Raw genomic sequence first — 108,174 nt, forward strand, 5'->3', positions numbered from 1 at the left:
ATATGCCAAATATAAAAAAGTAACCGGAAAATTTAAGGACGGGGAAGGCAAGGATACTTAGCAGAACTTGAGCCTAAATAAGTAAATTCCGCTATTTGTATATATAAACTTTTGTCTGAACTTCCACTTAAAGTTTAAAAAGCCCTACAATAAATCTTATATGTATCCAAAGTCTTATTACAAATTTGTATCTATACGCTTTTATCAGTAATTGCAGAATGCAGAGATGGATATTTCTTATAGATGACCCTTTCACATTGGTAGCGGAACAAAATTCTAAATTTCAGATGGACGCCCCCCCCCCTCTTCCCCAATGGTCGTAAGCTCAGACAGACGACAGGTGAAGAGATAATGTGCATCGCCTCTCAGCATTATGCCCCCCCCTCAGTCTCTCTCTCTGTCCCTCCTGCTTGCGATGAGTGGGACATTTCTTCTTTCCAGGTTTTTCACTGCTTTCTTTTCAGATGTATTACTGTCATTATTATTTTTCTTATTCAATTTCAAGTTCATTTTATTTTTATTTTTTACTTATTTTGCATTTATTTTATCTATTCATTACTCTGCCCAATCATTTACGCATTTCATTTAGTCATTATTTATTAATCAGGGGAGTCTGATAAAATAAATTTTATTTTGAGCCGTTTCAAGTTGCCCCATTTTAAAAGGTTAATGTTGAATCTTTTTTTTTTGGGGGGGGGGGAGGTTGATTCTTTGTCATTTGTCAAGTAGAGTAGTAGTTTGTACCTTTGCTCTCTTGAACGATAATGTTCAATTATAATAATTGGCTCCGATATTCTTTATGTAATTCCCCTTTTTTTACAGGAAACCAAAACCCAAGAAGAGAAGCAATCTTATTGGAAAGAGTAAAATGAGAGGAACAATTTAAAAATAGTTTCATCAAAATCGGTTATGAAATTAGCAAGTTATGGACGATTAAAAAGTCTTGTAGTACTTACTATGTAGATCCTCAAATTGGCAAACGTGCTCAAAATGGCTGATTCTGTGGACAACTGTCCATTTGTTTTGTACACATATTTTCAGATTTTCCCCTTTATTTTACATTTTTCACATGATCTCCTCCTGACCTTGACATATCTGGTGTGGATTATATTTTCCCATGACATATGCTGTGCTCAGAAGGAGGCAAGATGCAATTTGAAAGATAACGAGGAAAATCTTAAAATTTGTGTACAAAACAAATGGAGAGTTGTCCACAAAATCAGCCAATTAGTTCACGAATGACAATTTGAGGATGCCCATAGAAAGTAAAACAAGAGTTTTCAAACTCCCATAACTTGCTTATTTCATAACCGATTTTAATGAAACTTTTTTTAAATTGTCCCTCTCATGTTACTCTTAATTCCAAGAAGATTACTTCTCTTTTTGGGTTTTGGTTTCCTTGTATCGGTATTATAGAATTTACATTTGCATAATGCTGTAGAATGAGTTATCTATAAAAGCTCATGTAAGATTTTATGTAAAATATTTAATATCATAAGGAAGATAATCTTGGTTCTTCATCATAGAAGAACTCGAGTCCATGAAGGGGAAACAAAAAAAAACTAGGTCTCCCGTGCCGGGAATCGAACCCGGGCCGCGTGGGTGAAAACCACGAATCCTAACCACTAGACCACACGGGATTGCCATGTATGACGAGGTGAATGTAAGAAATATAAAGCTTACATATTGACATAGTGGATAAAAACGGGAATAAATATACCATGAAATTAATCTGTTTGTCTAAATATCATTATTTTCGAAAATTTAATGTGCCTGTAAAGAATATTTAAGCATTTACATCAAATGCTCAAGTTAAATAAATCTGACAATATCACATGATTACTTTTAGCAAGTCAGGTGACCACTCAATAACATTAGGCACGCACGTGATCGACCTAGTCGTCGAGCCTAATGCCATGGTATACCGGTACATGTTGCATGTTGAAGGCCCTACTCGGACATGTCGAAACTCCCGAAAATGCATATATTTTCAGTAACTCTTCTTTTTCTTTGGTTAAACGGGCTATATTTTGTGGAATGTGGGTTGCCACTTGTAATCAATACCTGGCCATTTACAAACGCAACAGAGAAGGGTGAGTAAATATTTTGTTTGGACAGTGCCACAGGAACAGACACAGCCACAGACCACTCATTCAATGAACAAGGTTATAATATAGGGGAAGGCGGGGTAAGTTGTGACAGTTTTTGCTTTTTGCATGTTAGAATTGATATGATTAATAATCTTGTCGAAATAAGTACCTTGCTTTGAAATTTCATTCTTCTGAAATATTTTCCACCTATATATAACTTTCTACCCCAACACTGAAAGTCATCGTGACCTTTGAAAAAACCGATGTCAAATGGCTCAACTTGCCCCATATATGGGGTAAGTTTGAGCCACCTTCTGGGGTAAGTTGAGCCACAAAAACTATGTACAAAATGTATGGGGGAGAACCAGCATGTCAATGTTTTGTTTAAAGTCTTTTCACTTGCTAATTCTCTATAAATACTAACATCCTGTAAAAGGAAAAGAGCAGTCATGTTAATTTGCTCCTTTCAGCCTGTATTTCAATCGATTTTTATGGTTTGTTTGTTTCTTAAGATACATTACCATAGGAATTACCATGGCTCAACTTGCCCCATGCTGTTTGGCTCAACTTACCCCAGTCCGAACTTAGTGCGATAATTTTGTATCCACACATTTATCATGCATCCATCATATAAAAGACTATGACAAGAATGAAGATCCATACCTGGACTAATAATGTTGTTATCATGTCTTTATTATATTTAAAGACGTGTGTGTTTATAAAGCACTTACCTATTTCACACTCTTTTTTACTTTTTTGGCTGAAATTCACATTTTTCCCTCTAAAAAACTACTTTTTGTTTCAAAGTTGGACACAATGTGGTGGGGTTAGGGGTTATGCTATGGGTCATCAATACATGACACCACCACAATGTCTGACTCATTCATTATTGGCCTGCGGCTGGTGGCTCAACTTGCCCCTATGCTCAACTTACCCCGCCTTCCCCTAACCTTGTTCTCACTTTATATTATCTCCATGTGTGGCCAAATAAGGGTGGCAATGTTTGGCTTATTTTCTCTTTTTCTTTGGGGTAAATGCTTGATTTTTTACACTGACAGTTTTCATTAGACCTGTTAATATTCATACAGCTTGTGTAGGCTCTTATTTAAATTTGATTCTTTATCTCATTATTTCTTAATTAAAAATAGAGATCAAAAAATGAAAATTTTCTTGCCATGTTACTTTCCACCAATAGAGGGCGTACACAAAAATATGCCCAATAATTCAAGTTTTTGAGCGCTCTGGTGAATGAAAAAATTAGACCCAAGTTACTAATGATAAATAAATTAAAACTGTATGGAAATTAGTAATTTTGGTCACAAAAGTGATATTTTAAATGATTTTTTTAAATGTGTGCTCAATACAGCATTGGCATACCATAGTCCTACCTGTAGATTCTCCACAGGCCAGATTATAGCAGTGAACAAGTGACACAGACCACAGTGGACTTAATCAATCATGAGACTGAGTGAGTGACGAACGTGTGACTTGAAATTTGTGAGCGTCGCCCCGAAGCTGCCCCGTTAGAGTAGACTACGCCTACGGGGCGTAGCGCAGACAGCTGGCAGCCGTCTGTTTCAAGGAGATTTAAAAAAAAGATTTTTAATCCTCGTACATAGTCGGCTCGCGATCGTGCAGCATGCAGCCGCCATTAGCATGATTAGGGGGTTAACAATGCAAAATATCCACAAAGGGGCTCATCGATTTTTGTCTTTAATTATCATAATCATAAAATTAAAGTTAAAGTCAGAGATCTGGAGTAGCCAGGCGGCTTCTAGAGAGTAAAAATCATTTACTAACGTAAGCTCTCATACGAAGCCAGGTCTTCCTGGTCATTGACCCACACGACGGAAGCCAAAACCTGAAACTTTCACCCCCGAGATTTCTACTTTCATTCTAAAAGATCTAGCCCTAAATCATGTACATGGGATAAAACTTCATGTCCGACATTTCTACACTCTCGTTGTTATTTTTTGAACAGGAACTCATCAAAAAAAATGAGAAAAATATTGTGAAAAGACGGAAGAGAGTTGCCCGATGTTTACGCCGCCATCTTGCTTCCTATTGTTCTTCACCAACGTTACCGACGCGTGCGTCGGGTAACGTTGGCGAAGAACAATAGGAAGCAAGGATGTCTTTTTCACGATAAGGCACGTTACGTACGTAACGTGATAAGTGTGTCAAAAACAAAAAAAATTAAGAAACTAAGAAAGGGTATCTATTTCGCTAGGAAAATTACGTGTTTAGGGTCCAATTTGCGGGGATAATAAAACAAAATTAAAATGTTTTATAAGGATGTCCTTTTTGCCCCAAAACTTCGTGTTTAGAGTCCAATTTTCGCCTAAAGAGGGCGCGCGATTTATATCCATATCAGAGACACGACAAGGGAAAGACTAGGCACCTACACTACTTCTACACGCAAATCGACGCAAGGCATTACGCGAAGTCCGTGAAGTGTCCAATCTTTTCATTGTATAGACTTTGGGATACCCTATACGTATTATTGAAGTTCGTTAAAGCTAGACAGCTGGCAGCCGTCTGTTTCGAGGAGTTTTTTAACATTTTATTTTTTTTTATTTCTCCTCGTACACAGACGGCTCGCTATCGTGCAGCCACCATTAGGGGACTTGCAATGCAAAATCCCCCCGTCGGGGCTCTTCAATTTTTGTCTTTAATGAATAAAAATTTTGAAAGTTAACACAACCAAAATGCAAATTCATATTCCCTCTTGGCATTAATTGCCCAAAAACGGAGAAAAATCAAGTTAAAAGGAACAAAAACAGTGACTTACCTCGGCTGTCGCGCAAATTCACTTCCCCGTTTTATCCGATCTTAAGTACCGGTACATACACGTATGGCCATTGAGTCCCCTGTACAGATCGCGCTAGAACTTCGGTCTCTGTATTTGGTAAGTGAAGCCAACGGAGTTCAGCTGAACAACCAACATAACAGAGACCGAAGCTTTTGGTCTAGTTAAAGTTTGTACTGCTGGTTTCTTTCCAGGCACGTATATTATTTTCATTTTTTTTTATTAGTCATCTTTTTAAATTCATTGCAAATAAGTGGTGTCATCACCAATAATATAATCTTTAATTATGTTTTTGAAGGTATTTCATTCATTGGTGCCCATAATTAGTAAATTAATCATGAGGATTGCGCATTCAAAGAATTTAGATACAGTTATAAAATTACCGAGGAGCTGAATCAAAGTTGTGAAATTATTAGCGCCACCAACGGGCTTCCTTGTATTTCCGTGGAAGAGACAAGCAAAGTCACTTTCGAGGCAGAGGTATGCGAAATTTGCTTTTTTTAATGATTATTATTTTATTATTATTTTCATATTTCTTCAATCTATTGCTACTTACCGGCAAGAGCCCCGGTGCGTAGCGAGAAGGAGTTTCGGCAAATATTACTTCAGCAATGAAGAGATGTTTGCAGACTACTTCGAAATCCAGGGTCAAACACGGTCTATTGTACGAGGTTAGTACATACTAACCTCGTACAATGTGTGAGTGGTTAAGGGTAGGGTTTCACACGCCAATACTTGTTAAGGGGTGCATTTTCAGAATATGGAAATTACGTGTTTAGGGTGCTTTTCGAGACCCCATGGTCGCGCATGGTATCCACTCGTGAATGGAAGTGGCCCCCCGGGCTTTTGATACAATGTAAGTTCGAAGAAAATATATGTTACCGATGAGTTATTCCCCAGGTTATTCCTAATTTTTTTAATTTTCTGCCGGAGAGGAAAAATGGCAGGAAAAGGCTTTCCGATTAAATTTTTGATATCCTGGCCAATCAATGCGAGCGATAAGTTCCGAACGCACACTTATCTACAAGCGCAAAGCAGCGGCACAAATCACGATATATAGCGACTGGTAAATATGTCTGTAAAGATGATGACGTCATACTAGATGGCAACTTACGTTGACCAACGAAAGGATCGAAGATGACAATGTTTCGATCATCATTTGAAAGGAATTAGCAGTAACTGTGGTCTACGGTACGATATTTCAAAATTTTAAACATATTTTCGTAAATATGGATGTGATTTCTTTTTCATAATGTGACATTTTATGTACAAAAAAATGATCAGAAAATCAGGTTTCCGCTAGATGTTAATCCAACGTTACTGCTAATACGTTGTCTGTACGTACGGGCCTCCAAGCTCTTCAGTCTATGTATTGGTGAGTGAGCCAACGCAGTTCAGCGGAACAACCAAAATACAGAGACTGAAGCTTTTGGTCTACTGACTGAGTCCTGGCTGTACAGATCGAGTTAGAACTATGGTCTGTGTAGTTTGCCTACCCTGTGTCTCATCATTATTCCATGTTAGTTGTACAATGTGGACTTCAATTTTTTTTTACATAAAAGAATGTTAAGAATTTAAGAGCCAGTAAAGTGAGCAGGGAAGAAATTGACTTTTCTAACTTGATTTCATTGTAAATTGCATGATTATAATGTATATGTATTGGTCTCATTGTAAAATGCATTAATAATAAATGATGTTTATGTTGTGATTATAATAATTATGATAAAGATTCTGATAATCACTGTAAATGTATATCAATTAAAAATGTCATTACAATTTGTACATTTTTTCACCTTGATACCTGGCGGGATGATTGTACATAGCATACTCAAATCCAGAAAGTTTGGGAGGATTTATCCCCCTCTTCCCCTGCCCCCGCCGTCTATGCCCGGAGCCTGGTCCCATGAGATTGACTTTTTGATTCATGTTTCCTTCAACTTTTCAATAATTTTTCAAATTTCCTGAAGCTTGGAATGTAATTAACAGAGGGGCCTCTGTACTAGATGCTGTGGAGGAGGGTTGTTCAGTCTGTGAGGTAGAGCAATGTGACTTCACTGTTGGCTATGGCGGAAGGTAAGTAATCATCATAAATGAAAAAAGAAAAATTATTGCTGGTGGATGACCTCTGATTAAGGGATACTTCGCCCGGATGATATAAATTCAATTTTTTGATGAAACAGGATGAATAAATTTTTTTTGCATAGAACGGGGTACGAAATTGAGGTGTCTGATTATTATTTTATATTAGATGGGTCTGAATGGAATACCAGAAATATTGCAAGAGGTAGGGCAGATATTTCCATGAGTTGCAGATGAGTGGAATATTGGCTGTAATTGGTGAAATATTTCTGGTATTACATGAAATATACAGCCATCCAATATAATTATCTATCCCACCTCACCCCCACCCCCCCCCCCCCAATTAAGGGATAAAAATTTGATTGAGCAACTCTTACCAATAATATAGTTAATATGGTCTCACTCCATAATATCATAGAGATGTGACTTACATGTAGTTAATTACATGTATGATGTCATTAAATACATGTTTCATTGTGCTCTATGCTGCGGATTGCATTGCTTTCTTTGTTGTACGATTTGTATATTTCATAATATCATGCGCGCAAAACTGATGAATAAGGTCTCATATTGAACAGCAAGTTTTGTACAGGAGCCTATATTTGTTGGATTCTAGTCCTCTTAGGAATGCACTCTCATATTGAACAGGTAGTTGATGCATACCAAAGTACATATACATATGTGTTTCTGTGTAACTGATAACACTGTATGATATCCACTGCACAAATAAAGTCACTTACATTTTTTGAAGAACTTGTATTTTGGGGAAATTGTATCAAACGAAATGTGGAGGAGGCGCTTGTCTATGATATCACAAACTTAAAACTTTGAAAATTCCTTTCTTCATTATTTTATTGAGGATTTATCATAGATTTGATATCAATTTCTTCAATTTCAGCTCTCATACTATTAGTACTGAGTGGGGATAATTTTATTCTCAGCTTTCTTTTCTTTTGTTTCTGTTTCATTGTAGTCCTGATGAATATGGGGAGACCACACTGGATGCTATGATCATGGATGGGTGAGGAATAGTTTTAATATATTTTATGTATATTCATTTAGAAACATCTTCTTCTGTAAGTGCTGGAGTCACTGGACATTAATATATTGAAGTAGTTTCTTACCCCATATAGTAATAATGATAGCAATGATGATATCAATATAGTGATGATGATGATAATGTAAATAGTGATGATGAGGGTGGTAATGATGATAGTTGTGATAAGGATGACATACATGTAACCAATGATGATTGAGGAGGGTGTTGATAATTATTTTGATAATTGACTATGGTGATTATTATGATAATGTACATGTAGTACACTGAACCAAACAACATTTCTGTTGCAGTTACATGTGCATGTACAGATCACTCACAAACTGAGCAATAATGTATTTTGAATCATATCTTGAATCTTTAATGAAGGGATACTCATACAGTTGGTTCTGTTGGGGGACTTCATCGCATTAAGAGTGCTATTTCAGTTGCTAGAGCTGTAATGATGTACACGAAAGAGACTTTGCTAGTGGGAGAATCAGGTTTGTACATTATTTTGTTCATACATGCATAGAAGTATTATTAGAAGTCCTACATGTAGTCTTAGTAGTAGTAATTGTACTAGTAGTAGTAGTAGTAGTAGTAGTAGTAGTAGTAGTAGTAGTAGTAGTAGTAGTAGTAGTAGTAGTAGTAGTAGTAGTAGTAATAGTAGTAGTGGTAGTAGTAGTGGTAGTGGTGGTAGTAGTAGTAGTAGTAGTAGTAGTAGTAGTAGTAGTAGTAGTAGTAGTAGTAGTAGTAGAAGTAGTAGTACATGTAGTAGTAGTAGTAGTAGTAGTAGTAGTAGTAGTAGTAGTAGTAGTAGTAGTAGTAGTAGAAGTAGAAGTACATGTAGTAGTAGAAGTAGTAGTAGTAGTAATAGTAGTCGTGGTAGTGGTAAATTGCAATTTGGCTACTGCCAACTCTTCCACTCACCACATCGTCTACTTTCATTTAGTCTAATGCCATTCTGTCTATTTAGTCCAATCATTACTTTGTCTAATTACCATTTTGTCTATGACCATTTCGTCTCATAACCAGTCGATCTAATATCTTTTTTCATTCATTTTGCACACTTAAACCAAATGGTATGGACTAAATAGCTATTGGACCAACAGTTTGAGACGAAATGATGATTGGAGGAAATGGCAGTTACCTACATGTGTGTGGATAGTGGAGGAACTGATGCCAAATGATAGTAGACGAGTTTACAGTTGGACGAATTGGCAATAGACAAATTCGAAATAATCCATAGTAGTAGTAGTTGTTGTAGAAATACTGCTTGTTGTACAGTTACAATTTTATCAATATTGAATGAGTTTGTGTTTGACTAAAGAGAAATGAAGGTCACAGCTAAATTTTCAGATTAAAGATAAGCAAATGAATATAGCTATGTAGATATTAAAGTGTCATCAATCAAATACACTTATGAGTTTCTATGTGGAAATATACCCTTGTATTTATTTTGAAGTAACTTTTGTAAGACTATTATGCACTCTGATTTATGCACGATTGAGTTGTTCAGAAGTCATAATGTTTAGGATCATTTAGATTGTAATTCTTATGTTGTAATTGCATTCTTCTTTGTTTCTTAGCCACCAAATTTGCAATCGAAATGGGATTCAAGCAGGAAAATTTAACAACAAACAAATCAAGGTATGTAACATTACAAAAATATGAATTCAATCATTTCAATCACAAGACTCTCATAAAATTCAACAGTCAGTCAGCAAGCCCTCAAAAAGTAGCTTCTTTTATCCAAGTGATATTCATGACGAGAGTTTTTGCATTGTTAATGAGCTTGGTGTGAACCAATACTCCTCTTTTCATTCAGCCATTGCAGGCTTGCAGCTCTCTAAATATTGACCAAATTTCATGTTTTTTGGTATCTTTATAAAGAAGAAAAATCATTTTTTCAGGTAATTTGTTTGGATTTTTAAAAAGATTTTGTAATATAGGGAAAAGGTTTGATCTTAAACATGAAACAAAATAACTGTTTTCATGCAACAAAAGTTGGTGTTTTTACACTTGATTTCTGTTTGAGCCCAAATGATTTTTAGATCGTGATAAAGCTGAAGATCTAAGCTGTAATATGTCTAAGAGGTATTTTAGATGGGTCAGCAGCCAGCTTTTTGTAGGCCAAGAATATTTAGCAGCTCAAAAACAAGAACACTGCGCTGTGATTGGTCATAGAGATCACACAACCATGCAAATTCCAATGTTCCCCACATTGGGCCTCTGCAAGGTCACACTCTCCATGTGGTAATCTCTTCAAATTACCCGCGCCTGTTGTTTGAAAACATTCAGCCAATCAGAAGTCTAGATTTTATGCTACTCAGAAATTTCAGAAATCTTGTCTTGCATCTTGATGGAAATGGCTGGCTGCTGACTCATCTAAAAGATGCCACATATCAAGAGTGACATTTTAGTAAGAAAGTATAGAGTTTAAGCTTTCTGATGATACAAGTAATATTTGTGCCTAAAACACAAAATTTTGCACAATTTGCAAGAGAAAGCAAAGGAAGAACATTCCGTTTTAGGCATCTTTTCATGCCTGAAATTCACTTATCAAAATATTTTATTCCAAAAAAATAACCAACCAATATAAGAGTAGTTTACTCTTTCCTATGGTACAAAAATCATCAATTTTACTCAAGGAGAAAATGGTTAAATTCTTTGAGAAAGAAAGTCTCACAATTCATGAGAGTTTGCAGGGATATGAATTCAGCCATGAGAGGACTTGGATAAATCTTGCTAATTTGCTCATTAGCATAGGGACTTGCAGACTGAATGTCAAATTTTACCATAAATACCCACAAATACATGTACCTACAAAAAATGAATATGTAAAAATTTTGCAGAAACCGTTTTTTTTTACGATATCAGCTTCCAATCTGACCCTTATTAGCATGTGAAATATTTTGGTCACTTGAAAATGGTATTGTATTACCGAACGAGGTGAGCTCTAATTTACTGCTCGATAGTCTGAACTTTCCTTCGCTTTGTCTATCAGATTAAACTTCAAATTTTTGTTTCAGATACTGACTTTTTCTTTCTTTTTTTTAAAGGGGGGGGGAGGTGAGTGAGATTATGATAAAATCTGATTCTGATGATATTCCATTTACAGATCTATGTGGGAGGAATGGCGAAAATCAAATTGCCAACCCAACTTTCGACAGGTAAGTTCCATGTTTTTATTGGAAATCAAATGAATAAACAAAGTAGTCGCGGCACTGTACATATAGCTTCCTGGCAGAGTATATATAGCCTGCTTTTAGTACATCTTTTGCTAATTTTACAAGAACACACTTGTAAAATTGTGGAGATTGGGTGGTCCTTTTTACGACCAACATACATGTACATATACGCCCTCAGAAGAATACATGGTGTTCCGTGGAACCACTAAACCCTAATTCTCCGCCATGGAAATACCTAAATATTGCTGTTAAATTGTGATGTTTCAAATGCTTTTTGATTGAACCTTTTATAAAATTAAAGGCCCATACTCTCAGAAGGGTTTTCAATTGTATCATGGATTATGCAGATTCTTGTATTATTAGCGCTTCAATTAAGCTGCCTTTGGTTTTGCCAAAAATGTGCATTTTTTATTGGACTTTTCTTAGTGAATGTGATGTAATAAGCATAATTTATGAACACAAATCTGCATAGTCCATGGTCAGTGGCAGACCATGACCCGGAGGAGACAAAGCATTGGAGGGGCACAGCATTGTTCACAAACAATACAGTGCCCCCTCCAATCATTGTCTGCTCAGGGTCACGGTCCGCCACTGTCCATGGTTGTGTACCATGGTATAATTGAAACCTCTGGAGAATATTGGCATAAATATTCCTAGCAACAGGCATCGAACTTGTACCAAGTTCCACTGCATAGTTTCAATGTTTTTCAGGCTTTTGTCTAGTAGTTTAGAAAGTTGTTGCTTTGGATACTTAACTCAATGACAACATTTATTGATATAAGACCATACATTTTAAAAATAGGTGATATTTGAGCAAATTTGGCTCCAAAACGGATGTATGTAATGTTATCCTTTGAAAGCGGTGACTTTTCAAGGTCTAAGTCATAAATATGGGGATTTTGTAGTATAGGTAGTCAAATCAGCAGTGGTTTCTTGCTATACACTTTAAAGAAAAATGAACCCAAAATCTAATAACACATAATATCATGGAAAATTAGAGGATAATCAAAATGAAACTACTTTAATATACACTCATCCGATTTCCCAGTAAGGTGTAACCCCTAATTACAGTTGGGCCTCTTCAGGTTCAGAAAGAGGTCACCATTTTCGCGGGGTTAGTTGAAAGGTTTGACTTCAGCATCATGTTTCATTTTCCTTTAAGAATTGTACATGATCAAATTCAGACTGAGAGGATTTCTGAAAATTTCATTTAAATCTCTTTAAATACCTCTTACAGAATGTGTCCCCTGACCCGTCAAAATCATGCGGTCCATACACCCCAGTGAAAAGAGATCACGTGATGTCAAACGAGAGAGGGCGCTATAACAAGGATGTCAGCAGCAAGAATCATGACACAATTGGTATGATTGTGATCGACTCTGATGGGCATATAGCAGGGGGTACATCCACGAATGGTGCCACTCATAAAGTGCCAGGGTAGGTCTAGTTCAAGTTTTGACTGTGAATGTTTGGATTCTTATCAGTCAGCCCGCAACACTGAGAAAAGTCCGCTATTTTATCGTACGCGTATGCAAGACTCTCGCCGGCTTGAATACGTAATGAGCTGGGAGACCGAATTTCTACTGCCCTTGTAAGACCCGAAACCATATCCCAATTACGTTGAGTTATATACCATTCGAAAGCTTAAGAGTTGTTCTTTCTCGTAAACCTAACCAATTTGAAGAATTAAACATTTAAAATATGATTAATTCGGATGAAAACCATAAAAAAATATGAATATTTTTCACCTTTAAACATGGGTAAAATAGACCAGCGTAAAGACCCGAAAGCAAAATGTTTGAGGTACAAGTTGAAAGAATATAATCTTACCTTTAAGAATAATGTCTGATTATATCACAAAATTGTTTGCACGGGTCAGGTGAACGAATAAATCATTGCCTTGCATAGTTAATTTTGACGAATATGACAAGATTCCAGGTTTCGCGAAAATGCGATCACCTGATTGGTCAGAGCTCCGAGTGCGACGATGAGAACGAACTTTCTCGAAGGACGACACTTTTTCCGTCAGGATTATTCCATGAAAACAAATGTTTTGTGAATGTCCCGTGCTAATTATGAAAATAATTCTATCATTATTCAATTCAAGGGATAAAACTGTTCTTCTAAGACAAAATTAAGCTTTGGATTTTGGTTATTTAGCCCGTGATTAATTTCTTCGGTCCCACGTAACCAACTTAGTGTATGGATTTCGCAGCTGACCGGCCAGGCATACAGGCGTTGCCAGTAGATCTCTACCGCGGAGATCTATGCTTGGCCTGCAATCTAGTTTCCCAGAAACAAAACCACATTTCGTATAAATTCTTGGATCCAGATATGAATGATAACATATTTTAAAAACAAAATTTAACAAACTAATAAAACAGACTTCCTTCTTGGAATTTTAAACCGACTGTCGGATAGTTTCGTAGTAAACCCATGTTATCCATTGCAGTTGAAAAACAGGAGAAATCATATTTTAAACTAAGGGGGAGGGGTTCAGATTGATCGAGCCATAGTGTTACATAGTGTTGTGCCTTGGGATTTACACCGATTGGATTCATGCAATGCACTGAATGACATGCAAAATCAATTTAACAATTAAATTTTTTTAAAGTTCTAGCATAGAATGTTGGATGAGTCTACACTGCATTTTTTACATTGGGGGGGTTGAAGCCAAAATTATTTTGATAACTTATGTATACAATAACATGACTACCATTAAATGATTTTGTTTAGTTACATAGTCCCGAGTCCATTGCAGAAAGTTCTGATCAAACACAATTTGCTTTTTAACCAATGAATGCACATAATTATAAGGAACTTGCGCTTGAAATTTGAGTTGCGTATAAACTTGACTCTTTCTGCAACGGGCCCCAGGAGAGTTCTAATAAAGCTATTCATAAAGCTACGCACAACTTCATGCACAACAGGAGCATATTCTCAAGCTTAGACGGCAGGGGGGGGGACCCGTCCCCCCTAAATTTGAGGCGGGGGGACGACCCCCCCCCCTAAATTTTTTGTTCATAACCTTTTTGGGGGGGGGGGTGATTGTGGTTGATACCCTTCTTTTTTTTTGCTTTCACATTTTTTACCTGCATCCATCCCATAATTTCAGGTGGTCCCCCTAAATTGTTTGCTTCTGCTCCCATTTTCTTAGGTGCTAATCCAGTTACAAAGAAATATATCATTCAGCACAAGAAAGGGTCACCACTTGTGTGCAAAGTCATTTGTAACTTACTTTATGAAACATCCATCCGTTCTGAAAACTTGTGTCGATTATAAGTGTTTTCACATGGTATTCAGCACATACATCAACAACAACAAACAAAAACATATCTATTCACTTTCCCACTCTTACACAGCTTAAAACACTGAAGGTTCAAAGTCAAACATGCACACTTCATTTTATCTTATTACTCTGGAGGCTCACAAAAATAAAAGACAACTGCTCTATGAAATTTCCTGTTGATATAAAATGTTAACACAACTTTATATAGAATAAAATCTTGAACACAATATTGCTACATGTAGGCACACATGAAAAATAGTGTCTGTAAGAGATCCTTAAATGCAATGGTAACAAAATGACTGCATACTAAAACGTTTGTTAAAAGGTAAAATATAATAGTCTCAGTATTGAATATCTTTTCACATTGCACTATGGTTTTCAGCCGAGAAAGATATCAAACCGATTTTGATACCGTTTTATAACAAAAATAGTTTCTGCCATTTCTTCAAAGACCAAACTGTCAAGAAAAGTTTGGTTTGACTTCGTGCAAATCACGACACAGATAAATATATATGTACACATGTAGATCTCAGGTCTAACTCCAAGAAAAGAAAAAATCTTGATGAAACAAGGCATACTAACATACATGTGCATGTAGAAATAAGTTCTTTAATTGTCAAATTAGTTGACAGGTCTTATATTTGGAGACAGCAATTAGTACTGCAAACAAATTTGTGAGCTCTTGTAACAATAAAACTCCATATACATGTAACATACGATGCAAACACAGCACATTGTGTGTCTTTTTTCCCTCTCTTGAATCTAAAGTCGCTAATCTTCTACGCACTTTGGGTTTTCTTACCAAAGTGGCAGGCTGGGATTGATTCTCAATACTGAATGATGGTGATGGGTTGTCAATAGAGGATGTATCTGCCTGAACAGGACCTGCATATTGCACATCAAGTTGCTCATTTTTGTGTAAAATTTCAGATGTTGGTTTTGGTTGCTGAGCCATGATGGATGTCCCATGTCAACTTCTAGATTTATCAAAAGTAACAGCAGCATATGGAGTGACAACATCAACATTATCAATGGACACAATGGTAAATGCAGATGTTTCAATTTCAGAGAGGGGCCCAGCTTGTGCACGTTTATCATGAATATCCTGTAAGAATCGATCTAATGTACTTTCAGAGCAAGAAAATCCTATTTGATTTAAGATCTTTAACAACTTTGTTGAATGAGACATTTTCTTGACACAGTTGGCAACAATGACATGCAAAGGGTAGTTGTTCTCATCATTTATGATGAATTGCAACAAGAGTATTGTAGCAACTCTTCTCTGTTTCCTTCTGTGACTGGCCTGCCCTTTTTCAGATGGAAACTGTACATATTCTTTAACAATATTCATGTCAGATTGCTTGAAAAATTTGATCTCATCCTGAGTAGATGTTATGATACAAATAATGTTCCAAATAAGGGGGGTGAATAAATCAAAAGCAGTCTCAAATTTGAATTCAGCTAAGGACATTGGGTTCGCAATAAAATGAGCGGTTATGTCCCTTCCTTGTTTGCGTAATAATTCATTGCATTCCAGTGCAATTTTTCTGAACTGCATATTACAATCTGATTCGGTATTAGTGAAGGAAAAAGATTCATCATCCATCATCTCAATATCATCACTTGATTGATTACTTTGGACCTTGTTGAGTTTTGAGTGTGACAAATGCCAAGCGCATAGAATATCTTCATGTGATAAATGTGAAGGATAATAAAACAAACCATATTTGCGTGCAATTCTGTGCGTAGACAAAAGATCACCAAACTTATGAATTATCCTACCGTTAAGATATGAAGGGCTTTTCTTCATATGTTCATAATACATATCTTCCTTGCATATTATTCTCAGTTTTGAAACATAGTATTTGTATACAGTTAAAAGCAAAAAACATTTATCTTTTTCACATAATGTACATACATACGAATAAACATCATACAACACTTTGTCTGGTATTGTTTCCTGAGTTGTCTTGTTAATTTCATGTTGTGCAGCTTCAATTTTCAGCATTTTTTGTAGTTCATCAATTGATGAAGCTGGTTTATTCATTTGTTTCAAAGTGTATCTGTAACATGAACTGCATAAAATACTCTCGGCATTAAGAGACAGATTTTCATTTATATTGTTAAGTCTCTCTTTATCTATGTCAACCATCGTTGCACATGAATACCTTCTGTCTTCCGTTTTAATATAATCTTCACAAACAGAACAGCATTCCCAATTCTGGAACCGTGACAGCTGTGTGCGGTGCTTTATACATAATGATAATGTTTCCGGGATTGAAATACATTTTAAGGAAAAACAATTATTGAATGATTCAAGAGTGCAATTACAATCTCTCTGAGATGTGTCAGTGCACATATCAAAAAACGATAAAAAACAAACACTCCTTTCTTTCTTCCTATGTTTTTGTGGAGTGTACATGGGATCCTTCAATTTTTTTGTGTATTTTGCCATGCATTTAGCACAAATACAACTTTCCATATCTACATGACATAAATTCTTAATGAGTTCAACTAATTCAACTGATTTTACATTTAACAGATGGGAATATTTAACAGATTTACAATTACATATCTTGCAAGGACCACATTCCTGCTTCTGGCATGCAGGTAAAAGCCTTTTCTTTACCCCAACGATGGATTGGAAGTATTACATGTAACATCAGATCTCAGCAACAAGATTGGTTCAGGAGGCCTATCTGTTGGCTGGGTTGGTTGGCTGTCATTAAATGATGGCAAGCTTGATGGTGAGCATGGCAAAGATTGACTGGAGTGCAAGCCTAGCAAAGGTTGAGTGGATGGTAAGATAGATGGTGAGCATGGCAAAGGTTGGCTGGACGGCAAGCTTGATGGTGAGCATGGCAAAGGTTGGCTGGACGGCAAGCTTGGTGGTGAGCATGGCAAAGGTTGAGTGGACAGCAAGTCAGGTGGCCTTCCAGAGGGCTGACGAACAATGCTGTCCGTCATTTTGGAAGCAGGTGTAGGAAACAAGATGGTCACTCCAGTAGCCTGGAAGAGAAAGGGGGAAAAATCATATTAACTCTTTTTAAAAAAAAATTCTTATTGTACATGTTATGTCATCTGCCCAGGTAATGATATTCTTGCAAAGCTCTGAGACATATATACATGTACATGGTACTACTAATACTACTACTAATAATAATATAGGATATTTATATTGCGCACATATCCACCTTATTAGGTGCTCAAGGCGCTCCTATATTACCCGGCTAAGCTAGGCGTTCATAGCGCACACAGCTTTCTAAGGTATTACTTAATACTGGTACCCATGCTAACATGCGTACTAACATGCTTTCCTTTTTAACAAGGCATATAAGTATGACCATATACTGTTAAGATTATATTAATATTTTTGTTAAAATACACAAGCCTGAATTCTGCAATTGGTAATTTCTTCAGGGCAGTGTTTAGAGATAGAGACGGCCAAGATATAAAGTTCACAAAAACAGGGAATTCTTGATCCTTTTGGTTAAATATATTGAGCATGGGTAAGGGTAAGCTCTATCAACTTGGATGTACATGTACATATTTATTGTACAGCTACTTATATGATATCATTTTGTGACTAACTTACATTTAATGAACCATCACTTGGCCTAGAACATGGAAACGTTGATGGCAAAGCACTATTTGGTGAATTTTCGGCAGAAAATGGTGACAGCTGAGATGGACGAAAGTGGGACTGATCCGTGCTAGGGACAGCTGATGCCTGTCAAGAAACACAGAGTTATAGTGTGTTAATTCAAGATAAAAAAAGCCCCTGAATGCAGCAAATATGTCATTCACAGATAAAAGTTTACATGGAAATTAAATGTACATTATTTGGACGAGCCCATACATTAACTTCCAAACTCCCCAATGTGTGAAAAAAAAAAAATGTAGTAGGCCAATAGTGTTTGTAGTACTGAACAGTGTTGTATTAGTATATGTGCACATGTCATGGTATGCATCAGAAAGTAATTTCATAATCATACACACTCACAATTTTGCTACATCCGGGAAAAGGCAAAGCAAAGCCAGGGAACTTACAACAGTCAATAGAAAGCGAAAGATGATGAAAAATGTTTTAAAAAATATTTTCAGTCTTAATAATATTCCAAAAGTAATGAATGGTCAAAATAGCTCAACAGTGATTTTGTTTCCTAAAGTCTAACCAACACACATTTGGTAGGCCTAATACGATACATTTCATTTTCAAATTCAATCAAGTGACCAAGATTCGCAAGAAATATTTCACATGCATTTGCGAGGGGTCCGATAGGAAGCTACTAAAAAGAAAAAAAAAATGGCAAAATGTAGTAGGCCTAGGCCTACTGTAGTCGATAATTTATGTACTAATGAAAGTCTGGTGAATTTTATGAGAATAATGTGTTCGATATGATTGAATTCATGAAAAGTGTGCGGTAATACGATCCACTGGCACTACTAGTCATACAGTTGTTATCTGTCCGGACGATCAATTTTAGAAAGTCATTTGGAAAAAATTACAAGTGAAGTTTCAATTTTTAGTACAAAATGTTAGGAAATATTGTAGAGAACAAAATACATGATTACAGCTATTGAATTGATATTTTTAGTGTAATCCAAAGACAAAAAAGAAGGCTTCAAAATTATAAAGTGTCCGGACACCCGACCCCCCATCTAGTATGGCAGTGAGTCCAAACTTCGCGCGTGTCCAAACTTTGCGGACGGTCATTATCTCCAAACAGGGGCGTCGATCCATTTTTCAGATTGGGGGGCAAAATCCTGAATCAACTTTCCAAAGGCAAAACAAACAAACTTACACACACATATATATATGCATATATATATATATATATATATATATATATATATATATATATATATATATATATATGTGACTCATGAGATATAGACACATATCTCACCAACAAATTAATGCGAGCGCGAAGCGCGAGCTGAAATTTTTTAATATACTGACATGAAACTTTGACAGGAAAAAGGTACTTGTTTTATTGTTTAGGACTGTTTGTAGTAACTCAAGAAGAGGATAGATACATGTACATGTATATCTAACTACACAGATAATGCGAGTGCCGAGAGCGAGCCCTGAAAGCTTGATATTCGAAGCATTTTTGGTAATAATGATTAAGACGGGTATCTATTAAAGAACAATAAATGCGAGCGTTAAAAAAAAAATATTTTTTTTTGATATTTCGATCTGAAAAAAGACAGTTTAATGGACGTTTTTGATAAAGAACAAGATATATATCCAACAAAAAAATTATTGCAAATCGAAGCGGGAGTTCTGTTGAGGTTTAAAACTGAAAACGGGACAGTCTATTCACTTATTTAATCTTGGAAAGTATGGGTTTTTGCTACATAAATGATGCGAGCGCGAAGCGCGAGCTGAAAATTTTGATATTTCAATCTAAAAAGCGGACATTTTGAGCACAATTTTAAATAAAGAACGAGTTGGTATCTCAATCTCGCTTGCTGATTTCTGTGTAACATTACAATCTTATTTTATTTTTACACATCGGTGGAATTATTGGGGGGGGCAAAACGACATGTTTGCCCCCCCAATATTTTCATTGGTGGGGCGATCGCCCCCCCTGCCCCCCCAGGATCGACGCCTCTGTCTCCAAAACTAGCCAATATCCATAAAATCTGACATCATCAACGTGAAAAGCGACCTGAAATTACCCTTCGGTGAAAGTTTCTTTAGGATGAGTTCAGTATTCAAGAAAATATTGGCAAAAGATCGGCAAATTCGTCACCGCTGGCGACCGTTTTGAAGAAATCAACAAGCATCATGATATCACCATTTTGCAAGCAGAAATCATAAAAAATGTGAGTTAAATATGGTACTAACCGATTCCATAGCATTTTGCCATCAATCTGATATAAATATTTCACTTTTTGAGCTTGAGTTTTTGTTTAAATCTCCACAAAAGCTTTGGTGCGCGAAGTTAGGTCACACTTTTTCTGAACGGTTTTCCAGCACAGCCCGCATTCGCCGATCGGAATAGAATTTTGAGATCGCGATACCGGCGAAACCCCTTGACCTACTTTACATTTTCTTCCATGATTTTATAGTTTACGATCTTGCCGTCAATGTGGTAACTATTTCTTGAATTGGTTTTGTATAAATTATGAATATTTTGTGAACAAAATTAAGCCTGATGAATATTTTTGAAAAGTGCGCGAAGTTTGGACACCCCATCATAATACACTGGCACATGCACTGGTGCAGCACACCGTACCGTATACGTGGGACTGACATAAGATTTCTGCAAAATACAAACACGCGCCAACTTACCTTCCGCTTTACAATATCCCGCGCCAATCTATCAGAATATTCCTCCAACTTCCGGTGAAAAAAAGAAGACGAGATTTGTGATTTTTTAATGTTTTCACGTCCGAAAGCAAAATACTTTAACCAGCACTCCAACTCAATTCTATTTTTCTCAAAGCATGTGCCAATCTGAAGTAATTTTTGTGAATGCACGGGTCAAGTGATCAAAAAACGTAAGTTGATGCAAATTTTACTTTAAAAAAAAAAGCTAAAAATATTTTGTTTCTTAATATATTTTTTAAATTCATTTTAAGGTGAAATGTAAAAATTCATACATCAAAAGATAGATAATTTTATACTGATCATGTTGAAAGATAAAGAGGATACAAATTATGGTGTCTAACTTCATTTATATCCCATACAGTATAAGTATGCATTTCTCGCTACGAATCTTTCAGACGAATCTCGCGACAAAACAGCGACGGTGCTGTCACGAGACCGTACGATAAATCCCGCTCAAATAGCTCATTACGTGCGGCGTTGCGCTCTGACTGTTATTAAGTATTTTTTTCTTGTTTAAATTTGTTTATAGAAATCTTGCATACAAAGTACTCATTGCTCTTAGTCATAAAGTTTAAAGTAATACTGAATTAGTGAATGTATGTATTGTAACCTATGCGAAAAATTGCACTATAGTTACCAAATGGAAAATATTTGTGTAAACTTGAAATTAATGATTTTTCTGTATATGTATATTAATATATTTTTTTGCTATTTTGATAGGAGAGTTGGGGATTCCCCTATTGCTGGATCAGGTGCCTATGTAGATAGAGAAGTGGGCGGGGCAGCTGCAACAGGGGATGGTGATGTAATGATGCGATTTTTACCAAGGTGAGACAATAGAAGCATTAATCCTATCTTAACTGGGCTATTTCGGACCAACATATAAGTGGGGGTCAAATTGACCCTGCCCCCCTCAGATCTCGGCCGTAGAGCCGGATGTAAACTCCAAGACTGTATAGTAAAATTTTCAAAAAATTGATCGCTTGTATATTTTCATTGATTAATTATGCAAATAGGCATATGAAATTTGCCCTAAATTCGTTTTTTGTTTATGTCTTTGCCTTTAACTCACTTCATATAGCTAGTGCAATGCTAATTTTAAGTGAACTTATCAATTTCTACATTTCTAACAAAAATCTACAAAAAAATTGCCAAAAATAAAATTCATTTCTTATGTACATGTATTATTATTTTTCAAATTCTTGTGTATTTGTTTCTTTCAACCCTTTATTTTTTATTGTTTTTTAGATGAAATCATTGCGATCATAAGTAACATAATAAATCCATCTAGAACAACAGAAGTAAAAATAATCATGCATTTATGATTTTTCGTTAAAAAAAACAATTTGCATTGGCTTCGTACACAGAATCACGTTTTTGAGCAAGTTTGGGACAGACATTGTGTTATTTTGGACTTCAAAGTAAAAAGTCAAGGAGCGGCGCATTCAAAAAATATTGTGCGGTGGCATATCGTCAAAATTTGTTGAAGGGGGCCAAATTGACCCCGCCCCCCAATTTAATGAAGGTTAATAGTATGATATGTGCAAGTCCAGCGGAATGGGAAGGGGGGGGGGCTGAGGGTGAGCTTCAGCCCCCTTTTGTCTCCCCTGCATTGCATAGTGAGTTTCAGGTCACATGACCAAAGTCAAAGGTCATTTAAGGTCAACAAACTTCAGCCACTTTGAAGGTAATTATTAGATTGCTGTCATAACTTTCAAAGTCTACTTAGATATAGTTTTTAAAATGTGGATATAGAGGGGCAATCAAGTATCACTGACAAAAATCGCATGATCAAGGTCAAATGTCATTTATTGTCAATGAACTTTGGCCAAATTTGGGGTATCTGTTGAATTACCATCATAACTTTGAAATTTTATGGATCTGATTCATGAAACTTTGACATAATAGTAATCAAGTATCACTGAACATCCTGTGCAAGTTTCAGGTCACATGACCTTGGTCAAAGGTCAGTTGACTTTGTCCATGTTGGGGGTATTTGTTGAATTACCATCATAACTCTGTAAGTATATTGGTCTAGTTCATAAAACTTGGACATAAGAGTCATCAAGTATCACTGAACATTTCATGCGAGTTTCAGGTCACATGACCAAAGTCAAAGGTCATTTAAGGTCAAACTTCAGCCATTTTGAAGGTAATTATTAGATTGCTGTCATAACTTTCAAAGTTTACTTAGATATAGTTTATGAAATGTGGATATAGGGGTAATCAAGTATCACTGACAAAATTGCATGATCAAGGTCAAATGTCATTTATTGTCAATGAACATAGTATTGTATCATTATATGAATGGTGTGTTTTAGTGAAAAATGATTAGCAGGCCTTTATTTCTTTAACCCTTTGTGCGCTGATGTTGCAATCTTGCACATTCCTACAATTTAATTCAGCAATTGTAATGTTTAGTTTTCTCCCTACCATCAAATTAGATAATAAAAGGCAATAGTTCTTGGATAACATCTATATAATAATAATAATAAGTATCAATGGTGTAATATGGAAATCTTGAATTAAGGAAAATAACATGGAAACAATTATCATTATTATCCCCGAAAAAAATGAATTCAGCGTGCAAAGAGTTAACTAGATCCGTATATTGAAACTTCCAGTTACTGTATTTCCAAACTTTAAATCAGCCATGGAGAGCTATGAAAATAATAGCACCAAGCAGGATATCTTAATTTTCCTGCTTGATTCAGCTTGAATTTCTCAAAATTATTTCTTTTTTTTTTGTTTCCACAGCTATCAGATTGTGGAGAATCTAAGGAACGGGATGGCACCTGACAAAGCATGTCTGTCTGCGCTTGAGAGAATCATCAAATATCATCCAGATTTCAGCGGTGCTCTTATAGCTGCTACCATCAATGGAAAATATGGTAAGTTCAGGAAGAAAATAACACAAGTGCCAAGGGCAGTTTAGCCCCTTCAAATAAGGGGAGGGGAACATGAAGGCCCCCTTGACATTTCAGATCATTTCTCTGGAAGGCACACAGATATGGTTGTCCCTTAAATTTTACGAATGTTTGCTTTGCCTCTCTCCACTTTTGCAGAGCTGCCAACTTGTACTGATTTTTGTCTCACCTGCGAAGCAAAGTGAGACTATAGGCGCCGCTTTTCCGACGGCGACGGCGGCGGCGGCGGCGTCAACATCAAATCTTAACCTGAGGTTAAGTTTTTGAAATGACATCATAACTTAGAAAGTATATGGACCTAGTTCATGAAACTTGGCCATAAGGTTAATCAAGTATTACTGAACATCCTATTAGAGTTTCATGTCACATGACCAAGGTCAGAGGTCATTTAGGGTCAATGAACTTAGACCATGTTGGAGGAATCAACATCGAAATCTTAACCTGTGGTTAAGTTTTTGAAATGTCATCATAACTTAGAAAATATATGGACCTAGTTCATGAAACTTGGACATAAGGTTAATCAAGTATCACTGAACATCCTGCATGAGTTTCACGTCACATGACCAAGGTCAAAGGTCATTTAGGGTCAATGAACTTTGGCCGAATTGGAGATATCTGTTGAATTCCCATCATAACTTTGAAAATTTATGGATCTGATTCATGAAACTTGGACATAATAGTAATCAAGCATCACTGAAAATTTTGTGCAAGTTTCAGGTCTCATGATTAAGGTCAAAGGTCATTAGGGTCAATGAACTTTGGCCGAATCGGGGGTATCTGTTGAATTACCATCATAACTTTGGAAGTTTATTGGGCTAGTTCATTAAACTTGGACATTAGAGTAATCAAGTATCACTGAACATCCTGTGCACATTTCAGGTCACATGACCAAGGTCAAAGGTCAATGAACTTTGGCCGAATTGGGTGTATCTGTTGAATTACCATCATAACTTTGAAAGTTTATGGATCTGATTCATGAAACTTGTACATAAGAGTAATCAAGTATCACTGAATATCCTGTTTGAGTTTCACGTCACATGATCATGGTCAAAGGTCATGTAAGGTCAATGAACTTTGGCCATGTTGGGGTTTTTTGGTGAATAACCATCATATCTCTGTAAGTTTATTGGTCTAGTTCATAAAAAGTGGACATAAGAGTAACCATGTATCACTGAACATCTTGTGCGAGTTAGAGTAGTATTCAAAGTCAGCACTGCTGCTATATTGAACCGCGTGATGCAGGTGAGACGGCCAGAGGCATTCCACTTGTACTGATTTTCTGTATTTAGTACTGAAAAATGAGAAGAAAACTGACGGTTTCAGAATGGAAAATATTGATTTCTTAAGTTTCAGTTTTATGCGCTATCCTGTGATATTTCTTTGAAAATACTGATTTCCCCACCAAAATATTGGTTTTCATCTGTTAGAATACTGAAATGTCCTTGTACTGGATGGCAACTCTGCTTTTGAGACTACATTTGTAACATACCGCTGTAGCATGGCAACCCAGTCTTTTTTAACACAATTTCATGCCGAAAAATGACGCCTGTAGAGTATCTGCCCTACCTGCCAATACACGGAAAGGAAAATAGTTTTCCAGTCCTTGTTTATGGCCCTACATGTAATTTCTCTTGCATTTATGAAATATTTTTATTCTTGGCTACCCCAATCAAGGAAACGCGATAAGCCTTTGTGGCACACGTGCACAAATATCGCGGTTGCCAATAATGGTAATGAATTTGGATTGGTTCTTTGTAACTAACCAATCTAGCAGTGACTTAATATGAGATCTCGTTTATAATACAATTCATTGCCAAAGCTTTCTTTGTATTTAGCCAACCCAACAGTGAATTGAATGAGATCTTGTCTGTAATACAATGCCTTGTCCAAGCTTTCTTTGTACCCAACCAACCTAGCAGTGAATTGAATGAAATTTTGTCTGTAATACAATGCATTGCCTAGCAATGTATTCATTGGGACCTTAACTGTTATACAATGCCTTGCCCGAGCTTTCTTAGTACCCAACCAACCTAGCAATGAGACCTTATCTGGTATACAATGCCATGCCTAAGCTTTCTTTGCATCCCCAAAACCTAGGTATTCAATGGCACATTATCTGTAATACAATACCTCGCTCAAACTTTCTTTGTACCTAGACATTCTAGCAATGTATTCAGTAGAACGATATCTGTAACTACAATCCATTGATGATGAAGATGATGATGGCAGTGATGTTGGTGATGATGATGATGATGATGATGGTAATGATTACGATGACAATGATGGTAATGATGATGATAATGGTAATGATGATGATGGTAATGATGATGCTGATAATGATGATGCTGATGATGATTATGAGGAGAATAAAACTATCGGTTTAAAAACATTGTGTTTATTGTGTTGTATTTCATTGTCATTCATTTCTCATAAATATTCCTGTTTCTTATCTCTTATAGGTGGAGCTTGTCATGGTTTTTCATCCTTTCATTACTCAGTCAGGGACCCATCGATGTCCTCAGTCCAAGTCATTGAAGTGCCTTGCTCATCGTTCCCTCATGTCATCACTTACAATTCTTCAAGTATTGATTAAAGGACAAAACCCTATCAACTATCTTTATTGCACATAGCCAATGATGAGCGATATTGACTATCAACATCAAAATCCTGAGTAAATTTGCTACGACTTCCAGTAGCAAACAGTGCAGCAGCTCCACTCAGCGCCATCATAAACAGCCAGGAAGCTTCACCTGAGTATGAAAGTTCAAATTCATTGTTTTTCTAGTGCTACCAGATTTTTGAATTGTTTGCACAGTCATATAGATTAATTTCAGTGATAGACAGTTCGACAACTGAGAGGAATTTTGAACAGTCAAGGTATTCCCAACGCTGGGAAAAGATGACAAAAACCACACTGGAAAAACTCCTCACAGCACGTCTGGGTTTACGAAAGGAAGCTTTTGCTATTGGAAGCATGATTATTGGCTATATGTGATTAGAAGAATGATTTAAATGGGTTCATGTTTTGGTCATTTAACTTCTTTGTCAGTATCGACTTCATTTTATATCTATTCACCGTTTCTCTTGCAGTTTAATTACGCGAATTTGATCCTGAAGAAAGGCAGAAATATGAAAAAAGACCATGTCTCTGTTGATCTTGACAGAGTCACCCATTTTAGTTCAGCTACCAATACAAAATGTAAACACAATAGGAATTCCATTTGCCTGCTTAAATAACAGAAGTTTAGTAACAAACGGTTGCAAAACACTAATAATTACGGCAAAGGTTTGTGGCACCATTGTACTCATGCTATGCACATGTCACTGAAATTTGAGTCGAAGAGCAATGCAATACTTTATATTTTCACTAATCTTGAATAGGGAGAAGATGTATTGTCAAATGTCTTTCATGACAATGAACAAAGCAGTTTCACCTTTGACTCTGTGGACTAACAACATATTTGCAATTTTTTGTCAGCTCCATCAGCTGTTTGGACGAAGACCTCCCAGCTGTTCATTGTAATTTGCTGGCATTTTTCAATAGATTTACCATGCTCTTGAATCTGTTGTGGTTGCAAACACTCCCTACTGTCATATCATGTAAAACATGAAGTACTTCTTGTTTGTAATTTGTTATGATGAAAAGGAAATATTAAAGGACAGGAAATATGTTTTGTGAATGTAACAGAAACCTGTTTATTTGTCTGTTCACTTGGTTCCTTCTCTAAACCCCTTTTCCTTTCTATATATCCGCTCCTTTGTTTCTCTTGGACTTTGGCTACAAGGGTTGAGTTCAAGATGCATTTTCCGAGCACTTAATTAGATGCCACTTGCAAATCCTCCCTAATTCCGATTTCAAAATGTTGGTACTTCTGCCATGGCAACAGGCCCCCAAAGTGTTCAGATTGCAGTAGATGCTAATAATACGAGTTTTAGGAGGCTCTGACGACAGATGTCTTGCACAAGAATCTCTTGTTTGGAACCACTGCTGTGATGTGAACAAAACAGACTTCATAACTGCAGTACGCTACTCAAAGCAAACACATGAACGTAATCACACAACATATTTATAAGCAAATACATGCAGTATTTATTACCGACTTACAGTCAATTCACATCATTCAAGAAATAACCAATAATAAGAAAAATAAAGGCCGTTTCTTGTGTAAAAAAGGGTGTATGAAAGTTTGTATCTCTTGTGTTTGAAAGATAGGAGTAAATTGATAAAATATTCAGTGAATTCTAATTTCCTATCTATCAAAATAATGGATACAAATTGGGTAAATTCTAGAATATTGCTAGGAAAGTGCATAATAATTCTAGTTGAATTCATTTACATTACTAAATCGACTTATTAAAAATCATGATTAAAACGGAAGTAACACAAAAGGTGGGCAAGAATCGTTATCTCTAATAATACAAAAGACATTATGGAAGAGAAAATTATTAGACATTACATCATAGGAAGACAATACATTCACTCGCTTTACTACAATTTCGCCAGTGAATTCATAATCGCCATTCATCGACAATTACATGGTCTTTAAAAGAACGAAAACCCAAGATCAACATGAACTTTAACAGCAAATCATGACCATACATGTACAAACAATTTCATCACCATAACTCCCATGTGCGGCTACATTGCTGCTACAACTACCACTAGAGTAAAATATGTAGGCCTCTCCATCAATACTATTATTCATCTTCAAGTGCACTTCTGCAATCACTCTGAAAGTCCATCTTATTGCTTTATTTCTGTACATTTCTTGATTATCTTGACCTGAAAAATAACAGGTATCTTCTACTGCCATTACTGCACAAAAAAATCACATCAAGTCTATGGTATAGCTGGCCATCAAAAAGCCTCTAAATAGGGTGATTTTGAGAAGAGCAGTGTTTGATCATTTTTCTGCCAAGCAAATCCATTTGTTGCACAAATTGTAAGTGATTCATTAAATGGGCTGTCACTCTTGAATGTTTTAGCTGGTGTATGACGATGCACGTAGACTATGGCAAGCCACTTTCTCCATAAATCCTGTTCATGATATCAAGAAGTGCATTTTGCTAACGTAAAAAAAAAAATCATTCTAATACCTAATAATGAAGAATCATTTGTGTTGTTGACAAAAGGCAATTTGTGCTACCAAGAAAGGGGAAAACGGCTTGTCAGACTATGTACGTCGGCATACGCTGGCTAAAACGTTCAGGCATGGCAGACCCTTTAGCTATTATATGGTACTGTAAGCAAACATTTGCTTGAAGGAAAATTACTTAAAATCATTTTCACAAAAATCAAAGTTTTTCAAAAATGAGTTCTGTCGTCTGTATACTCCGAAATAAGCCATGAAAAAGTCTAACTGGTGCAGAGCTCAGTGCTCACTTACAAGGAATGCAACATGTAAATTTCATTTTCCTAATTTGATAATGATAAATACACTTCACCATCACCATACTACAATTTAGTTCTCACTTGATTTTTTTCTTCAATTCATTGCATTGCAAGTATAATGTCAACAATCTGAGTAGATAATGTTAAGACATGCTTTAAATAGAGAATATCATAAGCAAAGTCTGTGAAGCTATCCTATGCATACACTCATTCATTAAGAAGTTGAGATTTGAAAGGTTTAAGGTTATAAGTTAAAAGGTTAAAGGTCAACATGTCAAAACAGGGCAAGACGGTGGCACAATACAACCTCTATAACCTGCAAGATAAAGAACCAAAATCATGAAGGAAGTCTGACAGAACTCTCCATGGTGAGTTTATCAAACAAGATCACCATCAAAAAAAAAAGCTTGGATGTGCATCAAACTCTTTGCAAAATGCCTACAGAGGGTTTTCTTTAAGCACTGATCACAATGATTCTTGATTACGAAGGTTTCGTCACACCGATGACACCAACTCCACGCCAGTCAAAGTATTTATATTATTTGAAATGGAATATCATTGGTCGATTTGGAATCCATTTACTTGGTGTGACTGTTTTATCAGAATACATGTAGTTGCAAGGCCTGAAGCCCTAAACCCTATGAAAATCTCTCAAAAAAGTGTAAAATTCACACAGACTTCAGTCTAAAATGCAAGTGTTACCATTAACTTAGTGTCAACCCAAGACGCTGAACAAAACTGTATATGTAATGTAACCCACGCTGTAATCATGTATTTTTTTTTATCTTGAAATATTAAAACTTAGATGTTATTTCCTATTATCATTCATTTTCTTAGAATCAAAACCACAAGCCCTGTCTGTTTTCGGACAAAATTTGACAAACTGGCATCAAAATGGTTTAAAATCCCCATCATATAAACATAAGGTGTCTGTTTTCGGACAAAATTTGACAAACTGGCATCAAAATGGTTTAAAATCCCCATCATATAAACATCAGGTTTAAAAGGGCAACATAGACACAATATCTTTTCAAATGTTCTATACAAAACTAATGCTACTATAAAACTGTACATATCTCATAATAACAGTGTGTACAAAGTGTATATACATATTTGATGAAGTGTATATACAAAATAAAACAGGTTTTTTTTGTCAAATAATATGCTTAATTGCAAGACGTTTACTTGTCTTTCAATGCTATTCAAACAGTGGTTAACAAAATGCTACAAACATATCTATGCTTGTCATTTTTAACATCAAGTATAATTTCTGAGAACTATTCAGTAAAAATTATAGTAATTGGAAAGTAAAAATGGAAAGTAAACATAAAAAGTCTGAGTCCACTGTTAATTGACACTGTGTATATTACTTAATATATCTGAATTACTCATACAAATTTGGGCTTCATTCATAAAAGTTGTTATCATTTACAAGTTGCTGTTCTCTGACAAATACCAGTAGCATACAGTATTAACAATCAGAAACCAGAGTCTACTATCAAATCAATGCCAAGGATGCCAATTAAATTGTAGGCAATTTGGTCCTAACCAAGAATTTGCACGAACAGGTTGAGAATATTTCAATGTAAAAACATAGTAACTATAGTTTTATATACCAGTATCAAGTTAATGCTGTGTTTTCATTGTAGGATATAGTCCATGATATTGTCGTTGATGAGATAATTTTAAACTTCATATCTCAATTTTTTTTGGGAAAATATCCTTTTTGCCTTCACAAACTTTCTGCGGTTCCTGATTTAAAGTCCGTCTCGCACTATGCGAATCCGACGCGACGCGATTTTTCAAGAAATCACATTTTGCATTAAATATGAAAGTTCCAAGAAGTAAAATAATTTTATTTAAAGATATCATATTGTTAGGAAAACTAGGATCATATTTTTACTTTGCAAGCCTTATGGTCGGAGTAAAGTCCAAATCGGCTTCAAGTCGCAGCCAATGATGATGTCATTACGATTTGGAATTGAATTTGTTTTTAGTAATTCAGGGAGGCTCTAACTGGACTGTATTTCGATTTCAGTAGTCCTACCACTATTCTGAACTCTGACCCGTAATATTTTATTGGTTGGAATATCCATCTCAAATGTTATCACAATTCATTTGAAATTTGGATTGCAACCAATCGCTTAGTGTGAGATGGGCTTAATGGGGGAGCATTTCAACAAGTTTCAAGCTGAAATACTGGTCATACTACAATGAATTACACATCCTATTAGGGAATAGCTTAACACCTGGGTGGAGAGTGGCAAAGTGTCAACCGATGCCTTGCCAAGGGACGCTAAGCTGCAGTGTGATCTGAACACATAATCCTTTGATTACAAAGTCAGAGTCAGAACCATTACACCACTATTATGTACATATGCTAAAATATTGCCATTTTCATATTTGTTTATGTAAACTATAAAATATTTGCAGGCTTAAATGTACAGTGCAACTTCAAAAAAAATCATATCATTATTCAACCTGTCCTAAACTTCAATGATAACAATTGCAATACTGATGTGAGCTAATCAAATTTCCCAAACGATAGCAGAGTTGAAATTCATGAATTCAAGAATGAATGCAAAACAGATACTAATTGCCTGAATATTCCAAAATGAAAACACATAAATGTATCTCCGTTTCATCCTATTATTTAATACTTCTGGATTATTTAGACTGGATATGTGCAGATTTTGTGAGGAGTGTTCTTGAAATATAGTGAACAAATGAACACGAGAAAAAATAATAATCTAAAATTTGTTATTTACTTAACAATATTGTTGATGAATCTCCCCTTATTTCAGCCACGTCAGCTACATGTGATTCTATACAAATATTACAAACATATGAAGTAATATAACACAAACAACTCTCATTCCATTTAGTGATAAATAAAAGTAGAAAATCCCACTTTTGTCAGGAAAAATATATGCACTGATACAAGAAATATAAACTGTATTATTATCCACAAATAAAAAAAGAGATGAAAAAGGTTTATTCACATGTACATTGGTAATAAAAATGTGTAGCAAAACATAAATAGAAAGAAGAAATAAGAACAAAAGATATATTTTTCTATTTCTTGTGAGAAAATAAATCCTTTCTCAAACTTGTGGCATCGATTGCAGTCTATAATCTTGCATGATGTTCGAGTCTTTATGAAGGTTTGAGCTACAATGTAGTTTCATGCGAGCACAAACTGAGACCAAGCAAAGGCGTGCCTGCCGGTAACGTCGCATTTGAATTGACGGCTGGATCGAGGTCCCTGTCCAACGTGTCGCTACTCGACGGGTAAACATTGTCCGGCTTGTCACGAGGCGACGGTGGATTGCTGCCCTCATTGTTTAGCGACATGGAATAGGCTTGGCTCTGTCGCAGACAATTGTCATTGGCGTTGTTGACGTTCTCCTGCGAGTACTCGCGGTATTTTTCTTCCACTACCAGGTCGTCTCTCTGGGATTTGACGATGGGGTAGTCGTGTTCTGTCCTGTTTTCTTCAACCGCTGGCCCCCACTCACGCAGAGGCATCGATGCAAGCCAAAACAGCTGGGAAATTTAAATACAAACAGAAGTAATAATTACATGTCCTCACAAAAAAAAAAAATCATATGAACCTTTAAAAAAAAATCATGTCATTTGCTTTATAAGATAGTGTGTGACTACAAACATCAGGGAAACATTCCATAAACATTTGCTTTCTGACAATTCCTTGATTTTGATTGGCTTAAAAAGTTGAGGGGGGAATGGCCAGCCAAGTTAGGGTCAAGTCAAATCTCTCCGAAGTCAAACAGACTTCAATGGTCCCAATAGATACAACTTCAGCAATCTTTACCCAAACTTGAGACAAGCTTTAAAAAATTTTTTTCTTTCCATACACATAGTACGCTGCTCTATATTTCCTTACCTCGGTAAAGTATTTATAGACCGTCACATATTTACAGAGTTCCATGACGGCACCCGACAGGAAGCCGATGATGAGAGGGACGAACGCTAAGATGATTGCCACGGCGATGTGCCAACCCTGGTAGACCTCAAAGTTCAGATCAATGTTACTGAAGACAAGATAAAGATTGTAAACCCACGCCACCTGGAGAAAGAGAAACATTCCAATGGTTTCAGCCAAGTTTCATTTCTGGTATAGAAATGTAATTTCAATGACAAATGGTTGGAAGCAATCTTGAAGCAATTATCATCTGCCAGAAAGCTTATTTAGAACAACAAAGCTTAATTCAAATAATTCAGGCTTGCTTAAAATGATATCCATTTCATCACCACATGCTTTTCCTGACGCAGCTAACACAGAAAACAACAGTGGGACTACAATATGAACAGACAGGCTTTTCTTCATTAACTTTACCGCTCTTTATTTCCTCATTACTCTAATTATACATTTTAATGAAAAATTGTTTGGCAGATATTTATTCATAGTTTTTATAATTCTCTGTAAAGTAGGCAATGGCTTAACCTTTTGACTACTGAATTCTGTGATTCCCATAATTTTTGTACATGGATTACCAAAATCCATTAGGCAATGGGATAACACAGATGTCCACCTCAAGGAGGCTTGCTTGCACATAATCTGTGCATACCTTCCTCTCAGTAGGGAAGAAACACCAATCTTACCGAGATGACAACCGGTATGATCACTGCCTCTAGTCCGGCAAACATCCCTTGGAAGACGATCGGGAAGCATCCTACCATGGCTTTGATGTCTCGCTGGAACTTGAGGAACTTCCAGGCTGGTATCGTACCTTCAAAAGAAAGATAAAAATTACAGTCGAGGGTCATTCTCAAGAAAATGTCACAAGTCGAAAATCATGGCTCAAACATTTTTCGACCCACAGCCCCAATAGCTGCACAGAGCATAATGAATCCGCTTGCCAGATCTGAATGTCAATGTGATTACAGGTGATTCTTGTTCGACAACTCAGCCCTTTTCAAAGTCAAAGTTGCCTTAATCGTAATTCTTTTTGGAATTTACAGCCAGGGCCTGTACATGTATTTAGACTTCACTAATAAAAACAAGTGGAATGCCTCTGGCCGTCTCACCTGCATCACGCGGTTCAATATAGCAGCAGTGCTGACTTTGAATACTACTCTAACTCGCACAAGATGTTCAGTGATACATGGTTACTCTTATGTCCACTTTTTATGAACTAGACCAATAAACTAACAGAGATATGATGGTTATTCAACAAAAAAACTCAACATGGCCAAAGTTCATTGACCTTACATGACCTTTGACCTTGATCATGTGACCTGAAACTCGAACAGGATGTTCAGTGATACTTGATTACTCTTATGTACAAGTTTCATGAATCAGATCCATAAACTTTCAAAGTTATGATGGTAATTCAACAGATACACCCAATTCGGCAAAAGTTCATTGACCTTTGACCTTGGTCATGTGACCTGAAACGCGTACAGGATGTTCAGTGATACTTGATTATTCTAATGTCCAAGTTTAATGAACTAGACCAATAAACTTTCAAAGTTATGATGGTAATTCAACAGATACCCCCGATTCGGCCAAAGTTCATTGACCCTAAATGACCTGTGACCTTAATCATGAGACCTGAAACTTGCACAAAATGTTCAGTGATGCTTGATTACTATTATGTCCAAGTTTCATGAATCAGATCCATAAACTTTCAAAGTTATGATGGGAATTCAACAGATATCCCCAATTCGGCCAAAGTTCATTGACCCTAAATGACCTTTGACCTTGGTCATGTGAAGTGAAACTCATGCAGGATGTTCAGTGATACTTGATTAACCTTATGTCCAAGTTTCATGAACTAGGTCCATATATTTTCTAAGTTATGATGACATTTCAAAAACTTAACCTCAGGTTAAGATTTTGATTCCTCCAACATAGTCTAAGTTCATTGACCCTAAATGACCTTTGACCTTGGTCATGTGACATGAAACTCATGATGTTCAGTAATACTTGATTAACCTTATGGCCAAGTTTTATTAAATAGGTCCATATACTTTCTAAGTTATGACGTCATTTCAAAAACTTAACCTTAGGTTAAGATTTGATGTTGACGCAGCCGCCGCCGTCGCCATTGCCGCCGCCGTCGGAAAAGCGGTGCCTATAGTCTCACTCTGCTTCGCAGGTGAGACAAAAATCGGTCTCTCTCTTTCTTTCATTTTGAAACGAATGTGAAGAAAACATAAAACAACATGAATGGCTAGTTCATTGATTACTCAAACTATAACGCAAAGATTGAATGAAGAAGATCTGACAAGGCATTTCTCAAAAAATTTGGTAAATCATTCCAAATTTATCCACCATTAAAAAAAGTTTTGCTTACTCATTTCTGTTCTGTTATACGATTGACCCTGTGGTTTGTGCACTACATGTTCTTATATCAGGAGTGCTTAGGATTTTTTTTGGACAGGCCAGGAGAGTATTTCATCAACATTTTCATCCGACAAAGATCTGACAGCTTTCCGTGATTTTGATTGGCTGAGAAGCAAAGTTCCTAGGGCAACTGTCAGATAAAACAGGACTTTACCGGATAGAACGTCCAACAAGTCCTTTATGAAACACTCCCCAGAATTTGATTATTTAAAGGCAGAAAAATATCATTAGACTTCGCAATAATTTTCTTACTCACCATATATCCATGTGAGAGCCAGAGGCATTATGATGCACAAGATGAAGGGAATGTGAGGCATGAAGAACTTATACAAGACTTCCCAGAAATGTGGTCCCTCCTGTATAACAAACACAGTCATGAATAAATCATATAGAAGAGAAACGTAGGATGATACGATCAAGAATGACTCATCAGACTTACAGTTATAACTGATGATAATATTGGTTGGTTTGATTTCATGTGAATGAGATATTTATTTCTCCATTCAACAAACAAGCATAATATTATTGAACCAAATCAGGTCAAAGTGGAAACTCTTTGCAGTTCTTAATTAATAAAGTTAAATAACAATTTGTTTTCAGAAAAAAATATTCAATAAGTTCTTAAATTAGCAGCATGAAACAAATTTCAAACAAAAATTTGTCAGCTCTGCTTTTGTTCACATTTTGTTGAAATTTTATTGTATATTGTAATTGCCGAATTGATAATAAATAAAGTACAATGTTAGAGACTTAAGTGTAATTTTGCATTACATAAACATTGAGTATTATTATTATTATTATACAAGACATTCTCTTTCAATTGAGTGGAATTTTTTTTTTATGTATTTTTTACAAATATTTTGTAATGAAAGAAAAATACCAACAGGGAGGAAGTCCACCCCAAGAAAGTTGATTTTTACATAAAAATAAACAAATCAAACAAAAACAACACTGAAAATAAATTGCATCAAATCGGATCTAAAATAAAAAAGTTGTGAAAAAAAAAAAAAAAAAATGTTTATTATTTTTCATTATATGCACAACACATTTACATGCAAATGAGACACCGTCACTCACAATTTCTTTTGTATTTTGTTGTATGAATTATCCAATATTCAATTTTTGGGCAGATTTGACAAAAATGGGATCCTTAATCATATCAAAGGAGGTTATCACATTGGCAATTGAAAAATGTTCAGTGTGGAATTTGTTTCAACTTTTGAAATTAAGAAATTAGAATATTCCATATTTCATATGATAAAATACAAAAGAAATAGAGTAAGTGAATGGTGTCATAATTTCTCTTCTTTGCATGCCGACCAGGATTGGCAAATTACCATTTTTGTGAAATAATAAAAGTTTAAAATACCATAACTTTCTTTCACATCCAATTTTCCCAAAATTTTCAGCGTTGATGTTGTTTGAGTTTTAAAAATTCAAATCAACTTTTTGTTGGGGTGAACTTGACAATTTGAGCTTAAAAGCAGATTAAATAAGGCCTACATGTATATGATATTTATATAAAGGATCATAATACATGTAAACAGACCATGACTTACCGGTGTAATGAAGAGTAGACCACCACCAAAAGAGACCACGGTGACCAAGAATGAGACTGGTATGATGACCTTCCACGAATGACGACACCCAAATACATCCAGAAAACCAATTACCAGTGAGAGAGCTACAACGACCTGAAAAGGGAAAACAAATGCAAACAATAATAATAATAGTTAAATTACATGTATATAGCCCTTTAAACATTGTGTTTCTAAGTGTTTTACATTGTAATTATTATAACCCTGTTTATCAGATGCTTGTACATAATGAATGCACTAACGAGTCCAACAAGAGTTTTAACCCTAAATAGACTGGGCTATTTCGATGCCTAAGACTGGGGGGGGCTGATTCAGCCCCCCCCCTTATGATCTCGGCCGTCGATCACGCGATCGCGATGAAACTTGGCACGCGCGATACCCATGGCATAATCTACAAAACTACTAAATCAAATTCTGCGAAAAATCTCATTGCTAATTAATTATGCTAATTTATGCGTAAAATCAAAATTTTGCTTTAATTAACTAAATAATGCCCCTAAAATGCTAATTTTTGGTACACAGTTCCTTTATATGAATATGATCAAATTATAAAAAAAATTCAAAATCACATTTATATTGTGTATTTTATTGTTTTCTAAATTTCTTATGTATTTCTCTGTATTTTGACTTTCTGTTTTTTATTGTGTTTTCAATGGAAATTGTCAGGGACTTTATTTGGAGCATAAATAAGATGGAATTAATTGATTTTAATCAGTCAAAGGAAAAATAATGATACATTTATGAATTTTGGCTAAAAACTCTATTTGCATTGGATTTGTACACAAATTCACGTTTTTGTGCAATTTAAGGTCTGCATGCAGTTATGAAATGTTGCGTAATTTCGGAACCGTGTACCCGGGGATTGCAAATTTGGTCTCAAAAGTTGCGCGAGGCTTGAATGTAAAAACTCAGTGAGCGACTCGGTCAAAAAATTTCGCGCAGCGGATTTATCACGAAAAATGTTGAGGGGGGCTGAATCAGCCCCCCTCCAGTCTTTTTAGGATTAAGACTCCACTGCTAGGTATACTTTTTGCATCCTATCCAGTACTGGGTCAACTCCTGGGTGGAGAGTGGCAAATTTGGATTGATGCCTCGCCAAAGTAAGGAAGTTAGGCTGGGGTAGGTTTTGAACACTTGACCCTTTGATTACAAGGCAAGAGTCAGAACCACTACACCACAACACTGCCACAAAACATTGAAATGATAACATTTAAATCATTATCACCATCCCCAATATTAAATCACAATTATCATCATGAACAAAACTGTAATGGCAAATAAAAAAAAGATGATTTTTCCATCTATTTATTCGGTGCTAACCTGGGTCTATTAGGGTTAATCCCCCAATAAATTATCAATTGTTTTCAATAGAAATTGAAAATGATCGATTACAAATTTCTTACAATGACCCTTTAAGTGGGATATAAAAGGATATAATCCATGTATTAATAAAATACTATTTACCTGAAAGCTGAGACTTGAAAGGAATGTGAAGAAGAAGAGAAGGAAAGACATGATCCTCGTATGTGGTAGAGAGCCAAAAATTGCTGTAAACATCACAAAGATTGTTTCTCCTGGAAGAAAGCACATGAAATCAAATACTGGTAGAAATATTACTTCAAACATCACCAGGTCCAAATATGTCAGATGCCATTAAAGGGGAAGTTCACCCTGACAAAAAGTTTGTCAAAATATCAGAAAAAATGAAAAAATGTTGGTGTAGGTTTGAGAAAAATGAATTAAAGATTAAAAGAATTATTAGAATTTTAAGTTATTTATCTGTGACATCGAAAACAAGCAGCTGCCCCAAATGTTTTATTATATATAATGCATAATTTTCCATTTTTAATGGTTCATAATAACTAAAAAAAATCCTTAAGGAGTGGGTGCATAATGATTTGTCTGCTAATTTACTGAAGATACAATAAAAACCATTTCCAATATTTTGAGAAAATTGCATTTCATCAGAAATGCCAACCAGATCAAGAACATTTAGGTATTTTAAAGGCTTATAATCAGTATTTTGGTAAGAAAATCAGTATTTTCACAGAAATACCATAGGGGAACACATAAACTGAAACTTTAGAAATCAGTAATTGCATGAAACCACCAGTATTCTTTCTCATTTTTCAGTGATAATTACTGAAAACCAGTACTACTTGGTAGCTCTCTTTCATTGATTCTTTTTACTGCACGATATATGGGGATGCTGCTTGCACATGACATCACAAATAAAAAACACTAACCTGTTGTTTTATCAGAAAGGTGAAGGGAGTTCACATCAAGGGCCTTGTTTCCATAACCGACATAGCAGAAGTATGTGACGGCAGACAGAAGATTGATGAAGAGTGCCACCAGGATGAGAACGACAGAATCCCTGGGGAGGAAATCAAAATATTTCCATCTTTTATTCCTGCACATGATTTTTTTTCTTCATGATTTTGAAGATCATGATAACAATGAAATCTGTTCCTTCCTTTTTAAAAGTGTTAACCTTAAAAAGACTGGGCTATTTTGACGCCTAAGAAGACAAGGGGGGGGGGGGTGCTGCCTTTGAAAAGCAGCGCCTATAGTCTCTCACTACATGCAGATCGCCAACAAATATATGCACATGTGGGACAGTCTATCATTATTGCTTGGAAAATTACCAGACATTTGGCTTGAAACCCATGCTTAGTTTGCTTTTTTCTCAGCAATTACACAATTTCTTCCAAAAACTTTTGGCACATGTTCTTTATTTATGCAAACTGAGGGACTTGGGGAGTCATTTTATTGGATTCTGTACAAAATCATTTTGAAATCGCTACCATAAACTGACATTTGTGTTTCATACTTACATGAAACAGTTGTTATGGAATTTGTTGTAGCTACTCAATGACATCAGTATCCCACACATTGGTGCAAATGTGATCATGGCACAGTTCAATGCCTTGGACCAAACCTGTGAAAATAAAAGAACAGCATATTAAAAACTTCAATCTATATGCTTCTAGAATAAACATATTTCTCAAAACAAACTAGATGGATTCATGACTGCATACAATAAAATTTTATGCTTACGCCATTGTCATACATTCAATAAATAACCACCTTGTCTTTTGACCTTTGACCCTATATTCCATTGGCAATGAGGGGAGCATTTAATCATTTTGTCTATTAAATTGTTGGATCTAACAAATTTCATTGATTTTGATTGGCAGAGAAGCACTGTTACTATAGTAACTGCTGGATAAAAGGTCTGACAGTCATTTTATGAAACACTCCCAAGATCATTTGTCACTCACATGGGCAAATATGCGCTAAGTTTAGAATTGTTTCCTTAAGCAGCTCTTCAATTATCGCGCAAGACAAATATTTTCAGGTCCAAAATGACCATCGTGAACTTTGACATCATGACCGAAAATCGAATCAGATCATCTCTTCCCCCTGGTTAAGCACAAATGAACCAAGATTGGATCCCTCAAGTGGTTCCTCAGTAACCCCAAGAACAAGATATTTCAAAGGACATAATTAATTAGTTATTTTAGGAACCTCATCAGAAGTCTGTGCCGAGTCTTTTAGCCGCTATACAGGCTCTATGCGTCTTTTCATAGCAGCTTTCCTCCATTCCCCAATGTTCTGGGTAACGAAAGGCCGCTTGTGAGACGCAGTTCCAATATTTGACAAGGTATTTTACTTTTGGCTTATATCCCCAAATGCAATCCTTTGAATTCTTAGCCAGTGGCCCCCACCGAAACACAAAACATATAATATATATAAAACAAAAAATAATGAATAAATCAAAGAATTTAACAAAAAATATCAACACAATTTTAAAGACGAAAAATGATTAAAAAACAGATAAAAAATTGATAAAATAAGATTTTTAAAAATGTATATATAAACAACGAAACTAGAAAAAATAAAACAAAAACAAAAAACGAACAGAAAATTTTTGAAATTATACCTCTACTTCCAAGAGTTTGCCAACTTCTGGCCAGAATAGAAGTTTGATACCATCCATCGCTCCATCCAAGATGGCGCCCCGTATAAGCAATACAAAGAGGAGGATGATGTGAGCACTGAACAAGATATACGCAATCTGGAAAATGACAATTGAGAAGAGGAAGAAAGATTTGTATACGACACCTAGATAGATCCTTGGCATTTGATTGGTTGTTTGATATCTCAATTGGACCATTTTAGAATGACGTCATCGACTGCAATTTATAATCCATTCATCGTGCAATTTTGGATCCATTCATCATGCAATTTTGGATCCATACAATTTTGTCCATTGCACGGCGTATTGTATACGACACAAGCAACAATAAATAGACTGAGCTCGCACTGCATGATCATATTTTGCATTGAAATTGATAATTTTCCTATGAAATTAATCTAGTTTTGAGAGTCATATAAACCAAATAATGAATGTTACTTCATTCGTGAAATGGACAGAATACTTCATGAGGTGAAAGATGAAATGATTGATCCATTTCCATCTTTCACCTCATGAAGTATTCTGTCCCTTGCACTCAAAAACATTTGTTATATATGTATAATATAGAACACAATAGAATGATCATAAGTACAAAAAAAACAGATCACACAAACTTCATTCATCAATCATGCTTACTGCAAAGACATTGAGAAGTGTCCAATAATGAAATTGTTCTTTTATAAAGGACACAAAAATTTACATAAAGTTTGCATTTGGGGGTTTGACAAGTAATGAGCCAGCACTGTTGAACATATAGATCCACTGTTTATATCAATGAACCACATATTAAACACTGTGAAAAATCATAACTTCCCAATTCTTATGGATTTCCTTGTTACCTTGACCTTGACCTAAAACTTTTATCTGCCTTTATCAAATCAAACTCCTTGCACGGGTGAACTTCCACTTCAACCCTAACAGAACTATCACTGTTTATCTTTTCTCTTTCAATATAAATAATGAGTACTTGTACAAATATTATTGATCCTTTAACCCTATCTAGGCTGGGGGGGGGCCTCGGAGGCCCCCCCCTCAACGAATCGCGCAATATTTTTGCCGTGCGAAATTTTTTGAGTGCGCCGCTCGCTGAGTTTTTACTTTCAAGTCTTGCGCAACTTTTGAGACCAATTTTGCGTCACCCGGGTACGTGGTTCCGAAATTACGCAACATTATGTAAGTGCATGTCAGACCGAAAATTGCTCAAAAACGTGATTTCGTGTACAAAGTCAATGCAAATTGTGTTTTCAACCAAAATTCATAAATGTATGATTATTTTTAGTTTTGCTAGTCTAAATGTGTTTATTTTATGCTTTTTATGATCACAGAAGAGTCCCCAACAAAGTTCATTGAAAAAACAATGAAAAACGAAGGGTCAAAAAAACAAAGAAATACATAAGAAATTGCAAAAAAACAATATAATACATAAGAAAATGATTTGATATCACAATTTTTTTCATGTACTCTTGCTTAGGACACCACAAAGAGTTTCTATACCAAAAATTAGTACATTTGGAGCTTTATTTAGGGAGTTAGAGGAAAAAGTATGATTTCGCATACTAATTACGCATAAATTAGCATAATCACTTAATAGCGATTCGCATGAAATAAATTACTATACAATCTTGTAGATTATGTCCCAGGCAACTCGTGTGCCAATTTTCGGCGCGATCGCGCGGTCGACGGCCGAGATCTTGGGGGGGCCTGGGAGGCCCCCCCCCGGCCATAGGAACTCCCAAAATACCCCGGCCTAGATAGAGTTAAAAACAGTATTCTTATCCTTATCACATTCTAGAATCTTCATTTTTGCCTGTCATCCCTCTTCTTCTTACCTTGCCAAAAGACTTGATGCCAAAGAGGATGATATGAAAAGTCACCACCCATGCCACAGCCAATGCTATCATCAGGTGGGTCAAGGGGTACCCAAGACTATTGGTCGAACCAGCCTCCATCAGAACATGGTTCCTGTAAAACATAGAAGGTGAAAGGTCATCGAACATGAACAAATGATAAAACCTGATTGAAAAGACACCACCCATACCACAGTGGGTCATAGGTCATCTATCAGAACAAGGTTCCTATCACACTGAGGTCAAAGGTCATCAACTAAGGTAGGATTGCCATCAAAAGGAAAAAGCATAAATGGTAAGACAACCATCCATGCCATAGCCAATGCAATAATCACATGGGTCAAAAGAAGTTTTGTGATAAGGTAAAAGGTTACTGGCTGTATCAATCTCCATCAGAACATAGCACCAATAAAAAAAACAGAGGTCAAAGGTCATACTTATACTTAAACCTGTTGCCAACTGGAACCTGGAGATCCCTGTAAAAAGCTGGTAGGAATCAAAGAATTCAGTCGTCAACAGGTTAAAAAGACAGCTTATTTTCATGATAGCCATTGCAGATCACATAGAATGATCATTCAATATTTCATCCAATAGCTATTCTCACCATCATGTACAGAAATAATTTTTTAAAATGCAAAAAAATTAATAATAAAAATAATATAAAAAATATATGAAGCGCTTTATACAGATGTTTCAAAGCGCTAGGAAAGAAGAATATAATTCCAAGATATCTCAGTAAAAGAACAAAGAAACTGAAAGTGAAAACACAATTATGAAAATTAATACATACAATTATAGAGATAATCAGCGAATATACATATAACTGGTCGATAATCATACGAGTACATTCAAATAATCCTTATATTTAAGAACACAATCCGACTTTAAAAAATCTGAACACAATGGCCCGAATTCACAAAGGTAGTTTTGAAAACCCACGGTTGAGTCCATGGTTTATGCAGATTTCCTATATAAATTACGCTTCTGTTAGCGCGTATCGAGCGCGTGTATAAAAAATGTCCAATGCTGATGCGCGCTTTTGTCACAGTGCGCCAAATTGACGCCTGTAGCCAAGGCTGGATATGTTATTTTATTTACGAGTCCACTGTTTCAAGAGTTGACTCATGAATAAAATAGCGTGGATAACCACGGCAACAGGCGTCAATATGGTGCACTGTGACAGAAGCGCGCATCAGCATTGGACATTTTTTACTATACGTGGTAAAATAAGCGTAGTATATACAGGAAATCTGCATAAACCATGGATTCAACCATGGGTTGAACCACCTATGTCAATTCGGGCCAAAATGATTAAGAATGCAAATTAACGGAGGGGTATAATTCCATAATTTGCGAAAGAAAGGATAGTGAAACTTATCAAAACTTGCTAAATTCCTTTAAATTACCTGTAGAATTCTTCCTCGGGGAAGCTTGCTTTGAAAACCGTCACATTCTCCTGGATGGACGACTCGTAATCAGGATCCTGGGCGGAGTAGTTCCCTGGGACCAACGGCTGGCAGCTGATCTCGTTCCATGCATTGGAACAGGTGGTATATACCAATTCATCGGCCGGTAGGAAGATGGTGTAGATGTAGTATAGGCTGTGTCCGGAGAATGGTCCCCATAGGAAGGCGAACCCCAACAGCTGAAGCAGCATCCCGATACTCAGACCTGCAAAAATGTCAAGTGGGTTAAATCCTATTTCAACCTGACATTGAAAACAAGATTTTTTTTTACAAAGATGAGGGGGGGGGAGATGCAAACTGCATGACCTTCAGATCTCGTCAACGAAAGGTCCAGTAAATGTGGAATGTTGCGGACTTCCAGGCATGAGTAAGGGGTCGCTAGGGAAATTGTTTTATTTTCCATATCATTACTTATGAGAGATTGAAAGAAACATAGAAACATTAAGAAACTCAGTTTTTCTTCATATTTGTGTGATAAAACAAAATGCTCAACTGTTTGTGTGCAATATCATCAACACACACACACACACAGTTTGAGTCAATCTCTCATCTCACTTGAAGTATATATTTAATCCTTTAAAGTAAACTAATAAATACCTTGCTTTCTTGCCAAACAAGATCTTTTTATACGAATTGTATCGTTGCTAACTTTGTCAGTCCAAAAGATTTTAATCATCTTTTTTCCAAACATTGTACATTATTTCAAAAGCTTTATAGCGTTTAATCTTTTAACTGGCTAAAGACATGTTTTACTGTCACACCTAAAGGTCCAGTCACATTGTTCTATGCAAGCCTTGCACGTGACTTGCGGGTTGCCTGCATTGGCAGTATCTCGGTTGCAGTCACCCCCAGCAGTTCATGCAAGTCTGATTTGCCTGCAGAAAAGTAAAAAAAACTAACTTTGTTGCAAGTGAGTTGTGCGTGAGTGACTGCAGCTCACCCGCAGACCTTGCAAGAAACGATGTGACAGGGCTTTAAGTTTCATGCCGTGGTCCCGTCCTACAAAGGACTACGATTAATCCTATCAACCTTAACTATATGGAAATCCATCAATGTCATAATTCACTCTACAGAAAATTTGTACAATGTCTTTGAAAACAAAGAGAAGCACAGTTATAGTACTCAAGAAAACAGTAAATAGCCTATACATCATATTTAAAAAAATATTTTGAACAATCATGCATTTCAAATGTTGACGTTGCGGGCTTTCTATATTTGTGGTTGATCGGATTAATTGCAACTCTCTGTAAGACGAGGCCCGGACTTACCCTTTAGGAGCGGGCAGAACTTCCAGCAGGTGAGGAAAGAACAGCTGGCAAACTGGCCCAGGGATATCTCGATCAGGACCAAGGGTAGGATCAACAGGAACAGGGCTATCATGTATGGGATCAGGAACACAACTAGATGGTAGAATCAAAGACAGAGAGAAAGAGAAATATATACTGATTAATATGATAATAATAATAATCCGCTTTTATATAGCACTTAATACATCGGAAAGACATCTCTAAGTGCTTTACTGATATATTATTACCACAGTCACTGGATCCTGGCATGCGCGCATACACTGTACGCACTTTCTCCACTCCCTGGGGAGCATTCCAACAAGAGTTCTAAGAATCAATAGCTAGGCATACTACATTATACATAGGCTTTCACATCCTACTGGGTACCCATTTAACACCTGGGTGGAGAGTAGCTAAGTGTGGATTGAAGTCTTGCCAAAGGACGCTAGGCCATGGTGGGATTTGAACACACGACCCTCTGATTAGAAGGCGAGAGTCAGAACCGCTGCACCATGACGCTTCCACACACGCAAAAACTATATGGATACATTCATCTTTGATGTAAGAGCTCCTGAAATACTTGAAAAAAAACAAAGTTTAGAAAAAGTTTCCAAAGAAAAATGTTAGGAAATTAACAAAAGAGATATATGCCATTACTCGATGTTTGAATGTTTCTACTGATGGAGATGTTTTCACTTCAAATGGCAAAATATTCCATAATTTGGCGGCTGTGAGAGAGAGTGAGAGAGGATGGAGAAAAAATTGGCAGGAGGAACAGACAGTGAGGGGGAAGCAAGAAGGAAATGAAAAAGACTGTGATAGAAAGATTTGATGACAAAGTGAGAGGGAGAGAAAGAAAGAGGAAGAGAGGGGAGGGAGAGAAAAGTGAAGGAAAGAAATAAAGGAGAGAAAACAGAGCGGGATTGTCAGAGACCACAAATAAACATGTCATTTCAATATAATGTGACTAAGACAACCCTGACAGATACTTAAAGAAAATATGAAATAAACTAAGATCCTACCCACTTATCAAAGAGAAAACAAAGATGATATCCAATACTAAGCAATAACACCATCAAGTACGACATGATATCATTAGCTTTCTTATGACAACAAATACATGTCAGAGCAGCGAGTGTGCACTTCAAATACTGGCTTTATTCCAATAGACCAGTTCGTAGTTACTTCATGGACAATTTTGATCAAATGACCTTTCATTCTTTCATTATAATAGGCAGATTTCAATGCAAGATATTGATTGGTTAACATTGGTTTGACTTTAAAAAATCTGAGCTAGAAGGTCACACTTGTCACCTGTGTCTGTGATATGTTACAAAAATGAAGCCCAGAATAAATTTCGTTCGAAAATAATTATTTAGTGCTTCAAAAATTGAAATATAAAGTGACCGGAAACACCATCTTAATTTCATCCCCTATACTTATGTGTACTATTTAGGCATCTATAAGACACCTATTTACAAAATCGGGGTTTGCCTTGTAGTTTTAGCTTTTCATTCTCAATAGTGGTTGTTTTCAGGGTTTATTAGTTCTAATACATGCACTTGTACACATGTTTCATCTTGGTTTGAGAATTTTTTAATTCGGCTGCTCACAAAGTTAAACAATACCTTTAAGTTTCCTTACATAGCAGGATGAAGAAATTGAATAAATAAAATATATCAGTGGTTTGGTATAAAACTGCATTGCATCTTGTGTTGTCTGTTGAATCTATCAAAAATCTGGTCAAAACCCTTTTATTGTGGTTCTTAACTATTTATGGCACCTTGAGCACATTGCAGAGTGGATTTGGTGCTTAATAACTTAGGGTATTACTATTTTTATCCAGGAAAAAATACATGGGGGCTTGGGGCAATTTTGCCCCCCCAAATGCCAAAAACAGCCCTGGAAACTACATTATTAAAAAAAGAGAAACTTATCCCATGTTGCAGTTTTTGGAAATAAGCAATGAAAAGTAGCCCTCCCACCCCCCAAAAAAAAATTAATTTCATATTTTGAAAGTAAATTTTTTTTATTGACAAAACTTAGTGAATGTAACCTCGCTGTAATCTAAAACCACCTTGAAAACCATGTTTCAGGGGAAAATGCAGCCTTTTGAACATTACACTCAAGCCATATAATCGAGATTTGACATAGTGCAAATAAAAATTTTCAGAGATCTATTCATGAAATGATAGTGTATTTATAAACAAATTCATGACAATTTTACAAAAAAAATCAAGTCATTACCTCCTCCATTGGCGTACATCAAATATGGAAACTGTGCGAAGCTGTCGATGTTGAAGATAACGCAGAAAATGGCACACATGAACTCCATCTTGTGACCCCAGTTGCCTTTATGTAGATTCTCATCATTGTAACCGATCGGGAACGGGGGAGGGAAGCCCTTTCGAATCAGGGGCATGGGTACAACTGCATCGCCATTACCTTTGTGGTCCAAGAGCTTTGTTTCTGAGAAAGGAAGAAGATGCAGAATGTAATAATTATTGAATTTATCTTGTCACCTTATCACTTTAAAGTTTATCAAATGATTCAATTCTTTCATATGACTACGAAAAAAATAGTAAAATCCCCCCCTTCAAGCACATGCAGGCTCTTCTGAGGACTAGTTCTTTAAGATGTTTGTAAGTTATGAAGGACTTTACGAACAACTGAAAAATGTTCCAAGTTACATGTACTATATTATGTTCTCAGTCATGTCACTTCTAGCTAAAAGAATATGATCTTTGTGATTAACATCTGTGATGTTAACAAAGATTCAATTCAAAAGTTAATTGTTTGTAAAAAGTTTACAAGGAAATTTAGTCCAACTGTGTAAAAACACCAGGGAAATATGGGGTATCCCACATTAGTAAATGCTCCAGTTAATATGTAAACTGCTTTATGTTCCCAGGCTTGACGTATTTCCAAGCATGTGTCTGCCATTTGTAACAGAAATCAAAACAAAAACATATATGTATTATATGAAAACAATGTAAGAATCATCTTTATGCTTGACCTTTCAATGATTTGAATAACCTTTTTCAGTTTATAGAAACATTTAATGGATTTATTAAGGCCAGGCTGAATACATTGCGGAACAAGGAAGGAAGACAGGTTTCTGAAACAGGTTCAACATCAACAAAAGGAAAGTCCTGATTTTTTTTCCCTCCTGAATCCCTAACTTACACCCACCCAATCCAACCACTAGGACCTACTCTTGAAAACATAATTGATTGAAAAAAAATGTTAACTTTGGCAAGCCAGTAAAGCCATAATTAGTCATCAAGATGGCGAACAGACTCTTGGTTTGTGAGCAAAAATGAATTTGCTGATACATCCCACCGCTGCCACCTGGCCCAGACCTATTGTACATTATTTGTTTTATTCTAATGGCCTATATTCTCACAAGGTGTTTCAATTGTACCATGATACAAAAGAATGGACTATGCACACTTCTTGCCTTATTGCACTTCCTTAAAGCATAAATCTTATTTAGCACCCTTGCCACAAGCGTGCATGTGACTTTTCTTAAAGTATGCGATGAAATAAGCATAATTATGTACAAGAAATTTGCATTGTCCGTGGTTTTGTACCATGGAACAATTGAAACCTCTTTTGAGAATACACTACAGGCCATCGGAATAAAACAAATAATCAATAATACAGAGCTCATGTGCTAAATGAAGTTTAATTACATTGGAGCCAAAACAACGATCCCTGATTCTCATACCTGAATGTGTCAATCACTTATATTAAAAACTTGATTATCAATTACACAATGGCGTATATCACCTCCCAAAAGCAATATGCTCAGACGGATACGCAATCTACATGTACATGATGATTTGGTACTCCTGGCTTTACTTTCCATAGATGAGGTTGATGTGAATCAATTGTTAACTCTTTTCATGACTAGGCCTTGGAGAAGTGATCAATCATAGCTACTTCCAGTTGTTTTCTTGTGGGTAATGCTGCATCATGGGAACAATTACTCACAACCAATTACATTACATGCTCCGGAACAACAAATGTTCATCGTGCAGGAATTTGCCTTTAAACTGTACTGCATGTCCGTTGTTTGAATTGGATGGCTTTTACCAGAGGACTGACAGCCTTTCGGTCATCTTCAAATGACACAGATACAAAAGACTGATCCTCTGCAAGAAACTAGTTTTGATCCCCCTCGATTGCTCAATAAAAACCACTTGGCCAAATTAAAAGATGTGCTCGAACTTTCCATATCATATAACATCCAATATTGTTGACTCCACTAGGTATAAATAATGTACCCAATAAAATATTCATTTCAGCTAAGATGAATGGGAAATCAGACCATGTAATAATAAGCTTAAGCGGTCATTACAGTCCTTCTGGCAATTTAATACACCAAATCTAAATTAGAGAAAATGAAACATGGATCAAAGGAACTAGCCTAATGGTTCAAAGCCCTTCTGAAAATTAGACCAACATCTAGCTCAATGTGAGCTAACAAATCTCAAAATAGATTCAGAATGAGTGACTCCTAAAATTCCATATTCTGTGAATTACCCCTTTTGCCATACATGCTATTTTTTATTTAACCCCCTTCCATGATTTGGATCGAGAAGCATTTTGCTTATCACCAAAAATTATGTATCCTTACAGTTCCTTTGGCTTTACCTCATAGAGTCTGAGGATTTGAAACATGCTCTGAGCAGGTAAGGAATAGCGTAATATTGACGTCATCCAGCTGACCAAAATAAGAACTTATCTCTCTCCATCTATCCCTGCAAACTATATACGCATAATTATTTCATATGATAGCATCCGGCCTACTTCCTTTGCAGCAGCTATCAAGCAATTTGATGGTTTCAAAGTTAGTGCTCATCCACAATATATCTATGCTATAGACTGCTGAAAACATATGTGATGTATTAGGAGGGGATCGAGGTTTAGGAGCTATCTAGAGGGAAAAATTGCCAATTCGTCTATTGTCAACTCGTCCACGCATCACATGGTCGAACTTTGTCCGCCATTCCATCCATCATCATTTCATCTTCAACCATTTGGTCCAATAACTACTTGGTCCAATCATCACTTTGTCTAATCACCAGTTTGTCTCATAATAGTTGGTCTAATACTCATTTTATTTTCATTCATTTGCCAAATTAACACTTAGTCCAATTAGACCAAGTGGTATATGGACCAACTGGCTATTGGACCAAGTGGTTATTAGACAAAATGGTGAGTGGACGAAATGGCAATTAGACCATTTGGAAAGTGGACGATCTGATGGTAGACCAAATGATAGTAGACGAGTTGGTGTTGGTAATTGGACGAATTGGCATTAGACCATGTGAAAATAAACCCCTATAGGTAGGGCTTGAGAGGGCTCAGATGCATTACGTCAAAAAAAGTGTTTCCTGACAAGTGTTGTGTTTTCAATTCTCTGACATCCTTTATGGGTTAGCACAGCAACAATGCCAGCTCATGTTTCCAATCAGTGCTGTTTCCTTAAACCCACAATGAGATCGTGGTGAATGATCTCAATCTTGCTTAAAGTGCATCGTGGGGGAGGGAAGGGGTTACGGGATTGATAGGGAAATGGGGAATGAGAAAAGTGGAAGCGAGGGCTACTACCAAGGAAGCAATTAGACAATGAGTGTCACATTCATGCTATCAATAAACTATCAAATACAGGTGCAAAGGTGAACCATGATGGGTTCCCCTCAGATACCTTGGCTGCAGATAACATCCATATGACTACATGGGACTACTGGTGATGATATCGCCAGTTACCCTACCTGTTGTAGGTTCTATCACCGTAATGTCATCTACTGCTGTTGCCACCCTAACCCCATCTCCTGGTCTGTCAACATTTGTTACGTCGCCGTTGATGTCGTCTCGGAACGGTGTGATGAGGCTCTGGGCATGCGCTGGGGCTGGTTCGTGGGCGCCCAAGGAGGATGCATTGCTGGCCAGGGTGGTGTTCACGTAGGTGGCCGAAGGAGACTCCAGTCTCTCATTCGATTCAAACACATCTGTAGCATGGAGAAAAAGATAATAATAATCACAATAATAATATTGATATTATTCATTTCTTGTATGCCGCATAATCATGTACAATTTAACATTTCATGGAACTCCTAAACAGACTTGAGATATTGTTACTCTGGCTGAAGCCTGTTATGGTGGACAAGCATTTCAAGGAACAAATTGCTGCCAGGTACACATTTACCTCCCATGGGTTGCATGCAGCAGTATGATGGATCAATTTATTTCTGAAGGAAATTACACCATGACTGGGATTCAAACCTATGACCCTCTGTTTCAGAGTGTAGAGACTAATCCATTGGGTCACGCGTCACTCCATCACAATGGTATTAAGATCAAAGAAATAAAAGGAGATTGAAAAATTGATAAGAGAGATAACATAGTGGCAAATGATTTATTTCAACTGCTTTTTTTTTACAAAAAGATAGTTTGAAAAAAAAAGTTTGAAAGACAAAAACAACTCATGGTGAAGCAACTGGAACCCTGTCTTACAAAGAGTTGTGATAGATTTGAATTAAACTCAAATTGAGATGATCTATTCTAGTAATTCATATCTCATAACCAACAATTGGAACTCTCTGCAAGACAGGGCTCTAGAAAACGTTTCATGAATATACTTCTCAAATGAATTATCCAATAATTTTTTTTATCATACAGTTACCATTTTATATCTATGCCTATATCAAAACCAAGAAAGGTTGTCTTACAACTTATCAGAAAAATTAAAAAAATTCTAAAATGCTCCCAAGGAATGTCCTAAACACATGAACACTTTTAATGTTTCTAATCCATGAGTTTTTTACCGAGCATTTTGCAACATCTTGATGATATCAATTGTTACTAGTAATATCAGACTTTCAAGGATACCATAACATCCTGGACTCATTTGCTGAATGTCTACAGTCATGTTACCTCTATAGCTTTGACATTAATGTGCAAGTAAATTTATACTGTAAGCTTTTACAGACATAAACTTAGTTTGTTACATAACATTTAAATTAAACATATCTCTGATAAATGATAAAGCTTTTGTTATTCTAGTATTTTCTCTGTGTACCTCCATTTAGAATCTTATTTCCATTGTTTTCACTCAAGTTAGAAACACTTGCCAAACTTATACTAAATCTTTCAAACTAGTTATTGTCACTGATTGAAATCTGTAAAGCAGAATCACATTTTCCAGCCTGATCATAATTTTTTTTCTTTGAAAAGAAATGAATTCTAATAGAGTACTGTTAGTAATGCACAAATCACATATGAATGAGAATCATCATCATCAATTAAATGAAGGATCATATGCATTTACATTATTGAAAAAAATCAGGTATACGTGACAAATTCTGCCAAATAGGTCATTATGGGGTTAAAGATTGTGTTTTTACAGACTTCCAAATCGGAAATTTGGTAAGATCATATATCTCTTTTTGTCTCCAATGTCATTATCAGTGCAACAGATCATATTAACTTTCATTTGTTGGAATTTACAGGTTATTTTTGAAGTTCATAACCACTGGAATGGTGATATCACCTTACAATTATTGAACTAAAAATAAAGGGCTCTTGCAACAAATTCACACATTGTTGGTTTTCTCTCTCCCTCTCTCTCTCTCTCTCTCTCTCTTAACAAGAAACCAAAGTATATCTGCTATGACCATAATGTTCTCTCATTTGACATATTTTGTTCTTTTCATGTTGACAGTAAAAATGCTGATCATGAAGATATTCATAAACATGTACAGAGTAGACCATATATATATATATATATACATGTATATATATCAAATCTTGACTTTAAACAATTCTGAAAAAGAAATTGAAACCTTAATTCATCTAATCTCGAAACCTGCTAAAATTCTTTTCGAGAATATAATGCTTTCTGGTATTTTTCCTTTAAATTCTGAGCTCTCGAAGAAAGAGAATTATATCTCTGGTTTTGGTCAACGCAACAAACTACGGACAACTGATGATTGGACAGGCCTTTACGCTTGATGACTTGTAAAGCCAACAAACGATCCAAGAGACTAACTAACTAAAAGTGTGGACAGTTCAATCAGAAAGAACTCCCTGGACTGGAACAAAGATTACAAACTCAATCTTAAAATTAAAATAGAATCAAATAAAGACAGAATCAATGCCTGAACTGTTGAATTGAGAAGCAGCTTACAGTGTTTCGATCCTCATTCACACCTCAATAATTCCCTTATCTCTCTTACCATTGCACACTGTTGCATTATACTACAGGTGTTCATCCTCAGTACATACCACACTGTTAAACATGAAGTGCTAATTCAGCACTTACAGTGCTTGTATAGTGACTGCACTACGAGTGCTGATATTCTAGTTCAAATTCAAACTAGAAAATCTGCACTTCTAGTGCAGTCACTATACAAGCACTGTAAGTGCTAAATTAGCATTTCATTTTTTACAGTGCAGTATACATAATATGTTGATAATATCTTGATTTTTTGTTCTCATAATTTCTGAACTCGTCTCTACAAGCCAATTTGTCTAATTATCATTTAATCTATCATCGATTCGCCCACAATCCACATGGTCTAATCACCATTTTCCATAAACATTTGTTCTAATTGGATAAGTGGTATAAATGAATAATTGAACAAGCCTCATATCGAAAGTATATTTATAACAATATCTAGATACATTGGAATTATTAATAAACTCAAACACTTTCTCCCTTTCTTGCACTCTGTTAACATTATACTACACCATTATTCTACCTTATATTGATTATGGAATAATTGTCTGGGGATGTGCAATACAAACACAACTAAATACAATATTACTTCTCAAAAAAAAAAGCTCAAAGAATACTTTTTCAAACACACTTTAGTTAGATCACATAATGATATCTTAGTTTTTTTCAAAATAACATTCTCAAAGTAAGTGACATTTATCTTTTCGGACTTAGTCAATTATGTTCAAATTAAGCAAGGACAATCTCCTAGCTATTTTCAATGATATGTTCTGTAAAATGCATCCGTACACTGCTACCCAACAAGGCAATGACAATATTATCACCTTCCATTATCAAGAACGTTATTTGCAAAGAATCCCCTATATTTTTAAATGCAAACTGAAAAAATTTTAATTTTGCAATACTCATAGCAAACAGGTCAAGCTGAATAACTAATTTAATTATACTCGGCTTTTGTGTATACGTGTAGTATTTGCGCTCATATTAATATACATTATATACATTATATACATGTATATTATTTGTTTTAATTGTTTTTCTTCTTAAAATTTCAATTAGCCAAAGTACCTGCTCCTGCTGCCCGCCTTCTTTCTACTTAGTGTAAACTGCACTCCTCTATCCCTCCTCTCTTCTCCCCTCACCCCTCCCCCCCTCTCATATTGTAAAACAAAATATTTTCTCACATGATCCATCAGTTACGGTTTTGTAAATTGTACAAAAAAATTGTTTGTATTCTTTTTCAAAACAAAAATTCTATTATTACGACCCAATATTTCTATGTTGTATTTTTGTAATGAAACTAAGTTCGGGGCTTACTTTTTGTAAGCTTTGCTTTTTTTGGCAAAACCCTCCGTTCTACTTTTAAATACAAACGTCATCTGTGGTAACTTTATTTATTGAATTATGTTCCTTAAATCTATGATTATGTTATATATTTCATATTACGTCTTGTAGTATTTTCGACCTTGTTATGTCATGTTTACTATATTCTGTCAATTAAGAAATGGAAAGCAATAAATCAAATTAAATAAAATAAAGTGTAAATTGGGCAAAATGAATTAAACGAAAATTGGTATTAGACCAACTGGTTATACTAAACGAAATGGTCATAGACGAACAGGTGATTACATAAAGTAATTATTGGACCAAATGGTTATTGGACCTTATGGTTGTTAGACGAAATGTTGATAGATGGAATGGCATTAGACTATAAAATTAAGGTAGACTTTGTGATGGAGTGGACGAGTTGGCAATAGATGAATTAGCAGTTTACTGCTGTGACCACACTGTGAACACTCACACTCCCACTTCGCTGCTCACAATGCCGAAATGTCCACAGCTGCTAACACTCACACTCCTACTTCGCTGCTCACACTGCAGGTGTCCACAGCTGCTGTAAGTCATGGTGAATCACACCTTAACATAGTGTGACCACACTGTGAACACTCACACTCCTACTTCCCTGCTCACAATGCCGAGGTGTCCACAGCTGCTGTAAGTCATGGTGAATCACACCTTAACATAGTGTGACCACACTGTGAACACTCACACTCCTACTTCGCTGCTAACACTGCAGGTGTCCACAGCTGCTGTAAGTCATGATGAATCACACCTTAACATAGTGTGACAACACTGTGAACACTCACACTCCTACTTCGCTGCTCACACTGCAGGTGTCCACAGCTGCTGTAAGTCATGGTGAATCACACCTTAACATAGTGTGACCACACTGTGAACACTCACACTCCTACTTCGCTGCTAACACTGCAGGTGTCCACAGCTGCTGTGAGCACTCACACTCACACTTCCCCGCTCATACCATAATGTGAAACAGTCTTCACATTGTTGAGTTTGAATATTTTAACAGTCATGGTGAGTTACACCTTCACATAACCCACAATGTGAAGTGTGAATACTCACATTGTAGAAGAATAAAATGTTTGGAACCGTCTTGCAGGCCAATATTATGATTGTGAGAATATCCCTGCTGTAAAAATTGTCTCACTGTGTCACAGTGTGGAATAGGGTGAAATGACCATAACACTGTTAAATTTGAGCACCTCAACAGTGTAAATCACACGCCATCACAACCACATAGCCCACACTGTAAACACTCATACTATACACTGAGGCAGATAGTTCTACCTCCCATCTCCCGGTCTTGGTAGAAGTGTCTGCAGTATGGAACTGTATTCACATTGTCCATTTTGAGTATTTTAAGTGTGAATCACACGACCCAGTATATGTAATCACATTGTGACCACACTGTAACTGTTCTTGAATTTCTTTTTAACACTTGGTTGAAACAGACAGGTTTGACAATTTCAGAGTGTGTTTGGAGCTGCTTTCTATTCAGTCACTGTATTAAATACAGTCGTCAAAGGGCCATTTTAGTCAAAGAATGAACACATTCATTAAAATTCAAAAGAAATGCCTCATATTTTCAATAAAATGCTATCAAAGAGAAAATAATCATTCTAAACTAAACGATTAAGAAAAAAAATTCTACGTCATTTTATAAATTCCCACATTGTGAATGCATTACTCAATGGTGCGTGTAACATTCAAAATGGCGTCTGCACAATCCGTCTGGTGCTTCTCACTCTTATCTCGCGCTGCTGTCGCTGGTCCACCACTTTTTCCGCGATGGATTTTTGAAACAAGTCCATTTCATTTTCTGGGATGAACCCAACACCTGCCATTGTTTGGGTAAGTTTAACCGGGTTTCCTCCGCCGACCAAATCAAATTAATTCATTCGGCCCCGCAATAACAGAAATGAAGTCTTCTAATCTTGTGGACGACAGTCGACTGCCCCCAACTCATCGCGAGTATTAAAACCCCGCGAAAAAGATGCGGTCCGCACTGCGGGAGACTTGAACTTGAATTTAACAATTTGATGATCACAACGGGAGGCTTTAGAGCCGGATTGCGAAATTTTCTTCATCAATCCTCTTCTGAGAATATAGAATCCATCCCCTACCCATCACAGAAGGAACGACTGACAACAAGATTAATTTAGGGGAAAAAAATCAACCTCTTTCTTCTAAATTTAAAAAAAGAAAAACATTTGGATGTTACTCACCCATTTCTCTCCTGCAATAATACTGGACGTTATCTTCCATATTATAATCCCCGTTTAATCGTGAAGCTCTCCCCCTTCAAATTCAAAACACAGCTCGATTGGTAACAGGAGATCTAACAACCAAATGGCATGGAAGTCAAATCTAGTTTCATTCCTTTTTACTCCCTTGTCTTCACAGGCGTCATGACTGGAAAGTTTGAACACTTAAACGACTTAAAGAGTTAAATACGTAAAAAAATCAGTATCGAAGAGGAAACTCCAGTTAAGTCAATCCAGTTCAACATCCAGCCTCACGAATGAGCTCAAGATTCATGTTTCTATCATGCCAGTTTATTGGCTACATAACCTGCTATCCTTCACTCGTTATGCTTTTAAAAACAACAAAATACACAACCTTCGGATGATAACAACATCATGTTTTTTTTCCTCAAATCATTGTCATGGAGGGGAAGTTTAGGTTATTGGACAAGCCGTCTGCTTTCCAGAACTTCTGCCAACTGGGAGAGGAAATCACCCAACTTGGCTAAGGTCGGTGGCAGACTGACATTTTCATCATCATCATTGCTGCCACATATCACGGGAGAGTTGGTTTCCGAAGTAGTTTTACTGTGCAACCAAACTAAACCTATCGTCACGACCTTTTTAGTCCCCAGCTTTACACCGAGAAATATCGCGGAAGTTTTGTTTCAACTTTCAAATCAGTCAGCATTGGTATAACAATAATTGCAATTTGGAATAATAGAGTTGTTACAGGTGACTGGTGACTGCTGCAACGAAAATCGCCTTCGTCCACAAATCATACTCGAGTTCCCTCGAGTGAATGCTGCACAATACTTGCCAACACATAACCATGGTATTGGTTTCCAAGCGAAGGCTTCTCGGTTGCTGGGTTACTACTTAAAAGTTTATATAATAAATGTACTGCGCCAAATTTGCATTCCCTGGTCAGGCCAATATACGATGTGCGGCGATCTTCGTAGAAGGGGAAGGGGGGGGGGCGTGTCCCACCCTCGAATAGCAGCATATGAGCGAAACTCCTACGCCTCACCCCAGCCCACCCCCAACAAATAACTCAAGAAATCGTTGCGTATATGCAGTGAATAATTTCAAAGCTTTTTTCATCATCTTCAACATTAACAAGAGGACTACGAAAAATAAATATCAAAACGAAATGCTGTGCAAAGAGAAGACCTCTACGGCAAGAACTATTCATCAAGCATCACAGATGATACTGACCACGATAAAATTGACCCCTGTTGCATAGCAACATCCATCACCATACCTAAGATTGTAGATATTAAAATACATGGATGGTGTTAGTCTAACATGAAATTCGGCAGCAAATTACATCGAGATGATCATGAGTCTTTGGAAGACGGATAATTGGTCACGAATCATGTAACGCCCTCTACGACTTCTACCGGATACCATGACTTGAACTGAGATGAAATGTTTTCACTCTATCAGTTCTCATGGTTATATGGGATATACTACAATCAGAGAAGCAAGTCCCTGCTATAATATTCCCAAACTATTAGCCTTTTCACATAGGATGAATAAACCTTCAAAGATAATTGAATCCTTGTTTTATTACTCTTGGGGCGAAGGTGAACGTGAACCATTGCTTGGGAGAGCGGACAGCAATGATGATGCCTTTAACTTGTGCATTTTAATCTAATTTATTTCGGGATGTCCGTTCCGCGTTCCAATCATTCCAGCCCACGTTCCAGCCTCTTCCAGTTGAAGTGATTAGTGAAAGTTTGCCTACTTTAATTTGCGAGAAGATGACCCGATTGACTAGCTCGATGTGATAGCGTTCAACATCGAGGTTTCGACGAGGAAGTGAAGTTGGGAATAGAAACTTGCCAACTGTTCTATCCCCAATTTTGCATCATGTTTTGGTCTATAATAGCGTATTTTAGCACCTACTTCACAGACGCTTTTTGCAGCATTGATAAATCTATTGAAAATGTCCGTCAAATCACAATAGATAGATTAGAGGTGATTGTCAAAAGTTGTTGGACCGCGGGACTGCATATATCGTCAAAGATTCGGACCGGACGAAACAGTATATGGCGTTTGTCCAGGGCGACATTGCTGTTTTCATTCACCGATTTTCGCCAAAGGCTGCTTTGTCACGAGGGCTTTTGACAATAGATCTTCTGCGTTATAGAAAGCGTATGCGAAGTGATTGCTAAAATACCATATTCGTTTACCATAAGTAGGTCTAAAAGTTAAACCAAGTAAATGTAAACGCCTTGCCGAAGGACACGAGTGTCATGGAGGGATTCGAACCTCGGACTTAGTGGTTCAAAGTCGGGAGGCTGACCCACTGAGCCATTACCCCCCCCCCCCCCCTTCTTGGCACAACAGCAAATCAAAACACCCCGAAACATAACGAAATGCCAACATTATGAGTCTGACGCTAGTACCTTGGAATCGATATTTTTAGATCTTAATGATCTCCCAATAAATTATTTATCAGGAACAATCATGACAATTACTGTGATTTGGAATTAACATTATTTTTTTTGTCACACGATGTGTATAGGCCTATAAAGACAAGATGGAAGCGAAAGTCTGTCGAGAAGAAGATTGGAAGACAGCGAGGACAGAGCCCTCAAAACTGCATTTTATCTTTATGATCTATTTTTTTTCAATTCAAAAGTCACTTCACAGTTATTAAGGTGAACTTGAAATACTTTCTATGAAGTCTACAGGATATAATTTCAATGGGAATCAATTCATGGGGGCAAAATACACATTCAAATACAAAATTATGTAAAAATATTTCAATTGTGAAGGCACAATGATGATGATGATACGTAAATCCCCGGTGCACACCACACGTTCCGACCACGAGACTGACGATTTTTTAACAATGGCACTTTGCATAAAATCTGAGAATTTCGACAAGTAAGATCATTATATTTGAAGTTTGGCATCATGCTACGAATCCTAAAATCAGAATTCTGCTTTGCCACAAAAATTTTGGTCAGAGTAAAGAGCAAATTGGCATTAAGTCGCAGCCGATGATGACGTCATTACGATTTGGAATTAAATTCGATTTATTCCTCGTGGAGTCTCGACTGGAATTTCGATTTTTATTATTTTAAATATCGCAACAGTATTCATAACTTTATCGTTAAGCCTTTATGGGTTAGAATGTTCATACAAAAAAACTACAAGAATTTCTTTGAAAGTCAGATCGCATTGGATCGCGTAGTGTTGTGCCGGGTTTACCTCGTTCCCACTCACTGTACGCGTCATGATTGAAACCGTAGTCTTTCTCGTGGGGGGTAACCGTATAGATATAGTGTTATATTGTATCAGATCATAGCAGATTGTTGTGGCAATTATACTGACCGTAAATTTTTTTTGAACGTTGCATTTATTTATCTATTTTTTTTGCGATTGGTTACGAAAGGCCAACCGTGGCTTTATGAAGATCGAAAGACTGTATATAAGATCGAGGTATAAGGAGTTCAAAGAGTTCGCAGGGATACAATACCGACTCGAAGTGCATGTGCGATTTTTTTTACAACTCCACGTGAAATTGCTCCTAATTGTAAATTTACTGGCCTACTCATCATGACGACTAGCGCCTTTAATTTTTTTAACCACAGATATGAATATAATGAGAATCGGATGCAGCCCTGCCTTTAGTGCAATTTCGTCTAGGCGGGTTCAATAGACTTGAATGTCACGACATTCGTGCTTCCTCCAAGAGCTATATTTCCAAAAGATCAGGAGCCCGTTCCAGAATCTATTGTAACTTTGCCATGATGTTAACTACCATGGAAACATGGCTCAGCAGCCAATCAAAATCAAGGTTTTCATAATAAGTTTTATTAATTATAAAGTTACCGTTATTGTTTACTTTATGACTTCTAGGAGTCATTTCAGATATTTTCTAGAAGTTAAGAAAAACGGGAGGATTTAGAAATATATATTTTTGTATTTGATGGAAAACAAAATAGTCATCAAGAAAAAAAAGAAATTTATGAATTTCATATTATAAAACGTAAGGGACAGCTGCTCACATAATTATAATAAAAAAAAACTTAAAATTCTAATAACTTTGTGAATCATTGATGAATTTTTCTGAAACCTACACCAATATATCTTAAGGATTTTTTGTCTAGTACTTTTACAGCAAACTTTTAGTGGGGGTGAACTTACCGCTTTATTTTCATTTGGTCCAAGGCCAATTCGTCTGATTGCAAACTCGTATACTATCAATTGGTCTACCATCAGTTCGTCCAATATCCACATGGTCTAAGTACCATTTCATCCACTCACCATTCCGTGTAATAACCAGTTGGTCCAATAGCCATTTAGTCCATAAACCATTTGGTCTAATTAAACTACAGTGTTAATTGTGCAAAATGAATGAAAAGAAAATGGGTATTAGACCAACTGGTTAGAAGACGAAATGGTAAGAGACGAAATGGTAATTAGACGAAGTGATGATTGGACCAAATGTTGATGGACGGAATGGCGTTAGACTACATGAAGGTATGAGGTGAGTTACCCTTTAAATTCGCGTAATGGTTATTGGACCAAATGTTGATGGACGGAATGGCGTTAGACTACATGAAAGTATGAGGTGAGTTACCCTTTAAATTCGCGTAAAATCTCCTCTATTTTAACGGAGGTTTCAATTTACAGGGTAGCATGGTTGATTTACAATCATGTCATGATTCATTGGGAGTAAAACTACTCTACTGAATTTTCTTGTGGAAGGATCACATGGGGAGGTGTGTTTTCCCACTAAATCTATTTCTTTTTAAATCTTATTCTTTGCTATATACGAGCAGCATGCCCCAATATCTAATGATTGTCATATATCTAGTATTCATTACCACCCTCCCAAAGAAATGTATTTGTTTATCGGAATTCGAAGAGCGAGCCTCTTTATCTGTCGTTATATCAATTTCAATGAAATATCAAATACGGATGGAAGAAAATCGCCACAAATAGACCGTGAATGCACGAAACTTCTCTGAATAAATAGCAATGACTATCCGCTATCACATTCTTTTCATTTTGATTACTGCGTTATTGAATCCCTCGAATTCGCGAAGCAAATATGGCGCATCACTGACGCACTTTCGTTCATTAGTACCATAGCCTGTTGACCGACTGTTTCTTAGCCCGGTAGCAATGAACCTATTTACAAGACTTGTATCTGTACATGTACAATGAAACAATCACTGTTGCCATGTCTGGCAAGCTGTGTAGAATTTGACTTGTTTTCTTTAAAAAATAATGTGGTTGCATTATGTTTGGAGCATTATCGTGTGCTATTCCTTTTCCCCTTCCGAATATTGTTGGATTGTTGGGAATAATTTGATATTTCAAATAATAACATTCAAAAGAACGGGAAATTACACTCATTTGAGTGGGTATATTATGGAAAAAGACCCACATTTTGCATTAAGGGTAAAGCGCTGGAACATTGCGAGTAATTCGGGACTCGAGATGGCGCCATAGACGCCATTCTGAGATTTGCCACACTGCCACTTTGCCACCTCTCATAGTACCGGCAACATGCATTTATCATGAGGTTACTATCTAGCGGTCAGTGACATCCTCTCATATACAGGCCGTAACTCTTTATATTCTTGTTTGAATATCAATCAAAAGTAAAACAAGAGGTATTATTCTAAAACAATGTAAAGGCCATCGCAAAACAAGGCCAGGGCATTCATTGTAAATCCATGGTCATGACCAGTGAACAAAAATCTTCAATGGATGACCCTATTGAGAAGCGCAAGGTGTCGTGGTCGTGGGAAATGATTTTCTAAACCGGGAGGTTTTATTATCAAAATGAAGAGCGAAAGTCACATACGAAAAAAATGAATATATGAAAATCATGCATACGGGCCGGGAATGAATAGATTGTTTTGACTTTTTTTTAATTATGTGTTTTATTGGTAGATTGTTTTGACTTTCTATTTTATTCTAATTCATCTCATGAAGGGACTAATCTGAGCCGAAGCTTTCGAGAGTTTATGAAGGTGATGTCGGCCCCCCTCCGTTCAACACACTTGAACACTTCTGTCCAGACATACCCTTGGTTTACGCACAATGCTAAGGGTCTGACTTTGGAGACTAAACATTTGTCGTCTAGTCTCCACCGTAGACATGGTGTATTATTTCTTTAAGGGTACAGTTTTAATGTGTGCTTGCCGGCTACGTATTACGGAGAAGATACGATAGGGGGTTTTCGCAACAGCAACGCAGACACTTTCTGGAAGGTAGAGAATCTATTGTCAAATGTCCTTCATGACAGTGGAGTCTTTGTCGAGGATCGGTGAATCGAAACGAGAGTCTCGTCCGTCTGCGACTTGTCGTCAGCTCTGAAACGTCAGACGAAACTGTTGTTCCGCATTCACCACCCTCGACAAAGACTCCATTGTGATTTGACTTGAATTTTCAATGCATTTGCTACTATGTAGGATTCATTCCCCGTCGCTGAGCGAATACTCGGTAATGTCACCAGGGAAGACCATCGACACTTTGGCTCTATATCAATAGTGCATGAACTCATAACAGAAGCCCACAATGTCACGTTAATGGGCCATCATTACTGATGATTGACTGCTGATTACTTCTTAATTACTCCACTCAACATTCCAAAACCATGCCTGTCACGAAATGACTTTCCCCTTTCCCTACAATATGAACTTCGTCTGGTTTCGTGTATATCAAGATCCATCCATGCCATGCATCCAATACTCAATTGACCAAGGGTTTATGGACTCCCTGCACTGAGTTTACAAGACTGTAACTGGGAAACCAATGGAAATATCATGCAAGAATGTACGCGAAAAAGATGTCAATAATGTCATGAAAAACGTGAAGGTGGGATGCGTAAATAGGTTCCCCCATATAGTGTAAAGGGACTATTACGTATATTCTCTTTATCATCCATTCATTCAAATAAACATTCTCCCAATTTCAGAAAATATCATTTTTTAAAATATAAATCATACAAAATTATTTTTCATCAATGAGTACAAATATAACAGATTTGTTAATAAGAAAGGCGTAATTCCATAAAAGCAAAAGTTTGCTCTCTGATATAAATCGTCCTCCACATTAACGCCATACAAGGAACACTCCCTCCTCTCAACATTTTGGAGTCGAGTCGATCCGCAGTATACAAACACCATCTTTTGAAATCTTGACAGAAATAATATTCCATGACTAACTAAGGCTATGATAACGTAATTGATCTGAACGATTAAATGCGGGGAAAATGAAATAAAAATATAATTCTGCGATTAAACTCAGAATAATAGCAATTACAGAAAATTTAATGGACGACTTGTCATTCCCACACACCACAGTTTCATTTTCAAAGCGGCTAATTTGAAACCCTCACTGGTATGTACGTGAGGAGATTACAAATGCTTAAAACTTATAATGAGAAAACTTCCTATTTTGTTTTCCCCCTTTTCCCTTGGATTCTTTATACAATTTCCCATTTGGGTTAGGTTTCCTATAACAACCCTTGGTTGAATAATTTACTCCATGTTGGTGGCGGAATTTCCGAATCCGCGTAAACGTATAATCATAATAAACTTCAAAATGTAAACATTCATTAAAACAATAAAAAAAACCAACATTCCATTACCCTACGTCGCTTTAATTTTCTAACGACTGTTGTATATCGAGTCACACTGCCGACCACCGCCGTGTTGAATTTCTTTGAAACGTTATTCTCAGTTAATTAATCTTCGGAGCAAAACACACTGTCAACGATCTCCGGCGCATAATATCAGTAACCTGCATGCGACCACACCCAGAAGAAGTTTGAATTAAGTCGTTCTTCTCAAATTATCGTCTCGGAAAGCTCCACTTAGTTCAGTTATAGTTGTGTTATTTTCATGTTCAAGTATGAATAATCGCTTTGCATTATTATCATTTAACAGGCGTTCAGCTTGTCACTGCATTAAAGGAATGACAGAATAACAGTAATAAGTTTGTTTATAGCAGGGTTATTCACATCTATATTATCGGATTATGACATCAAGCTTCCGTTGTGTGAAAATGAGATTTTGTTTTGTAATGCAGTATTATAACCTCACATATTAATTTCATAATTCATAAAGGCAATATCATAACCTTAACTTGCCCACAACTACCATTTCACCGCAATAGTTTCTACCGCAAACTAAAAGAAATAAGACCCGATGTGAACATGATTCGGGCTTTTTAGAGATTTAACAAAACTTTTTTTTTTTTACCAAAACTGAAAATACATTGTAGGCCTTAGCTATTAAAGTTAAATTAACACCTTGGTAGAATTTAAAGTGTTAACTTACGTTTGATTTTTCTTTTATTATTTGAATCAACTTGTCGTATAGTGGATTTGGTCATATAGGCCTATACTATGAGGCATTCATACATTTAGGCCTATACGTATATCTCATATAATTTGAATATATTGATTATATCTTTATTCAATCCTATTTTCCGTCATCACATTAAAATCTCGCCGATATTCTGTGATAATCTTTTGAGCAGAAAGGAACTGACTAGAAGCTCGGAGATCGGCCCGAGATTTCCTCTGCTTCCTACTATAGAATACTCCATGAACAATTTCCTTTCCCGTTTCATTTTTGCTTCTTTGAGGATGCCATAAGCGTGATAAGGTCAATCCAGGTGAAGCCCTTGGCCCTGGAACATCAATGTTAGCAATATTGATCGTTAGTTGATGACTATTTTACGGATTGAATTGATTGTTGCGTATGATCAATCGTAAAAATAAGGCCTACCATCAACAACGATAACCTCGATGTTACTGGGCCCTGATTATATCAGATTTTGAGTAAAATCCAGGGGAGTGTTTCATGAAAGAACTTGTCGGACGTTTTATCCGACAAGTCCTGTTTCATCCGACAGTTACTATGGTGACGATGCTACTCAACCAATCAAAATTAAGAAAAGTTGTCAGGTCTGACAACTTGTCGGACAAAAATGTTGATGAAACGCTCCCCTGAACACTTTGTTCTGTCCGTCCCAGCACCACCCTGGGTCCCGTTGCATAAAACGTTACCATTATAGTAACTTGCATGGAATCATTGATTCTCATTGGCTGGTGATCACGGTTACCATGGTAGTTATCATTGGATGACAAAGTTACCATTATAACTTTTATGCAACAGGGCCCTGATTTGAATAAACAAACCGCCAAACAATATAACTAATGAGATGTATTATGTTTTAAGTTAAGTATATAGGCCTATATGCGACTGCCTTTATGGAGAAGAACGTGAGTGAGAGGGGATGAGCTGCTGATGTCACACTCATTATCATTTATTATATTAACAAGGCATTCATTGTGAAATGACCGGGATGGAATAACACTTAACACGGTTTGCAGGGTTATGTGCCATAAGAGAGCCTTGCATGTAAACATTAACGTTGACCTGAAAATGACCTTAACCTTACCATGTGACCTCCGACTGCAGCAGAACATGCAGGTCCACCAAGTCCATCTACCATCCAAGTTTGGTTGAAAAGTGACTTACGGTTGCGGAGTTAGGTGTCGTAACAGTCTTGCATGTAAACTTTAACGTTGACCTGAAAATGATCTTTGACCTTACCATGTGACCTCCGACTGCAGCATAACATGCTGATCTCCCAAGTCCATCTACCATCCAAGTTTGGTTGAAAAGTGACTTACGGTTGCGGAGTTATGTGTCATAAGGTTTGTGACGGACGGACGAGGGAGGACATTTGGATGCCCAAGTCTCGCCTTCACCTCCAGTGGGCGAGAAAAAAGTATAATATTTGAATTTCATAGTTTTTATTAGTTGAAGAAGCTCTCAAACTAACGACTCAAATGTTTCACTATGCGGGTAATTGGAGAACAAAATCATATAGAACTGAAATGTCATAAGTATTCAAGCAACATTATGCGCAAGGAATTAAGAATAAGCAGGCCAAGTTTATGTCGTCGATTCTCTGCGTTTATTCCACTAAAATGAAATGCCTTCTTTCAAATGTTTCATGAGATTTTCGGCGTTGTACTTGATTTTCCTTATTTTTTGTCGAATGAAATAGGTGTTGGAGAATAACTCGACCTTTTAACGGATTAGCGTGTCTCGCCTGTGATAGGAAACCATAGAAACCTTTCCTATATAAATTTACTCTTTTCAACTTTGAAATTTCGCAAAACGAAGGTGACTGGCACTGTTATAAGTGCCTCCATTTCTATTTTCCCTATGGACTTGCCTTGGTAAATTGAACGAATTTGGGCAAGGATTCCCCTCAAATTCGCTTTATTTGAACGAAAGGGAGCTGGAGCACTCGTTGAAAGGGGCATAATAATGCTACTTGTATTCGGAAACCGGTAGGGAACCGTGGGAAAATAAAACGGGACTCCCACAACGGAGTTAAACGCGGCTTCAAAATTTGTATTCGTTTCCAACACGAAGTCGCGGAGATACCTCCATGGCTATACATGTATGCCACCAGCATTTACTTCTGGCGAGACGTTGTAACGGTATGTCGGAGATGAGGTCAAGCATTTCTTGACAGTTTGAGTGGATCTTCAATTTGTCTTATCTTTCCTCAATAATCAACCTTCGTGTAATCCCTTTTGGATTGCAGGCAGTGATGCGTTACAAGGAAAGGGATGAGTGAACGATGGTTAATAACCCCTCCAAAGTCACTGTCAAATAATATTAACTGTGCGCATCACTGGGGTACCGATCCCCCCCCCCCCCCCACGAAAAAAGGTTCCACGGCCAGGAAAGAGGAAGTAAAGTAAAGGCATAGGGCGAGATGTGATTTGTTTGATATTCCAGCAATGGCAAAAAGTTTCGCTCGCTCGCGACTGACCTTTCTCATGATTTTGAAATGTTCTCATATTATACACGTTTTCCCCCTAAGATAATTATGTTGGCTCATATCCTGGTACTACATCCCTAAAGCAAGGTTAATTATAGAAAATAGCTAATGAACGAAATGAAGAAATCATTTGAACAATTATGATTCATGGAGTTTGAGAAAAGGTAACGCATTGTATATAACCAGCTGGACGAGAGAACAAAGTGAATAAACTATTATCAAAGTAAACAAAATATCAACATTATTTTCCACATAGGAATATTGAATAGTTTATTTGATCGAATTCCGTTATATCCTGGACCTCTGGGAAAAATCGATGGATCTGAATAGAGTGTTCTTTCCGTATTTTGTTTACCTCTAAGTATTCTCATCTGTATTTCATTTTGTACACTGTACATATTTAAAAATGTTTATACGGTAAATAAAAACAAAGAAATGAAACCAAACCCAAAATGAATTTGTGCATTAGCAAATATAGTCTAAATATACATAAAGTCTCGGATATGATCATTTTAGTATCCTCGGAAATTCAAAAAGATTCCGAACACACATTTCGTAATCCATGGCTGTATACGAGATCGTTTTTCGTACATACAACTGATATTCACCCTGTCTCATTCCATTAGTTTCTACAGCCAGAGGACGAATTATTTTTGATGAAATCTATAGTCTTTGGCATCTCTTTGTCAGAATTCTAAAGGAAACTTTACCAAAAGCGACGCACCGAATTACTGATACAGATCTTGGGGCGCACAGCATGAAGAGGAGTCCCTGTCTTATCGCGGTAAATCTCCAGTTTTCTTTCTATAGCACGACCCTTTGAATAGACAGAACTGTGTGGAAGTTTATGGAGTCACTATACTAACGAGTATTCTAGATGACCGAATTACAAAAGCCCCCCTCCAAAAAAAATAATAATAAATGAATCAATCAATCAATCAATGAATAAATAAATGAAAAATGTAAAAAATATGAACAAATAAATTTTATAGAAAAAATGGTAAATTAATATTTTACTAATAAAAAATGTAAAAAAATATGAACAAATAAATTTTATAGAAAAAAATGGTAAATTAATATTTTACTAAAATATAAATTGATGGACAGGCCCAATTTGTAGCTTCCCTCGTACAGGGCTTCCTGGTATAGGCCAACATGGGTAATCCAGAATAGACCGGGAGGTGGTGTACAAAAAATTTATGCCAAGCAAAACACACAAAATCATAAAAATAGAATTGACCCTCCCCCCCAAAAAAAAGTGTCGGGACAAGGACCCATCGCCCCCCCCCCCGAATCCACCCTGTATGCTAGAGTACATCGGTTTAAACTTGATACAGCGTGTATCAGTCTTCACCTTACACGATGATCCAATTAAGCTTTCATCTTGAAATATGTCGGGGTTCCTCAAAGGCTGTTTTAGCTGAAGCTACTTGAAGATGAGTAAGTGTTAGACGTCTGTTGGTTACGCCTTGCGCTTCTCTTATGGCATTCATTAATAAAGTTATTAGATATGCAAACATCTTCCTGACTCATCTTATTGAATTTGCAAATTATAGTAGGCCTACTATTTATAAATACATCGCCCGAACACGCATCGTAATATGGTAATACGAAAACACATACTGTAAGAAAACGTCAGCGAATATGACTTTCCCGGCACCGTAGGCAAGCAAAAACGGGAAAATGTTGTTTTGATATTTAGAAGAAAAAAATCCAACAAAGAATGGAGATTATAGCAGATATTCATGTTACGATATCATGAAAATCAGAAACTAGGTGATAAAAATCAGTAATGTAATGCGACAAGAAAATGAGGGGGCCAGACAGGATGTATGTGGCGAAAGTGCCAGAAAGATACGAGCCAGCGAAGCAAGCAAGCACAATTTTTACCATTTTCAGTACAAAACTTTTACTTTTTGAAAAAATACGACATGTATACCAAGAATAGAATCATAGTTCATCAATTTCCTTTTCTCCTTTAAGTCATGATTCTTTTACTTAGTCATTTATTTATCTTTTTTTTTTTTGGGGGGGGGGGCATGGCCCCAACCTCCCACAAGAGAAATGGTGAGGTAAGATGTCAGATCACGAGTGTTTGAAAGGGTACCTAGAGGCTAGAACATACTATATTGGGGAAAATGGACAAAACTACATACAAGAACGTTTAGAAGCGAGAGGGTCAAGAAAATATGAAGTAGACAATCATACGATTATTGACAGGTGTCAATAATGTGGGGTCGTAACAGGTCTTTTAAAACGGTAGCATTTGTTTTGGGTTTTCTTATAATTAATAACAGGCAAACCGAACCCCCAAGTCCCGAAAAGTTTATGTTCCGAAGGAAGCTAATAATAAAATGGTTAATCCATAGCAAAAGCCTTGTACAGTTACGTATCAGAATCAAAATTGAAATCAGTAAAAAAAAAATCAAATTAACATTAGGTGATACTGTACGCCATTGGTAACGAAAAATAAATAATCCCATTTCATTCACTTAACTTTCCAATCAAAATACCAACCGAAATTTCAACAGTATTAAGGTAATTAATACTACCATGATGAATGATAAAAAAAAAATCATTGAACTCTTGAAGCATTAACAGGTTACTTCAGACTGCGACCTTTCAATGGCCAGGGTAGCAGGATGGCATTATATCCTGTACCTGCTTACAAGGACCGCTGGGGGAAATTACCCCACGCTGCTTACAGGTAAACCAACAAGACACCATAGGGCGATGGACTCGGAATCGGGGGCACGTTTCACAAAACCGTCGAAGGGCTAAAATCGTGAACCTTGCAGAAACAAGTGTTAATTTTATCACGTGCCATGTACGACAGTTTACCTGTACAAGGACAGGGATACCTATTGTTTGATGTCAATCATAAATGAACATGGTACATGTGTATTTTTCCAAAGTGTGTGAGAGGTCAGACAACTTGGTATATACCAGGTTGGGTACTTTACTACCAGCACCAGCTCCCTGGTAGAAAGTTACGAATATGTGTTTGTGAAACATATGATGGAATCTACATAAATGTGTGCCGGGTGAATGCAAAATGATTCAAAGTGGTGAGGGATAATACTGATTTAACAACCCTTCATCATCTTTGAAACTATGTGATGATAATAATAATAATCCGCTTTTATATAGCGCTTGATATATTGGAATGATGTGTATATGGCTTTGCAGATGGGCTTTAAATGTATTATGATCCCAATCATCGGATTCAATTAGTCATTCCTGCACACAATGTGTGCACATACTCCACTCCCTGAGGAGTATTCCATAAACAATTAGAATGTTAGAACAAAAAAATACCATTAAGAATTGTATACAAGTCATGATCACGCTACACAGCCCATGTGATGTGCTTTTATGTAAAATTAAGACTGGAGAAGTGTTGTTGAACTTTTTTTCCTTTGCTCATTGGTCTACATTTTACTTTCAGAGGGTGAATATCGAACATCCAGTTTTGCTCAAAAGGTATTGAACCCCTTCACAATATGCACTCCTTCATACTGAGTGTTGAATGTAGATAATTATATTAACACCACAATGTTCGGCGAGCCCAAAGAAACACATTTTATTTAACGTAATACTTTATCACCATCAAATATCAAAAACATGGCAGAACCCGAACACATTATTGTATGTTTATTTTCTGGTGGGGTTCACTAACTTTTGAGCAACGCTGTAAATGTTAAACTTATGCTCAGAAAATACTTGCTGAGCCATGTGGATACGATGGAGAAGCAATAGTGTTCTAGGATTACAACTCCACAGGAAGCTTTAAAGGAAGAGAGAAGAGAGAAAGAAAGTTTCATTAACCATACCTGCATCTTCGTCCTCGTCCTCAACATGGGCGCCTACATGTACATCTAGATCCAAGGAACCCTCAGTCATGGCACCAGCCTCCACTTCAGTATCTAAAGCCCCTTCATCGCTGAGCAATTGTTGCTGCTCCTCCTCTCCTACAGCTCCCAACCGTCCATCAGGTTCATCTTGCACAGCAGGCTCCTGCTGCCTTAATGGCTCTGGTTCCTGAAGCAATGGCTGTGGTTCCTGCAGTGATGGCTCTGGCTCCTGTGGTAACGATTCCTGCTCCTGCTGCAAGGGCTCCGTTTCTGGATTCTCCACCGGCAACTCTTCGCCTTCGCTTCCACCAAGATCCATTTCAGCGCCCAGTGGGATGTAACGATCCGTGAGCTGTTGGTGACCAGGTACCTCAATGTCGAGATCCAGTGATCCTTCTGTGGCGATGTCACCACCTTGTTCAACTTCAAGGTCGAGCGAACCTTCTGTCGCAATATCAACGTCATTGTCCAGGAAACCTTCACCAGTGTTGATATCTTCTGGAGGTTCTTCCATCACAGGTGTATCATCAACAAGAGGAACAGCCTCCTGAGCTTCTGGCTCGCCTTCATCCTCCTCATGCAACTCAATATCGGGATCATTCTGAATAGGACTTTCCCCTTCTCCTTCTGCATCTCCTTCTTCTTCAGGTGGTGCTGACCAGATCGCTTCGCTCAACCCAACATTTGAAGATCTGTTGAGCTCGTTGAGCTGTGCATCGAACTCTGCTTCAAGGTCTATGTCCATGCCGTTGCTGTAGTGTTCCTCGCCGCCACCGTTGGCGATGGCAGGCTCAATCTCCTCCACGTCTTTCACTTTGTTGGCATTTACCTCCATCCCGAACTCGCCATCGAAATCCATACTAACGGGATAGTCTCCCCCGTCCATGGCTTGTCTTCACGTGGGGTAAGTGCGTCTCAGCTTATATCTGCAAAATATGACAAAAGTAATACAACATTAGCTCAAGCTGAGGCTCGAAAATTATTAAAGCAAAAATCTATATCGCTAAAAGATACCTATAAAAACAAAGACAAACATACATGACTGTATATCACCATAGTTTTCTTCATATATACCCTCAGTTTGAGTCATATAAGTATTTATTCTTGAAGCATTGTTTCCTTGACATCACATGACGAAAAAATCCCAAGCACTCAAGATTATTTTTGAAGTTAATTTCATCAAAAGGCTAAGGATTACACTTCAAGTAGAATTAATTTGCTTTCCTTTCTTGTCTTTTACTTCAAGTCAGTGGGAGTAGTCAAGTGTCGTGGGATGCCCCCCCCCCCCACACAAACGTCGAAAGCTCATAACATCATCAAAGACTGCCATAGAAAATACGAACATGAAATATTTTCCTATAAAGGGGACGTCACAACCCGGACGTTTTGGTCAGACTATGCAGACGCACTCTACGTGTGCCAAGCAGTTTTCCCTTTAATCGATTCGTAACAACAAGCACTTCATTCTTGATATAATTGCATTTTAACATAAAATATCAAGAAATGAAATTCTCTACATTCTCTGTTATGAAGGGCATTTGACATCTTCTATGTTCTTAAAAGCGTCCTGCGTCACGGTGCGAAAACTACCTCGTAACCTGGCACCAAAGCAGACTTATTATGAGTCAGGCGATTGGTTAAATTGATCGATCAAGGCGACCATTACAATCGTTGATGAGTATCCATCGTCAGTGTTTAGCTCCATTTCAAATTTAGCAATGGCGTCTGCCTGGCCTAGATTACGGCGTAAATGTTTACACACACGAGTTGACTTCTAAACGTGCGTGATGTCAAGGATGAAGAAAAAATACGAAACACTCAATGATTCACGTCTCCCTGATTTAGATAACCGACACGCATCACGCATGTGCATAACTCAAGTTCAACTATTTCTCCAATTCATCCAATATCCCTTCATAATATCCAGTCACATGGATATTAAAAAAGAACATGTTTCGATACAATATGATCGAGAATGAAAGAAATCGGAAGGATTGGGGTGGGGGTATAGATGACACACGTGACATGAAACAAAGTCAGAACTGGACAATTTTTAAAAATGTTAAAAGAGAAATATCAGATTTAGCGAATGCATGTTTGTAGGGAAAATGTTACCTTTTGTGGAGGCTCCTATTTTTGTTCATTATTGTGTAAATGTCGATTTTTTTTCAGTTTGTCGGTCATGAAGCTAAATGAAACGTTTTATTAGCTTTAGTTACTAAACAATTTGTACATGTATTATTAGTCATAAAAAACGGGGATTTGAATAGAAATGGTTTATGGGAACAGGTTTCAATATTTTATACACGTTTTACCCCCCCCCCCTTACAAAAAAAGATATCAAATCAATGACACGAGATTCGAAATAAAATAAAGGAATTGTGGAATATGAAGCGGGGAAATTTGATATTGTAAGAGCATGCCTTGCGAAATAGTTTTGAAAATCCAAATACTACATATATCAAATTTCGTATTAAATTTTTGCGTTCATTGTGTATTTATATCATCTTCATTTTACTAGTATCTAAATGTAAAAATGTACTTACGGCACTTGACTGAAGGGCTTCGTTTTGTTTCTTTAAAATGTTCAATGTTATTTTCAAGATTATCACTCATGACCAACATAACGTTTTAAAACTGGTGAATATCATAATACATGCCAACTTTTCAAAACGAAATATCCTATACTAAAACAAAAAATAAAATCTTATTTGGGGCACTTAAACACTATATTATACTGCACATACTTTTAATAATTTGATTTCTGCATTTATATTGTCCTTTCGAGAAAAAAATCTTACTGGATGCTGGGTATGCTTGAATGTGAGCATCCATCGAATTTCATCATCGTATTTTATATACAAACATATATGCCTAATAACCCCAGATCATATATCATTAAATGAGCTATATAAACACTATGCCACTGTGGAAGCGTGGATGCTGGTATGTTGTACGCAAAATACAACACCCCTGGAAAACAGGTTGGTATGCTAACATGCAGAAATTTGAAGAAAAAAATCGTTCCCATGATTTTTTAGGTGACACGACATTTGTTCCGCGTTCTATTATATCAGAAGGCATCGGATTGGACTTACGTCTGTAATTGTTTTTTTTTATTCAAAATGCGAGGATTAGGATTATGGTTTTATTAAGTTACATAGGTTAGGTTTTATGCTTGGTTTATCGAGCAGATTTTCGAGCACATGTCATGAAACCCATTTTGAAACTACACGACACAAAATGTTACTCCGCACTCCCAAGGCAGCATTTGAACATTGTCACTTTGCAAGTAGGCAGCGGTCGCATGACATTATCATAAATTATAAAATGCCATATTTCAAAAAGATGACATTCACAGCGCATTGTCGCGTGACTCATCACCTAACATCAACTACTAGTAACATTCATAATTGTAATAGGATCCATTTACGAGATGCATGAGCCAGCATGTATGAATCCAACAAGGATATCATGGAAGGAACCGTTCTTTGTGACTGGTAATGAATGATTATAAAAGGGATGGTCCAGGCTGGAGATATTTATATCTCAATAAATAGAGTAAAATTCACAAAGCAAAATGCTGAAAATATGATCAAAATCTGATAACAAATAACGAAGTTATTGAATTTTAGAGATTTGCATTATTCCGGTGAAACACTTCTAGGCATGTCTGGTGGGCTGATGATGTTACATCCTCTCTTGTTCTTTTGTATTTTATTATATGAAATTAGGTTTATTCAAAATGTTTCTACTAAGAACTAAAACAATTGGATTGACAACTGATTAAGTGCATTTCTTATTTATTGCCGCTATTTGTTTCATGATGGAGACACATCATTTACACATGTATGAAAAAAAAATTATGATTTCATGTAATAACATAAGAAAAAGGAAAGAGGGGATGTGACATCATCAGCCCACCTAATAAATATTCATGACGATGTGCATATAACTGTTTTCACAAAATATTGATAAAATTTAAAATTCAATAAATTCGTTATTTGTTATCCGATTTTGATGAAATTTTCAGCATTGTGCTCTGTGAATTTTACCCTATTTATTTAGATATAAATATTTTCAGCCCGGACCAACCCTTTTAGTGTCAATGTGTTCCCAATGTAAGAATAAAAACAAAATCAAATCTCGATTACATTTCATTTTATCTTTTAAATATTGAGTAATGTATTTCTTGGCATATATTCATATACATTGACCAGCAGCACTGAAGGGGACAATTTACAATTTCATGAATTACAATAAAATTAGAGCAATTAAACCAAAAGCACCATTACAGTATTGTATTCCCTCTTCACATTTGCCAGGATTTCCAACACTATGATCCTCGATTCCTTGATAGTTTTTAAATAACAAAGCTTCAAATAAATATCTCCACTAAAAGGAATACGCCCCCCCCCCCCCTCTTTCTCCACAAAAAGGTCGAGATTATCTTTGAAACATGGCCAATTTATTTGTTTCGTATACCCAGCCTACATGTGTTTATTTACTTTGTTTTGTTTTTAACCCTTTTCTGCATTTTTTGGTGAGTCTTTGTATACACTCGAAATGAAAGATGAGCTAAGGACAGACTATTATTTCCTGATTAATCTGACACGAGCGATTATTATTTTTGGCGCGTTGTAATAAAGTGACACCTGGGAAATGCATCTTCATTTTCTCTCATTCTCTCCCTCTCTCTCTGTTTCTCCCTCCATCTCTCAGGCTACCTCTCCAATGATCATGTACTATCGTAGGACATATCGAGCTCCATGCTACAGCAACGACAGCCACACCGCAGTGAAAACGACCCCAGACCGCTCAAAGCTAATACGTTATTTCATCGGTCGGTTTGGAGTCGGTCTGGTCTAAGTGACTACCACTTTCTGAGTATATGTATCTAGAGTAGAGTACATCTCGATTACACTCATAAGATATATTAATTACAGATTAATACCTCGTACCCATTGTCGTGCAAACACCACGATTGGCCTTTCGTAACTGATCGCGATTTTTTTTAACCATTCAATTTTTTTTCTACAATCAATACGACTGCCTCGACTGATCTGATACGATATACGTGCTGATACGATCATTGCGATTACTCTACGATTAAGACCAGCGTTTCAACCGTGGCGCGAATCGTGACAGAAGGAACTGGGTATTAACAGCTACCACAGGAATTCAAAATACCATGCATCATGTTCTCTTGTAGAGCTCACCTGACCTGAAGTAGATTATAAAAGCATGCAGGTTCGGAATTCGAACTGCTTCAAAGAAACTCGGTAATACCTAGTTCCCACTCTCATCACTTTCATGATTCGCGCCACGATTGAAACCGCTTCCTAACTCTAGATCGTGGGGTAATCTCGTGATAGTTTCGGATCCTATCAGATCTTGCAGAAAAAAAAAACATTGGACGGTCCAAAACTTTTTGCAATCAACTACGAAAGGCCAATCGTACAGGAACGAGGTAAATCACCCGGTTCGTTTTGCACTTCGGATTTCTGTTTCATTCCATCTGTCTCGATTTATGCCGTTTGAAACCCTTTTACCATCCCAAGAAGACGCGAAGAGCTCTTGGCTTTGAGGAAACAGGAAGGAACCTCGCCCATACAGTCAATCTCAACCTATAAAGGATCTTCGACATCCTGTCGTGTTATATTATCACAGTTACAAACTTACAAGCACCTATCATAACACAATGACTATTTCAAATTCAGATTTATTACCTGAACATACTCAATCTACAATTAAGTATAATTTACATTGGTTATAGTTCTGGACATGACATTGAATTTTCTCAAGGACTTCGACCATTCAGTCCATCCCAATTAATCTAAGATTTTCGCCATCTTATCTTGACAACATATGGAATATTTCAATAATTTTTATTCATTATCCATTGTTTTATCTGAAGCATGATTTAATTCTGTCAGGAATTTGAGTTTACAAATATACATCGGTCGTCAAGGCTACAAGCATAAATTGTAACACTTTGAAAATTTTCTCTTACACGATATTCCTATCATGCCTATGTTCAATCTCAAATATAATTTACATGAGGTATACCGTATAGTTCTGATCATGAAATGAGGTTTGAAGAAACCTAGTCCATACAGTCAATCGAAACCTAAAGATCTTCGACATCCCATCTTCCAATAGTGTTCCATCACCATAAACATCAATGAACGCAATCATTTCATATCGAACATTTTCTTCAAGGGTTGCATCAATTGGCAATACCGAAACAGAAATCCAGTTCACTATTATATCACCAGCGAGTCCGCATAATTATACGTTCACATAGTCTCGTAATCAATTAATGACTATTCCAAACTTATTTACTTTTTAAGTTTCAAAATGACAAACATCCATGTAATTAATATGAATACAAATGATAATATCCTATCCAAGGTATACGGTTTACATATTCTTTCCTGTGCCGGATAATGATTGCATTAAATTTTAAACAAAGAGTACATGTACATGTTCTTTTAATTTATAACGTGCATTACTCTGCCCGTCACAAGTTTCCATGAAAACCAAGTTTCAACACAAGCGTAAAAAACGGAAACTGTAATTCCCCTGTAAATGAGCGATATGATAGCGAATATTATAAACAAAAAGATATCTCACTTCCAGCATAGTTGAAAGTATACGCATTAATAATATAGATACCCGCTAATCTAGCTTCCACATCACTCAAAAAATAGAACTTGGAATGAAATGGAAGCCTATATAATGGTTCTTTCAATATATTATATTGATTTAAAAGTCAATCACGTTTTATTTCGATTCAGTGCCCTTCTCATTCCAGGAAGCAACAGTATAGGATTTGGCAAAGAATATTTATTTTAAGGGGATTCTGCGAACTTGTGCCACATTAAAAAAAAAACGTTTTACTCAACCATGACAACTTTGTTTGTTATAATTATGCACCGGTGAAGTATTAAGTTCAAACGAATATAAAAAAAAATGTAAGCAATTCAGTGCTTAAAATTTGTCAAAACTCTTAACAAACCAAAGTTCAAATAGTAAACCAGGTTGCATAAAATTTAAACAGGACCGATGTTGTGCAGATACAAAAATTTCGCAATTCACAGAAGCCAGACAAATCGTGAAGTGGAAGGGGTCGACTGAAATATATATATTATTTCATTTTTTTATTTTATCAATCCCTTTCGTCCCACTTCTAAGCTCCTTTTTGCACGTCTTAAAATATTTCCTTTTGCGGAATTGGGGAGTGGGGGATTCATGATGCCCCCATGGCACCACCGTATCAAGGGAGCAACCAGACTGACATCCTGGATAAAATGGGATATCTTCACAGGGTGTGAGCACCAAAGAACAAGAAAAACCTAATGTCTCAACATATTTCAAACTTCACCTGTAACGTTCCAAGATGTCAGGACTCAGAACCTCCCCTAGTTTTTTTTTTAGTTTTGTAAGGGGACGAAAATGACTATGCTGAAATATTCAAAATCAGCTAGCCGCCCCTCCTCGATAAAAACATGGTCCAAAGAAATATCTTCAATATAATTCATAGACTGAATAGAATATCGTGACACACCTATTACATTTTACACGAACCAAATCGGTTGAAATAATAAAGGAGCACAATCTGCACAGACAACCTCGATAAATTCATTCTGCAGTTACGAAGATACGAAAAGGAAATAGTTCAAACGTTTTTTTTCCAATTTGCCTAAACTCGCATTTCAAAGAATGTAAGACCATGCAAAGTAAAATATAGACCTTATCATCAGAATCCAGAAGATCTAGGCCTAAATCCAACAGTCAACAAAATATTCCCGAATGTATAAATATTAATTGTAATCAGAATTTTCTTTTCGAAAAAAATAGGAAAACAAGGGGGCTTTTTTACTCCATCTCAAACTGGTACCAGCGTAACCATGGCAACGAAGAATCGTGACAAGTATACAGACGGTATTAAGGTAACGTGGATTTATTTCACAAGCTATCAGTCACACACCCAGGTCAGTCAAAGTTGAAATGGCGGGGAATAGAAAAGGCTTCCACACTCCTGAAATTGAAAACATTGTCACTGTCTTCTTTATCCTAGCACACTCCAGGGTCACGGTCTCCACAGTGACCCATATCACGTGACCCGGATCACGTGGTTCTCATGAAACCGAGCATTCTTTCTGGAACACAGTAATAACCTGTTCATCTCAAATAGATATCAGAAATTCCGAATATAATAAATGCGTCTCAGGGGAATCAGGGTGAAACTTGAGAGTTTTTGTAGCAATACACGGATTGGAACCCTTAGCCCCTGTTTACCTGAAAATAAAATTTTACTTTCGAAAGTTTCGATGCCGTCGAAAAAAAAATACTCGAGGTTAAAATGTACATCTGTAATCATCAGATTTTGCGTAACAGCAAATGCATAACTGCAGCCTCCGCCTTCATCATTGGCTAGTTTTTTCCCCAATTTATGCCTACAATTTATTGTACGATGACCTGTCAGGAGTCTCAGGACCTTGTCCCCTGTTTGATTTACATTCAATTGTGAAATGATCAACCAATTTAACAATAAATATGCATTTTTATATCGCATTTGATTCTGTATTCGGTGCTTTACCTTGTTCTGTATGATAATAATTCAATTTCAAGGGTGGGCACGTCGAGATCTCGGGACACGGTATATCGGTCTCAGATGGGACGGACAGGCATTTGAACCGGTGTATCTTCCAATCATCATCGATGTCCGAGGCTGGAATGCCCATCAAAGTAAACTCAATCAAACAGGACTGACTTGTGACTGTCCAGATTTCCATTTCCACTGTATCTGTCACAAGCGTTAGTCATTCCATCCCGGTACGTCCTCACTGTCAAAGCATTTCAAAGGAACAGTTCAATCATGGAGCAATTATACAGCTCCAGTTCAATCAGGGAATCATTCTAGTATGTAGGCCTACATACCTGATTTTATTTTATTTTATTTTATTTTCTGATGTCATATTTTATTTATTGTAATTAATGCTTCTTAATTTTGTTGGAAAAATTGAATAAATGAATGAATGAATGAATACCCATATATACATTACTAAATACATATATCCATGGTAAAATAATATATTCAGCATTTATGAGGCGCCGATTATCTACTGGAGTTGCCTATTCAATGTGTCTATTCGCTGAATTGCTAAGTGCATTTTTATTGGTACCCATTCACCACACCTGGGTTGGGTGCAGCACACAGTGGATCAATTATTTGCTGAAGGAAAGTACGCCATGGCTCGGATACAAACATATGACCCTCTATTTCAAAGTACCCGAGTAATAGTAGTATATTTATACATAATTAATTTAATATTTTTTAAAGCGCATAGAGTCTTTGGACTATTATGCACCATATAAATTTCAAATATTATTTTATTATCAATAATAACAACCATGCAGATCACAACGCCCCTACACACAAGACAGGTAGACGTATATGGTTCAATGAACTTCAATCACAATACAAACGTGGCTCATTATTATTGACGTCATCAATTTTCTTTTTTTGTTCAATCGTGAAAAAAACCTGAGCTGGCAAAAACATTACCGAAATTTCTACTTAAAATACAAATTTATCAATGGCAATGGACATCCTGAATGATAGAAACAAATTTCTATGCCAAGTAACGAAAAAATAACGAATCTGACGATTGTTATCGATAACCATATAAGCCCAATTTAAAGAATTAATAATAATAATAATATTCCGCATTTATATAGCAATTAATTGCAATTAATCATAAGATTGATTTATCTTTTTTATGTTACACCATTAACCAAAAGATACATAAGGTAAAGGGGGTTTTTCTCCTCAAATGGCAACAATTATAAACTTTCTATTCATGTTCATTGTTCGAAAAAATATATAACATGAGTAAAAATTAATGGTAATTGGTATAAATGAATTAATTTACTGAAAAGTTGCCAATTTGCCTTTCTAAACAGTGACATTATTGTTTCCGTCGGATTGCCAATCTAGAGCGTGAAATGATCAGCTCAAGTTGACGGCTTATTCAGGAGCGGCACCACAACTGGGATAATGAAAATTTGGAGTGGTCTACTTTTTTGTGTATTTTTTACTTTTCTAACCATATTCCAAGTGTAATCTCCAGCATTCAAGGTATAATGAGAAACTATATATGTGTCTCCGAAAGGAGAGCAATGTGGACGAGACCGCGATGGTTCGAGTATGAGAGGAAGATTTGGGATGCCATCGCTATGACTTTCACAGATCTCCGTTATCGAATTATCGGATATCGACACCGGAATCTCACAGCAAGACAGTGTTCCCCTCATCCACCAGGGCAAATAGGAGGATCTAAACCAGACCTAGGGCCCGGTTGCAGAAGGGGTCGCTCTCAAATCCAACTCTAAAAAATCAAACGCAATTTTATTTTCAACCAATCAACAGCGAGTTTTAGAGACTTGCGCTTTTCATACTCTTTCTGTAACGGGCCCCGGGAGAGCATTTTCATGCCCCAAAGTCAGTGATTTTCAACGACGAGTCCTTATTGTCGAGAGCAAACTAGTCCGTGGGAATTAATCACAGATAAAACTTTTCATGAAACGCTCCCCGCATTCATTTTTTTTTCTGAAATCTGAGATTTTCTATACTCCTTCTGCAGCGGGCCCATGGATAGCATTTTTCATGAAACAAATAGTGAGTTTTACTGACTATTTTAAGCTACTGCGAATCCTTGCATCTGATTGGCTGAGAGCAAATTCAGTGTCTGGAAGTCACGAAGAAAACTTTTCATGAAACCCTCACCTGCAAGGAAGGCAGAACTCCCTAACTGTTGTAGCTTTAAACACAGATTACATTACAGCATACTGTGGTTATAAATAAAAATATTCACCACGTTCATTAATTATTCAGAATTTCAATTTATAAGACTGGGTATGAATGTATAGCATCATTTTACGAACATATTTAAAGATAAATTCCAGTATTGGTAACGATCTCAAAATGACTTTTTACAGAATCTAATATAATAACCACCCAAGTGTCTGTTTGTATGAATAAAAAATATGTGCCAAAGGATTCTGGAAGAAATTGTGTAATTGCTGAGAAATAAGCAAAATAAGCGCGGATTTGGTCACTTCCGTCGGGTCTTTATTCCAGCAATAATAATACACTGTCCCACGTGTGCCTATCTGTGTTGGTGATCTTCAGTGTGAATATTTTTCGGCGTAGATTTCAAGATTTCACAAAGTTCAGTTTATGTAACTGTACCAGATCTAGATCCTCGATGATATACTGACAATTTAAGCCTGGTTTTACAGACTTTCTCATGAAATCAGTGTTTATTGCAACTACTGGCATTTCTCTTTAACGAAATAACGAGTCTGAATTCAGTATAGACAAAATAATACAAACGCCAATAACTTCTCGACCCCAAAAAACATGTGTACACTACAGGCTATACCCCTTTCATAAACCCAATTATGCGGCTAATATATATAGCAGCATAATTTGGTCGTAAAATTGGAGGACCAGAGTTATCCGCATTATTTCGATGCTGCTATTATCCGCATAATAGCAGCATCGGGACAAGATTTTGAGTTTATGAACGCATTTCCAAATAATGCGGATAATTGCCATGGTGCGGTCACAAGGTCACCCTTTTCCAACGCAACCGCATCGTAGGGGGCGTGTCCAGTTGTCATGACGATTATCCGCCTTTTTCAGGACGGGCGCCACAAAAACAATGCGGCTTATTTTCGGACATAGAGATGTATACATCTCTATGTTTTCGGAGTTTGTGAACGCAATTTTTATTGAATTATCCGCATTACTCTTAGGCGGCTAATTGGAGGATGGGTTTATGAAAAGGGTATACGGAGTATGGTAAGGGCAGCACTAACAAACTCTGAATTCTATCATATTTTGTAAATAAGTATTTATCAATTCAATCTTGGTTTATTTCGTATAAAAACAATACATATTGCACAGCCAGAAGGCTGAAATTAGCATGTTTACAAACAAAATGTTCACATATAAAAGCAACAATTACCATTTAAATATGTAATGTACATAGATAATAAATAATTTTTAAAGAGCAAGTGTACATAAAAAGTCATTAAATGTAATAAATTAGAATGGAAAAAGAATATTAAAAATTGATGAATATCAGACAATTAAAATTCAAATATCAATTGGATTGAAATGGAGACTAAAACAATGGCAAATTTGATTTTATTTCAAGGGTATGAAAGTAAAAATTTATACAGAATTTAGTAAATCAATGAAATATGCTATTGCACTTTTTCTAAAACGATCTGTTTTGTTTATGTGAGCAAAGTTTGGAACACTTCTTATTGAGATTATAATTACACATAATACATTATTTTCTCTTTTCATTCTCATCTCTCTTCTTTCTACCTTCTTCTTCATCTTTGTTATTTTTTCTGCTCCATTTTCCCCTTTTCACCACTTTTACAACGTCCCCTGTCTTCCCATCGTGCAACCCTGCACACTGTCCATGAGATATCTTGGCCAGGTTTTTTTTATATTTTTATTAATCGATTTATTAAAAAAAGCATATCAGTTACCCAGAGAGTGAAATCAAACATGAATTCGTTCGTTCTCTCACTCAAACTTCTTCGGCAACACCCTTGAAAAGGAGAATGATACTACAGTACGAAGACAATGGTAATTAAAAAGAATTTTACTTTCGGTATAGTACCAGCATGGCTGTTACCAAAGATAATCCTTCTCAAATTACTTATATGAATCAGTAATCATTATTTAGCCATGAACCACACCTTGATAGAGACAGTTAATGGAAGTGCTGGTACTGGCACTGGCACTATAAATTATAGATAATGATCACATATTTTTTTGGGGGGGAGGGTGTCATCCATTGATAATTTAACGACATTAAACTTGCATTGTAGGGAACCCATCAAATCCAAATTAAAAATTTCTATTAAAAACTAAAGAATATCAGAGGAATATATCTGAGATATTTCAAACAAAATTAGACAAATGAGAAAATAACCATATCTCAAGCTATAGTGATAAGGGATGACGCGGGGGGGGTCAAAACCTGAAAGGGCGTCTTGTACAATTGGCGGAAACACAACCAATTCTTAAGGGAAGATCAACTTCGCCCTTCGAAGATTTCCTACAGCGGTCTTGTGACCAGAAATGACAACTTCTATGGTTTGCTGACAATCCCACAGTCACAAAGTGCGGGGAAAGTTTACCTTAAAAAGTTTGTTAGATTAGTGCAAAACTGGCAGCCAATTATTGAGTACAGGCCAGACAAAATGATTAATGTATGTCGTATGATGTTTGGGACCATACAAACTTTGGGAGACAACCAAGAATATCCATGATACAAAGATAATTGCAAACTATCCACCTTCCCAGACGGGGGGGGGGGCATAAAAAGTGAACGACAAATACACTTTTTGAAACAAAAATTAAGGATACAGGCATAAATTTAGATTTAAAATATAAATTTCGATCACTTATTTTTTTCGTAAAGCCTAGGACTTCAATAAATTCCATTGAAATAAAGGGCCCATAGCCGAGACCATTTTTCCATGAACTAAAATAAAATGCATACACGTACGTGAGCATGATCAGCCCTTGTGCAGACAAAAATCTTCCCAGCAAAGTTGGCACTCACTGCAATCTATACAGGAAGGATGAAATTATTCTTTTGCAATAATTGTGCCATGGAACCTTGTTTCCAAATATCCGTCACCTATTTCACAATTTGTTCTAGATCACATAACGACTCCGTCAAGCCTACAACACTGTAATCGCCTTCACGAATTTTTCTCTTTAAAATATTGGAAAAAAATATTTTCTCAAGTTTTGAAGTCCATCCTCATTGCCACGCCTTTCAAGAGGGTCATCAACCCTGAACCTTGTATAAACAAGACAAAGGTGTGTCCATAGCGGGGTCATTAGTACTTCAATCCCAGGACCAATGAGGATCACTTCTCCATAGACCTACTTAGGCATGTTAGGAGACAACCCATAAATTATACAATATAGCATATACTATAAATCTTTAGCCTAGGTCCTATATACACTGTGTATGTGTATATATGTTTTAATTTCAGAATATATTTTCCTCTGGGACGCTATCATAGATTTGGACTTGATGAAACAGGCAAATTCCTCGATCACTCCTACAGGTCTATGACCAATAATTGTTGGAGTACATGACCACCACACCGTCGGAGATATGCCTTTCACCAACTGTGTCCCGAGCTGTGTGTCTAGGGTATGAGATAGTTGTTCACATGCAGATCCCTAAAAAACCAAGTCCTCTCGATAATTCTATAGAACTACAAGTAATAAAAGGAAATGAGCAAAAGACGTTCAAACATACACGGAGCTACCATCAGATAACGTCAAATTTCACTATATTACAAACAGCAGAAAGGGCAACTTTTGTACAGCAGAAAAAAAAAGAGATGGCAATGCGGATGGGAAAACATGGAAAGCGTGGTCGAATTTAATAGACAGGGTCATTTGGGGTCAACTAGTCTGGGAGACGAGCACAGCTGGTTAACATTCACAGAGATGGTCCTGGAAAGGTCAATCACAAGACCAACGGGGTCAAACTACTCCCAGAACTTTCCATTCATTCATCCATTCATTTCCTGCAATTCATCAGACAATTGATTTCCTCTTAGGTCTTTGCTTACTATGCTAACATATAAGATCTGAAAAAAAAATTATAACTTGTGATATATGAAAGTTCCGCTCAGGAACCGAATCGACTATACACAACTCATTAAAATGACGAATTAAATCTGCCTTCTCCGTTTCTTACAAAAAAACCGATGTGTTTGTGGACCTTCGAAAATTCAGAACAAGAATCGTTTCCAAGCACAAACTTCGCCTTTCATAATTAAGATTCTCAGCATTTTCAAAAGTTTTTTTTTGTAATCTAACTTGTATGATAAAATATACCAAATGAAAATATTAAGGAAAAAAATCGTCTTCCTATACCCCTACGAACGCCTGAAGCAAGAACTCCCACTTCCCTGCTTACAGTAGGGAAGGGAGAACATCCCTGTGGAAATCCTCCATGAGGATACCCACTGCGTTAATTTGACCCAACACCTAGTCCCGTGTTCACCTTGCACGATAAATTACACGATAAGCGTTGCAAAACTCGCAATTATGTCAAAGTCGCACCGAGAGCCCACACGGGGACTCATGTCATGATCGAACTTGACGTCGATCATCGCTAATGATCTCCTGCAGAAAACAGAACTACTTTGACCTTGTCATTGCTCCCTCGGGCAAAACTCCTTCATGTATTTGAAACGACCATGGACACTACCACCAAGCAAGACGTTGCAAAATTCCATGATACACGTAAAAGTTTGTGCGGAAATTGTTAAACATAAATATTTAGACCAAATACATGTATGACATCCGAATGTAATGTAAGATAACTTTCAGTATGAATTATAATGCCCTTGTTTGTGACACAAGAAATCAGATTTGTACGAAATAAAAATGAAGAAATTAAAAACCAATGAGTGTTAGTTAAGGAGCGTACAAATCTGAATTTTTGTCTTTCCTAAAATCGAATGCTGTAGGCCTATACCATGCCTATTCTTATATATATATATATATACAGGTATCACGACTGTTATGTAAAAGTCAGCTTGTGCTAAACAGTGTGGAATCGATGGTCATTAACATGTATCTTGCCTTGACTCTTCCTCAAATGATCATTGTGTTTTTGGTAATGAAAATTTTTGTAGTCAATCGCTAAATGCCAATGACCAATCAAGATCATCGTTGCATGCGCATTTTCTTTAAAACACTGATCAGGAACCAATCAGGGTGGTTCTGGCATATTTGAAACCGAAAATCGCTGGTTCCATTAATGCTATAAAGCTGTATCCTCCGAGTCTGTTTGACGTCATCGTCGTCATGTTAAAAGTTCATGATCTTATCTGATATCCGCAGTCTTCATGGTCTTCACCGATTGATTTGCTACCGTTTTCTACCCCCAACTATCTCCTCAAATAATGTTTATGCACCTGTCAGGTTTATTAGCTTGTAAAAACCAAAAACGCTGATTTATAATTGGCACTAAATCGCTCACAACACGGGGTTGTTGGAGTCAACCAAAGGTGTCAATCGGCATAGGTATCAATGCCAAAACAAGTGTCAAATTGCCAATTACACGAGTGATAATTGACAAATATGAAAAGTATTTGTAATACAGTGATGCAACAACATACAATCATAACGTCATATTTTGTCTAAACATGAAAACAGACTCACCTTTTTTTCAGCACATGTGAAAAGGTATGGGCCGTTTCATAAAATATAGACTTGCAATGGTATATTTGCCATTATTAAAGCATGGAAACTTTGAGTGCGATTGGCTGGTGAGCCCCGTTACCATGGGAGCTGGCATAACCGTAACGGCAAAATGGCCATAGTTCTAACTCTTTATATGGAACTGATTACAAACGAATGGCATAGGCAATGAAAGTGATGACACTGCTTATGAACTGTAAGCTTAACTGTGTTGCCGACGCAGGGAATAGGCCCGAATTTCTCGTTCAGAAAGCAAACAAATATTAAAATTGCTTTGGCTTTCGGGACGATCATTTTGGTATCCAATCTGACAGTCAGGAAGGACGAAATTACTTGAAAAAAATCCAACAACCTGACGCAAACATTAACTTGTATGGAAAGCAACCACTCCTCCCGTTACCTTCATCCAAGTAAGTTTACATGTTCAAACAGACTTGTTTTGGCAATGGCATGAGTGGAAACCAGGTTTGATGGAACTACATGTATGTTTGCCAAAAACCGAATTGGAGTTGCTTTGCAGTCATTTAATACTGACATCCCCAAACTCGCCCATTTTGTCGTGACATTTTCACTTCAGGATTGATTAACCGCGCAAACAAATTTTCTTTCTCTGTTTGTTATCTGTTGTATACGCTCCGGATTATGCACAAGGGATGAAAACACACTACCTTTCCCCGTTCAGCAAAACCCCAAAAGGGAAATGTTTTGCAAGTAATCAGATTTGGGATTCATGTCGAAGCTGTTTCGCAGTACACATTGATCCAAAATCTTATGAATGAATCACCTCAAGCTGGAACATACAAATTAACTTAAAAAAAAACATTGTACAAACTGTTCTGGTGGAATTGTGATATGTGGGATGTCAATCAACTTGTATAAGTTGACCTACAATTTGGTGGACACATAGATATTCATATCCAGTCTAGATCCTAGCTTGATCTTCTTTTATTTCGACTCCAATTTCTATTGAGTTATTACAATAACAAACGAACGTGGTTAGGCCTGTGTGAAATCTGCAAGTGATCGTAAATCGTATATAGGGACAAAGCAAACAAGACAAAATTTAAACTTTTCTGATGAACATTGGTTAACTTCAAGTTCAGACCAAGTGGTGAGCATGTGAACCCCAATCATTAGTTTTGACGAGAGAGAAACAGAGGATGGTGATAAGGCATACAAAAACATGTACAACTGCCTTGGCTCATCATTTCTACAATGTTACGCAATTTTCTCTGAATTTCTCTTGAACTGCCATGTGTAATTTCAACAGTTGCAGATCACACGATCAGGGACCCTTTTCATAAAGAGTTAAAACTATGATACATGTAGCTTTTCCATTATGCCAACTACCATGGAAACCTTGATTCTGATTGGCTGCTGAGCCCTGTTACCATGGTCATTGCCATAATGGCAAAGTTACAACAGTTGAAGTCCTTTATGAAACCATGGACCTACTACTCTGACAGAGTAGTAGGTCCATGATGAAACGGACCCCAGATCATCAGAGACATCAGAGACTATTTCACAAGCACTCTTCACATAATTGCATCAAACAGACGAACAATTCTGAGAAGTCTAGGGTATACAAGAGGAAAATATAATAATAAATGGCAACTACCGTGACGATACTTCAAAGACTTGTTTCCAAAACACGTATTCTTTGCACTATTAAAATGGGCAAACAAGTAGTAAACAAGGCACAAATTCCGTTGTCTCCTATGAGAATACAGAATGGAGTACGGATATTGGTATGGTTATTATGTAATGTGATCAATATGAATTGATGAATTGATCCCTTTACATGAATATAATGATAGAATCAAAATTGAAAACATTCGAATTGGTCCAGAAAAGTATACTGATCAAGCAGTAATGAAACAAAGAGTAATTATAGTCTTCGGCTATAGGCTATACAAGTGTATAGGTTGACATACATCATGTAACTACATTTGTAACACAAGATATGTTGTGTTTTAACAAGGAACATCGGGTTCTAGTGAACAAGTTCACAACCAGCATGATCGGTATCAGTCCACATCGGGGGATCATCATCTTCAAACCATAGAGCTATTACAGATAGCTCTATGTTTAAACCATCTGTAATAGCTCTATGTTTAAACAATGGAAGTATCATAGAACTCGCCAATCTTCACAACGCCCGGTCAGTTCATATGTAAAATCCTCGCTCAAGTGAAAGATTGTCAAGGATCACCATGATAGGTCAATGACAGCTTCAACATACAGCTGATCAACGAAACCTTTCTATGGTCTCATAAAAATAAATCAGATTTATGCATTAACATGGTATGGTAGGTCTACAACCTACCATGACCGGTTCGGAGCCTTGGGCGTACCAGATCACAACACAACTCGGCAACACCCGTTTTTTTTAGGGTCCGTAACTTGACTGATGTGAATGGAGATGTTTGAGTCCAAGACCACTAAATCAACAACGGATTTGGCAGGTGTACAAAGACAATCAACAAACGAGCATGTGCGCAGCACTGCATATCGTTCAAGATTTTTTTTTAAGTTAAAACTGACAAATAAACCAAACACATCTCTTCCGAAGACATTTCCATACTTGATTCCACTTTCTAGAAAACTCGACAACATGGTCCATGAAGCAAATAGGAAAAGTATATGGTGGTATCTCCATGATTGTGTCTTTTCTGATAAGCGAACATTATATGTTCATTTGATAATGATTTGACACAATATCTCTTCTCAGGGGCTTTCTAAATACTCCATCGCAGAGAAATGACGAATATGTTTATGTATTCTCTCGACAACAGAATTGAGAACGTACCATTGTCGATTCTTAACCATCAATTGTTCGCTATAATTTGAAGAAAAATATTCATTGACGCTCGAAAATCCACATAGCCCACCTTCTCTGCACGGAACCCATTCAGAAATCGGTGGTCTTGGAAAAACAAGAATTCATTGCAGTGGTTTTGAGATGTCAATGCAGGACCCCGGGGCGGCATTAGGCCATGGAATTGAACCCAATTGTTAGAGGGTAACGTGCCCTAGAGCCCCCTGCCGTAATCCAATTCGGTAGGCAAAAGGATAAACCAATATGGGTATACGTTGATTTGAAGGAATCATACATTTAGGCCAAAGCACTGGTGACAGCACACCTTCATTCTTCAATCACGAGACATAATATTTCAAACATAAAAAAAACATATCTCTAATAACTTCAAATGACTTTGGCAGTTTGGACAATCATGACAAGTAGGCCTACGTGTAACTGCATTAAAAGGCTTAGTAATCGCCTCACTCCTTCTTTTTGATTAGGAGTTTATGCCCCTGTGCATGCACACACCGTAATTAATACAAACATTGGTGGAATGGAGCAAATAAACCCAGATGCATAGGGGTTCAACCGAGAAGTTGTGTTTGTGACGGCACAAGAATCCCTTAAACAGATCATGAACCTATCCATGAACAGATCAAGGAACTGCAAACCAGTTACGACTCCTTAAACAGATTTATCAAACTTCAAGTTGCACTTGGAAGAGGACTGAAGATTCAACTTCAAGTATAGTTTCTGTTTTCAAGGGTCTTCACAAACATGTGAAGTAGTTAGATGTACTATATCTGAAATGTCACGTCGCTACTGCAGGTGCATTGATTTATGAATGTTGCCCTTACAAGGCTATTAAAAGCCCAAAACAAAAGCAGATAAACTTTACAACTGGGCTCACATCCTTTTCCAATCTAGATCAAGACTTTGGTAAACGGATCTTAAAGGGAAATTTATCCCTAGGAGGTGTAGTATTGCCCCAAAGATATCCTAAAGATACTTGTTGAATGGTTCCTATGTTGCAATCATATACATGTAGATATACCTGTATACTGTACAGACCACAGACAGTTCACACTTCCGAAGGACCTAAGCCCCACACCCCTCTCCAAACCAGACGGACAACGATGTTCTAATATCGAGTCATTTTGAACACAAAAAGAACGACCACAAAAGGACTCGCAACGATTTATTTATATTCAGCTCAATGGCGTACAAAGGCGATATCCACAGGTCGGTCGTTTTGAATAATAAGCAGCTCCTCGTTTATTCCCTAGCGAAGTATTGTTGAGAAATCACCCTTGAAAAGGAGCACAAAAGAAAAGCGTTCTTGAATTGACGAGGGGTGCTGCGAGTGAGCACGGGTCTGATGCCCAGTATGTTTTCACTTCATAATGCACAGGTGTATTTGTTTGCTCCAAAATAGGAGAAAGAATAAAATGAGTCACCACATCAATGACTGCACTGATCTTCTTTGCCGAAATAAAAGTATAAGAACGAAGCTAAAACATAGATCATTCCAAAATGTATTTCTTCCATTTCGTGAATTATTTTGTCCCCAGGGACGGACCAAAGGCTGTATTCGAAAATGGGAAAGCCACAGACAAATCGATCTTTTCACAGGTATGGATTCTGGTATCCAATCACAGCATTCACAGGCATAGCCATACTTACAGGCAAACAACAGACACAAGTATTTTCATGTATGGAAATAAGGGCATATAATAATAATAATAAAATAATGTTTCATGACAATGTAACGATTTACAATTAAAAGCCACAGCGAATTATCCAACACGTCAACACGATGAGCGATTCCTAATTAGAAAGCCCATCAACGGACGGGTGGCCCTTCATTTGCAACTCTTATAAGTACATGACATGTAGCCTACTTTCCATTCCAAATTCTATGATTCAGACGCAAAGAAGCATTTGTGACCTCTGGACAAGTACATCAATTTGTACTTCAACTCTACTCGTTTACATTCAAATCAGACTGAATCGACACTTTATTTACCAGCTATACATCAGCTGGTGATGGAAGAGACAATATTTAATGGATCCTAATAAAATAAACAATACACCGCCATTATACCTTCCAAGCATAAACACTGTGCCTGGTAGATTCGTATTTTATAGTGATCACCCCCATCCCACCATTTACACAAAAGACATACGAGTTACATGCTTTTCAGAACATCGTTCTCTTATCCTTTTTTTCTCAATCATTTCCCCTCCAGCACGTCCCGCCTTTATTTCTAATTTGTTTCTCGTCACTCTGGGACTCCATTTGCAAGACTGATAAGTATTTGATATTTATTGTAACGATAAAAATAAGCCAATACTTCGTATTCCAATTTGCCCCGACATACGCAGAATAAGAATTGGTCGGTTACCATCTATTACAAGCATTGAAATGGTACTAATCCAAGTTTGAATACGACATGTTTTATTTTCATTTTTTAATTGTTTGTGTGTTTGTTTCTTATTAGGGTTGTTCCATGGGTTGTTCTCAACGTCAGGGCTTGCGACTCGACACCAGATGCCTAACTAAAGCCAATTACACGGGTCATTCTCTCTTCACAATGTCCTACCAGAAACGCAATCTGGATCAATGGTTAAAACTCGAAATTTCGCTATAATACACAGAAACTAATAGTGATCAATCATGCTGTCGATGGATCGAGCATTAATTCTGCGGTAATTCAACTCAAATTTTTTAACGTATTCAAATTTCAAGGAGATGGTAACTTATGAAAGACAGGCCTACCAACATACATTGTCATGTAGGCCCCTACAGCTTAACTTAGACCTACCAAGGGTTCATCTAGTCGTACTTTGTTGTAATGTGTTTTAAAAAAAACACACACACCGAACAGTTCAACAAGGTTAATGCTTCACAATAAGTTAGTGACTTTGATTTATTAATAATTTCAATTGGATATCCGAAAATTTGGGTGTCCGATTGATTCGTGGAGCATGCTCTTGATATAAACAATTTCCTCGGAAAATTTGTTAGTGGCAGGTGTTGGGGCAGCCATTTTTTCAAGAGCATGTCACTTTGATAAAATTCCGGGGGCAATTTAAGTTATCACGAGGAAGAAATCGCCAGTCGCCCTTCTACATTTCCTCCAACGGCTAAGCTTAGATACAATATTATTTAGCATGGATATCACTTTTAGCTTCTAGTTCAACACCACAAATCCAACGTCGGGGTCTGGCCTCGACGTTGAAGCCTCCTCTCTACACTTACTGGGTGAATACTGTCCTGTGAAGTGTGAACCAACCTGGCCCTCTACATTACATATATCCCGGAGCTAGCACTGATCAGTGTCACAGGTGCCTTGTACAAGGGTCAAGTTCAAGAGAATTTCGTTCTTCCCGTAGCGCTATCAAGGATTGATTTACAAACCGATCGCAGGTCTGTTGCAGAAAGAACTGAATTTGAACGCAATTCGAGAAATCAGACATAAATCCCTATTACACGTTTTAATTTGTTGAAATTCCAGTTATGTTGATTGCAATATTATCTCTGCGTCCTCGGGCCTCGTTAGTTACACTTACTGCAGCAGCAATCAATCGCAAGACTTGCAATTGCCTATGATGACCATGTCCATTGTTGATTGTGCATATTGTTCTTAAAGCTGCAAGAGCAACATATAAAAATATTTCTTCCAAATTCACAATCAATCTCAAACGTTTGTGTTACAGGGCCCAGAGCATACCCATTGTATCCTCTGGGTGGAAACTAAACAGAAATTCAGAGAGACGGTGACGCCTGTCCTGGTATGATCCTTGAAGAGATTTCGAATCCGCGAGGTACGATACTGCTCAAATGACCATGGAAATCACTAACAATTCCTTGAAACAAATTAACACAATTCACAATCAACATAATCGATAATTTGATTTATTTCAATGTTCCTTTATTGCTGTTTATGCCAATCACTTTCTTTTTCTACAAGATGCACGAGCTTCGGCTTACCACGAATACCCTGGGATAACTTTCCTGGCGAACAGAAACTCCTTAAGAGTGAAGAGTCGAAAACAGATCAAATTCAATGCATCGAATGTGTTAGACAATGAAAACATCTGAAAATTCATCACGGATACGGAAATAATTGTCTGGTTTGAAGAGAGGCACTTCAAATCATGGTTATGTTAGGACGTGGACATACTAGGTCCATGGTAAGGAGAATGTTCGCAGCGTTATTTGTTACGATGTCTCCCAGGCCAGAGAATTGTAAGTGAGAACTAACAATTCCCTTGTTATCCTGTTGTTGTTGTTGTTTTGTTATTTTTTAGGCAGGTAGTGATGTAAAATTCATTAATTTGGCAGTTACCAGAACACAGTGGTGGGTTTATGAAACGCTTGGACAAATCTTGATGTATCACAATAGGAAAAATACATAGGTCAAGACATATAAAATTCCCGAGTAATTTTTCATAACCTTCTGTTGTACATGTATATCAGGGAAATCTTGGGATCAAATGCGAGGTGCTGCCATTCTTGCTGAGGTTTATTGCATACTGCATATATGCCTACATGTACATCCTATTACAAGGTGAATAAAATCTTGAAGCCCGAAGACTTCCAATAATTTCCCCTGTGGCCATCATGTGCATGACTGTAAGTTCCACTCTGGTTGTACATGTAGGTTACGCCCTAAGCCTGCATGCTTTATACTATGCATTTTTTAGTTGGGCCAACAGTATGAAATAACTAAATTATTACCCCGGTCACTGAATTCAATGACCCATAATTTGAACTCCAGCTTGATACTTGGGTAAAGGGTCAAGCTTAACTGGGAATTTGGGCCTATATCGAAGTGCAGTGAATGAATTTGAATTTTACATTTACATGTACTTTACTCGAACCATGAACCTCCCACTTTTGAATCCGAGGAGGTATACAGGTCCATGCCCGAACAAATCAATTTTCGCATCCTACGTAGTTCCTATTTAGCACACTGTGGAAAATACCAAAACATTCAAAGTGCAGATTGACGTCTTGCCAAGGACCGATGACTCGGCAGGATTCGAACCAACAACCCTCTACAAAGCAAAGGTCAGCTTTCCCACGAAGCTTCTGCACTGTAACATTCATGGCTTTTCCCTGGATGCACTTCTAATAATTCCCTGATCAGAACAAAACCATGTGCAGACCCAGTGTACCCGGCAGTGTTTGGGATGAGAAGGAGCGTTCTGTCATCATTCGGCCATCATATGTCAAAGGATATGGGTCATGACGCTAAACCTTCCCAAGGCCAGAGCTCCTCCTCTCGTCCAAACAACCGGAATCGACGCGATCAAGAGGCGTGCCAAGTTTTATCAAGCAAAACACGTCTGCTCACCCAACGCGAAAACACAGGTCCATGTTCCAACAGATGATAATGAGGTTGGAAACATGCCTTCCAACGGGCAGATATGAGGATTCCCAAAGATAACCAATGTGAATGACATACTCTGTCATACCATGCAAGCAGCAATACCAAACAAAAGAGAGAATATGCATTACCCCTGTACCAACAGAGAAATGATACACGGCACACGCCAATGCAAGTCACTGGCTGACTTGTTTCAGTCATTACCCGTTTAGGTCCAACTCAGCTCAAATCTTGGGCGCCTTGCTTCGGATTTATGAATAGAAGCATCTCGACCGATCTCCTCTAAGTTCTTCTATATTAACTGGATGTCGGAATCGGATGCATTACGTAAAACAACCTAAAACAACTAAACCGATTTGACGATTTTTCACGCCAGCTCTGTTGGAGTTGATGATGATCATGCCTTTTGCGGAACCCCACATGGGTGACTGTTTCTGGATGAACAGTTTAAAGGTAAATGCTAGTTTTGGTAACGACATCAACATGAGTTCGAACAGAATCCATTGAAATGACCACCGAAGTGTCTGTTTGTATAAATAAAACGCATGTGCCAAAGGATTCTGGAAGAAATTGTGTTATTGCTGAGAAATCAGCAAATAAGCACAGGATTCGGGTAGGGCGTCGGGCCCGACGCTCCACGCAATAATTATACATTGTACGACATGCGTATCTGTGTTGGGGATCTTCGGTGTGAACATTTTTTCAGCATAGATTTCAAGATTTTACAAAGTTCAGTTAATGTAACTGTACCAGATCTAGATCCTCGATGATATACTGACAATTAAGCCTTGTTTTACAGACTTTCTCATGAAATCAGTGTTTACTACAACTACTGGAATTTCTCTTTAAGAGTTGGACCTGGGGTCCGTTGCAGAAAGAGTTGCGTTTAAAGGTAAATGCCAGTTTTGGTAACGATATCAAAATGAGTTCGCACAGAATCCAATGAAATGACCACCAAAGTTTCTGTTTGTATAAATAAAGAATATGTGCCAAAGGATTCTGGAAGAAATTGTTTAATTGCTGAGAAATTAGCAAATAAGCACAGGATTCGGGTCAAGCGTCGGGCACGACATTCAAAGCAATAATAATACACTGTCCCACGAGCGCTTATCTATGTTGGTGATCTTCAGTGTGAATATTTTTCAGCGTAGATTTCAAGATTTCACAAAGTTCAGTTTATGTGACTGTACCAGATCTGGATCCTAGATGATATACTGACAATTAAGCCTGGTTTTACAGACTTTCTCATGAAATCAGTGTTTAACTGCAACTACTGGCATTTCTCTTTAAACGCAAGCCAAAAAATTAATAGCAAGTCCAAATGCGCGCTGTTGGTTGGTTGAAAATCAAGTTGCCAGTGATTTTTAGAGTTACGATTGATTGCAACTCTTTCTGCAACGGGCCCCTGATGAGGTAGGGTCACGGAGGGTGAGTGGAAAGGGTTACCCTCCCGGCGCCTTGAACAAAAAAAATAATAACTGTAGACTTATATGAAATGCCTACATTTTCGTAGGCACATGTCATATGCCTACTCTGGGTAACAGCAAAGCATTCATATGCCTACTATTGGGCCTTTATGAATTTGTTTGTTTGTTTGTTTTTGTTTGTTTTGTTGTTGTTGGTTTTTTTTTGTTCTTTTTTTTGACACAACGCCATCTCATTCATTACCGCTGCTGTATACAACCACATCAACAATCACTTTTGTTCAAATAATTACATAACCATAAATTTTGGCCGCTTGACAAATACCACAAACATCTAACCTTATGATTGGCTGATGACATGTCATGTGTTGCCATGGTATTTAATTTCCATGGCAAAAAAGCCATTAATTTCTTTTCAAAGTTTTCACCAGAGTGCAAGAGTTCGGTCGACCACAAAATGTCCATACCAGGTTTGGCGTTTGCTCGAAGTGACCAATAATATAGGCGTATAATGAACCTGTCGAATAAATCAAGAAACATCAACTCGAATCCTCCGTGGAAGTTCTATCGAATGGCATTCGTATCAAGATTCCTCAAATAACCCCATCTCGCATGCAGCCAATGAAATCAGATTTCACTTATTCATGTATTGCACGAGCCTAGCAGATAACTACTGTAGATATGATGGAGTAGAAAGTGTTGTTTAGCAAATGTTGTTTACTGACTCGAAAACAATTTATGTTATTTGTCAGAACAGCAATGACTGTTCTTTTCTCCGGGTCTTTTCTTTAGCAGAGTTGTTCTACGATTTAGCATACAAGTCATGTGATGTCATCATCAAAACTTGATGGCAATACTATAGAAAAGATCAATGCAGCCATCCAGTATGTCAATGATCCAAGAAATACGCACTACTTTAGTTTCAAAAGAAATAACAGAAGTCAGTTCCAAATTTCATGAGGGCTATTTGTTCATCCATATTTGGGTGTTTTCGATATGACGACGGTATACAGTGGTGGACAGCACTAAATCTCAATTTGACAATACAAAGTAAATCACTGTAAGATGTATTTCTTTTAAACACTTTACTTGATCAATTTATTCTACTTTTGTGTGCGTCCTTGCTGCCTTGGGATGAAAAGGTCCGATTTCCCTTTAAGATCACAGAACATGAGAGTAACAAGGATGCAATCACTCAAAGTAAAACTGGTTGAATTGATTCCGAAACCAAGATATCCCACAGGATTTTCCTCTTCACTCATCTCCTAACATCAATTTATATCTGGAAGGATCTGTGTCCAAGGTTATATCATATCTCTATCGGAATGGGTATAACACCAAAAAAATATATTTACAGATATGAAGATATTTGTTTCATTTTCAACACTATCTAAATTCTAAAACTCTCTCGAGCATTTACTGCAAGTTTGTCGAAAAATACCCCCCCCCCCACAAACGCACAAAAAGTAAGAAATAAATCGCTACATCTCAGTGTTTTTTTAATGCTAAGTACTGCGACTTCGAAATAATTCTACTATACTAATAAAAACGGCTCAATATATTTTACTTTCCTTGCGTGATATACATTGAAGGTCTCCTGCTTTCAACAGCTCAAGTTAATATCGAGTCAAGTAGCACAAGTTGGGCTTGACCTTCTTCAAATTCTGGACTACTCCCTTGGTTCGATCGTGTTCACAAATTGAAATTTGATCAAGATGTATATCACTGGTATATTATGTGACTCATTTCTAACATAACGAAAAGAAAACAATCACACACGATAATCGACATCGAGACTATACAAAAAAGTCGTTCGTTCTTTCTAATGATATATTTTTGTATTAAAAAAGGTCCACCTTCCTTTTCGATGAATTTAATAGGCTTATAGAGAAAATATGAATATAACACGAAAAATCAGATCACATTTTGAACAAAATCATCAATTACCCTGCATGGTCGTGCATGTCGTCTGAAGGTTTCACAAATTATGTTGCAATTATTCATTTGAAAATAAGAACATAACATCAGTACGAGGAAGTTGTGCATCTTGAGCGGTTTGTTTTGCTAATTTCATTCAAAGGCAATCGAAATTAAAACCCACATTCAAAACGGCCTGAACGTAGTTGAAGTGGCAGATCTTTCATTTCTTTACAGATACAGTAAGAGAAAGTACTTACAATGTAGAGTCTTCAAGTTAAAAAGAAATCACAAGCATCCCAAGTCTGGATGAAATATCAAACCTAGTTCCATTTTTTTATTTTCTTTCATGACAGGTCGTGAAATAAAGGTCGGAACAAGGGTTGAACTCGCCAAGGTGGTATTCAATGAATTCTTAACTTTCTTAAAGGGAAATTAAAGTATTTTAACAGACATATCAGATATTATCCTGACGAAAGTGTCTATTGAGTAAGATTCTACATGTACATACAATTACAAGCAACTTAAGCAAGTTCATAAATAATCGATCGTGTTGATCACTAATTGTGGTTATAGAAGTTCAGAATATGAAGTATAATCTTCTCCCAACTATGGTAAATGCGGTAAATTGCCAACTGGTCCACTTACATGTATCACATGGTCTATCTTCATTTAGTCTATAGCATTCCGTCCATCAACATTCCGTCTAACAACTATTTAGTCCAATAACCACTTGGTCCAATCATCACTTCGTCTAATCACCGGTTAGTCTATGACCATTTTGTCTCATAACCAGTTTGTCTAATATCTATTGTACTTTCTATCATTTCGCCTACATGTATAAAGTCCAATTAGACCAAATCGTATATGGACTAAATTGCTATTGGACCAACTGGTTATTAAACGAAATGGTGAGTGGACTAAATGGCAACTAGACCATGTGGATAGAGGAGGAACTGATGATAGACCAAATGATAACTGATACTTGATAGACCAATTGAAAATAAACCTGTGTATACATGAGCTGTACTTATACATGTATTACAAAAAACCTTCGAGAAAGCCAGGCACCCCAGGCATATTATTGTCTGGACTAAATTTTAGCATAAAATCAGTCACAGATATACTAATGGGATGAAACCATATCTTAAAACTTTTGATTGAAAATAAAAGAATGTATTTTTCATAATCCCTTGTCTGAGTTCCATACTTAGGTCGACATGGACTGAATACTAAAAAATTGGAAGATAGCCAAACATTATGGAGGTTCCAAGTTAGTAACGTTAGAATTTCTCGAGTATTAATTAGCCTTCGTAATTTGTTAGACATCCCCTGCCTACGAGGAAGAAATACATTAGAAAGGACATGTTGGGATTTTGTGGTACAACATAACAAAAACAAGGAGAATAATAAAGGGACCGTTAGCCAAAAAAAGGGGGGAATTCGGAAAGAAAGTGCTTCCCCGTCCGTCTTAACACAATTCAATGTTTTTCAAATAGAAAACAAGTGAACAATATCATGAAAATACGATTTGAGGCAATACCGAATGAGTACAGATCTAGGCTGTACTCCAATAGGATGAAGAAAAAATACAGAAAAATCAGAGAATCCGATTTGGTTATCTTCCCATAGGCCAAAATAGTAGTCTGGGAATTAGAAAATGAGAGCATACTATACTCAACGCTAGTCTATAGGCCTTCATGTACTTTGTATTTGGGAGGGGCAATCCACTTTGCTATCATACACAAACTGCATGAATGAAACTCATTTTGATAAGTGAAATAATAAATATTTCGCTTTTAAGTTTTGTGATAAACTTAAAGGGGTGCTCTGGGCTGAAAATATTTAAATGTATTCTAAGTAAAGTATTCTAAGTTTTCGTTGGATGGGCTAATGATAGGGGTTTTTTTCTTTTTTCCCCTATGATATTACATGGAATTATAATTATTTCATTTTTTCATATATGTGTGAATGATATATCTCCCTTATGAGTTGCAGCAATAAATACCTTATTCAATTCAAGTTTATTTTATTGTCCATGTGGAAATTCGTTTTACTCACATAAATATTAGGGCCTATAAAATGCAATCAGTTGTTATTTCAAAATACAATGTAATTGGTTCTTGAAAGAAAAAAATTAAATAAACATAATTTCATATAATAAAATACAAAAGAACAATTGAGTATATCATTAGTTTGCTCAATGAATATTCATCAAGACATGCCTATAGAACTGTTTCACCTGAATATTAATGCAAATCTTAAAAATGCCATTATTCGTTGTCCGATATCTGATCAAATTTTCAGTGTTTTGTTTGTCTGATTTTTTTTTCATCTGTTCAAATTGTATACTTTTCAGCCTGGAGTACCGGCCCCTCTAAGAGCGTTGGATATGGCAAATATCACCCCGATATAATTTGCCGAGAAAAGATCATCACCATTATTTCCCTCAATACGTAGTCCAAACTGGAACTGTTTCCTTTATTTTTTTCACTGCAGAACTTGTTACATACATGTAGACTAGATGTCTTACTCCAAAGTCTCTCTGACTCTGAGTAGCTTGCACCTTCATTGTTACCAAGATTTAGAAAATTACAAAGTTTACACCATCCATGAGCGAGTGATTTGGAATCATTTACAAAATCAAGCAACGTAAACAAATGAATGAAATTTAGTGTCTTCATCTAATTATACAATACTTGTTAGTGAACAATATCAAAAAGGTTACCCAGCTATGGGTTACTTGGAACTGATCATTACTTTCGATGAACAGCAAGCAGGAAATTAGATTCTATTCAGTTAGATTTTAGTAAATAGTGCAATTCACTATTGTAAACCGGTATACATGTACATACATGATGCCGAAACGCCACTATATATTGTCACATGAAACTTCAACTTCTAGATCTATGCATTTCAATTTCTGTACATAATTCACTCCTTTTCATCCACATGAATATCCAGATCAACTAAATCGGATAAATTGGATAGAAATTAAAATTTACGGACGGAATAATAAAATTAAACCATTTTTTCATACCACACACGTACACACGACCATACACGAAACCCAGAGTTTGCCACAGCTGTATCCAGTCGTACGTATACCCCTTACTGGACCTGGGGGAAACGACTGGCCTTGAAAACTTCACAAAGCCTCATAAGACGAGGTCGATAATCACAACTCAATCAAACTTACCAAAAGTTGTATGTCTATCCAGTGCTATATTTCCGTAGTGATATGAAAAAGGCAACATATGAGTATTAAATCAGGCAAGGAGATACCAAGAAAAGAGTAATGGGGCACATTTTCTCATGGTTTTCTTACCAAATAACTCCGAGTCAATCTTGCAAATGGACCCACACGTGTACTCCAACCTGCGGTTAGTCCTGAATGTAAATAATGTGTGTTATGGGTGTACTACGCACTGCTGTGTACTTTCGACGCATTGTATGCACACTCGGCACAACACACACATTCGTTCAACAAGACTACAGACACAAAAATATCAAGGGACGCGAGGGATTGACCTTCGACTGCCATGGGTTCTTTCATTTTATAAAGTAGGGGTGTATTGTGCAGAATAATTCCCTTTCTTTGTTTCTTTCTAAAAGTGGCGCGAGATAGTATCCTAAACTTCTTATTATGAGATAGAACAAAGATCAGATTAACCAGTGATTATGTAGTTTAGGAAATCTAAGGACTAATGTTTTCTTAATAAAAAGCGACAACAAATAATACGTACCCGTTGAATATCGATTGGGTAAGCCTTCGCCCAAATAAGGGAAGCAAATACTGTCGAGTTGACTGAGAGCTTTTGTCCCATGAGCGAGAAAGCCTGAAGTTTTGTTTACTTCTGCAATTGCCGGGCTGTTTTTTTTTCTGGGTCCACAATATACTAAAGAGGGCGCATTACATTAATCTATTATTATAAAAATCGGGTAGAAAATTGTACACATAATTATATTCTCCCCGGTAGACATTTCTTATTTTTCTTGTCAGTGGACGAATGAATAAATAAATTTAAAAAAAATTAATTTGTAAGAATGTGGAAAATTACAAAGTAAACCACCGGGAATGGACCACCACCAGCTTTGGGGCCCAGTTCAACCAAAGAACCCCTCCCCCCGGCCCAACAAATACAAAATTCCTACTAGATCTATCAAAAAAAAAAAAAACGTACACTGTAAAAATTACAGTATGAAGTTGAGAACATGAAAGATAAAGTCGCATAGCCGTCTATAAGAATGTAATTTAAATATAGGATATACTTCTTTATTGATGATATAAAACACAAAAATAGTAGATTGAAAATATATACAAGTTGGAAAGCGGTTTCCATTGTGTCTATAAGTCAGCTTTGGGCAATCATTGCATTACCTTGGAATTAAAAAATGTATATAAAAATCAGTGTTTGTAGTCAAGGCTCAAACCTCCAAGGTCAAGGCCAAGGCCTGAAAACCTCAAGGCCAAAGCATTTCAATCTTTCAATATATGGAACAATGAGACAACAATGCTTAGGCGGCAGACATGGCACACAGGACAAAATGTATCAGAGGTGTGAGCGAGCAAAAATTTTGACCCTTGTACATGTAAAACAAAAATAATTTCATGATAGATCATGTAGATTTAGACATTAAATTAAAATAAATATATATTTTCCTTTGTACATTTAATTACTTTTGTAGGCGATTTACATTGCAGTAGTTATTATTTCCAAGGTGATCTGATCCTGGCATGCCCATTCTCAACGTATGTCTTTCTCCACTCCCTGGCACAGGGGAGGCAGAATGTATTTTTTTTGGGGGGGGGTCAAAGCCAAAAAAATGCACTTACGATATAAGTCAAAATGAGCATTTTGGCGCAAACAGATATTTTCAAAATGAGATTATCAACTGTGTGAAGAAGATGTGTGTTTTGTTAAGTTCAGCAAAGCCTTTTTTAAGTGATTTCTAATTGATAAGACAGATATTTTCATTTAGGCTTTAATTTTCCGCTAGAAAGCGTAGCGAGCAAGCGGTTTTGAAAAATAAATCAATTCTGAAGTTGTAAAACTCGATTTTTGGTCAATTATAATGGTGCTAATCACTGTAAAAAGGGCATACTTGCGAGATGTTGCCAGCACAAATCACGAGCTCCAACTTCTGGACATTTTGTGTAATAAGAAATGAAATTTAAATATTCCGAGCTGTTTTTGTAATCATGAAAAAGATGTGGATCTTACAAAAGAATTAGCGCGAGCGCGAAGCGTGAGCTGAAATTTTTACTGGCCAGAAAAGGAAGCTGTTCTGGACTGCATTTAAATAGGATACATAACTCACTAATCAAGTAATGTGAGCGCGAGCTCAAAATATTTCAACCTGAAAACTGGACATTCTTAACATTTTTTTGTGTAAATGGAATGAGAACCTTACTTAAAAATAATTTATGCGAGCGTGATCAAAAATTTTGTGATTTTGGAACCTAAAATGTATTGTTTTAATACCATAAAAAAAAGATATGTCTTTTTGAAAAGGGCATATTTAATTTGGAAAAAGGGCATATGTGATTGTGGAAAATAGGCATAGTTTCAAACAGAGATTTTTTCGGGGGGGGGGGGTAAGAGAGCACAAAGCGCAAGTTGAAATTTTCAAATGCTGACCTGAAAATTAGTCATTTTTAGGACTCTTGTCAGTTTTCATGTTTTTTCTGCTTACAACCACTTTTGAATTTCAATTCTCATTTCTTGTATCTTCTTCATTTATTTTACCTAAAAAATGGAATAAAGATTACTTACAAAAAAAAATTATATTCAAAAGGATATGAAATAAAGGGGGCCCACTCCATACCATTAATTGGAGGGTACATCCTAATTATTTCTTAAAACAATAAAGTAGAGTTCTCTATTATTGAACCACACTGACACAAAAACAAATATTTTGTTTCCTTGAAACTGTAGTGAAATGAAATTCACTGTGGAACCACAATGATTAGATATAAGAAAACCTTTTTTACTTTTGTTTTGTCAATCTGAGACACTAGACCCAAAACAAAATATAAACAATTTAATTAGATGTACTGCCTATCAACATATTAACTGATTTTGCAGTATATTTTGCCTAACCCCCTCCCCTTCTCCTCTCTATCTCTCTTCCCATTCCTCTTTCTCGCCTGTTTAATAAATATCAGACCCCTCCCCTAGAAAAAAGAGAGAAAGAGAGAGAGAGACAAGAAGTTCCATCACCAAGAATAAACTTATTAAAGGAAAGGATTTAAATGTGATATCATTTTCTTAACATATTGTCACAATATATCGCAAAATTAGCTTTTCTAGTAGTAAAAGGGTGAAAAATTGTGCTCACTTGCTCGCTTCAATCGCTTTCAGCTTTTGAGGGGCAGAAATTTTGCTCTGTATACCATGCTTGCCCCCCTCAAAATTTTTGGCTCATCATGACTTGGCATAGCCCATTTGGAAATGACAAAATTGAAGATTGTGTTCAAGTTTACTGAAATCTTTTCAGAATATCATTAAGACTTAAAACATTCTTGTTGGTCAAAGAAAATAATACAAGGAAAACCCTAATGGAATAGAAATCAAACTTGTTATCATTCTTTAGAGTAAGCTTTTTATAAAGTATGGAAATTGTTATCAAAATTGCAGTCAGATCTGTCAGAATTATTCCTGTCATATAATCACTATAATAATTCTTATCATCATCATTATTATTGATATTGTCATTATCATCATTAGTCATGATTACAACATATTACCAATAAATAATGTTAATTTTCATCACTTTTCTTTGTTACATAATTATGTGGTGATAATTCTTGATAATGGTGATAATTGCAATTGATTGCACTGCTAAGTACACTTACTACTGCTGACTGGTAGTATTTAGTGTCATTAGATGTACAGAACAATTGAAACATCTATAATCACTTATATAAAAACAAATGAAAGGACAAAATACAAAATGCCTTGAAAAAAGCCTTGAAATTTCAAGGCTCAAAACCCTGAAGGCATCAAGGCACTACAACACTGATAAAAATATGTATATAAAATATATACAAGTTATATTCAAAGGAAAATGAAACTCTTTAAACAAGATAGCTTGTGCATAAACTGAAAAATCAAAGAAACAAACAAAAGTTTTAGAAATATTGAATGAATAATAAGAAAGTTATCAGCATTTGCAGTTTAGATCATTATTGTAATGTACATCCTCCCATTGGCAATGCGACAAAGCTATGTGATATCCATAGATATATAGGGTGATGTCACATGTGAACAACTTTGCCATTACTATTTCACTTAAACTTCCTCTTTTATCTCATCTATCAGTAGATCATGTATTCTTTCTAGAGGAGGGCATGTAATACAGATTTAAAAAAAAACATGGATAAAGAGTTTGTATTACGCTAAGAAAGAGCAAATTAAAATAAACATTTCCGGGGTATTTTATAGTCCATCAATGGGAAAGTTGTTCATAATTTGATATTTGTCGCATTGCTAATGGTAGAATCTCCATAGCATTAGTGATCGCAATATTCAAATGCTCATAACTTTCTCATTATTTGTCCGATTTTACTCAAACTTGCTTTGATCTTATTCTTTGATTTTTCTGTTTTTGCACAAGCTATCTTGTTTAAAGGGTTTCATTTTCCTTTAAAGATAACTTGTATAATTCATTCCCCTAACTTTAGAGGCAGTAAAATTCATTATTCAAACTCAAAATCCTTCTTCTTTTTTTTACTAATGCAGTCATGCATGGTTGGAATGGAAAAAAATGCAAATATTTAGGTCGGGCAAGAATCCCCTGAGCTCTATAGATTATTACATAATAATCATAATAATAATCAAAATTCTTAAGATAGAAACTTCATACACTCTAAAAAATGAAGTGCTAATTTAGCTCTTAAAGAGCGTGTATAGTGACTGCACTTCGGAGTGCTGATTGCGGAGTGCTGATTTGTCTAGTTCAAATTTGAACTAGACAATCAGCACTCCGAAGTGCAGTCAACGCTCTTTAAGAGCTAAATTAGCACTTC

The 108,174-nt window shown here is 36.6% G+C and overlaps 3 protein-coding genes and 1 non-coding gene across 5 annotated transcripts; 1 reads left to right on the top strand and 3 right to left on the bottom strand.

The window, feature by feature from the left end:
- Positions 1–1,568: 1,568 nt before the first annotated feature.
- On the bottom strand, positions 1,569–1,640 carry TRNAE-UUC. The gene has a single exon. It is a non-coding gene; the product is annotated as a tRNA-Glu (tRNA).
- Positions 1,641–1,879: 239 nt separating this feature from the next.
- Positions 1,880–28,580, top strand: LOC121406951 (N(4)-(Beta-N-acetylglucosaminyl)-L-asparaginase-like). Of its 2 annotated transcripts, none has more exons than XM_041597828.1 (10): positions 1,880–2,093; positions 6,867–6,972; positions 7,952–7,999; positions 8,405–8,517; positions 9,607–9,667; positions 11,139–11,190; positions 12,446–12,645; positions 21,561–21,668; positions 23,598–23,731; positions 26,227–28,580. In XM_041597828.1, exons 1-10 carry the CDS (start codon positions 1,961–1,963, stop codon positions 26,358–26,360), a joined length of 1,089 nt encoding a protein of 362 aa, XP_041453762.1. In that variant the 5' UTR covers positions 1,880–1,960; the 3' UTR covers positions 26,361–28,580. The 2 variants fall into 2 exon arrangements, with proteins under 2 accessions (XP_041453762.1, XP_041453768.1); XM_041597834.1 differs by lacking the exon at positions 1,880–2,093 and adding an exon at positions 3,470–3,558.
- On the bottom strand, positions 14,667–21,328 carry LOC121406941. The gene is made up of 3 exons (XM_041597819.1): positions 20,802–21,328; positions 18,093–18,227; positions 14,667–17,506 (listed from the first exon to the last, which is right to left on the bottom strand). Exon 3 carries the CDS (start codon positions 16,977–16,979, stop codon positions 15,468–15,470), a length of 1,512 nt encoding a protein of 503 aa, XP_041453753.1. The 5' UTR covers positions 16,980–17,506; positions 18,093–18,227; positions 20,802–21,328; the 3' UTR covers positions 14,667–15,467.
- Positions 28,581–30,102: 1,522 nt separating the features above from the next.
- Positions 30,103–103,642, bottom strand: LOC121406932 (sodium- and chloride-dependent glycine transporter 1-like). Its single transcript, XM_041597809.1, has 16 exons — positions 103,471–103,642; positions 72,243–73,189; positions 51,492–51,728; positions 47,956–48,177; positions 45,691–45,822; positions 44,363–44,627; positions 42,939–43,071; positions 41,074–41,208; positions 39,965–40,068; positions 39,374–39,504; positions 38,592–38,701; positions 37,089–37,223; positions 35,786–35,885; positions 33,783–33,910; positions 33,064–33,246; positions 30,103–32,705 (listed from the first exon to the last, which is right to left on the bottom strand). The coding sequence occupies exons 2-16, from the start codon at positions 73,147–73,149 to the stop codon at positions 32,331–32,333; spliced, it is 3,297 nt and encodes a 1,098-aa protein (XP_041453743.1). The 5' UTR covers positions 73,150–73,189; positions 103,471–103,642; the 3' UTR covers positions 30,103–32,330.
- Positions 103,643–108,174: the final 4,532 nt, after the last annotated feature.

Source organism: Lytechinus variegatus, chromosome 1 (genome assembly GCF_018143015.1).
Source record: "Lytechinus variegatus isolate NC3 chromosome 1, Lvar_3.0, whole genome shotgun sequence".
NCBI lineage: Eukaryota > Metazoa > Echinodermata > Echinoidea > Temnopleuroida > Toxopneustidae > Lytechinus > Lytechinus variegatus.

Bases quoted from the DNA above. Each gene is read 5' to 3' on its own strand.
- LOC121406932 (XM_041597809.1), bottom strand. From the start codon at position 73,149: ATGGACGGGGGAGACTATCCCGTTAGTATGGATTTCGATGGCGAGTTC. The intron at 33,911-35,785 runs GTGAGTAAGAAA...TTTCTTTTGAAG, and splicing joins GGCTCTCACATGGATATATG to GTACGATACCAGCCTGGAAG. The intron at 33,247-33,782 runs GTAAGATTGGTG...CTCTTTCTCCAG, and splicing joins TCATACCGGTTGTCATCTCG to GTGGCGTGGGTTTACAATCT.
- LOC121406951 (XM_041597828.1), top strand. From the start codon at position 1,961: ATGTCGAAACTCCCGAAAATGCATATATTTTCAGTAACTCTTCTTTTT. The intron at 8,000-8,404 runs GTGAGGAATAGT...TCTTTAATGAAG, and splicing joins GATGCTATGATCATGGATGG to GGATACTCATACAGTTGGTT. The intron at 8,518-9,606 runs GTTTGTACATTA...TTTGTTTCTTAG, and splicing joins TTTGCTAGTGGGAGAATCAG to CCACCAAATTTGCAATCGAA.
- LOC121406941 (XM_041597819.1), bottom strand. From the start codon at position 16,979: ATGGAAAGTTGTATTTGTGCTAAATGCATGGCAAAATACACAAAAAAA.